This window comes from Miscanthus floridulus, chromosome 3, assembly GCF_019320115.1.
Source record: "Miscanthus floridulus cultivar M001 chromosome 3, ASM1932011v1, whole genome shotgun sequence".
Classification (NCBI taxonomy): domain Eukaryota; kingdom Viridiplantae; phylum Streptophyta; class Magnoliopsida; order Poales; family Poaceae; genus Miscanthus; species Miscanthus floridulus.
Window position 1 is genome coordinate 118,493,782 of NC_089582.1, and position 141,503 is coordinate 118,635,284.

General features: G+C 47.5%; 9 protein-coding genes and 1 pseudogene across 13 annotated transcripts; 3 read left to right on the forward strand and 7 right to left on the reverse strand.

Moving 5' to 3' along the window:
• The first annotated feature begins 7,509 nt into the window (after positions 1–7,509).
• Positions 7,510–9,371, forward strand: LOC136546651 (uncharacterized; annotated as a pseudogene).
• A 13,615-nt stretch (positions 9,372–22,986) lies between these two features.
• Positions 22,987–32,611, forward strand: LOC136542192 (pantothenate kinase 2). Of its 3 annotated transcripts, none has more exons than XM_066534516.1 (23): positions 22,987–23,519; positions 24,307–24,519; positions 24,697–24,752; positions 25,190–25,306; positions 25,479–25,598; positions 25,675–25,769; positions 25,850–25,943; positions 26,146–26,277; positions 27,088–27,200; positions 27,330–27,522; positions 27,894–28,105; positions 28,656–28,697; positions 28,784–28,832; positions 29,577–29,659; positions 29,727–29,843; positions 29,919–29,982; positions 30,314–30,460; positions 30,584–30,736; positions 31,155–31,238; positions 31,335–31,529; positions 31,629–31,700; positions 32,129–32,225; positions 32,318–32,611. In XM_066534516.1, exons 1-22 carry the CDS (start codon positions 23,261–23,263, stop codon positions 32,216–32,218), a joined length of 2,700 nt encoding a protein of 899 aa, XP_066390613.1. In that variant the 5' UTR covers positions 22,987–23,260; the 3' UTR covers positions 32,219–32,225; positions 32,318–32,611. The 3 variants fall into 3 exon arrangements, with proteins under 3 accessions (XP_066390613.1, XP_066390614.1, XP_066390612.1); XM_066534517.1 differs by having other exon boundaries at positions 32,347–32,611; XM_066534515.1 differs by having other exon boundaries at positions 22,988–23,519; positions 32,334–32,611.
• A 141-nt stretch (positions 32,612–32,752) lies between these two features.
• LOC136542193 (glucan endo-1,3-beta-glucosidase-like) lies at positions 32,753–34,404 on the reverse strand. Its single transcript, XM_066534519.1, has one exon. The coding sequence runs from the start codon at positions 33,959–33,961 to the stop codon at positions 32,918–32,920; it is 1,044 nt and encodes a 347-aa protein (XP_066390616.1). The 5' UTR covers positions 33,962–34,404; the 3' UTR covers positions 32,753–32,917.
• A 6,373-nt stretch (positions 34,405–40,777) lies between these two features.
• Positions 40,778–44,210, forward strand: LOC136542195 (probable inactive purple acid phosphatase 29). The gene is made up of 4 exons (XM_066534521.1): positions 40,778–41,333; positions 42,115–42,506; positions 43,043–43,493; positions 43,709–44,210. Exons 1-4 carry the CDS (start codon positions 41,012–41,014, stop codon positions 43,741–43,743), a joined length of 1,200 nt encoding a protein of 399 aa, XP_066390618.1. The 5' UTR covers positions 40,778–41,011; the 3' UTR covers positions 43,744–44,210.
• Positions 44,211–45,995: 1,785 nt separating this feature from the next.
• Positions 45,996–49,613, reverse strand: LOC136542194 (uncharacterized). Its single transcript, XM_066534520.1, has 3 exons — positions 48,960–49,613; positions 46,835–48,859; positions 45,996–46,726 (listed from the first exon to the last, which is right to left on the reverse strand). The coding sequence occupies exons 1-3, from the start codon at positions 49,142–49,144 to the stop codon at positions 46,252–46,254; spliced, it is 2,685 nt and encodes an 894-aa protein (XP_066390617.1). The 5' UTR covers positions 49,145–49,613; the 3' UTR covers positions 45,996–46,251.
• A 74-nt stretch (positions 49,614–49,687) lies between these two features.
• On the reverse strand, positions 49,688–51,151 carry LOC136542196 (histone H2A-like). Its single transcript, XM_066534522.1, has one exon. The coding sequence runs from the start codon at positions 50,329–50,331 to the stop codon at positions 49,858–49,860; it is 474 nt and encodes a 157-aa protein (XP_066390619.1). The 5' UTR covers positions 50,332–51,151; the 3' UTR covers positions 49,688–49,857.
• A 282-nt stretch (positions 51,152–51,433) lies between these two features.
• On the reverse strand, positions 51,434–92,831 carry LOC136542199 (lon protease homolog 2, peroxisomal). Of its 2 annotated transcripts, none has more exons than XM_066534527.1 (17): positions 92,669–92,831; positions 91,971–92,080; positions 91,762–91,870; positions 90,955–91,124; positions 90,599–90,690; positions 89,406–89,585; positions 89,214–89,297; positions 88,907–89,034; positions 88,624–88,825; positions 88,318–88,524; positions 87,921–88,051; positions 87,398–87,611; positions 86,259–86,552; positions 85,967–86,161; positions 85,076–85,321; positions 84,849–84,950; positions 51,434–52,012 (listed from the first exon to the last, which is right to left on the reverse strand). In XM_066534527.1, exons 1-17 carry the CDS (start codon positions 92,776–92,778, stop codon positions 51,929–51,931), a joined length of 2,658 nt encoding a protein of 885 aa, XP_066390624.1. In that variant the 5' UTR covers positions 92,779–92,831; the 3' UTR covers positions 51,434–51,928. The 2 variants fall into 2 exon arrangements, with proteins under 2 accessions (XP_066390624.1, XP_066390623.1); XM_066534526.1 differs by lacking the exon at positions 51,434–52,012 and adding an exon at positions 84,022–84,625.
• On the reverse strand, positions 78,642–82,057 carry LOC136542197 (uncharacterized). Its single transcript, XM_066534523.1, has 3 exons — positions 81,404–82,057; positions 79,279–81,303; positions 78,642–79,170 (listed from the first exon to the last, which is right to left on the reverse strand). The coding sequence occupies exons 1-3, from the start codon at positions 81,586–81,588 to the stop codon at positions 78,696–78,698; spliced, it is 2,685 nt and encodes an 894-aa protein (XP_066390620.1). The 5' UTR covers positions 81,589–82,057; the 3' UTR covers positions 78,642–78,695.
• LOC136542198 (histone H2A-like) lies at positions 82,132–82,998 on the reverse strand. Its single transcript, XM_066534524.1, has one exon. It carries the CDS (start codon positions 82,773–82,775, stop codon positions 82,302–82,304), a length of 474 nt encoding a protein of 157 aa, XP_066390621.1. The 5' UTR covers positions 82,776–82,998; the 3' UTR covers positions 82,132–82,301.
• Positions 92,832–114,844: 22,013 nt separating the features above from the next.
• LOC136542201 (probable serine/threonine-protein kinase PBL19) lies at positions 114,845–119,963 on the reverse strand. Of its 2 annotated transcripts, none has more exons than XM_066534529.1 (4): positions 119,167–119,963; positions 116,978–117,238; positions 116,359–116,481; positions 114,845–115,677 (listed from the first exon to the last, which is right to left on the reverse strand). In XM_066534529.1, the coding sequence occupies exons 1-4, from the start codon at positions 119,572–119,574 to the stop codon at positions 115,243–115,245; spliced, it is 1,227 nt and encodes a 408-aa protein (XP_066390626.1). In that variant the 5' UTR covers positions 119,575–119,963; the 3' UTR covers positions 114,845–115,242. The 2 variants fall into 2 exon arrangements, with proteins under 2 accessions (XP_066390626.1, XP_066390625.1); XM_066534528.1 differs by having other exon boundaries at positions 114,849–115,677; positions 119,175–119,963.
• Between the last annotated feature and the right edge of the window lie 21,540 nt (positions 119,964–141,503).

Consider the following 141,503-nt stretch of genomic DNA (forward strand, 5'->3'; position numbering starts at 1 on the left):
AGCACATGTTCTACTTTCAAGCAAGAGTTGAGCAATCAATTCTATTTTATCACATTTCATCTTTCAGTTCTTATTACGGTGCTGGACCGTAGACAAGCCATACCGGATTGCCCGGCGATTCGTGAATCAATGCCCCTAGCTGGGTACCCCAAAAACACACGCCCCGCTTGTAGCCCAGGCACAAGCAGGACCAACCCATCACCCTCCTATCACGGGGTCTAGGTCCGCGTCCAAACTTGGACTCCAAGCCCCCGCTCCTAAGTCTTGGACTTAGTGCGGTACAAGGACCTCCACCATCCCCGCCTCTAATCAGTCGGTCCAAAAAGAGCCGAAACCCACACCAAGAGAGCAACAAGTCTTCCCTACGCCCATACCCAAGTATGTGCTCGAGATAATAAATTTATGACTTGCCTAGAAACCTATGCAACGGTCAATCCTTAACCGACATAGATAGAGAAAAAGTGTAACCAAGCTATGCCCTGTTGTCCACAGGACATAACCTCTTACACCCAATAATACCTAAAGCATATCCCTGCCCGGTCACCATTTTTTCTTTCCACCATTTTATCATGAGTGATCATAATTTTTACCTATTGTGAGTAACGACAGGTTACTCATGCTACCGATACCCTGAGCATAGCAACTACTCGACCTATACTAGGACTCAAAGGTAAGTATATCTATGCATATAGTTTTTATAAAATGCCTGTTGTCGGATACCGCGAGAAGGGGTACCCTAAGCAAGATCCAAAAAACGACTGCTTAGACTTCGTAAAGATCGAAACCAGCTAAACGCTGCCGGCCTCGGCCAATTGTCCGACTCGCCCGAGGCCCCCTCACCACGGGCCTCGGCCGATTCCCCGTCAAAGGCCTCGGCCGGGCCACCGACCCTCTGTCTCGCGCAAGGCGGACTCGGCAGCACTCCGCCACCTCTTCCTTCTCCCGTCCCTCTGGCAAAACGTCGTGTCACGACAACTCAGCCAACTGCTGCCCCTGACAACAGCCGCACGCCCGGCACAGTACAGCAGAATGGCCGATGGGACAGGAGGCAGGACTGGGCAGGGGTTACCCGCCACTGTACTAACCACCGTGACGCCCATGCCTCACTATGCTGCCAACTCCTGCACCGAGGACGATGCAGCGTGGGGAGCCACATCTGGGCTACTGTAGCCTCGGAATCAGTACCCAAGGCCAATAACTCCCCCCAAGGACCTCGACAGTTTGCTTTACGGGCTCGGCAGCCTGAGGGTCCATGACCACCGAGCCCCCCGCGATGGCTCGGCCTCGGCATAGCCGCTGCCCCCTACGACGTCATTACACGGCAACCCGCACGTCGCCCGCCATGTCCTGCATCAAGCCGTACTGGAGCCCCACGACGCGCAAGACCGAGTACGACCAGCGTGTCACTTCCGCACGTCCCATCGAGGCGCTCAACCACTCCGACAAATCATACGACGGCGCAGTGCAGCGACGTGGCAGACCAGACGTCCGTCACGTCAGCACCCTGCCATCCACGACGGGACTATGCAAGGGTTACCGGCTACTGTGCTGCCTAAACTCCTGCACCAAGGACGGACACGACGTGGGGAGTCAGAACCGGGTTCCTGTGACCTCGGGGCCAGCGAACCAACCGCTCCGCCCCGCTCGAGACCCCCAATGAGCCTCGGATTCCGCCTCGCCCGAGACTCCCGGTAGGGCCTCGGGTGAACTGGCCATGCTCTGCCTCGCCCGAGGCTGGGCTCGTCCCGCAATCTCGTCACCTCCACCTCAAAAGCCACTCTGGCAGGCTATCGCATCCAATTAATGCACCCAGCTGCCCTCACTACGAAAGTCACGATCGGCAGTATGCCACGACAGGACAACGGTCAAATCGCCTTTTTACCATCCCTTACTGACGATACAGGGCACCGTATCCTGTAGACGCATGTTCGGCACTGTTCCGCCCAAATCAACTATCGGCGATGGCCGCCCAGACCTCACATTGCCACCCGCTAAAGGCCTCGGCACAGCAGGCCTCAGCACAGTGGGTCTCGGTCTCAGCGCGATAGGTCTCGACACAGCCTACTACAGCAGCCACCAGGCCTCGGCATTTCACCAAGTCAACAAAAGTACAAGAGCGCAGCATGTCGTCAGCCTTGAAGACCATACCGACTAGACATCGACTAGAACTCCCACGACACCATACTGCTTCAGGGAGCGGAATACGTCAGCAAATAGTAGCCTTCTCATGTACCTCTCGCTTCCTCCTTGTAACTATAAAAGGAGGTAGCCAGGGCCATTTCTGGGGGGGCGGAAGGACCAAACACACCGATAGAACCACGCACTTCCACGCTGCTTGGGAGCAACATCCCAAGCAGTTCGCGCCACCCTCGCCGAGACCTGGGGCTAGCTCCCTCTCTCACTCAGCTTGTAACCCCCTACTACGAGCACTCCGGTGCAAGGAATACAAGATCAATCTCTCAGACTGGACGTAGGGCCTCGATTGCCCGAACCAGTATAAACCTTGTGTCTCTTTGCATCACCATCCGGGATTAGGGACACGCAGTACAAATTCACCCATTGGTTGAGGGACCCCCGGTTCCAAAACACCGACAGTTGGCGCGCCAGGTAGGGGGCTCTGCGTGTCAGCTTCGTCATCCTAGCAAGTTCCGGATGGCAGACCACATACGACCATTGCGCCTCGGCACCATAGTTTGGTTCGGGAGCCTAGAGTTCATGTCTCTAGGGCATGAGTACGACATGGTGCTCCTCGCTCCTCGAACCCCACCGTCCGACGACAAAGTCGCGCCCCGGCAGCCCAGGCGTAGGCGGCGTCCGGGCGGCGGCTCTCGCCACGCTCGCCGGGCACGGCGCGAGCAAGGCCACCCCGACGCTACGCGAGCCCGGGGCAGCACGACACTCCCCGCCGATATCCTGCGACCAGCTGTTGGTACGGGGTCCCTGACTGGGGACCTGTCTGACCTGAGCCTGGACAAAGGAAAATCGCCGGGGGCTTACGACGATGCCCGGTCATCTAACCCCGCTCCGCCACTCCCTGAAGAACCGACCCCGGCGGGGCAGAATCCGGAGACGGCCCCGTTCCCATACCCCTTTGGGTTGAGAAATGCCGCCACCTCCTACGCCTACGCTTACGCTGCCGCTCACGAGCACCCCTCGGAACGCCGCCAGCGCTTCGCTCTCGACTTGAGCACCCACTCCGACCCCTCGGACGAGGACGAGGCGTGGCCCGGGGTGGATTTCTCCGAACTCCACAACCCTGGGGCTTTACGCCAATTCTTGGCCGCAAGCGACTACTGCCTCGGCTATTCCGACTCCGACGACGAAGGGACTTACGATCCATCCCGTGAGTGCTTCCACGTCGGGCTCGGGATGCCAACGGTGGGCGAAGAGGAAGAAGGGACAGGCACTCGTTCACCGCCCCGGGCGGGGACGGGTGGTGCCACGCCTCCGCGTCTCGTAGCCCCGGCAGCACGGAACGAGAATCTCGTCCACGGGGGGCATCGTCGCCCAGACCTGGAGCAGCTCCGCGAGCTTCAGGCCAAGGTCGAACAGGACCGACTCCTTCTGCAACAGCTCCGGGACACTCTCGAGCAGGAGCAGCGAGGGCGCGGTGAGGGCGGAGGAGCCCGAGGGCGGGCCCGCGACGTTCATCACCGCATTAACGACAACGAGGGCGGAGAGCCACCCCCAATCTTTAACCGCGCTAGCCAGAATGTCGCAGCTGCTGCGATGCTGATCCGAGCGATGCCCGAGCCCTCCACCACTGAAGGGCGACGGGTCCGCGGAGAGCTCCGCGACCTCCTCGAGACCGCAGCAGTGCAGCAGGCCGAAAGTTCCGCCTCCCGCCGGCGCGGAGGCACTTCGGAGCAACCCACGGCGCGACCTCGCCAAGGCCAGGATGCCTCGATCCGTCCTGAGCCCGCTCGCGCGCCGACGGTCAACAGGGCCCCCTCGGTGCGCGACCGACCTGGACACCAACGCGAGGTACAAGGCGACCACGAGGTAGTTGGCAGGCGACGGCGCCACGACGACGGAGCCGCCCGAGGCTACCACCCGCACCGAGGCGGTCGCTACGACAGTGGTGAGGACCGCAGCCCCTCCCCTGAGCCGCCAGGACCTCGGGTCTTCAGCAGGGCCATCCGCGTTGCTCCTTTCCCCGCCCGGTTCCGACAGCCGGCCAACCTCACCAAGTATAGCGGCGAAACGAACCCTGAGCTATGGCTAGCCGATTATCGCCTGGCTTGTCAGCTGGGTGGCGCGGACGATGATCTGCTCATCATCCGCAATCTCCCTTTACTCTTGACGGACTCGGCGCGAGCCTGGCTTGAGCATCTCCCCCCCTCGCAAATCCACGACTGGCGCGACTTGGTTAGGATCTTCGTCGGGAACTTCCAGGGCACTTACGTGCGCCCTGGGAATTCCTGGGATCTCAAGAACTGCCGCCAGAAGCCGGACGAGTCTCTCCGAGACTTCATCCGGCGCTTCTCCAAACAGTGCACCGAGCTACCCAGCATCGGTGACTCGGAGATCGTCCAGGCTTTCCTCTCCGGCACCACTTGTCGGGACTTGGTCCGAGAGTTAGGGCGCAACGTCCCGCGCTCTGCCGCCGCGCTCCTCGACATCGCCACCAACTTCGCCTCGGGCGAAGAGGCGGTGGGGGCCATCTTCCCCGACAACGACGCCAAGGGGAAGCAGAAGGACGAGGCCCCCGAGGCCTCGCCCACCCGCGTCCCTAAGAGAAAGAAGAAGGGCCGCCCAGGAAAGCAGGAGGTCCTCGAGGCCGTTCACGTCGCCACAACAGATCGCAGGAATCCCCGAGGCCCCCGCGGCCCCGGGCTATTTGACGACATGCTAAAGAAGCCCTGTCCTTACCATCAAGGCCCGGTGAAGCATGCCCTCGAAGAATGCACCATGCTCCGGCGTTACTATGCCAGGCTCGGGCTCCCCGACGACGATGAGGCCAGGAAAAGGGGCGCCGGCGAAAGGGACGGTGATAAAGATGATGGGTTTCCCGAGGTACGCAACGCTTTCATGATCTTTGGCGGACCCTCGGCATGCCTCACGGCGCGCCAGCGAAAGAGGGAACACCGGGAGGTCTTCTCGGTCAGGGTAGCCACCCCCCGGTACCTCGATTGGTCTCGGGAAGCAATCACCTTTGACCGGGATGACCACCCTGATTACGTTCCAAACCCCGGGCAGTACCCACTGGTCGTCGACCCGATCATCGGCAACACCCGGCTCACCAAAGTACTCATGGACGGAGGCAGCGGCCTCAACATCCTCTACGCCAACACTCTGGAGCTCCTGGAGCTCGACCAATCACGGCTTCGGGGTGGTTCCGCGCCCTTCCACGGCGTCGTGCCAGGGAAGCGCACACGACCCCTCGGACGCATCGACTTACCCGTCTGCTTTGGCACCCCATCCAACTACCGTAAGGAAGCCCTCACCTTCGAGGTAGTTGAATTCAAGGGGGCTTACCACGCCATCTTGGGGCGCCCGTGCTACGCCAAGTTCATGGCGATCCCCAACTACACCTACCTCAAGCTCAAGATGCCAGGCCCCAACGGCGTCATCACCGTCGAGTCCACGTACGAACATGCATACGACTGCGACGTCGAGTGCATCGAGTACGCCGAGGCCATCGTGGAGGCCGAGACCCTCATCGCCAACCTCGACCAGCTTGGTAGCAAGGTTCCCGACGCCAAGCGGCGCGCCGGGACCTTCGAACCCGCGGAGGCCGTCAAGTTCGTCCCAGTCGACCCCGCCGTCCCCGACGGCCGAGGACTGAAGATCAGCGCCACCCTCGACAGCAAATAGGAGGCCGTGCTCGTCGACTTTCTCCGTGCGAACGTCGATATGTTCGCATGGAGTCCCTCGGACATGCCAGGCATACCAAGGGAGGTCGCCGAGCACGCCTTAGATATCCGGCCAGGCTCCAGGCCGGCAAAGCAGCGCCTGCGCCGGTTTGACGAGGAGAAGCGCAGGGCCATCGGCGAAGAAGTACAGAAGCTCGTGGCAGCCGGGTTCATCAAGGAAGTATCCCATCCAGAGTGGTTGGCCAACCCTGTACTAGTCAGGAAGAAAAGTGGCAAGTGGAGGATGTGCGTGGACTACACTGGTCTAAATAAAGCATGCCCGAAAGTCCCATTCCCACTACCACGAATTGACCAAATCGTCGACTCCACTGCAGGATGCGAAACCCTCTCCTTCCTTGATGCGTATTCCGGTTACCACCAAATCAAGATGAAAGAGTCCGACCAGCTCGCGACTTCTTTCATCACTCCATTCGGCATGTACTGCTACGTAACCATGCCGTTTGGCCTCAGAAACGCAGGGGCCACTTACCAACGGTGCATGATCCAAGTCTTTGGCGAACATATCGGACGAACCGTTGAGGCCTATGTGGATGACATCGTAGTCAAGTCCAGGAAGGCCGGCGATCTCGTCGGCGACCTGGAGGTTGCCTTCACATGTCTCAGAAAGAAGGACATCAAGCTCAACCCCGAGAAGTGTGTCTTCGGGGTCCCCCGAGGCATGCTCTTAGGATTCATAGTCTCGGAACATGGGATCGAGGCCAACCCGGAGAAGGTCTCGGCCGTGACCAACATGGGCCCGATCCAAGACCTCAAAGGCGTGCAGAGGGTCATGGGATGCCTTGCGGCCCTGAGCCGCTTCATCTCCCGCCTCGGCGAAAAAGGCCTGCCCCTGTACCGCCTTTTGAGAAAGGCCGAGCGCTTTTCTTGGACCGCCGAGGCCGAGGAAGCCCTCGCCAGGCTCAAAGCACTGCTCACCAACCCCCCCGTCCTGGTTCCGCCCACCGAGGGCGAACACCTCTTACTCTACGTCGCCGCGACGACCCAAGTGGTCAGCGCGGCCGTAGTCGTCGAGAGGCAGGAGAAGGGACACGCTCTGCCCATCCAGCGACCTGTCTACTTCATCAGCGAAGTGCTCTCCGAGACTAAGACACGTTACCCGCACATCCAGAAGTTAGTTTACGCCATAGTCTTGGCTCGACGCAAGCTGCGTCACTACTTCGAGTCCCACCCGGTGACTGTGGTGTCGTCTTTTCCTCTGGGAGAGATAATCCAAAACCGGGAGGCCTCGGGAAGAATAGCCAAATGGGCTGTCGAACTCATGGGGGAGACCTTGTCTTTCGCACCTCGGAAAGCAATCAAATCACAGGTCCTGGCCGACTTTGTAGCCGAGTGGACCGACACACAGCTGCCACCCGTTCAAATCCAATCAGAATGCTGGACCATGTACTTCGACGGGTCTCTGATGAATACTGGGGCTGGCGCGGGCCTGCTCCTGGTCTCGCCCCTCGGAATACACATGCGCTACATGATCCGGCTTCACTTCGCCGCCTCCAACAATGTCGCCGAATACGAGGCCCTCGTCAACGGCCTGCAAATCGCCATCGAACTTGGAGTACGACGTCTCGACGTACGGGGTGATTCGCAGCTCGTCGTCGATCAGGTGATGAAAGAGTCAAGCTGCCACGACCCCAAAATGAAGGCGTACTGCGCAATGGTACGTCGTCTGGAGAACAAGTTCGACGGTCTCGAACTCAACCACGTTGCACGAAAGTTCAACGAGGCCGCGGACGAACTGGCAAAGATGGCGTCGGCACGGACCCCGGCCCCTCCGAACGTCTTCGCCAGAGACCTCCACAAGCCGTCCGTCGACTACGCCTCGGCGACGGAAGAGGACCCATCGGCCGAGCCCACCGCAGGGCTCGAGGCCCCCTCTGCCGCCGAGACCCCGCCAGCCGAGCCCGAGGCGATGGCGATTGACGAAGAGCCTCCCAAGATCGACCAAGGAACGGACTAGCGAGTCCCTCTCCTTGATCGCCTCGTCCGAGGAGAGCTTCCTGCTGACAGAATCGAAGCCCGACGGCTTGCGCGACGCGCCAAGACTTACGTCCTCTGCAACGGCGAGTTATATAGGCGCAGCCCATCTGGTATTCTCCAACGATGCATCACCACCGAGGCTGGCCAATCCTTACTTCAGGACTTACACGCGGGAGTCTGCGGGCACCACGCGGCGCCTCGGACGCTCGTAGGTAACGCCTTCCGCCAAGGTTTCTATTGGCCAACAGCGGTGGCCGACGCCACAAAGCTAGTACGCACCTGCAAGGGATGCCAGTACTATGCTCGACAGACGCACCTCCCGGCCCAAGCCCTCCAAACCATCCCCATCACATGGCCGTTCGCTGTGTGGGGACTGGACATGGTTGGGCCTCTGCAGAAGGCACCCGGGGGCTATACCCATCTGCTGGTAGCTATCGACAAATTCTCTAAATGGATCGAGGCTCGTCCGATCGCTCAGATCAAATCCGAGCAAGCGGTGCTGTTCTTTACGGATATCATCCACAGGTTCGAGGTTCCTAACACCATCATCACTGACAATGGGACACAATTCACCGGGCGCAAGTTCCTAACGTTTTGCGACAACCACCACATCCGGGTGGCCTGGGCGGCCGTAGGGCACCCAAGGACGAATGGCCAAGTAGAGCGTGCCAACGGCATGATCCTACAAGGCCTTAAGCCAAGAATATTCAACCGGTTGAAGAAGTTTGGCAAGAAATGGCTTGCCGAACTCCCGTCAGTCATCTGGAGCCTAAGAAATACCCCGAGCCGAGCCACGGGATTCACACCGTTCTTCCTGGTCTATGGAGCCGAGGCCATCCTCCCCACTGACTTAGAATACGGCTCCCCGAGGCTACAGGCGTACAACGAGCAAAGCAACCGCACTGCCCGCGAAGACGCCCTCGACCAACTGGAGGAAGCCCGCGACGTCGCGCTACTACACTCAGCCAGGTATCAGCAAGCCCTACGACGCTACCAAGCCCGGCGCGTCCAAAGCCGGGACCTGAAGGTGGGCGACCTAGTGCTGAGACTGAGGCAGAGCAACAAGGGCCGCCACAAGCTGACCCCACCCTGGGAGGGGCCGTATATCGTCGCTCAAGTGCTGAAGCCCGGGACCTACAAGTTAGCCAACGAGAAGGGCGAAATCTTCACCAACGCTTGGAACATAGAACAGCTACGTCGTTTCTACCCTTAAATTTCCAAACGTTGTTTACATTGTTTCTCGAAATAAATAAAGAAGCGTTCTTTAATTGTTATAATCTTTCGAGGAACCCCCTTATAGACAAATCGGCTGTATAGAACCCAAGGACCGAAAGATCGTCTCAAGGGCGAAAAGGCCGGCCGAGTCGTGAGAACGGCCTATGCCTCTGGGCTACGGCAGCTCCCTCACCACCGTTTCGCCCAAAGGACAGCTTAGGTTCCGAGGAAGTTCTTTGCAGAGAGGTTGTCTATCGATAGGGGCTCGACGTCACTATAACGCAATAAGGGAGACTCGGCTCTGCCTCTGCAAAGTCGAGCCTCCCTCGGGGGCTAAAAAGGGGAACCCCCCTAAGTCCCGGACACCATTTCTCAACCGTTTTTCTGAAAATTTCCACGCCAAACTCTCTCGCGCTCCGACGGGACCTTCGCAAGAAACCCAAAGACCAAAAGCCTGTCTGGAGGCCAAAGGGCCGGCCGGGTCGTGAGAACGGCCTACGCCTCTGGGCTACGGCAGCTCCCTCACCACCCTTCGCCGAAGGACGGCTTAGGTTCCGAGGGATTTCTTCGCGATCGAGACAGAGGGCACGAACTTAGAAATAGAATGGAAAATGGTTAAGAAGCACACATACGCAAATACTTTAAGGGCCTCGACGGCCACAAAAAACGTCACGATTCGGCAACTAACTCGATCCGGTTACATGGCCCCTTTTGGCCCAGGTCAAAGCTCAAGGATCGGCGGCTGGCGCGGGAGGGACCACCTCTTCTTCGAACAGCTTGGCCAACGCGGTGCTAGGTGCCTCGGCCGCCTCCAACAGCCTCACGACCTCTGCATCAGCCTCCTCGTCATCTTCTGGCAACACGTAGCCATCGCTGACAGCCTCGAGGTTGATGGCGTAGTGCGAGGAGACGACGGCCAGGGCGCGCTTGACACCCGTGTGCAACGCCCCTCGGAGTCTCTCGCGGACGTGGCCGCTCAACGCGATGAGGCGGCTCCCAAGGGAGCTAGCTGATTGGACCTCCTCGACGTCCAGAGCCTCGCAGGCAGACCAGACAGCGCTGCGCAGCGCCTCGTGCTCCCGGACCTCAACATCCAGCGCTGCTTGCGCTGCGACGGAGGCCTCAGCCGCCTGGGAGGCCTCTTTCTCCAGATCTACGTCGCAACAAGGGGTCAGGAGTCAAGCGCGAACCAGGACAAAAAGAGCAAATGGAACGAGGAACATGGTTCAGCGGAACTTACCCTCGGCCTTGCCCTTCCAGGCTGAGACCTCGACCCGAGAGGCCTCGGCCGCCTTGGTAGCCTCTGCCAGGGCGACTTTTGTCGCCTGATGCTCACTCTGCTCCGCACCCAGCTGCCCGGCTGTAGCCTTCGCAGAGGCCGTCGCTTCTTGGGCCCGAAGCCTGAAGGAGTCTCGCTCCTCCTCCAGTTCCTTGATCTTGGCCACCAGAGGGGCGGACTGCTCCTTAGCCATGGCCAACTCCGCCTGAATGTCAGCACAACGAAGGCGGAGGTCCTCCACTTCCGCACTCCGCGCCGACAATAGTCCCTGGGCATCGGCAAGCAAGCCCTTCTGGCGCCGGAGCTGGTCCCAGATATCCCTCTCATTTCGCAGGAACACCGATTTCCCAAGGGATCGGGTCTCGAGCTCCTAAGGAGGCAAAACAAAAAACACACGTCAAAACACTGCGAGCGGGCTCGGAGAGAAAACAACGCGGCACGAGAGGGGAAAATACTTACCCGCGTGACACCGGGCAAGTCCTGACCCATAATGGTCATCGCTGTCTGCAGCGACCGCACTGCCAATTGGCGATACTCCTCGAGGGTATCCCAACGCCCCCCCTCGGCGACGTCCTCAAGGGCGAACACAGGCTCCCCCTCGGGATCAGCCTGGTCCCGCCAGAAAACACGCGGGAAGTTCCACCCGCGAGACTCGGGCCGTAGCCGGACAAGAGCCGAACTCCCCTCGGCGGGATCTGGGACTGGTTGCTCCGCGGTACTGGCCGCCTCGACGTCCGCCGCCTCCTTCCCTCGGGAGGAATCATCAGACGAGATTGTCTGAACCAGGGGCGGCGCCAAAATTTGCCCCGTCTCCACCTCCATCGCCTCGGTCTCGACGGACCCGAGGGCTCTGGCCTCCGCCATCTCTACCTTGATGGCCTCGGCGTCCACCGCCCTAACGTCGGAGGTCTTGGGGGCTCCGGCCTCGCCCTCAGTGGCCTCGGCAATGGCAGACGCCCCAGCCTCCTTCGCGGCCGCCTCGGCCCCCTGTTCCTGGGCAGCCTCCTCCTCCACTCGCTCCGCGGCCGCCTCGGCCCCCTGTTCCTGGGCAGCCGCCTCCTCCGAAATGGCCTCACCCGACGCCGCGCCGCGTCGCACGCCTGCCTGCGCCTCCGCTGCCTGATGGGCGGAAGAGCTAACGTTCACCTTGAGCGCCTTACGGGGCGCCAAGGGAGGGTCTCCCACCAGAAGCGTCTGGCTGCAAGAAAAGACACTCCCAAGGTCAGCATGCAACCAAGGGGCAAACAAGAAGCGGACTCCACCAGGAAAGACGCTTACCGCGAACGGGGATGCAACCGCTTCGACACCGTCCGCCTCCTCTGCAACGGCGGCGGTGGTGGCAGCAGCGCGGCCTCGGTGTCCACCAGCGCCAGCTGGTCCCCGTCGGACCCCGGCACCTCCTCGACCCTTCGCGGAGATAATGGGGTCGCCCCCACCGTCACCCGCTCAACCTCCACCGTCGAACCCATCGGGCCGACGGCACGCTCCTCCGACACCCGCGCCTCGGGTGTGCCGGCCTCGGCGCCGGGACGGGCCACCACTGGCCCCGGGACACCTCCTCCTCCTCCTAGGGGCGTCAGGCTCCTTGCCGGCGCCCCGGGAACCATCTCCCTGATGTCGGGGAGGTGTTCCAGGCAGGCCGTCCCCACCTCGCGCCCACCGCCGTCGCTCGAAGAATCCGACACCGACGACGAGGGAGACGGCTCCAAAGGGAGACCGTCGAGCCTCTGGCGCCGGCGACGGGCGTCCAGCTTTTCGCGCGCGAGGATCTTCTTCGTGCGCTTCGCCTCCTGGGCATCTTTCTTCTTCTTCTCCTCCTCGGCACGCGCCCTGTTCACGGATCGCCGCCGGGCGTCCTCAGGAACGGGCGGCGGGGAGCCTCGCACGTCTCTTATCCCCTGTGAGAACGACGAAGTAAGACAACAGACCAAAAAGGCGAAAAACAAGAAGGACGCGAAAGCCTCGACAACATCCAACTTACCAGCGAGACATACCCCCGCGACGGGCGCATCGGGAACGGCATCAAGTCATCGAGCCTCGGCTTCCCGTCTACCGCCTCCCTCACCCGACGCAGGGTCTCGTCATCGGTAAGGGCGAAGGCGGACATCTTGATACCGGCGACCGGGTCGCTCGGCGTCATCTCGAACAGCCGCCGCCGTCGGGCCATTAGCGGCAACACCCTCCGGCGGTGAAAGGCCGCCATGACCACGGCCGCCGAAAGGCCGCAGTCACGCAGCTTCCCCAAGGCCCTCAAGAGCGGTTCTAGCCTAGGCTAGTCGACCTTGATGACGCCGTACCCCCATTTCTCCAGTTGACTCTCTACAACCCGCCCAGTATAAGGGGGAAGTCCTCCGCCGTCGTTGCGGAGGTAGAACCAGCCGTCATACCAACGACGGTTGGACGTTGACAGCTGGGCCGGGATGTAGAGGGACTGCCGGTCTTGGCGCACGTGGAGGGTGCAGCCGCCGGCCCTCTGCGCCTTCCGAGCCCCCCTCGTTCCCCCCGGCTTGGAGGTGAACGTCGCTCGGAACAAATGGAGCCACAACTCCCAGTGGGGAGCGATCCCCAGATACCCCTCGCAGACGGCGACGAAGATGGCCGCCTGCGCGATGGAGTTGGGGCTGAAATTGTGCAGCTCCACGCCATAGTAGTGCGGGAGTGCCCGCATGAAGCTATCCGCCGGCGACCCGAAGCCTCGCTCGTGGAAGACGACGAAGCTCACCACGTAACCGTCGCGCGGCCTCGGCTCCGACTCGTCCCCCGGAGCAATCCACTCCGGCTCGTCGGGGTCGGTGATCGGGCGAAGAAGACCGGCCTCCACGAGCGACTGCAGCTTCTCCTCGGTGACGTCGGACCGCTCCCAGGGATCCGCCGGGAGGATGACGGGACCACCAGCCATTGCGCGGCGGAGGACGCTGCTACGGCGGTAATCTCTCTCCCTCTCTCTTTCGATCTCTCGCCCTCGCACTTCTCTTCCCCGGCGCTCTATGCTCTCAGCGACGGCACGGAGGCAGCAAAAGCGAACGCGGAAAAGGTAAGGAGGGAGGGGGCGAGGCTGTTTGCGTATTTATGCAGGGACGAATCGAAACCACCGGGCGACGAAATCGGGGAAGTTTCCCCCGGGAAATCCGGCGCGGTTATCCAGATCCGGTCTTACCGCCCACTCCCTCCTCATTAATTGCGCGTGCAGTTACGTCCCGTCGACTGACGCCACATCACGCCCAACCGCAGCAGCAGCAGGCGCCGTTCCACCTCCCCGAAAAAGCTGCCTCAAAAGGCGCGCCTGCCGTTGCTAACCGCAGGGAGAGAGGTAACCCCCACCCAATTCCTTTCAGGCAAAGGAACCAGGCACCGAGCCCGTTACGGTCCAGGGGTTCGAAGGCTGGGCCCTCAGGGGTTTCGACAGCCGCCCCAGGACAACAGAGTCAGGGGCGACTACGGGCGAGCCTATGCGAGGCCGAGGCCCAAGCAAGCGAGACGCTTGGGATGCCCTGTGTCGTGTCCGAGACCGGCAGGGAAGTCTCCGAATGGGATCCCACCGTAGGGAGGCACCGAGCCACCGAGGCCCAGCGAACGGCCTCGGCACCCACTAGAGAAACCCTCCGGTACTCTTGGAGCGCGTCTCCGGACCGCTAGCCGACCCCCAGCGAACGGGGTACGGGCCTCCACTCGGACTTACCCGATAACAGCTCACCGGAAATGCCGTCGCTCGCGCCCACCGAGGGTAGCGTGGCATCTTCCACCCCTCCTTCCGAGCGAAAAGGAAGCGCGAGGGTCGAACAAAAAGTCAGGAGAATCCTTGACGGCCCTCTCGCTCCGCGCAGAGGCTAAGGGACTCTTCCTGCAAAACGTTGCCGAGTCCCAGCGACCTGGGCTCGCACACGAGGGGACTCGGCAATACAAACCCTCCTTCCGAGCGAAAAGGAAGCGCGAGGGTCGAACAAAAAGTCAGGAGAATCCCTGACGGCCCTCTTGCTCCGCACAGAGGCTAAGGGACTCTTCCTGCGACACTTTGCCGAGACCCAGCGGCTCAGACTCGCACACGAGGGGTCTCGGCAAAACAAACCCTCCTTCCGAGCGAAAGGGAAGCGCGAGGGTCGAATAAAAAGTCAGGAGAATCCCTGACGGCCCTCTTGCTCCGCACAGAAGCTAAGGGACTCTTCCTGCGACACTTTGCCGGGACCCAGCGACTTGGGCTCACACACGAGGGGGCTCGGCAATACAAACCCTCCTTCCGAGCGAAAAGGAAGCGCGAGGGTCGTACAAAAAGCCGGGTGAACCCCTGACGGCCCTCTCGCTCCAGGCGGAGGCTAAGGGGCTCTTCCCGCAACATCGTCGAGGCCCTGCGATCCGAACTCACACCCACGGGCCCGGCAAACACAATGTAACTCCCCACTCGAAAGAGAAAAAAGCCCCTGGAGAAGTGGAAACACTCCTCCAGGGCCTCGGGGGCTACACCCGGCGGGTGCGCTCGCGCGCACCCACCGAAACCTCGAAGACAAAACACCATCCCGACAGGAACTATCAAGAGCCAACTCTCGTCAGAACCTCAGGGGGAGTGCCTCCACTCCCCCCAAGGCTCGGGGGCTACTGTCGGATACCGCGAGAAGGGGTACCCTAAGCAAGATCCAAAAAACGACTGCTTAGACTTCGTAAAGATCGAAACCAGCTAAACGCTGCCGGCCTCGGCCAATTGTCCGACTCGCCCGAGGCCCCCTCACCACGGGCCTCGGCCGATTCCCCGTCAAAGGCCTCGGCCGGGCCACCGACCCTCTGTCTCGCGCAAGGCGGACTCGGCAGCACTCCGCCACCTCTTCCTTCTCCCGTCCCTCTGGCAAAACGTCGTGTCACGACAACTCAGCCAACTGCTGCCCCTGACAACAGCCGCACGCCCGGCACAGTACAGCAGAATGGCCGATGGGACAGGAGGCAGGACTGGGCAGGGGTTACCCGCCACTGTACTAACCACCGTGACGCCCATGCCTCACTATGCTGCCAACTCCTGCACCGAGGACGATGCAGCGTGGGGAGCCACATCTGGGCTACTGTAGCCTCGGAATCAGTACCCAAGGGCAATAACTCCCCCTAAGGACCTCGACAGTTTGCTTTACGGGCTCGGCAGCCTGAGGGTCCATGACCACCGAGCCCCCCGCGATGGCTCGGCCACGGCATAGCCGCTGCCCCCTACGACGTCATTACACGGCAACCCGCACGTCGCCCGCCATGTCCTGCATCAAGCCGTACTGGAGCCCCACGACGCGCAAGACCGAGTACGACCAGCGTGTCACTTCCGCACGTCCCATCGAGGCGCTCAACCACTCCGACAAATCATACGACGGCGCAGTGCAGCGACGTGGCAGACCAGACCTCCGTCACGTCAGCACCCTGCCATCCACGACGGGACTATGCAAGGGTTACCGGCTACTGTGCTGCCTAAACTCCTGCACCAAGGACGGACACGACGTGGGGAGTCAGAACCGGGTTCCTGTGACCTCGGGGCCAGCGAACCAACCGCTCCGCCCCGCTCGAGACCCCCGATGAGCCTCGGATTCCGCCTCGCCCGAGACTCCCGGTAGGGCCTCGGGCGAACTGGCCATGCTCCGCCTCGCCCGAGGCTGGGCTCGTCCCGCAATCTCGTCACCTCCACCTCAAAAGCCACTCTGGCAGGCTATCGCATCCAATTAATGCACCCAGCTGCCCTCACTACGAAAGTCACGATCGGCAGTATGCCACGACAGGACAACGGTCAAATCGCCTTTTTACCATCCCTTACTGACGATACAGGGCACCGTATCCTGTAGACGCATGTTCGGCACTGTTCCGCCCAAATCAACTATCGGCGATGGCCGCCCAGACCTCACATTGCCACCCGCTAAAGGCCTCGGCACAGCAGGCCTCAGCACAGTGGGTCTCGGTCTCAGCGCGATAGGTCTCGACACAGCCTACTACAGCAGCCACCAGGCCTCGGCATTTCACCAAGTCAACAAAAGTACAAGAGCGCAGCATGTCGTCAGCCTTGAAGACCATACCGACTAGACATCGACTGGAACTCCCACGACGCCATACTGCTTCAGGGAGCGGAATACGTCAGCAAATAGTAGCCTTCTCATGTACCTCTCGCTTCCTCCTTGTAACTATAAAAGGAGGTAGCCAGGGCCATTTCTGGGGGGGCGGAAGGACCAAACACACCGATAGAACCACGCACTTCCACGCTGCTTGGGAGCAACGTCCCAAGCAGTTCGCGCCACCCTCGCCGAGACCTGGGGCTAGCTCCCTCTCTCACTCAGCTTGTAACCCCCTACTACGAGCACTCCGGTGCAAGGAATACAAGATCAATCTCTCAGACTGGACGTAGGGCCTCGATTGCCCGAACCAGTATAAACCTTGTGTCTCTTTGCATCACCATCCGGGATTAGGGACACGCAGTACAAATTCACCCGTTGGTTGAGGGACCCCCGGTTCCAAAACACCGACACCTGTAATATAAATGCACATCATATATATTCAGTAATCATTCAAAAATAGGGGTTATGCACCGAGGCTTGCCTTGGGCAGGCCGTGGGTCAACAAAGCCAGCAACGAACGACTCCGGGACTCCCTCCTGTACGAGAACCTTCTCCTCGTACTCTTCAATAATCTCCTCATAGTCCTGTACTTTACCAACTCATGATCTACATGTATGAAATGATGATGCAACACTTAATAATATGACAACAGCAACTCTTAAAATAAAAATACATCTATCAAGCTACTAAGCTAGTTCTACCGACTAAGGTGCTAAATTACCTACTGTTACCCCTAACAAATATGAAGTATGACATATTATCTTAGCAACTAAAGGTAGTCTTACTCTTAATACCGATTTACTCTATATATATGATAAAACAAGAGGTACTAGCTACTCTATTTATCAACCTACTCTAGGGCTACAAAAAATTACAATAAGCTAATAATAATCTAATGAATCTACTGTAAAAATTTCATGGCTAAAGCTATCATCAATTTGCCACAAAAATTCATACAAATATTAAGCTAAATAATACTAAGCTCTCTAAATTGAATTTATGCACCTATCATTATCACAGCTAACTGTAAACTAACAACACCAACGGATAGATAGCATTTTTGTGAACCTAACAAATTTTGTTTCACTATTTTTGGACATCTATAAAATTTACTATAAATTTTCAAAGTTCAGCTCCAAACTAAATTGAATAAACATTTATTACCTTACTAGAAAATGGAAAACCTAAATCTACCGCGCGGCTCAAAGCGCGAGTGGCTCGGCCCACTCAGGCGCAACGCGCGCGCGCACGTGACGCACGGCGCGGCTTAGTCCGCGCGACGATGGCCCACGACGGGGACGACCCGCGCGCGCCGGTCATCTTGCAAAAATGCCCTCGGCCTATCCGGTAATCATGCGAGCACTATTCCGCCAGTCTGCTATCTTACAACTACGCCCCTCCCCCTTTCCATCTTTACCATGGCCATACCCTCGGGCCCCCCGCGTGCACCGACGCAGCGGCGCTGGCATCGGGCGATTACGTTGGCCAGCCCAGTCCCTCCCCGCCCCCAGATGCGAGCCGATATCTACCTAGGCGCGAGCGTGAGACGTTGGGTGAAGAAAGCGCGAGCTGGGACACCGTAGTAAGGCCGGTCCACAGCGGCGAAGCTCCTGCAATCACGGCGGTGACGTTCCGGTGAGTTACAATAATACTGGGGTAATTAGGGCATCGAGTGAGCTCCAGGCACTCACCACAGACCTAGACGAGGTGGCGGTTCGACCGGAGGTGGCCCGGGCCGAGCTGGCCGTGTGTGCACGAATGGTGCGGTGGTGCGCTGCGGTGGCAAGGCTGCGTCAGGTGAGGCTAGAGGGTGGTAGCGACTTGGCAAGGGTGCGTAGGGTGATGAGTAGGTGGAGGCGAAGTTGGTCGTGCAACAAATTGAATGCGAGCAACTCTAGAGAGGGGGCTTGCCGTCGACGCATACCGACACGATCTTATTGACCCGGCGGGACGGAAGCTCCAAATTGGAGCATGGCACGGCAAGGCTCACAGCAAGCTAGGGTCAGGTGGTTGGCTGACTACACGACGGAGTTGTGGACAGGGTTAATTGGACCGAGGTGCCTCCATTGACCCGAATTGAAAGTATGGGTCCAACGACCATGGCGACAGAGGAACAGGGGATGGGCGGCATGGCTTGGCCCATCGCTACCGTGGCATGACGTGGCTATCAAACGGTGCACAAACGCGCATGTGCTACAAGCCACTGGGGAAATAGCCAAATGCGCTCAGGACAGTGGGCCGCACGGCCATAAATCGCAAACCGACGGCGGTGGCTCGGCCCTGTGCACCGCAGTGGCTGGTGTCGATCAGCGCAGCGTCGCATCGAAGCGGACATGGTGGCAATGCAGGCGGGGCAAGCCCACGCGCGGCAAGGTGACATACGGGCAGGGCCAGGTGACGGCCGCAGCAAGCCAAGTGTGGCCACGAGCGCATGGTACCGCACAGGCGAACGCGAGGCGGCAGAGCGGCCAGGCAGACACGACGGCGATGGCAGAGCGCACGCGGGCGACTTCGCACAAGCGGCCACGGCTAGCAGCAGCGCGGTGACGCGACGCACGGAGTCGGCGACACGATGAAGCGGCGACAGTGGACTAGCCAGGGCAGCGGGCCCGCGACGACGGTGGTGGTGGCCGAGTGGCCAGGACGCCGGGCACGGCGTGCGCGTGCGTGCGTGGGTGCTTGCGTGTGTGAGTGCGTGCATGAGTGCGGCAGTGGTGGTGCGAAGCACGCGTGACGGCGCGCACGGGTGCACACGTGGCAAGCGGCGACGCCGGCCAAGTCACGGTGACCACGGCCAGACGCTGCTACCGTTCAGAAACGTGTCTTGCACGCTTTTTAAAGCATCCCAAAAATCCATCTCAATGCTTCAATTGCTAAACCAACTATTTAACACTCGATGTGGTATGTCAAGCTACTAGAACACACCCTAAGACCATGCCACTACTTAGCCCGATTCCTCTACAAAAATTACCGAACTTAGCTTCGTCGAACCATTTTCTAACTTAAGAAATGTGACTACATCTTGATCGGTTTTGCGTCGAATGTGATTTCCAAGCCATTATGTAAGATAGCTAGTGACTCCTGTTCTCGATCGCATGTATTTCATCGTCACCTACGAATCTTATACTACAAACTTTATTAAAGTTTTATATATGCATTCTATAGCATTCTCGTTCAATAAAAATTCGTTTGAAACCCTAAGTGATAAAACGCGACATGGAATGTAACTTTCGTTTCGCGTTTCCGATGAACGTTTCAAGTCACAGAAATTGATTTACACACTATAATTCATACACTCACACATAAATATGATGCTCATGCAGTGTTTTAGCAAAAGATTGTACAGTGTAACATGTACTGAGGGTGTTACACCACCAATCATGTAGGGTTGGACGCCCCCGATCAGGGCGCGAGGTCAAGGCCCAACTCGGCCGTTGGGCCGAGCCGGAGAGATCAACACTAACAAAACAGACAAGAGCATATTATATAAGAATAGCTCAATGATTCAATCTAGCTTGCTCGATTAGATTTTGACGATGAATCTATAATAATAACAACAGCAGCAGCAACAGCAACATAACTCATGTTGCTGTGTGCCTCTCACACTTTCATTGGCTTTGTTCTGGAAGTTGACGTGTGTGGCACGACATAGATCCCAAAGAATGTGAGACTGCCGAAGGATCAGGATACCTCAATTCAGTGTCAACACAGCACAAGCTAGATTTTGTACCGAGAAATTATTGGTATGATTGGCAAGACTCAAGAGGAAGCTTGACTTATCCTCCAGGTAGTTCAAAAGGTTATGAAGTGTACTTTATAAGGGAAAAACACAGCAGGAGAGCTGCTGGGAGTATATGACAAGAATAATTGAATGTCCTGTTGAATTGATGCTAGAAAGTAGAAACTGAGACAAGCAGCCTATTCGTTTGGCTGTGGCTTGTCATAAACGATCATAAATTTTTAGCCGGAACAGTATTTTTCTGAAGGTGTCCATGCCATGTCGTATCGTAAGACAGCTATGCGTCAGCCAAATTGCAGTGAAGGGAAGTTGCAGTGAAGGGGAGTTGCATGACAGGGCAACAGAGCCGTATGATTCGTGCTAAGGAGTGAAACCGAGAGCACGCCGTAAGTGGGTCAGGATGACCAGGTGAGGACCTCACAATCGAGTATTCCCTGGCCACGAGCAGCCGTCACGCGGCCCGCGGCTGCCCCCTGAACGGGCCGACATGGAGACGGACGCAACAGCAAACTGAAAGCCGCCCACATTTCGATGGCGATCACGGATTGGGGACAGTGCCGTGCAAATTCTATCCGATTTGGCGCTTTGGTCCACTTGTGTTTTGAATTGAAAACTCCAAGCGAAGAGCATCGTCTTTTCAGTTTGTGGGGTTGCAAGGGAGAAGGGGGGATGCGAAGGTAGGGGAAAGGGGTTTTGCGGGTACCTGCCACTGGCGCGTTGCTTCCGGGAACCCTCCACTGTCCATGGACTGCGGTGGGAATGGGGAGGAGGGTGGGGGACCGGACGGCGTCGTACATTCCCTCCCTCGCCGTCGTGGCTTGGTCGCGACCGCGCAGGAATGCCCGCGAGACGACGCTCCCGCGACGCGTTGGCGCGATAGATCTGGTGAGTGGTAGACTGGCAGTCTAGCAGAGAGGCGAGCATGGGGAGGCGGGGAGCAGCGGCGCAAACCGGTGGGAACGGCCGAGTGTCAGACCAATGCTCGTGGCCCCCGTGCACATCGCCGATACGGCGGCGAGAGACCGGTGCGGGCGTGGGTCAGTAGGTGGGGCCACTCGCCCACTCCTCGCCGGCTAAAGCATTGACCGTCCCGTCGATAAGCAAAAAGCAACTAAAAGCATTGACCGTTAGTCTCCAAACTCAAGATAACGAAATCGACCGAAAATAATTTGGCTTTTGGCGACAGCTTAGAGCAACTTTAAGAGCAGAGCTAAATCATTTTGTAAAGATAAGTATAGTTATTATTAGATTAGAAATATCTTCAACGGAACGTGTGTCTCTTCAGATTTAGTGGTTCCCCAACCAGAAAAACCTCGGTCGCTAAAGTTAGAATCACAACCTCACTCACCATACGTCCTCTTTTTCGCGTGCTTGGCAGCCTCTTCCTATGTGAAGACTCTTTTCCACGCTTTTTGTGACCCCTCACGTGCCAACGAAATCCTCCGGGTTGACTAAGATGCGTCAACGATGTCTTCACGAACCAAACTAGAATGAAGCAAAAACTAGTAGTACCTAACATTCGTGATAGCGATGGGGAGCTGTGGCTTCATGCTCACCATCACCGTTGATGTGCGTGAGAATAGAACACACGCTTATCAATCTCCGCACATGTGTGCATGAGCGGAGGGGATGTTAAACCAGTCAACCACCATCCTCGTCCTGTGTGGCGTTCATGTCTAAGTCAAAAAGGAAGCTGGGAGGATGCACTTGGATGCATCTATTCCCCGCGGTCGCAGCGATGGGCCCTTGCAATGGAAGACTCGGGGAGGGGTAGGAGGAGGTGGGCATGGGAGGCAGCGATTTTGAGGATAATACGACGAGCGGGACTGGAGATAAGAATTACGGTGAAGGAAGAAGCTGGGCATGGGATGCATCTATTCGTGCTACGTGTCTTGTGAGCTATCCTCACCTCATGTGCTGTCCCAATTGCTAGTGACTTAGCGTGTGCACCTCTCTCTCTCTCTCTCAAGAAATTAGCTATATGTTGACTTAATTTAAATAGATAAACTATGTGTGCTCCCATATCTTGACTTACTTAAATTCTCAACATACACTTTCGATTTTATAACTAAATCGGAATGAAGTTTGTACATTTTTTTTGTGTAAATATAGACAATTAAAGTTATATTAGTCTGTTATATTTACATTATTGTATTCTTTTTCTAAATTCTCCTCCACATAGCATTACAAAATTCTTGCTGCAATGTGAGGCATATCAGCCAGAGTAATTACATTTTGAGTGTTTCTATTTACCGTGGAACCTGACAACATATACCGCAGTGCTCCCTCCGTCCTATAAAAAATATTATTATTATTCATGAAAAAATCAAATATTCTTAATTTTAATATAATATGTATAAAAATATTAATATTTATAATACATAATTAATATTATTAGATAGATCATTAAATATGTTTTTATAATAAATTTATTTAAATATATAAATATTATATATATTTTTACAAATTTAGTTAAACTTAGTGCGTCAACATGAGTTTACAGCGACCATGGAGAAGGGAGCATGGGCCTAAGAGCATCTCCAGGGATCCTCTTTTCTGACCTCCGATAAGAAAAAATCGTTATTTTGGAGATCTTGTAGCTCCGGCGGTTCTCTCAACCTAACCCCAAAGAAAAATTATTTTTCCCAAGACCTCTCCTCTCTTGATTCACTATTTTTCAGGTTCCGCTCGAGCGAAGAGTTTCAAATCTCCATAACACGTCTTGTATCTCTCCCAGAAACTCGTTATTGGGAATTCACAAAAAAAAAAAAAAAAACTCGTTATTGGGTTGGTATTTTCTCCTAAAGGCATCCGAAGTCCAAAACATGAGTCAGATTTTGACTTTTCCGCAACGTTTGCGTTTCACCGAGAGCCACGAGCCCGCAACCGCAAGCAACAAATCCGCGCCCGCTCAACCGCTTTCCTCTCCACCCAGTGGGCGACGACTGGCGCCCATCGTCGATTCGCCGGTCTTCGTTTCCGTCTCGCGTGTTTGGTGCTTTCGATCTCCCCAAGGCGGCAGCCGGCAGCGCCGTACGCGCCGCGGGAAGATTTTGGTTGGTGGATTGTTGGTGGCGGCTCCACTCCGTCCCACTGCACTGGTCCAATCCAAATGGCGGCCAATAATAGCGACCCGATCCAGGATCAGCTGGGGGAAGGAGGGGCGGGCGTGAAGCACGAAGCGGAGGAGGAGGAGACGTCTTCTTCCGCGGCGCAGGCGACCGCGACGACGATGCTGCCCCGGTCGAGCTCGCGGCCGCAGCTGGACCTCAGCGGCGCGGCGATCCACGGGACGCTGGAGGACCGCAACCCTACCATCCTGTTGCCCAACCAATCCGACGACATCTCCCACCTCGCCCTTGACATCGGCGGTACGTGCGTGCCCCGTGCGCGTCTCCCCGCCTCCGCTTCACTGTTGGACTCAACAGTGTTTATCGCTTGGTAGCTGTGTAAGCTCCTGTGTCCAGTTGGTTAATCAAAGTAGATGAGATGCCGGATACTACCTCCCTCCTTAAAAGAATGCAAGGTTGCGTGCCACGAAAAATGGTTCACGTTTTTAGTGAATAATATTCACAGTTATGTCTTTAAATTAATTTATTATGAAAATACATTTCGTAATTAATCTGATGGTATTTATTTGGTATCATAAACATGGATATTTTTTATCTATAATTGGTTAAATTTAAGGTACTAAAACGTGACACTGTGCTAGAATTGCATTCTTTTTGGGATGGACTTAGTACTTAGCAATTTAGCATGTGACCGTGGAAACCCAACTGTGGTCGAATTTTCAGAAGTCGGCACTTCCGCCTGCTAGTCCCACAGTCCACACTGAACATTTCCATATTGCTACTGCATCTCAGGACGACTGTGTGAACCATTTAAGAGTGTATCTACGGATTGATAGCGGTGATAACATAACATGCTACTTGCAACAGTAAGCCGTCAAGGTGGGATTGTGCATATGGTTTCCAACTCTTGTTGTTCCTCCTAAACTGTTAGGGTATGTGCTTGATGGATTAAAATGTGCCAGTTTCTACAATTGGTTCAGAGTTTTATTTTTCATTGTCAACCTGCAATTGCCAACAATAATTTCTTCACTGTAGAAGGGTCGGACATTTTGTTCTCTGAAGTTTGAAATGTATGTTTTCCCTCTAGGTTCTCTTATAAAACTGGTATACTTCTCGCGACATGCTGAGCTCTCCGCTGAGGATAAGCGCAAGATATCCACAAAGAGAAGACTTGGGATGTTTAATGGTGGCAGGAGAAGCTACCCAATTCTTGGAGGGAGGCTCCACTTTGTCAAGTTCGAGACTGGGAAGCTAAATGAATGTTTGGATTTCATTTCTTCCAAACAACTACATCGTGGTGGTATGCAAACACTGTTTTTTATTGTAAACAGTTGGAATTTTGTATCATCTTCCTAGTTATTTCCATCACCTTGTTGACATAGTTTCGGTATTTCTTCAATATTGCTTCTGTATACCTATGAATCATGGTTCACCTGTTTTTTCTTAGCATTGAATAGCAGTTATATATATGCTGCAGGAATTGATTCACCTTCGTGGCGCTCGGGAGCTCAGCCTGATGACATTGTAATTAAGGTAAAAACTAAAGAGACAGCATGATTGATATGTCTGAAGACTATATAAGTATAAGTAAATGTTTGGATTCAGGGCACCTCAAGAGTCCTTAAATAAGAAAAAAGAACAACAAATAGAAAAAGGGGAAAGGCCCTTTTAAATAGAGCGCACTGACACCCTTCCCCAGACCCCGCACAGAGCGGGAGCTCTCTGCACTGGGTACGCCCTTTTAAATAGAAAAAGGGGAAAGGCCTACAGATCCTCTCATCCATTGAAAGGATAAAGGGAAAGATGCTGAATTAATAGTCTTTTTTTGTGACGCTGTTTATTGCTGCATTAATAATTCTTCCATTTTTAGATCACATTACATACTTGATTTTTGCAAGCACAGATTAGTTGTCCTTATTTGGTTTTATGGCCTTAGGATTATTTTGTTGCTGAGTTTATTTTGTGGAAAGGCAACAGGTGGTGGCGCATACAAGTATGCAGATGTCTTCAAGGAAAGATTGGGAGTCAGCCTTGAAAAGGAAGATGAAATGGACTGTCTTGTGGCTGGAGCAAACTTTTTGCTTAAGGTTCCAATTTATTTAGGCCATATTCTACTGTGCATCTATCTTGTATGTGATGTTTATAGTGGATTGTTGGAGATGTACTAAACTAATACATGTTAATAAGTGTGATAACATTCATGAATCTAAATTACAAATTACCGGCAAGTAAATAACACTCTTTTTCTGCACTTGGCAGGCTATACGTCATGAAGCTTTTACACATATGGATGGCCAGAAGCAATATGTTCAGATTGATCAGAATGACTTGTTTCCCTTCCTTCTTGTTAATGTCGGATCTGGTGTTAGTATAATCAAGGTAACTTTGAGGTTAGCTTTCTAGTTTGTTCTTCTTTTGAGTTTCACCGGATCTTGTTGACCATTCTTTTTCAAAGGTTGACGGGCATGGGAAATTTCAGCGAGTAAGTGGGACAAATGTTGGTGGTGGTACGTACTGGGGATTGGGGAGGCTAATGACAAAGTGCAAGAGGTGCTATTTTTTCCGCCCATGGACATCAGATATTTCTGTATCAAGTTTGATTTCTCCTAAACTCAGTAATTTTGTCTCAGTTTTGATGAGTTGCTAGAGTTGAGCCAGCGTGGAGACAATAGCACCATGGACATGCTTGTAGGAGACATATATGGTGGTCTGGACTACTCCAAGGTTACTATTAGCATAAAATGTGTAAATATAAATATTTGTAAAACATGTTGATAATTCCCATAAGTTATTGTATGCACTGCTTAAAGCTGCTAGTCTGACCCGTTATTAGGATAACATTCAGTGTGCACTGTATGTTAGACCAACTGTTATTAAACTTCGTCTTATGTGGGTATTAATTATGCATGCTTCTGCTGTATGGCAGATTGGCCTTTCAGCATCTACAATCGCCTCTAGTTTTGGAAAGATAATTTCAGAAAACAAGGAGCTGTCAGATTATAGACCTGAGGATATATCGCTCTCTCTGTTACGGATGATTTCATATAACATTGGCCAGGTATGTCAATCTTGTCAGGACATGATATGGTAAATAAATGGTGAATGGCTAGTGAGATAAGTGTTCAAAACAAATGGTTTAGTACTCTCATCAGACCTTTTCTATAGCTACACACACTTGACAATTATTTAAAAAGATTTTTGAAAAATGTGAACAAGTAAACCAAACAGTGAATGAAGCTTATCTAAACGTGGTACTTTTTTGTGTGCTTGATTTATCCAGGAATCTCGCCTAGCTTTGAGTGGTTGTGTTCTTTTCTGAAGAAGCCAATAAAATAAGTGATAGTTCAGCATTTTTTATGCTATATAGTGTCTTTTCTCATAATCTGTAAGTGATAGGTTGAAAAATTAATGAAACCAAGAGCGAGCAATGCCAAAGATGATACTAGATGACACTATGACAGTTCTAAACAGTGTATTGAAATTGGTTCTTTGGTGGGTGGAGGTCTAATATAACTTTTAATGGTGCTCATAGCAATAAGTAAACCCACATATTTTGTATGCTTGATGTTGCATGCTAAGTTGCTAAAATACAAATTGTAGTCTTTGGTCATTTCACTCATTTACAATGCCCTGGATTTTGAATTTATGATTGGTACATAGTTCCTTATCGGAAGAAGTACATTTGATTTTAAAGCTCCAAAGTGCCATTGTTGTTGTTTTATCACTGAACACTTAGTCATCTTTATCAATTCATACTAATACGGGCACATTTCACCTTTTCCGAAATATACCTAAGTTCTTTAATTTATTGTGGTCTATTTTGAACTCAATTGAAGCTATAGGTCCTGTTTCTTCGTTTTTTTTTTAGATTTCCTATCTTAACGCACTTCGTTATGGACTCAAGAGGATATTTTTTGGTGGATTCTTCATCCGTGGTCATGCCTACACCATGGATACAATTTCTTTTGCAGTTCATTTCTGGTAATTTTTTTTCCCCAAAATTATCCCCCCCCCCCCCCCCCCCCCCCCGCCGCCCTTTTTGTGGTCTGCTATGTTATTTATATTAATTTTGAAAGTAATGTCCTCCCAATGTTCTCTGTGTTGGTAAAGGTCAAAAGGAGAGGCACAAGCTATGTTTCTGCGCCATGAGGGCTTTCTTGGAGCTCTTGGTGCATTTATGAGTTATGAGAAGCATGGTCTTGATGACTTAAGTGCACATCATTTGGTTGAACGCTTCCCAATGGGTGCTCCATATGTTGGTGGAAAGATTCACGGGCCACCTCTTGGAGATCTCAATGAGAAGGCAAGGACATCTTCTCCTGATCATGGTTAAGTTTATGGCTATGATGGTTTCGTTATTTTTCTGAGTATGGCATCCTCTACTAACACAAATCTGATGCTCGAAAAAATTACACCTTTGAAAACTTGAAATGGATGTCAGATGTCACTCAGTCTAACTGCATGACAAGCATGCACAAGAACCAAATGGATCAACCAAAATTTTTACCTCTATTGAAAAGGTCGCTGTAATTTGTCGATATCTTTTTGCTACTATGTTAATATTTTATGCTGGAATGAGATAACATTTCCTTCTTATTCAACATCGTTTATTAAATCTAGTTCACTTCTGATCGCCAATATTATTTTAAAATGTTTCCATTTTGAACTGTACAGATATCATGGATGGAGAAGTTTGTGCAGAAGGGTACTCAGATTTTAGCCCCTGTACCTATGGGAGTTCCAGCTACAACAGGTATGGGAGGCTTTGAAAGGCCGACTTCAAAGGGTGACATTTTGCGGTCAGATGCAAGTGCAGCACTAAATGTCGGCGTTCTCCATCTTGTACCCACATTGGATGTGTTTCCATTGTTAGAAGATCCAAAGATGTAAGACAACTGTTTAACTCATGTGTGTACTCTCTAATATTATGTGTGTGGAAGTCGGTGAAATTTCATATTATCGAAAATGAAACTTCCTAGATAGTTTAATTCTATTAGTCAACCCAGAAAAGACCAACTAAATACTAAACTATTGCAGTAAAATCAGTACAGAAATGGATCTCAGCTTCCGTTTCCTAAAAGGCTCTAGAAGTTAGTGCTAAGCAGTTTTTTTTGCATCAAATTACCAGTTTGTTAAGTTTTTCCTTGTAGCTGTGATACCAATAGTAATAAACAAGTTTCTGCATCTTTTTTCTCTAATGCAAGAAGTTTCAGCGTGAAGGGCGGGCCTGGTGCAAGCGGTAGAGTCTTACCGCTTGTGACCGGAAGGTCCCGGGTTCGAGTCGTGGTCTCCTCGCATTGCACAAGCGAGGGTAAGGCTTGCCACTGACACCTTTCCCCAGACCCCGCACAGAGCGGGAGCTCTCTGCACTGGGTACGCAAGAAGTTTCAGCGTATATCCAACCTTCTAAATCGTGATAATTGATCTGTTTTGCAGGTATGAACCAAACACAATTGATCTTGACCAGGATGAGTTCAAGTATTCTTCTATTTCTCTTACTTGTATATATATAATACTATAATAACAATTGAGTCCTTTGGTGATATCTGAGATCATCGTTCTAGGTACTGGTTCAAGATTTTGTCAGATCATTTGCCAGACCTTGTGGACAAGGTATGATGTTGCTCTTGCAAAGACATCTGCATAGTTCGTCTTTGCTTTATTCATGACAATGTGTTAAAAAAGGTATGCAAATGTCGTTCTCACTCACTCACTACAATCATCAAGCCATCCAAGACTGGGTTTCCAGTATTCGCTAATTTAATCAGATGTATCTCCCTCAGTTTCCGAATCCGCCTATAGAATAGAATGGCATCTCTGGTACAGTCGGCATGAGGCGGTCTGTAACCCCATAAGGCTAGAACCACACCTCATATGGAGCAGAAATTGTATCACCCTTGATCTTATGTTATCCAAATCCATTTTCTTAAAAATATCTAACTTCTTTGTTGTTGGGTCCTTACAAGTAAGTATATCAAGCTGTAAACTGCCTACTATTTGTAGTTCGCAACATTATACACACCACCTTTTATCGGTTTCCACATAAGCAGGTATGCACCTGCCACAAATGTTTGCCAAAAGGAACAGAGACTCCCTTGTTAAGGGACTTGTTGCTGTTTCCAAACCTCAATGAGCTTAGCTCCTTGACTGTAATGAAGGCGATATTTCCACTTCACTATCATCACAATCAAGTTTACATCGAGATTGCATATTTTGGGCTGAGATAGTACACATATGGTTTTTCATTTTGTCGTAACAATCAAATTTACCTGAATATCCATTTCTTGTCTGTTTGGGAGTAGATGGAATCCTGAAACAGTATATTCTTGGCTAACTTGTGCATTCTATCATTTGTAGGCAGTTGCTAGTGAAGGTGGGACTGATGATGCCAAAAGGCGGGGAGATGCATTTGCGCATGCCTTTTCTGCTCATCTGGCAAGGTAAAAAAATTGCTGTTGCATGTCAATATTGCTCTCTCTCTTTGCTACCTAACTTGTGTCAGGTTAGATTGATGGAGGAGCCAGCTGCTTATGGAAAGTTTGGTTTGGTCAACCTGTTGGAGTTGAGGGAAGAATGTCTGAGAGAATTTCAGTTTGTTGATGCATATATTAGCATCAAACAAAGGTTGGCTTCCTATATGTGCGCATGCATGCACACATGCTCTCATTTGTCTAACATTCTGGTATCTTCTGCTTGAAGGGAAAATGAAGCTTCACTGGCTGTTTTACCAGATCTTCTGATGGAACTGGATAGTATGAATGAGGTATATGACAGAGGGGCTTCTTTCTGCTTAATTCTGCACGTAACTGAAGTCATCTTAACATTTGCTTCTGTGATAGCTCAAGTTATCTACTTGCGATTATGCCAGTTTTCTATTGGCAGCATGTGGATGAGAAAACATGAGAAATTTTGGTTCATGCCACGATCATAAGTCCACGTTTAACAAAATACCACTAAATGTGTTTCTAGCAAAAGCAAAACATTCCAATGTCACTGTTAGGGGTATTTTGTCATTGTTGTTATTTTTCTTTTCCCTCTGTAGCGAAGCTTCAACTCTAGATATTCATCTGAGTGTACATTTCATGGATATCCAGGAAGCTAGGCTGCTTGCTCTAATTGAAGGTGTCCTTGCTGCAAATATATTTGATTGGGGATCTCGAGCTTGTGTAGACCTTTATCACAAGGGAACTATAATAGAAATCTATCGCATGAGCCGCAAGAAGATGCAACGTCCTTGGCGGGCAAGTATTCCAAGTCTGAACTTTTTAAATGTTACAGTTGCATTGCGACCTCTGAGAGTTATAAAAAAAAAGAGTTGTGCTGTCACAAACTGTATCATTAACTTTATGTACTTTTTCTTGCAGATTGATGACTTCGATATGTTCAAAAAGAGAATGCTTACTGATAGAAAGGACCAACCATACAAAAGAGCACTGCTTTTTGTTGATAACTCAGGTGCTGATGTGGTCCTTGGAATGCTTCCTTTAGCTCGGGAGCTTTTACGCCATGGAACAGAGGTATAAATTGAAATGCTGAAAAGCTAAAGAGTTTGCCTTTTTTGTTAGGTTTGCTCCACACTGAATTTAATTAGAAAGAGCAGACAGAATGCTGGCTGCAGAGACTCAATCAAGGGAACACACGATATATTGCATGCTAATGTATATGTCACATTTATTTTTTTCCTATTTCCTTCGTTGAAGATATAGACTGCATGAAAAAATGGAAAACATCCTTGGTGAACGTTGTGATAATTTCTAAAAGATCTTATTTGTGACAACCCAGAACTGATAAAAAATGGAGATGATTTTAGCTGTCTGGCTGACCTCGTGAATTAACTGACTGAAGCAAACCTTCAAAATCCCATTTGGTGATTACTTATGGTATATCCAATTGTCATAAATTTTCTAATGATAGATAGATGTTTAATGTGATCAGGTAGTTCTTGTTGCAAACTCGTTGCCAGCTTTGAATGATGTTACTGCTAATGAACTTCCAGAAATTATAGCTGAAGCCTCAAAGGTACAAAGTAAATACAATCCCTTGCCACTTAGCTGTATTATCTATTGTCGTTAGCTCTAAGTTCATATATATAACTCAAATGATAATGTATCACAGCACTGTGGTATCCTTCGGAAAGCTGCAGAAGCTGGTGGGTTGATAGTTGATGCAATGGCTGGCATCCAAGATGATCTCAAGGATGAACCAGTGTCAGTGCCACTAATGGTTGTTGAGAATGGATGCGGCAGTCCATGTATTGATTTCCGGCAGGTTAGCTCAGAGCTTGCTGCTGCTGCAAAGGATGCAGATTTGGTAAGGCTGCAGCATTTTTAGCTGTCCATTTTCTCATGCAAGAATCATTTGCAATGTTCTGTTATTTATAATATTGGTTTGCTTTCCAATATGATGCAGTTAATTTTAGAGGGCATGGGGCGGTCACTGCATACCAACCTGAATGCCCGTTTTAAGTGTGATGCTCTAAAGGTACTTGTTTCTGCAAACCTTACTCATTGGTTGCTACACAGGCAACCTTGATAGTTCTGATTGCAAGAAATTTCCTCATCTTAAAAAAAAAAAAGAATCATAGATTTTATATATAAGAAATTTGATGGTTAGATCAGTTTCAGATCATGACTACAACAATATTTTCAGTCATAGGCAATGGACTTCAAATATAATTGTAGTCATGACTCAGTCACACAGCACAAACAGCAGTATTTTTTTCTCTAGACACTCTGCACAGTCAACTCCGAATTCCAATGATTTTAATTGCCAATGTAGCTTCAGCTGAATCTGGAACTTCCTTACCTTTCTGTCAATTTGTTGGAGTCAGAGCAGAATCTTTGATAAGATGTCCCACCTAATCATGTATGCCATTTTAAAAAGTTTACAAGTAGAGCTTTTGTGCGCAGCTTGCTATGGTCAAGAATCAGCGATTGGCAGAAAAGCTCTTCAATGGAAATATATACGACTGCATCTGTAAATTTGAACCAGTTTCTTAACAATATGGTAATGCTCACTAATTTTGCCACGGCATTGCTTAAATCTGGTAGTTTTGACAAAGTGGGTATCTTTTCTTCAGTTTTATCACCAGTTTTCAGTTTTATCTTCTTGCAGCAACTAGCAGAAGCAACTTGATTGGTGCAGCCGGCGAGACAAAGAAACAATCATACTGCATACGGCATAATGGTCCTTCCAATGTAAGGGGTACAAGAAGGCGCCCTTACAATATGCAGCTAGTGTCTGTGATAATAGTGTTGTCTCAAACAATATAATAAAGGCTTTAAAGGCCATTTCCAGAAATATTGAATGGAGAGGTTTGAGCCAGCCAACTGGTGTCCGTGTACCCGAAAAGCGAGAACTCGATAGCAGCCTAGCAGGGCCGAAGTAACATACCCTGGAAAGATCTTATGCCGTGCTCGAATCAATCCAAGATTTGTTCACTTGCCGGGACAATGCCGTCACTCAAATGCTAAAAATCAGTTATTAGTTCTTGCATGGATGTTTTCAATTCTGAGAAAGGCTGTCACCATGTATTTTAATCGGTAGTTAAATTGTACGGTAGAATAGATAAATCACTAAACGAGACGGTGCACAAGAGCAACAAGACAGGTAAAACATAAGAGACGAGAGATTTCTTCAGCATACACCAGTTGATCCACTAATCAACAAGCCGTCCGTCACTCCAGAAACTATCAGCTCTAGGCAAAGTTGATGTCATACGCCTTGCGGCCGTCCGCCCTGAAGATGCCGAAGTGGCGCTCGAACTCGGGGCCGGGCTTGCCGTCCTCGTCGTACAGGTCGAACAGGAACACCTCCACGGGTACGCCGGGCCGCTTGGGTGTGCCGACGCCGCGCACCGCCCTCTCCACGATCTTGGCGTTGTACGCCGCGGCGTTCTGCGGGGTCGCGGCCGGGTGCCCCGCGGTCGGCCACCCGGTCTCGGTCACCGCGACGGGCACGGCACCGAACCCCTCCTTCTCCAGCGCGGCCACCAACGCGTCCACGGTGGCGTCGAACAGGTTGGTGTACACCAGCGCGCCGTCGTGCACCGGCGCGGCGCCCGCGCCGAAGAGCGCGTACGCGAGCTGCACGTTGGCCGGGTCGTTCACGTAGCTGATGAAAGGGTAGGTGTTCACCATGAAGGGCGCGCCGGTGTCGGCCAGGAACTGCAGCATGGGGCGGAGGACGGTGAGGGAGGCCGCGTCGAACGCGCCGGCGGAGGGCGGGTACGAGGCGGCGAGCACCGAGGAGGCGTGCGCGGAGGAGACCTTGACCCTGCCGCCGAGCCCCAGCGCGGCGAGCGCGGCGTGCAGGTTCCGCATGGCCGGCACGAGGTGCGGCGCGTAGAACTGGTTGTTGTACAGCACCTCGTTGCCGACGGCGAGGTACCGGACGCGCTCGGCGGGGGCGTGGGCCAGGACCGAGGACCGCAGCCACCGCGCCGCGCCCTCGGGCCCCGACGCGGCGAGGAAGGTGAGGTTCTCGTTGGGCACGCCCACCATGAGGTCGATCCCCGCCGCGGCGAAGGCCGGGAGCACGGCCGGGTCGGGAAGGAAGAGCCGCGCCTTGGTGATCCCGTTCTGCTTGAGCAGCGCCGCCGCGGCCGACGGCGGTGGGAGGTTGCTGCCGACGCGGCCGTGGCAGATGCCGATCTTGCCCGCGTCACCGGCCGCCGCCGCCGCTATCGACGCGACGGCGAGGAGGACGTGGCCCAGAAGACACAACGCTGTTCTCGTGGCCATTGGTGAGGGAAGGAAGGAAGGAAGGAAGGGAAAGGGACTAGGAAGGGGATGCCACGCTTTGGTTGTGTTGTCGCCGTTAAATAGAATTTTGCTTTGCCAAGAATAGTAGGGTTCTGGTTGTTTGTAGTTGTGGCGGATCGAGGACGTTAAGGTTGGAATAAAAAGCGTGGGTCACACACTGCTTGGTTCTGATGCTTTATGGTTGTTCGATTGGCTGTTTGGCCCGGCTTGGTAGTGGCCGTTGACACATATAGCCGTTGGGGTTTTAAATTTTTGCTTTTGTGCTAGCGACTAGCCTCTCTCTCCAGTAGTACATCTTTTGGAAGCAGAAGGAACGGCCGACATGAACGTCCACCGGCACGCGGGGCTGAATTTTGAAATGGCCAGAAAGCACGTCCGCATTGATGAAGCGGTTGGTGTGATGACTGGAAACTCTCCAAGCGCTTCAGATGCAAATGCATTGATCAGGACGCCCGCACCATGGACGGCTCTCTCTTTGGCGTGGCAGCATCCCTGCGCGGAAAAAAAAGAGTTCTACGCAGCTGCGTCGCACGCCACTCCCGCTGCAACAACGCGTAGAAGAGCGACGCGTGTCCCGCTGGCCCACCAGGCGAGACGGCACACACACCATCTGCGTGAGTTGAGCCGAGGCGTCGTCCTTCCGAGCCGAGTCTGCTGCTTCTTCAAGGCAGCTCGATCCAAAATCACGTAAAGCTGCTCCCCTCGTCCATGGAAATCCTTCGGTGCTCCACTAGTCCATCTGCCGGGTGAGGTCCGATGGTGAGGAGTCGTGGCTTTTGTTTGGATCGACCTTAGCCGCAGGCAACAAGGGCGAGAGGCTAGCCGCAGGTCGTCGAGTTGTGCGCTTGCATGGGCGTCCGTCGACCGGTGAACGGCGGCGGCGGCAGCGGATCCTCCGCCTTCTTCTCTCTGCCTCTGTACCTAGTTTCAAATGTGAAATGCTCTGTTGATTTCCTTTACAGGTGGTTGCATTTGCGGTTGTTGAGCACTGAAGGTGAGCAGCGAGCGACACCATGTGCAAGTGTTTGTCGAAATTACAGACCCAAAAAACCGAATAAGCTATGTCAATGAGTACAGTGGTATGCTCCAGATCCTTGTTATCTTACGCTGTCTTCAACGGGAGACCCGTTTCGGAACCTAAACTTAAAATGGGTCTTCAACACAATACCTATAGCCTCCAGCAGAGTACCTATATGAAAGACCAATTTTAGGTGTCGAGAGAGGTGTAACCTAAATCTGAGTATCCTCTCTCCTGGAGACCTATTTGCAGAAAGGGTTGTCTTTTAGGTCTTGTTGTTGGAGAAGACCAAAAATAGTTATTGAATCTTTTGCCTATAGCGTTACCCAAAGGACGAATGTGTCTTGTATTTTGGGTAGCGATTGTTGGAGATAGGCCCCGTTCGCTGGGCTGAAACTGGCTGAAAAACACTGTTCCGACTGAATTGTTGTGAGAGAAAAATACTGTTCCGGCTGAAAAAAAGAAGTCGAACAGGCCGAATATGGGGTAAGCCGAACAGGGCCATGGTCTTATCGACGTTTCATGTGTCAGATGCTGCTAGAAGTAAGCTGGAAACAAAAGCACCCTACACACCAATTGACACATTCTTGAAATTGTTAGTTTTATGTGTCAGATTTTGACAGAATGACTGATTTAAGTCGCGTTGCTTGTTTCCCTGCTTCACTGAACAGTAATAACAACAGACTCAAGGGACCTTCAGCATTGGAACCTTCTGTTATTGGCAGGCAAATAATACCTGATACTGAGAGATGCAAATGTGTTCTTGTATTTTTGTTGTCGCTTCTGTGAGCCTCATGGCTTTGAACCTACATTTGTACAGTTGCAATTTTAATACAAATTAGGGCCTGTTCGCTTCACCGAAAAAATAAACCAAAACACTGTTCTGGCTGATTTGTTGTGAGAGAAAAATATTGTTTCGACTGAAAAAACAAACTGAAAAGTACGGATTATAAGATAAGCGAGCAGAGCCTAGGTAAGGCCTTCCCTCCCGACTTCTTTAAAAAAAAGAGAGAAGCAAATGTGTATTCATGTCAGGGTGTTTGGCTGATGAGATATAAACGGACACTTGTGCTCTCTTGGTGGTGTTGTTTCTTGAAGGCACATCTACATGATAAAAATAAAAGAAAGTCTAATTGGTGGCTAGAAATAGGATGTTGTATTGTACATAGATTTTGTATTTTCTTATTTATGTATGGAATTCCTTCTTTCTCTGAGCCGCCATTCCTATCCCACTATTATATCTGAACATATTGTTGCTATCATAAATAAATATGTGTTGATGTCATTAGAGAGCATGGATCACAAATGAAAGATCAGGTGGTCGTTTCGCAGGAGAAAAAACAGAAGGCAGTGGATGATTTTTATGAGAACATTCTTGGCAGTGCTGCAGTAAGGGACTATACTCTTAACTTAGATATGCAGCACCATGATCTTTCCGATCTTGATGCCCCATTCTCTGAGGAGGAAGTCTGGACTACCATAAAAGAGGACCTGGACAAGGCCCCTGGGCCAGATGGTTTCACAGGGAGGTTCTTCAAATCATGTTGGAGCATTATTAAGGAGGATGTGCTGATGGCGTTGGACGCCATCCATCGTGGTCATGTATTCAAATTTAGGCTATTGAATACGGCCTATGTTACCCTACTGCCTAAGAAAGTAAATGCAGTTGAAGTGAAGGATTTTCGTCCTATAAGCTTGATTCATAGCTTTGCCAAGTTGGTGACTAAGATTTTGGCTAATCGGCTAGCACCGCTGTTACCTTCCTTAATCTCTGCAAACCAAAGCGCTTTTGTGCGGGGAAGGAAGATTCATGACAACTCTATGCTGGTCCAACAGATGGTGAAACCTCTGCATAAGAAGAAGGAGGCACATATCCTTCTTAAACTAGACATCTCCAAGATGTTTGATTCTGTCTCTTGGTCGTTTCTCCTGGAAGTCATGTGCAAGGTAGGGTTCGGTCAGCGGTGGCGAGACCTTATTTGCTTGATCTTGTCCACCTCCTCGATACAAGTACTTGTTAATGGAGTGCCTGGAGACACTATTTTGCATCACCGTGGTTTTAGACAGGGAGACCCCTTGTCACCAATGTTGTTTATCCTCGTTATGGATGTCCTCAATTCCCTGGTCAATTTTGCTACTCTGGCGGGTTTGATGTAGCCGCTAGCCATTCAGCAAGCACGACACAGGGTTTCCTGCTATGCTGATGATGCAGTCATATTCTTGAGACCCCACAACTTGGATCTGATCACTGTCAGACAGCTTCTGGAATTGTTTAGACACGCCTCCGGTCTTAGAATCAACCTGTCCAAGAGTTCGGTTTCCCCTATTCATTGTACTGATGAGGAATTGGCACACACTGCAAGCGTCCTCTCTTGTTCAATAAAGGCCTTCCCCTATACGTACCTTGGCCTCCCACTCTCACTTGGAAAACCAACTAAGGAGGTGTTGTTGCCTTTAGTAGATAAGGTGTCAGAATATCTCCCTGGTTGGAAGGCCTCTCTAATGAACAGGGCTGGGCGGTTAGTCATGGTGAAGGTTGTGCTGACTGCTGTCCCTATATATATCTTAATAGCCCTGAACCTTCCTAAATGGGTGCTTAAGGCTATTGACAAAAAGCGGCGGGGCTTCCTTTGGAAGGGTCACCAACATGCCAATGGAGGCAATTGCCTGGTAGCCTGGGAAAAGGTATAGAGACCAGTTGAATATGGAGGCCTTGGGATCCATAATCTTGAGCTCCTTGGTTGGGCACTTAGGATTCGGTGGTTGTGGGCGCAAAAGACAAATTCTGAAAGGCCTTGGGCTGGTCTTTCTATCGCTGTTCCTCACAAAGCCCGGGCCCTCTTTAATGTTGCAGTTGATGCCATAGTTGGAAATGGAGAGGAAATATTGTTCTGGACAGATAGATGGCTGGATGGGCATACCGTGGCAGAAATAGCACCTAACCTGTTCAATGCAGTTCAAAAACGAACAGCTAAAAGAAGGACTGTGGCCCAAGCTCTGCATAATAGAAGCTGGGTTCAAGATATTAGGGGAGCTCATACAGTAGAGGTATTGCTTGATTACCTCCACATTTGGGATAGGGCGGATGGAATTATTTTGCATCCATAGATCCCGGACATATATAATTGGAAGTTAACGCAGGATGGTTCATATAGTAGCAAGTCTGCCTATGCAGCCTTCTTTCTTGGATCCATCAAGTTTGGGTCGTGGAGAAGGATCTGGAAAACTTGGGCTCCCCGCGCTGTAAGTTTTTCATTTGGTTGGTGTTTCACAACCGGGTTTGGACAGCTGATCGACTAGCAAAGAGGAATCTGCCCCATCCTGAGTCTTGCCCCTTATGTGATCAAGAGGATGAAACAATAAATCATTTGCTAGTGGGATGTGTCTTTGCTAGACAAGTCTGGTCCCTGGTTTTGCATTAGTTTGGGCTGCTACATTTGGCACCACAGTCTGCTGTAACTTGTTTCTCATGGTGGTGGAAGAGGTCTACTGCTGCTGTCCCCAAAGAAGCGCGTAAATGCCTCAATTCCTTGATAATCCTGGTGGCCTGGGAGATTTGGAAGCACCGTAACACTTGTGTCTTTGATAATAAGAGGCCAAGTGTTCAGGAGGTCCTTAGGTCCATTAGCGCAGAGGGGGGCTTTGGTGCTCGGCTGGGTCTTCCAAACTCCAGGAGCTTGTTATCAGGTCGCTGCCTGATATAGCTTAATGCTCGGAGGCTTTTGGTCGTTCTTGATCTTTGGGTGGCGAGTCTGTATCTTAGTGTCTAGGGTGTGGGGTGTGTGAGTTGGGATGTGTGTCGGGTCGCTAACCCTTATAACCTTTCTTCTACCTTAATGAAATGATGTGCAGTTCTCCTGCACTGTTCGAGAAAAAAAAATGGGTCATTTGTCTTACAATAAATTCTTCTGGATCTTGTCCAAATTCTGGATTGTCTTTTGCACTCACAATCAATTCTCATGGACCTTGCCTAAGTTCTGTATTGTCTTTTGCACTCTTTGCTTGTTTTCCTAAGATTAAAAATAGGGGATAAACATTACTACTTATAAAACTGAGATGGGAAAAATGCATGCTTGAACTAATGCAAGTACCTTTTTTTCTTTCTGGTGGCCTTTTTCTTCTTTCTTTTTTCAAGTACTTTTTTTTATCTTTAATTCTTTGGACCTGTTAGCACCTGAGGAGCTCTGATTGATATTTTACCTTTTAACATGTAACCAGCATATTCAATACAACTTTGAGAAACCCCACAAGTTTGGGTAGGTCTTTGGCTTAATGAATTATCAGCTTCCAAGTCCAGTTTATCAATAGCTCTCTCCAAATCATCAAGAAGACTTTTGAAACTGAGCACTTCAATGCAATAGATGTCGCCTTTCGAGAGATCCGTGCAACTTGTGCTCTTGAAGTTTCATTATCATCTATTTGTTTCTTCTCACAATTCTAATGGCAGCATATTGAATTATACATATTACATGCAAACTATATGCTTATACGATATAAAGTCTTATCGGCTCTTAGTCTGGTGCTCTTTCTAACACCGAAGACAATACTCCTGGCATATGAATTATACATATGCATCATCCTCCGAGTTGAAAGTCATTCCAACTTCTGGTACGATAACAGATTGACAAGGATTGTTATCCGCCTAAAAGTACAAGAAGGCAATAATTAAAATATATAAATACAATATGAAAGCCATCCTAATTTCTAGTGCAAATATGGATTAACCATGATTTTTATCCACCTGTCATACAATGAGATAAAACTAAAATATCCAAATTATAATAATCCAGCTGTAATAAATAGTTCTAGGTTTTGGTCGCTGGTCTATGGGTACTTTTTACATCCCTGAGCCCTCTTTATTTTTTGACAACATCCATGAGCCCTCTTTATGCCTCTTGGGAGGTTCAGCTTGTGGTAATGGCATGACCCACAAACTGACTTTAGTAGAAAATTTCCCATGTGTGAACTTTGCATGAACTAACGAGTACAAGACTTGTGTTGGAACTTGGAAGGTTAAGCTAACTTTAATTAAAACTTGTGGTATGAATTTTATATTTGACATATGCAAAGACACTACTGGACGAAATTTATCCTAGAAAAATTCGAGAATAGAGCCAATTCACTTGTTGATACGTGTGGTAGATTGAGTCATCCTATGGTATGTTAAAAACAAAGATGAAACCAACATATTCCTAAAATCAGAGGCAGATCTATCTTATCACACCTCACCATCCAAGCAAACGCTATCCGCATTCTATACCCGGTCAACGTAACGTGGGTATTTCTGATGACGTATACTGTACTCCCTATGTGCCAAAATAAAAGTTATTATCGTTTTCCGAGAAGTTAACTTTTTTATTTTAACCAATTATATGTAAAAGAATATTAATAATTATAATACATAATTAATATTATTAGATAGATCATTGAATATATTTTCATGATAAACTTATTTAAAAATATAAATATTGCACGTATTTTTTTCGAATCAGTCAAATTGATACTTTTTTTCTGGGACTGAGCGAGTACCGCAGACTGCCACACTGGGTGGGCCAATCTCCGGTGTCTCACTCTCACCCATAGGGTCCGTATCGGCGGCGGCACCTCTGCTGTACTCAACGACGACGAGCTTCCTGATATAGATTAGTGATAGAGATGGACCTTCCCGTGTCAACCGGGTCGGAAATACCTCGCCGTTGGGTTTGGGTCGCGTTTCCATTCCATTCCATCGGGAAACCCAAATCACATACACACGCCCACCGGGCCGTGCCCGTGCCGACGCCGCTCCGTCTCCGTGGTTTCAGTGATCTCCAGCCGCGGGCGCGGAACCGACGCGGCGTCGCTGACACTCCTCGTCTCCTCCCAATAACAAAATCGGAACCGTCCAAAATCGGAACCAACGACCAACCTTCCCAAGACGGTCAGGCCTCAAGTGACCCGCTAGGCAGGCAGTCCCCAGATTCCTTCTCGCGATCTCACTGCACGCCGCACCGCACCGCGCCAGCATCAGCATGGGCGGCGGCGGCGGCGGCGGCCTCGGACGCGGGGGGCGCGGCGCCTACCTGCTGCTACTGCCGCTTCTCCTGCTCGCCGTGGCCGGTGCCGCCGCGGGGAAGGAGAAGGAGAAGGGGGCGTTCGGCAAGCTGCGGTTCCGGCGGGAGAGCGGGACGTTCAAGGTGGTGCAGGTGGCGGACATGCACTACGCGGACGGCCGGACCACGGGCTGCGAGGACGTGCTCCCGTCCCAGGTGGCCGGCTGCACCGACCTCAACACCACCGCCTTCCTCTACCGCGTCTTCCGCGCCGAGGACCCCGACCTCGTCGTCTTCACAGGTCGGTCGTGCTTATCCGACCCTGTCCACAGATACTTAGCCAATTAAGTAATCAATCGATTTGACTTGTCCATCTCGCTTTTAATCCGATTCCATATCGCTAGTGCTGGTAGTTTGGTTGCCGTTGTCGTTCAGTTGGATAGAATATGTGAAAAGATTAGTCAGTCAGCGTGTGCGCGATGGTGATGAGAGAGATGTTTAGTTCATTGAAGTTGTTACGGATCGTGGTCGAGATCCCGTTCTGAAAAAAATTCTGTAGAGAAGTGTAGCTTCAGCTGCTTTGATTAGTTCAAGAAGGATGTCACGGGCTGCACAAGTGACAGCACGTGGCCTACTATACTAGAGGAGCTTGTGTGTTCCGGACTGGATTCAGGAATTCCAAATCAAGGGGCCCCGGCGACGGGTAGCATGCCATGACGACTCAGTGTGGTCCCAGTTGTTGATTGGCCTTGGATGACAACGTTGGGCAACTGGCACGATGATGGATGCGTCCATGAAGGCAATGGGCACTGAATGTGGGTAATGCATCAGAGAACAGTACAAATGTAGCTGCCTTTGACTATGTCTACGTTACTGTCATGTTTCGTTGTGTTGTTTCACGGTCAATTATGGTTGATCTTTCCAAAGCTGCAGCTTTGGAAACCTGGGTGTGGGAGGAACAGAAACTTAGCGAAGCCGTTGCTTTTATATTGTAGTAAAATTATTCCTAAACCATGCACAACAGTGACGGTCATGTGCATACCATGTTTAGGGTATTAATTTATGACAGTTTTGTTGGGCAGGTGATAACATCTATGGTGCGGATTCAACTGATGCGGCCAAGTCTATGGATGCAGCAATTGCCCCAGCCATTGACATGAAACTACCTTGGGCTGCTGTGATTGGGAACCATGACCAAGAGGGTACACTATCACGTGAGGGTGTAATGCGTCACCTTGTGGGCATGAAAAACAGCCTTTCAAGCTTCAATCCAGAAGGAATTGAAATTGATGGTTATGGAAATTACAATTTGGAAGTTTCTGGGGTTGAAGGAACACCCATGGATGAAAAATCAGTGCTCAACCTGTATTTCCTAGACAGTGGTGACTATTCTACTGTACCATCAATCAATGGTTATGGTTGGATCAAGGCTTCGCAGCAAGTCTGGTTCCAACAAACATCTTCAAGTCTACAGGTTAACAACTTACTGACATTCTTTTGGGAAAAATGTTCATCTTAACCCATTGCTCTATGTTTTACCTTTTTGCCTGGTACAACAAGCTCAAACAAATCAGGATTGTTGTTTGGAGATTATTTTCTTCACTTGTGATCCATCTATTATCATTATAGAAACTATATCATAGTGCTAAATTAAATGAAACGGTGCATTGATTTGAGCGAGCATACTTAGAAGGTTCCTAAAACTATGGGTTGATGCCTTGATGGAGTTAGTAATTGTACACTAAGTTATCTGCTGTACCAAGCTTAACTCTGCAAAGATGCAATATTTAATCCTTTCTGAAGTCTTAAGTCAAGGACATGGCTTGTTGAAACAAATGTATCTAATTTTGGTAATGCTATAGTTCACAAAACTGAACATATCTAAAATGCCAGATGGACCAGATTGGTACGAGCAGATTAAACTACAAAGAATGTATTTACACTCGTTTCTGTACAGAAGATCATCATTGTTCTATGTTATCGATCATAGTTGTTCTTGAAAAAATGCAGGCAAAGTATATGAATGAGAACCCGAAACAGAAGGAACCAGCACCTGGCCTTGTGTTCTTCCACATTCCACTACCAGAGTTCAGCAGTTTTACGGCAGCCAATTTCACAGGAGTAAAGCAGGAGGGTATCAGCTCAGCATCAATTAACTCTGGGTTCTTTGCCTCCATGGTGGAGGCTGGAGATGTGAGGGCTGCCTTTGTGGGACATGATCACATTAATGACTTCTGCGGGAAGCTCAGTGGTATTCAGCTCTGCTATGCTGGTGGATTTGGTTACCATGCCTATGGGAAGGCTGGGTGGTCAAGGAGAGCAAGGGTGGTGTCTGTGCAACTTGAGAAGACAGACAATGGTGAATGGCGAGGCGTCAAGTCCATCAAGACATGGAAGAGGCTTGATGATAAACATCTTAGCACAATTGACTCTGAGGTCCTCTGGAACAGAGGCTCTAATTGTAAGACACTCTCTTATGCCTGGATATGATGCTTAACTCAAGCCTGCCTTAGCAACTGTAGAGTATGAGACTACGGGTGCCTTCTGTGAATGGTTCTCGTAAAAGGGGGAAAAAGTATCTAGGACAAGTGATATGATGTTTCATGTAGGGTTTATTTCCTGATGACGTGAACTTATTTTTTCTATGCAACAACTAACCTATGAATTGCCTGACAGGGAGGCGCAGGAAGAATCCTGTAGTTAACTTTTGATGCAGACAGGAATGGTGCTCCGTAAGGGATCTCATACAGCAACTGTAGAGTATGAGACTATGGGTGCCTTCGGTGAATGTTGGATGGCCAATTTACTATAGAAGTGGAAAATGCAGAAGTGTGTACATGGGGGAGAAGATCATATACGGACACATACACGCAGGTTTCTGCTGTTGTATTTTTCCATGTTTACAAAATAAGTAGCTGCAATTCGGTGCAGCTGTCAATTATTGCAAGTGGTCTCATATATAGTGCAATGGTCAAAGGAAAACGAGAATGCAATGTTATTGTAGTCCCATCTCTGTCAAAGGAAAACAAGAATGCAATGTCATTGTAGTCCCATCTCTCAAGTTTCAACAGCAATTGAAACCTCAGAGTTACCACAATATCCATTTTTCATATAACTACTGAATGTTCTTATATGTATGCAATCAATTAAGAAGCTGACAGGTAAGAAATTGCCATCAGTATCTATATAGTCCTATCAAGCTAAACCTCACTAGATGTTTTATTTTTTCATGCAAGATGTCCACATTATCCCCCTCTAAGTGTCCCACTAATTTGCAATCCTTTCATGTAGGCTATCCATGTCATTCCTTATTAATTACAAAAAAAAATATCCACATCATCTCTATTATGTGCAATATTTTTTTATCTTTAATCTATTAACGTAACGTCATCCGCATGTACTATTGGTTTCCTCACCTATTCGTCTATAATGTGATCAAATATCTATTAGCTTACCATTTTTTACTAGATCCGATACAATAAAATAACATGCATGTCAAATCCATATATATACACACGGTATACAGAATACCATATAGTAATGTTAAATATAAAATATATTTATTTTTAAGAAAATTCAACGGCAACGATCGGGATATGCTTCTAGTTCTGCTGAGAGAGGCATCCAAATTCGCCTTGCACCCTAAATTCTCCACGTACTAAACCTACTACTAATACTGACAACCAGGGTTTTTAATTTTGGTGTTGCAAAAAAATTTGGCCACCACCAAAATTAGAACAACCCATTCTAGAATATTAGAGTAGGGAGTACTTTGAGCGGAAGCCAATGCAGCATCTTCTTCCTTTTATTCCTTTCACAACCCCGTCAATCTAAGAATCCGAGCTCACCTTCACGAGGTAATGGTGACGTGGAAATGATGAGGTATACCTCAAATGTAGTACCTGTTCTCTTTCGTTCGCACATCCAAACTTACCATCTCCACTGCAACATCGTTATCAGTGGGTGCTTTAGAAAACATGATCGAGGGAGCTGTTTTCAAAGAGAAAATGTACTAAGGCTAAACCATTGGTTGATTTAGAATGTCCAAATCCATTGGAACAAACCCTATTAAACTGCTTTAAATCCTTACTGCTTCCTAAGACATTGTGATATTTTTGGTGAGGGGGTTTGGAAATCGAGTTCGAATAATAATTCGATTTACGGAAGGTGTGGGATGTCAATTTTGGTGGGTGATGCGGCCTCTAAATGATGACACTGGACAAACCACTTTTTATAAAATTGAAAACTATAAACAGTTTTTTGAACAAGGCTATCTGAATTTCGTGAAATTAGGCCGAAATTTCGCCGAAATTTTTTTTAGAGACCAGCACATGAAGTATGCTTTTTCTAGAAAAAAATAGATCTAAACAAATATTAGCATGATTTATGACTGAACATCTAGTGAATAGAAAAATATGCAATATAAACAATAGAAAATATGAGTCAAGAGTTATATAGCACAAATTTTAGTATATTACAAAATTAGAAAAAGTCTACATAATCCCCCCCTAACTATTCAGGGTTGACTACATCACCCCAAAATTATAAAACCGGATTTTTTACCCTCTGAATTTTCTAAAACCGGTCAAATAACCCCCAAGCGGTTTTGGACGGTGGTTTTGCTATAGTGATTATGATTTTGTCTTTTTCTTTTTTTTTATTTTCGTTGAATCTTTGAAAAATCATAGTAAATCACAGAAAAATCATAAAATGAAAAATCTAATTTTGTTGGACTCCACATAAGTAGATCTACACAGTGAACATATAATATGGTATGCTTTAGTATAAAGTTTACTATGTCGATCTACTCATGCGGAGTACAGCAAAATTGGATTTTTTATTTATGATTTTTCTGTGATTTACTATGATTTCTCAAAGATTCAGCAGAAATAAATAAAAAAGAAAAAGACAAAATCACTGTCATTGTAGCAAAACCACCGTCCAAAACCGTTTTGGGTGTTATTTGACCGGTTTTGGAAAGTTCAGGGGGTAAAAAATCCAGTTTTATAGTTTGGGGTTGAAGTAGTCCACCCTGAATAGTCGGAGGTTATGTAGATTTTTTTCTTACAAAATTTTAGATTTTTCTTTCGGCCACCACCGAAATTTCGTTCAAATTTTGAACCCTGCTGACAACACCTAGCTCACCCAGTGGAACAATAGATTTACACGTCGTCGTCTATATACAGTTGACAAAAGAATCAAATTCAAATCGTTCATATTCACAGAAGAGCTTTGTACCACGGGCCATGGACCATCCCTGATACCGTGGCCACCTTGATCAGCACCTCGGACGCCTTCACCACCCTATCGACGAGCCTGGCCGCGCCGACGCGGCGCAGCGCCACGTCAGCCAGCTTCTGGCCCTTGTGGCCGCTGCCACCGAGGACGACGCCGCGGAAGGCGCAGAAGACGGCCCTGGAGACCATCTTGAAGACTACGTCGCCGGGCTGGAGGCTCTTGAGGAGCACCCGGGCGGTCGTCTGCCTCCTGCCCTGGATCTTCTCTTCTTCCGATGGTGAGCCAACCGCCGCCGACGCGCTCATCATCGCCTCCACTATCTCTTCGGCGCCGGCGTCAGGGGAGGCGTCCAGCATCTTCACGAGAGCCTTGAAGAGCTCTGCGGTGGCGTTATCCAGTTCCTGAGCCGTGGCCTTTGAGCTCTCGCCCATCAGAACCTGACGCAGGATGAGCATGCTGGAAAAACAACAGAAGTTGGAACCAATATCATCAGAAATTCAGAATTAATCTTTATGACAGACTAGATTGTAATTAAGATGAAGGATAGAAAATATAGCTAGTTACCTTGTAGCTATCACGATGACTTGTTGGAACTGGCTCTGCAAGGCCCTCAACCTCATCAAATTAATCTGGAAGCTCTCAGGAGTCGACTGCATTTGCAAGCCCTCTACGCTGCTAACAAGCTGCAACAGGCCAATCCTTATCAGCTTGTCAAGCTCGTCACCCTTGCACTCTGGCTGCCCAGAAACGCCTCCTGCAGCTGCAGGCGAAGAAGAAGACGGCTGGCGTACGGCAGCCCCATGGCCAGCTCGGAGTACCGGAACGAGGGCTGCTGATGGCACAGCTGAAACAGAGCCTAGATGTTCCCTCCACTCTTGTCGGGCGACGTTCTTCGACGTCGAAATCCATCGCACGGTCAGAGGGAGGGAAGCTCCTGCACTGGCAGGAGGCCCGTAGCGATCGCCGAAAGCGTTCTGCAGGTAGTCCACGCCCGTAGAACCTTGTATGATCCGTTGCATCGCCATCTGGATACGCGCCTTGCTCACTTCTGCTTGCAGCTCCTTTATTTCCTCCAGGGCGAAACGCAGGCCCTTGACGGCATCGACGACGAATGAGCTGGTAGCGGTGCCGTCGGCATCAGCTTCAGAGCTCGCAGCCAACTCGGTCAGCAGCTTGTCGTGGCTTTTCCTCATCTGGTCCTCCTTCGCCGCAGCGGAGAGCCTGCGCACCATGCCCAGCGAATACTGCAAGATCTGCCCCAAGTATTGTGCGTCCTGGGAACCTGACCCGAGTACCTGAGACAGAATTTCGACGTCGATTTTCTCAAGGATTTCCTCCTTCCACTCCTTGGGAGACAACTCGTGCAATGAGTCCCTGACTTCCTTGACTAGTCTGACCAACTGGCTGTAATCAGGTTTGTCTCCTCTCATGGAGTCCGTGACCAAATCCCAGAACGCTTTCTCCATGGTTTCCCTCACTTTCTCCTGGAAAGCGTTCTCGGCATCGGCAGCAGGACCAGCAGCACTGTCAGATTTCCCAGCGAAAGCACCGCCGTCGTCCTGATGAAGCATTTCAGTCACCATTCTCTCGTTCTCTGTCGGCTGCTTCACTGGTGATGGTGACGAACTACCTGACGATGAATTGATGCTCAAGGCAGGGGCAGATACGTCGTCTGCGACAGGTTTCTGTACTGGACCTGCATCCTTCTTCGCTTCGAAGAACTTCGACCTGGTGTCCGAAAGAGCAGAGTCCATCCGCGCGACACCAGGACCGCCGCTCAGTAGGTGAACCTTGTCACGCAGGAGCTTCTGGTCATCGGCGACCTGTCGCTGGATCGCCTTCATATCATGGGTGAGCCTGCTCGGCGACCGACCGTCCGCGGTCAGCTTGCACGTCTGCATCATCGACAGCTCGAGCTTGCACGCGGCCCTGACAAGGTCTCCCTCCAGCAACGTCGCGTCTTTCACCTTCCACGCCACGAAACGGTAGAGGTACGCGCACCACGCCTTGTCGAAAGCAGCCAACTGGTCCCTGAACTTCCTCTGAACAGCCGAAACCAAAGGTCCATCGAGTACTGTCTTCGTCAGCAGCTCCAACTCCTCGACGAAGCTCGCCGCCGACTCCATGAGCTGCGTGTCCCCCTCGCGTTGCCCGCTCAAGACCGCGCTTGGATGAGCCAGGATCATGTAGGCACAGAGCACGACCCTCAGTGAGTACCTAGGCAGTCGGTTCTCTTGGGAACTTTGGGTGACCGTGACCGGTCTCTTTGCCACTGCCGCCGGCGCTGTCGTTCCCACGCTGCTGCTTCGAGTACGTCGAGGTGCGGCGGGCTTCCTCCTTGGGGGAACAGCGAGGTGTTTCAGCAGATGGTCGACGTTTTCCACCGGCGCGGAGCTAGAGATCACGAAACGCCTCTCCAGTCGATCGAGCAGTGCCCTCGTGGCCTGGAGAACGGGAGGGGACTCCATCGACATGGCCAGGTTTTCGAACGATATGTTCTTGACATACTTGCCGTTGATTCCCGAGGAACCGAAAGCCTGAACCAGCGCCAGTGTCGTCTTCTTGGACAGAGTGAATTTTTTCCAGCATCTGAAGTTCACATCACAGGGAACGAAAAATCCGAATTAGTATTCGCTCTAAAGTCGTAAGCAATTGTCTAGATATGTATTGTGGGAGACGAGTACTATACCTTGCTAGCTTCCTAGAAAGCAGATCTGCATGCTTGGTGTAATCAGCACGAGGGCTTTGGTGCTCCTTCAAGTACTCACGTCGTTGCCTTCCAGCGTCTAAACTTTGCAGCAACTTTGTCGCCGCCACCGCACGTTCCTCCGCCGGCTGTACCTCCATTGCCACAAACTCCAGAGCCCCCGTCATCGAAGCCGTCCCCTCTCCTGACCGATCAACGCGAATTCCGCAAGCGACCGGAAGCTTCCCTTTTCCTCTCCCGTTGGCCCCGATTGCCGCTGGGGGCAGATTAAAATAGAGGGCCGGCTTTCGATGGCAATCGGTTTGGAAGCCCAGACTCCGAGACGGAGGACGAACGGGAGGGACTTGCCCTCTCTGGATTTTTTTTTATTTTTAATCTTTTTACATCTTAATTTAAAAATAATCTCACCCACTTTTATTTTTATTTCTAATCCTTTTGGCCAAGCCAACGCGTCCGGAGTCCGGCACAGCCAAAACACCTTACCGCGCCACATGCATCAGCGCATTATGATCTGCCACCGTGCAACGAGTCCCTAACTTCCTTGACCAGGCTGACCAGCTGGCTGTAATCAGGTCTGTCTCCGCTCATGGAGTCCGTGACCAAATCCCAGAACGCTTTCTGCGTGGTTTCTCTCACTTTCTCCTGGAAACCGTTCTCGGCAGCAGCACCAGTAGCACTGTCAGATTTCCAGCGAAAGCACTGCCGTCGTCTTGATGAAGCATCTCATTTATCATCCTCTCGTATCCATTAACTCGGACTACAGACCTCCTAGCTGGCATGGTTTCCCCAGATGATGATGCTGAAACTAGACCAGAACATCCCATCCACAGATCTAAACACGAACAAGTTACAACAACAGTGCTAATGGAGTCCCTGCTTTCTAAGCCTTCTTGGGGGCCTTGGCGGCCTTCTTCGGGGACTTGGCCTCCTTGCTGCCGCCGCTGGCCGCCTTCTCGGCCACCTTCTTGGGCAGGAGCACCGGGTTGATGTTGGGGAGGACGCCGCCGTGCGCGATGGTGACGCCGGCCAGCAGCTTCCCGAGCTCCTCGTCGTTGCGTATGGCCAGGAGCACGTGGCGCGGGATGATGCGCGTCTTCTTGTTGTCCCTAGCCGCGTTCCCGGCCAGCTCCAGCACCTCGGCGGCGAGGTACTCCAGCACGGCGGCGAGGTAGACGGGGGCGCCGGTGCCCACGCGCTGCGCGTACCGGCCCTTCTTGAGGTACCGCCCGATCCGGCCGACGGGGAACTGCAGCCCGGCCTTGACGGACCGCGACACCGACTTCTTCCTGGGGCCGCCCGCCTTGCGCCCGGCCGCCCCCTTCTTCGCCTTGCTGCCGGCTCCGCTGGCGTCCATGGCTGCTCGCTGCTGCTGCGATTTGGGGGCCCTGGGCGCGAGAACTTGAGTTGTGGGAATTGCGATGCCGCTCAACTGCGAACGGGGTGCATTTAAATGGCGCGTGTGGGGGAGATGTGGTGGGCCCGTCGATCCGCGTGCGAGGAAAAGTGATAAGATCCCGGAGGATTTGGACGGCTGGAACGGGTTACAGCAAGGCGATCCGCGGGAGGGGTGGTTCAGCCAATCAGGTGCAAGTAACAAAGCAGAAAGGAACCGCGCCTTTCAGCAAGCTATTTTTTATTTTTTTTTATTTACCAACAAATGTGAGAGTAGTATGTTTCACTCCCCGATATATGTGGGAACGATAGTTAAGAAAGAAAAGGAGAGATTATGTTCCTGAGATCTCCTATGCTGTTGTAGTAAGAATTGCAGGTCAGACATCCATTTTCAGATTCCAAAACATACTCCCTCCATTCCAAAATAGTTGACACTTTATTTGTGTCTGTGAACTTCATAGCTAAAATACCAACTATTTTGAGACAGAGGGAGTAAATGCTTTGTTTTGTACTAACTCAATATGGCCGGGCAATTTGTTTCTTCAACTCCATATGCCAAACAATTACTACTGTAAGTAAATTTATGGGTTCAAATTTCAATAAACGAAACAGCACTTCGCAGAATTATCGAACTCTAGATTATGAAATGTTCTTCAAACGAGAATGCAACTTTCTTTGAACAATGTGTTATTGCTAGCGTGACTGTTGTTCATTGTGGCAATGTTAACGTCATCTACATGATAGCGGATCCTGTACATTTTCATCCTACGAAGCGCATCAAGATCAACATCCATTTTCGTCCTTCCGCAAGAAAGTGTTCCTTTATCTCACCAATTCGCGGATATAACCAATGACCAAAGGATTGCATATACGGTTGTCTATCGAGTCTTTACGTTACGCCCTGTTTGTTTGAACTTGTTTGGTTGATAAGTCATGGCTGAAAGTACCGTTGACTAATTTAATATGAGAAAAAAAATGTTCGTTGGCTTTTACGGCTTATAAGCCAAATAAGCCCAAGCGAACAGGGCGCATGACTCCCAATTTGACTCCGGGTGGATATTAAATTAAAGAAATGTAAATATGTTGTACACATATTTTGTAACACAAGTGGTTCCGACCTATATGTATATGTATATTATATATTATTAAAGTCACCCAACCCCAAAGGACGTATGATCATTCTCAATCTCTCTAGTTTTGACAACCTTGTTTTAGTTATTTTTCCCTCGAATAGATTACATATACACCCATATTATCGACAGAGAAACCAACCAGTGTTCCTCCCAGATTCGTGTTGCGTCTGTGCATAAAGATCAACACCTGGTGTCGCAAAAATATGTAGGGAATCCCAGCAGAGGAACGAGCAGATCTTCTCACTGCTCTCCGAATTCTGACCAGTATACACATTCCGGATGCGAAGCCTAACCAAAGAGGGCGTGCCAAGACCTGTGCTGGCAAGAGAGCCAGGCTCTTACTCTCAGACTGTTGATCATTCGTGGTACTATGACTGTGACGATGATCCTCCGAAGCAAATATCCATATCAAAGGCGAGTTGGATGCTATAACTTGGAGCGTGATCTAAGTGGGCATCCTCCTTCGAAAGCATGGTCGAGTACTTCCTCGATGCGCTTCACAAGCAGAATCTGACAGCAACAAAAATTTAATAAGCACCAAAAGGCCGATTTCACCCATACCCTCTTCCACAACTACATATCAAGAGGTTTTATGTTTGAATCTAGTTTGCAAATACCCCTAAAGTGCACGAATCTAAAAGGCCGATTTCACCCATACCCCCGCAGTCGTCGTCTCCTTCACCTTCTTTCCTCTCTTCCTCCCTCTCATCCATGGCCACAGGCTCGCCGGCCTTGAGAGCGACGACCGCGGGGCGTCGGGCCGGCGGCCGTGAGGGCTCCTGCTACCACTGCGGCGCTGCCTCCCCCTGCCAAGCGGGCCTTGGGCCGGCCCAAGGGGCTTCACAAGCCGTGCTTACCGGGCCGGCCCTGTAAGAAAAACAGCATAGCAGGCCATGCCTGGGCCGTCGGCCAGGCACGAAGCCCAGCTCAGCACGTCCCGGGAGGCACAGCGTCCCGTGCTAGCCTGACTCCATTGGGCCGGGCCTAGCACAGGCCCCGTGCCGTGTCGTGCCGGACAAGCCCATTGGCCAACTATAGTTTCACTCCTCGATATATGTGGGAACGATAGTTAAGAAAGAAAAGGAGAGATTATGTTCCTGCGATCTCCTATGCTATTGTAGAAAGAATTGCAGGTCAGAAATCCATTTTTAGATTCCAAAATGTACTCCCTCCATTCCAAAATAGTTGACACTTTAGTTGTGTCTGTGAATTTCATAGCTCCACTACATATGTGCTAAGAGTTTGGATAGTAGCTTGCACATATGTTTACATAGGAAATGTAGGAGTCAATATCTACCAAATGATACTAAGGTATAAGAGAAGGACCTTTAAAGCGTGATTGTCGACAAAAGATGTTCAGCAGTCCTCCGAGGGGTATCCCACAGAGGTAGATTGATCGGTGGAGGTGCGCGTAATCAGGAACCGAATGGTGACACAAGGCGCAGAGACAGCGATCTAGACATGTTCGGGCCGTCTGATCGATGTAATATCCTACGTCCTATGTCTTTAGTGTATTGTATTGAATATAAGATCTATGTAGATCTATGGAGATGTCGATTAGGGGACCCCTACCTCTCCTTATATACTCTGGAGGGGTAGGGATACAAGGAAAGTATCATATTTGGTATTATACAATATCTTGCGGTGCACGTCGACTAGTGCCGTGCGCGCTTTGATCTTGTGGGCTGGGCCACCTCTGATGGTGCGGTCCATGTGGCCTGCCGTGGGTATTAGAGGCCATACCCCCACAGCTAGTCCCGAGCCTAACAGTAGGTGACGTAGTCACGTGGTGCCAGGGTCAGAAAATAGAAGAAAGACAGAAGACCGGCCGAGCAAGCAACCAGTCCACGGGCGGAGCCCTGAATTGAAAAGCGCACATTCACTGCAAGGTGAAGTGTGCCACTTAGTCCTCGAGCCTACTAGAAGATAAAAGATTGAATCTTATAGCAGGGTCAAAGAAAAAAAGTCTAAAAGCTTGTCGACGTTGTCTGACATGCGTGTATCAAGATCCCAGATGTACTGCCCAAGATCAGCACCCTGATTCGAACAGCATGGAGCAGCTTGATAGCACACTGATGAGGCATAGCAAGATCTAACCATCAAGTGAGTCCCTGGCGTAGCTGGCGACGTCCGAGCACCGAGGAGTCCCCAGCATAGCTGGCGATGTCTGAGCACCGAGGAGTTCCTAGCGTAGCTGGTGATGTCCGAGCACCGAGGAGTCCCCGACATAGCTGGTGATGTCCGAGCACCAAGGAGTCCCTGGCGTAGCTGGTGACATTCGAGCACCGAGGAGTCCTCGACGTAGCTGACGATGTCCGAGCACCAAAGTAGTTCTCGGCGTAGCTGGCGATGTTCGAGCACCGAGGAGTCCCTGATGTAGTGAAAGGTCCTTGTGTGGTTTTGGTAATTGAGTGACAACCTAGGTGGACTAATTGTGTTTATGTGAGATACACAGGTAATTAGTCCACAGGTACATGTGTGTGAGCAACATATGCCATGAAGGTGAAAATGGCTTGGAGATGTTGCAAAGCTCACACATGTGATGATGAAGGAGCTCATTGCACATGAGACATGACATTGAGTCATGTGATCAAAAGTGGAGAAGATCAAGACAAGACTTGGCTTGATGGACCGGTTGCTAGCGTGAATGGCAAGTCAGAGGCTTTGAAGCGATGGACCATGTGGCGGTGAAGCTTGAGAAAGACTTGGCGCCGATGGACGAAGGCAACGGTGACAAGCAAGTGATGTCAAGATCGATGAACCAATATGATCACGTGATGATATAAAGTGGATCATATCATTGTTGATCGTGTTGGTGCATGTGTTGCATCGACATTGGAGGAGATGGAATGGAATGCACAAAGCAAAGGTATAACCTAGGGCATTTTATTTCACCGATCATAGGTGTGTAGAGAAGGTTATGACTGGGTTTAGGATAGATGGCCGTACTATCAAGAGGGGCAAACTTGTTTGCATATCGGTCATCTAGTGCTACTCGAGTGATCTAACTTTGCATTGTCGCTAGGATCGAGTGGCGTGGTAAGTTGAGTGGCTAACACCCTTGAAAATGTTTGTGAAAATATGCTAACACATGTGCACAAGGTGATACACTTAGTGGTTGGCACATTTGAGCAAGGGTGAAGAAGTTAGAGGTGAAAAGGAGTTAGTCATGCTGGTCATAGAGTGACTGGACGCGTCCGGTATGGAGATCGGACACTTCTGGTATGTGGCTCAGGACTGAACTGCATAGTGCGCCCGGACGCGTCCGGTGTGAATCAGCAAAGACGGTGTTCGGTGAGATAGTTGATCGGACGCTGGCAGCGTCCGGTCCGGTGTGACTAGATGAGTCCGGTCGTCCATGGGTGCTTACTGTACTCGACCGGACGCTGAGGCTCAGTGTTCGGTCAGCTTCTAACAGACGCGTCCGGTCGGCCCTGGAGGCTTACTGGACTCGACCGGACTCAGCGACTGAGCGTCCGGTCGTTTCATGCTAAGTGTTCGATCGTCTTGTCAGAGAGCCGTTGGAGGCAACAGTGGGACACATGGCTATCTGGCAACTATCGGACACGTCTGGTATAGCGACCGGACACGTCCGGTATTCACGATCGGTGCGTCCGGTGCAGCGTCCGGTCGACCCAAAAAATGCCCAGTGAAGGGATAACAGCTCTATTTGTTCATGGGGTTATAAATAGAAGCCGTGGTCAGCCTTTGGCCATGAGCTTGGACGAGCAGAGCACACTATAGCCTTGGTGGCTTGTGTGGTAGTGCTTGGGAGCCCTCCATCTCACATATACTTGATAGTGATCATCCGATTGTGTGAGTGAGTGATTCTAGTGCGATTGCATCGTGAGGTTGTATCGAGTGGCACTAGGTGATCGAGTTGCAAACTGGTGGTGCTTGTTACTCTTGGAGGTTGCCACCTCCTAGACGGCTTGGTGGTGGTCTCTGTTGAAGCCCGCAAGAAGCTTGTGCGATGCTCTAGAGAAGAGCTTTGTGAGGGGCATTGTGCTCGCCCCGCGGGAGCCACGAAGAGCAACTTTAGTAAAGCATGTCATTGAGCTACCCTCACTTCTGGGGTAGGTTCTTGTGGCGCCCGACGTGTGGGCTTGGCGGGTGATGCCAATTAGCCACCGAACCACCAAGTGAGCGGTTGACACAACGGGGGCTAGCGTGTTGGCAAACACGTGAACCTCAGGAGAAAAATCATCGTGTCAACCTTGTTCTTTCCATTGGTTTGCATCCCCATTACACAAGCTTGTGATTACTTTCATATACATTGAGCTTGTGATGTTGCTTTTGTAATTAGTTAGCTTGTGTAGCTTGCTAGTTACCTTCTTGCTTGTGTAGCATAGAAGTAGCTCCCTTGCGTGGCTAATTTGGTTTGTGTAACCTTGTTAGTCACATTGCTTAGTTTGTGTAGCTAAGTAATTGCGCTCTTTAATTTGGCATTGGTTGCCTTGTTATTGAGCATTGCTAGTGAGCTTAGTTGGCTTTGTGCTTTTGCTTACTAGCATATGTAGGAGCTCACTTGTTGCTTAAAGTACTAGTGGCATAGGTTTGTGTGACCTTGCTCCTAGAATTGGTTAGGCGAGCTCTATCTAGCCCAGCACCTTTGTTGCTTAGTTAGTATCTTTGGAAGGTGCTAGAGAATATAGATAGAGGGGTGTAGTCTAGGCTAGACCGATAGTTTTAATTCCACGCTTGTTTCAGTTAGCCGACGCAATTAATTTTAAAAAGGACTATTCACCCCCCCTCTAGTCGCCATCTCGACCCTTTCACGTAGCTAGAGACGTTCGAGCACCGAGGAGTCCCTAGCGTAGCGAGCGATATCCAAGCACCGAGGAGTCCCCGGTATAGCTGGCGATGTCCGAGCACCAAAGTAGTTCTCGGTGTAGCTAGCGATGTCCGAGCACCAAGGAGTCCCCGGTGTAGCTAGCAACGTCCGAGCACCGAGGAGTCCTCGGTGTAGCTAGCGATGTTCGCAAGGTGAAGTGGGTTGAAGTGTGCCCACTTAGTCCCTGAGCACGAAGAATCCGAGCGCCGAGGAGTAACCGACGTAGCTGGCGATGTCCGAGCACCGAGGAGTCCCCAGCATATCTAGCGATGTCCGAGCACCGAGGAGCCCTCGGCGTAGCTGGCGATAAAGCACGAGCGATGAATAGTCTAGTCAACTGGTGGGTGGCGAAGTAAGCATTGAGTAGAAGCGACCGGCGAACCGTCCGATCAACTGGTCGGCGACAAAGTCCATGAACCTAGCGGTCCGACTAGTTGATCGGTGGAGAAGTCCGAGCACCAGGTGGTCCAATCATCTGGATGATGATCCTGCAATACAAATATGTAGAACGGGTAGTACATGATGTAAAAATATATGATCTGTAGAGAAAAATCAGTAATGGTGATGAAATAGTGTATGCAGCTCGGCGATCAGTTGGTGTGAAGATGTATTTATATTTAATATAAACCACCCGACTAGTTAGTGCGTAGCTGAGTCTCTAGCCCTAGCTAGCAAGTTAACCATAATGTGGAGCGCGGAGCCCATGTGCGTGTAGGAAGAACAAAGCATCGCTAAGGAGCTGCTGCCTACCACCCATAATGTAGAGGGCAGACGCTTGTGCATGTGTAGGAAGAAGCCAGAGACAGGGCCATCTCTAGAGATATCCGAGCGTCAACATGACTGTTCGGGGGTTCAGAAAATCATTTAGAGAGCAAACATGGAGAAAACAGCTCGGAAAAACATTATGGTGATATACAAAGATTGGAGAATTTTTAGAAAAATATTAAAGCATGACTTAGCTTTAGACAGAACATCTAGTCAGCGGTGTATGGCGTTATCTGGTCGGCGTTGACAAAATTGCTCGGCCCTTGAGCTTTTCGAACTGTCATCATGGCGGCGGTAGTAGTTGTCACAGCACCGTTCTTCATGACAATCATCATTGCAATGCGGCAGGTGGTCAGAGTAAGTAGTTTGGGTGACGTCATCCTTATGTTACTAGTCGGCGACATGGGCAGCTCGCTTAGCGACTTGCTGGCAGCTTGACGTAGTCGAATGGGTGCATGGAGTCGGAGTTGTAGTTGGACGAGCGTAGTCAGAGCCTGATGGAGTTAAGCCGCACAGGGAGGTGAAGCCCGTGTCCGACTAAGGCGAGACACAGTCCGAGGTCTTCATCCCGTGTACATGCATGGCGATCCTTGTTGATTTGCTTGCTGACCGATGGGATCTTGTCATCTAGGCGCTTGGGCCAAATTCGGGCGTATAGCATGTCGTGCATGCACGGACATGCAAATTTTGCCTTGATTAAATAACTTGCATGGCCCCCATACACGCTTCTTGTTTGCTCATGATGGAACAATGCCCTGGCTGAATCTTCATGGTGATGTAGAGTAGATTAGACGTATGCTTGACTAGGGTTATTGTTTAGGCAGTCGAGGCCCGATGGTAATCACCAATCATTATGCACATATCGAACTAGAGCAGGACTCCTATGCATGTTCGATCATATCAAAGTAGGATTCCTATATTCCCATGTGGATGCAGCACAGTGTGTTCGTCGAAACCTAGTGAGGCCGATCGGAGGACAAGAGTCACGCCATCGTGTAGTTTGTTGTCCCATGATTGGATCTAGAGAGCTGAGATGTCGCCCATCACCGCTGTAGATGGAGCGATCGAGCCGAGGGATATCAAGCATGTCAGGCTATTGAAGCACACCACCGTAGGAAGTCAGGTTGCCATGAGCGGCATTGAACTTGAGGTCCTATCTAGTTCGTCATGGATCAAGCGCTCACCCCTACCTAGCGCGCCAACTATCGACAAAAGATGCTCGACAGTCCTCCGAGGGGTATCCCACGAAGGTAGATTGGTCGGTGGAGATACGCATAATCAGGAACTGGATGGTGACATAAGGCATAGAGACAGCGATTTAGACAGGTTTGGGCCATCTGATCGATGTAATATCCTACGTCCTGTGTCTTTGGTGTATTGTATTGAATATGAGATCTATGTAGATCTATGGAGATGTCGATTAGGGGACCCCTGCATCTCCTTATATACTCTGGAGGGGTAGGGTTACAAGGGAAGTATCCTATTTGGTACTATACAATATCTTGCGGTGCACATCGGCTAGTGTCGTGCACACTTTGATCTTGTGGGCTGGGCCACATCTGATGGTGCGGCCCATGTGGCCTACCGTGGGTATCGAGGGCCATACCCCCACAGTGATATCAATCGGAATGCACCAATATACCATCCTTAGCATCATGAGTAACTAGACATAAAAACTAGAATACCCCGTGAGATTGACATTAGAAGTAAGGGTCTAGTATTTATAATATGAGCATGAGTCTAGTTACTTAACCTATGCATGCTAATTTTTCATTTCACCATTCAAACCTACAACTAGCATACACCATACAAGCATGTATATTGAAATTTAAAACGTGTGCCATGCAAGCAAATATATGAAATGCACATTCAAATGCACCGTACAAGTTCACGAGCTTGCTCCCCCTACTTGTGTCCTCAAAATTTTAATTGTTCCCTTACTTTATCATATCTCTCCCCCTATGTCACTTTCTCAATTTCTCCCCCTTTGTTATTTTATCACTATCTTTGTACACTATTTCTCTCCCTTTGTCATCAATGACCACAAATATTCAAAATATAGATGGGTTGAGATTATCAATGTCAATCAATGGGGTGAGGATCATTTTCTCAAATTTGGTCCAATCTAGATCACTTGCCAAAGATATTTAACTTGGTTTGATCCAAGGACAAGCTTATTCACACCTTTAAATAAGGGTTATCTTGTACCATGTTGAGTTAAACACTTAGAGCTCATTTTCTAGATCAAACACTAGGTTTATAAGCCCATAAACATGTCATATGCTACCACTAGACCAAATTGAGCATAGAAATAACAGGGGTACCATACAAACATCAAAATCATTTTATTTTCATGAATGAGCCTATTAAATGTGAAAGATGACTAGATGCACTAAATATGTCCTTAGCAAGGATGTATGCCATGCTAATCAACTTTTATCTTGGATTGCTCGAAGGTGAGGCAAGTCATATAAGTGGTGGTGCATCAACATATATTTGAGAAATCCAATATGTTCAACTTATTTCTTAGCTTGCAAAACCTTTTCTCATCTAATGGCTTGATGAATATATCGGCAAGTTGATCTTCGGTGCTCACACTCTCAATGCAAATGTTCCCTTTTTATTGGTGATCTCTTATGAAATGATGGCGGACATCAATGTGCTTTGTTATTGCATGTTGAACTAGATTGTTGGTTAACTTGATTGCACTCTCATTATCACATAGAAATGGTATTTTCATGAACTTGATTCCAAAGTCTTTCAAGATGGCCTTCATCCAAAGTATTTGTGTACAACAACTCCGGCAATATTGGTTGGTTGGAGTATTGGAACCTGATTGCTTGCACTTGCTTGATCATTGGATTAAGATGATGTGCAAGCCACTTGATTTTGTTCATTGTCATAAGAGCCATTTGTACTAACTTGATTTGTATCATCTTGCAAATTTATGTTAGAAAGCACTTGTACTTGATTATCTTCATCATCATTCACTTGCCTAGGCCTCAATTCACCAACATCCATGTTCTTCATGGCATTTGAAAGTTGAATGCCTCTAATATCTTCCAAGTTCTCATTCTCATCTTGGTAACCCTTGGTTTCATTAAATTCAACATTATAAACTTCCTCAAGAGTACCACTATCCAAATTCCAAACTCTATATGCTTTGCTAGTAGTTGAGTATCCAAGTAGGAATCCTTCATCACATTTCTTATCAAATTTACTCAATCTAGTGTCTTTCTTCAAGATATAGCATTTGCAACCAAAGATCTGGAAATATGCAATATTAGGCTTTCTACCATTCAAGAGCTCATATGGTGTCTTCTCTTTCAATAGGTGACAATAGAGATGGTTGCTACAAGAGCAAGCCATGTTGATAGCTTCGGCCCAAAAAGATTGACTCACATTGTACTCACTAAGCATACACCTTGCCATATCAATGAGTGTTCTATTCTTCAACTCAACAAGGCCATTTAATTGTGGAGTGTACTTGGTTAAGAATTGATATCTAATTCCAAATTCATCACATAACTCATCAATTTTAGTGTTCTTGAACTCACTACCATTGACACTTCTAACTCTCTTGATGGTTGTTTCAAACTCATTATGAATGCCCTTAACAAATAATTTGAATGTTGCAAACACATCACTTTTATCCGCTAGGAAGAATACTCAAGTGTATCGAGTATAATCATCCACTATCATAAAGTTATATTTGTTTCCACCGATGCTAGTGTATTATGTTGGCCCAAACAAATCAATGTGCAATAACTCAAATAATATACTAGTGCTCATCATGCTTTTCTTAGGATGCGTGTTTCTAACTTGTTTGTCGGCTTGACAAGAGCTACAAAGCTTATCATTTTCAAACACAACATCTTTCAAGCCTCTAACCAAGTCATGTTTAACCAATCTATTCAATTGTTTCATTCCAACATGACCAAGCCTTGTATGTCATAACCAACCCATGCTAGACTTACTGAACAAACATATAGATAATTGAGCTTCACTAGCATTGAAATCAACCAAGTATAAATTCTCATATCTAAAGCCTTTGAAGATCAAGTTAGAGACATCTACACTTATGATCTCTACATCATCTACCCCAAATATGCATTTGAATCCAAGATCACACAATTGAGCCACGGATAGCAAATTGAAGTTCAAGCTCTCAACAAGTAACACATTAGAAATACTCATGTCATTAGATATTGCAATCTTACCAAGCCCCTTGACCTTGCCTTTGCCATTATCACCAAATATAATACTATCATAACCATCATTGCCATTGGTATTGATTAAGTTGAACATTCTTGCATCACCGATCATGTGTTGAGTGCACCCACTTGCTTGGGCCCTTGAAGGTTAGTGACCAAACTCTTTGGCACCCAAATGGCTTTCTTCTTTGAGCCCATCCATGGTGTACCAATAAACTTAGCTTTTACACCATTTATACCCTTAGTAAGCACATATAAAGAACTAATCTTAATTGAGGATACATTAGTATTTTTACTCTTGTTCTTACACTCATACTCTTTATGACCAACTTGTTTATAACTAGTGTAAAACTAATCATTGTTCTTCACAAAGCTAGTCTTGTGAGGAGCAAAGGCCGCCTTGTCTTTGTTGGGGGTATAGCCTAATTCCTCTTTGTAGAGAAAAGCTCTTTGGCTACCCAAACACATAAGCAAGCAGTCCTCACCGCCATAGGCCTTATCCAGGTTGTGAGTGAGCTCATTGACCTCATTCTTAAGGGTCTCATTCTCAACCATTAGTGAGGCATCATATGTGAAACCATCACTACTAGATAAAGGTGGAAGTGGAAGTGCTACAAGAAGGGTTAGTGTGAGCAACAATGATAGGCTTATAGAATAATTCATCAATTAAGTCACAAGTTAAGCCTACATTACATGTCTCAACATGCTTCTTCTTATTTTGCTCATCAAGCAAAGAGGAATGAGCTTTTTCAAGCTTCTTGTGAGCCTTGCCAAGCTTCTTATGGTCTTCCTCTAGCGTCTCATGAGATGCATTGAGCTCATCAAAGGCTTGCTTAAGGACTTTTAGTTCCTTACATAAGCTTTTGCATTCCCTTCTCTTAATGTCAAAGAGCTATTTAGCATCATTTAGCATGTCAAGTAGTTCATCCTTAGTTGGTTCATCATCATCACTATCACTTTTATTTTCATTTTTATTTTTATTATCATGTTCTTCATTACTTCCATCATCACAAGTTTGTACCTTAGTGGCCTTAGCTATGAAGTATGATGGAGTGTCGAAGAGAGAAGACTTCTTATTGATAGCAATGCTTGCAAGTGCCTTCTTTTTGGTGGTCTTGTCATCATCACTATCATCATCATCACTTGAGGAAACATCACTATCCCAAGTGACCACATATGAACCACCCTTCTTCTTCTTCTTCTTGATGGTCATCTTGTCCTTCTTCTCTTTCTTTTCCTTCTTGCCCTTCTTGCACTTCTTGCTGTCATCATCATTGTTGCTATTGTATGGGCATTGCGCAACAAGATGATCCTTGCTTCCACAATTGAAGCACCTTCTTGACTCTTCCTTGTTCTTGGATGAAGACTTCTTTCTTCTAGCATGGTAGCCCTTTTTCATTATGAACTTGCCAAATCTCTTGACAAAGAGAGTCATCTTCTCATCATCCATCTCATCAAAGCTCAAGTCTTCATCTTCACTTGATGATTCTTGCTTTGCTTTGCCCTTGGATGATGTGGCCTTGGATGCCACACTCTTCTTCTTGTCAAGCTTCTTGTCATCTTTCTTCTCCCTCTTTTCTTCCTTCTCATCATCATCTCTATAAGCATCATCGGTCATGATATCTCCCAAGATTTGGTTTGGTGTCATTGTGTCCAAACCGGTCCTCACTAGCAAGGTGACCAACATGCCAAATCTTGCGGGTAAGCATTTTAAGAACTTATGAGAGAAGTCATTGTCCTCCACCTTCTCACCAAATACTTTGAGATCATTGACAAGCACTTCCATCCGATGGAACATGTCCGGCACACTCTCATCTTCCTTAATCTTGAAGCTAGCAAATTTCTCCTTGAGAATATATGCCTTTGCACCCTTTATTGTCTTAGTGCCCTTGAATGATTCTTCCAACTTCTTCTAAGCCTCATGAGCCATCTCAATGTTCTTGATTTGCTCAAATGTTCTCTCATCAATTGCATCATGAATGTCACTTAGAGCAATGTCATTATTTTAGAGAAGCACTTCTTCGGTCGCGATGGGATTCTCCAGATCAGCAATCTCAATTTTGGTTTCTACCACCTTCCACACTCTTCTATTTATGGGCTTGATATGTGTGGTCATCTTTGACTTTCAATATGGATAATTTGTGTCATTAAATTAGGGTGGCTTCTTGGTATTGTTGATTTGAGCCATTTTGACATCGAAGGTTGTTAAGCCTCAAATCATGGTGACCTCGGCTCCGATACCACTTGAAAGGTCCTAATAGCTAGAGGGGGGTGAATAGCCTATTAAAAAATTACAACAATACTTAGCAAACCAGTTAGACAAATATAAGGCAAAGCGAGTGTTGCGCTAGCCTACTAAAAATGCAAGCCACCTACCATAATTCTAGTTTCTATAGTCTTTATCCACACAATGGCTATATCACTACACTAAGTTAGTGTGCTCTCAAAGGCTAACTAAAGAGTCACACTAACCAAACTAACAAGCTCTCACGACTAGCTATACTAAAGAGCTTAACAATTAGTTTACGGTAATGTAAAGAGAGAAAGCAAGATGGTTATACCGCCGAGTCGAGGTATGAACCAATCAATCACAAGAATGAATATCAATAAAGACCAATCACCTCGGAATCAAATTATGATACAATGATTTTTTTACCAAGGTTCACTTGCTTGCCGGCAAGCTAGCCCTCGTTGTGGCGATTCACTCACTTGGAGGTTCACACGCTAATTGGCATCACATGCCAAACCCTCAATAGGCTGCCACACAACCAACACAAGATGAGGATTACATAAGCCACGAACAATCCACTAGAGTACCTTTTGGCTCTTTGCCGAAGAAAGCTCAAGAACCCCTCACAATCACCACGATCGGAGCCAAAGACAATCACCAACCTCGGCTTGACAATCCTCGCTGCTCCAAACCATATAGGTGGCGGCAACCAACAAGAGTAACAAGTGAATCCCACAGCGAAACATGAAGTGCCTCTAGATGCAAACACTCAAGCAATGCACTTGGATTCACTACCAATCCCACAAAGATGATGAATCAATGATGGAAATGAGTGGGAGGGCTTTGGCTAAGCTAACAATGTTGCTATGTTAATGCAAATGGCCAAGAGAGTGAGCTAGAGCCGACCAAACGATATTTATAGACACCCCCAAACAATAGAGTTGTCGGTGTTTCGAATAAGCATTGTTAAGTAAATTTATAGTTATGCACGTTAGGTCCAGATGGTGCGCTAATGGATACAAGATTTATACTAGTTCGGGCTGAATGTTCCTACGTCTAGTCTGTTGCTGCTCGTGTTATTAGCACCGAAGATGGTTCGTAGTAGGGGGTACAAATGGTCGAGAGAGTGACTGGTCCCAAGTCTCTGATGGAAGGGTCGAAAGGATGCCAAGAGCTTGGTAGCAGCTTGACTGTGTGTGTTGTGTGTTCAATTATCGATCGACTCCGACTGGAAGGGTCGCGGTCGGAACTTGGTGGTCCTGTGGTTGGGAGCATTGATGTCGATCTAGTGAGTCTGGGCTTCAAGAAAATCGATCCCCCTTCGGGGGAGGGAGCGCATCCCCTTTTATAGATGAAGGGGATGGATCTTTATAGGTGAGAGGGAGAGAGTACAGATATTTCTAAGTCTTGCTGCCTACGGTGATAAAAACTAGATAATGGTTGAAGCCCCCCAATACTGTCGACGTCGCTGTACGATGTCGGATGTGCATGGGAGGTCGAGCTATCTTCTTCAAGAAGGATGATGCCGGTACCTGCAAGATACTTCTTGATGCCTAGTGGCATGTGAGGAGCCACGCTACGTTCACCCGGTATGGCAAATCCTAGAGCCCATACCGTGATCGATGTCCAGAGACACGCGAGGGGCTTACCAAATGGGAGTTTCTAGCGGCCCCTACAATACTTTTTGTCAGGGTGGCTATAGAGCACTGCTTCATGCAGGGTATGGTCCCTGGTATAGTGGTGTTGACTTGTGAGCCATGCCTTGCCTTTCTCCGTATGCCTTCTGGTTCTTTTCGAGCGGGTGTCCCTAGTCGGATGGCTCCAGTCAGCCCTTAGTGCGCCGTTTGGAGAAGAGCGGTGAGTAGGCTTCCCGCGAGCCCCGGTCGCGGGGTCGAAGTCGCGGGGTCGGAGTAGGAAGCAGCGCTGTGGGCTAAGCCTTTTGATCGGAGGGGGCATCCGGAGGCTAAAGCGAATACTCTGATCTGGTGGACCCAAGGGGCCATGATGCGGGTGCCGCTCCCTTGGGATCATATCGTGGTGATAGCATATCCATCATTTGTGGAGGATGCGAGTCTTTTTCTAGACCATAGTGGTTGTCGTATGTCTATGTCGGGTTCCATGCCTGAGGGCTGAAGGCGGTGCCCACAACTCTGTAGGGCGAAGAGCATACACCCACAACACTATTCAGGCTCTGCTATGCCTGGAAGGGTCTAAAGCATCCATCCCGTTGTTCCCTGGCAGTACTTTTCCTGTCGGGGCGCATGGTATGGACTCTGGTATAGTGGTTTTGAATTATGAGCCATGCCTTGCCTTTCTCCGCACATCTTCTAGTTCCCTCCAAATGGAGAGCCCCTAGTCGGATGGCTCCAGTCGGCCCTTAGTGCGTCGGTCGGAGAAGAGTGGTGAGCAGGCTTCCCGCGAGCCCCGGTCGTGGGGTCGGCGTCGCGGTGTTGGAGCAGCAAGTAGTGCTGTGGGCGTCCCTCGAGCGAGACCAAGCCTATCCCTCAGGGGTCGGGCGAGGCAGAGTCAATCCCTAAGCTCTTGGGCGAGGCGGAGACTAGCCCTTAGCCCTCGGGCGAGGTGGAGCTGGCCCAAAGGCGTCGGCGCGAGGCAGAACCGAACTCCCGTCATTCGAGCAAGGAACGTATCGGCGCCCTTGTGCGTCTAGAAGTTTTTAACGTTCGATGGTTATTAGTTCCACCTCCTTGGGTACCCTGGTATTAGGTACCCGACAGTAGCCCCCGAGCCCCTGGGTGATTCGGGTAGAGTCGCCCGGGGGATGTATTCGATTTCATCGGAGTCAATTCGCCAGAGGGTGCGTGCGAGCGCACCCGATGGGTGTAGCCCCCGAGCCCCTGGGTGATTCGAGTAGAGTCGCCCGAGGGGTAGTATCGGACCCTCCGCGGGTAAGGCCGTAAGACTTGGTTTTTTGTCAACTAGATATTTTTAAGGGAAACATGGTATTTCGTTCGTGGAAATTTTATTTAGGGCTGGCGAGCTCCTAGCGGAGCTATAGATAGAGCGGGACCTCAAGCTAAAGGCTGAGGAGAGGTCCACGATGTTGTAGGAGAAGGTGAACCAGGATGCCGTGGTGGTCGATCGGGCCATCCAAGAGCGCGACAAAGCATGTCGGGAGGCCAAGGCACGCCAGGCGGATCTTGGAGTCGAGGTGGCCCAACAGCTAGATGCCGAGGAAGTTTATGCTGGTCTATGCGCCGATCTCACCGAGGAACGGGGGCTTCTTCAAGTTGAAGGTGATGAGTATGATCACCTATCGTCCACTGTCCTAGCGATCTGTGACAACCTACGGGTGACGCAAGAGGAGGGGGCTGGTTCCCTCACGGTCCATGCTGCTGGTATCACGGCGCGCGTGGGCCGTCTTGAGGAGAGCGCCTTTTGCCTTGGGATCACCCAGGCCTTCACTATCGCCCCTTCCCATTATGCTCAGGAGATCAACCTGGGGGTGATGAGCCAAGGCTTTGCGCCTATCTATGAAGACGCTGAGCTAGATGAGATGGAGAAGGCGGTGGCTCCCCTTGCGTGGAACCTAGCGGACAAGCTGAAAGAAGACGTTCTCCCTTCGCAGAAGTAGTTAGTGGAATTGGTTTGATAAACACTTATTTGTAACATGTGAACAAGTGTCAGTGCTTTTGTGTCCTGGAAATGGTTGCATAAGTCTCGTTTCGTTTGTTTTGATCTTACCTTCTCTTTTTGCGATAAAAAAGATTTAGACAATCGACCCTTCCGTTTGTTAAGACCAAAGGGCCTGAGGTTTTTTTTAGGGGAAACTTGATTGTGCTGGTGAGCAAAAATACCATAGCTGTCTAGGCGTGGGCCTTTTACGGTCTTACCAGTTTGTTCCGTCAAACCTTGCCCTTGGTCTTTATTTGATGATTGCTGCGTGACCGTGCATTATGAGCTTGCTAACGGGGATGTTCAGACAGAATGCGCGCTACCCCATCCTTGGTTTCCATGGCTAGAGGGGCTAAGTTGACGACACTTGCCTTGATGGCTCGAGTGTCACACTCAATGAGCTCGCTAATGGGTATGTTCATGTGGAATCCGGATCCATCATTCGCTGATAGGGTCGGTAGAGCCCTCATGTGGTATTCCACTACTTCTAAACCCGCCTCCCGACAGATGCTCGAGCCATTCATTGGGCTTAGGCGGCCCGTTGGCCTCTCCTCGATGGAGATTCTATGGGTCTGGCTCAAGGTTAGAATCGAACGAGAAAGGTCAAGATGTCCCTGTCCACTTCTGAACGGGGTCGGGCAAGGCCGCTGGGGCTCATTTCGGTTTTTCTCCCCTGGCCATGTTTGACATGAGGTGGCCTCAAGCCCTTTGTGGGCCGGCCTTCTAACCCTGGTCAGGCATCGCTCATATTAAATGAGGCGGCTACCGCTTCGTGACACGACACGAAGCGTTGAGATGCAAGGGTTTGCATATGCAATGTTTGAATGCATGAATTTAACATATAGTTTAATCGAGATGAAAGCGGGGGGTCGATAATGTTACCTTGGTGGTATGAGCCATGGGAAGTTCCTACTAGACATGTCCAAGCCAGGTTCGGGTCTGACGTTTTCGACGAGGCCGGCGTAACCTGCATAAGTATCGCTACTTTTTGTTTCCGTCTCTCGGTGGCAATCTGAGACATACGATTGACTTTTAAATGATCTATTAGCTTCCCCCCAAAGGGGGCTCTATAGGTGGACCCCTCCAAACTCCTTTTAGGAAGGCGGGAGCTAAGGCTAGGGTCTGGTGGTTCGTCCAGTTGTACTCATCGTTGTATTCCCACACGCCGTGCTTTTGGTTTCCCAAACGTAAGGTGGGGTCAGGCTAAGAGGGTGTTTAAACAAACATGCGCCCTCGGCAGCCCCTAAGCGATGTCTGTGCCCCTATCGTTGCTAGGGTTGGAGGCCCAGTAAAGAATTTAATACTCAAAGTAAATAAACAGGGGTACTTATCTTTCAATTGGTCGTTCGTTCGTTGTTTTACCTAGGCCGCCTGATCGACCTAGGAGGCCCATTGGACTCCCCCTAGAGGGAGGTTCCGTCATTGGGTTGTTCCAGGGGGCTTTCACCTTTCCTCCGCTACTGTGCCCCTTCTTTAAATAGGGAGGGGGAGAGGAGTTCTCGCCCCATTCCTACCAGCCTCTGAGCCACCACCACTTCTCCATCCTTTCCACTGAATGCGGCGGTTCTTGAGTAAGAGAGGGTGATGCAAGGGAGAGAACAACTCACAGGTCTTCTTATAAATCCAGAGCATGATGTCGAGCTAGAGGTCGTCCCACGTAGATGACACGGTGTGAGCCTGAAAGGTCCTAATATGGCTAGAGGGGGGGTGAATAGCCTATTTAAAAATCTACAAATTAACTAGAGCAATTTGATTAGTATGACAAATAGCGTAATGCAAACTTGCTCTAGCTCTACAAGGGTTGCAAGCCACCTATCCAACAATTCTAGTTGCAATGATTACTTAGGCACACAAACTTGCTACTCCAAAGAGCTCAACTAGATGAATGTAAATAATAAAGCAAGCTCTCAATTCTAACTACACTAAAGAGCTTGTATCAACTAGTTTGCAAGAATGTAAACAACTAAGTAGGGTGATTATACCGCCGTGTAGGGGATGAACCAATCACAAGATGAAGATCAAGCCAATCACCGGGAGAATGCAAATGACAAGAGACAACCGATTTTTCTCCCGAGGTTCACGTGCTTGCCAACACGCTAGTCCCCGTTGTGTCGACCAACACTTGGTGGTTCGGCGGCTAAGAGGTGTTTCACAAACCTCGTCCACACGATAGGACACCGCAAGAACCGACCCACAAGTGAGGTAACTCAATGACACGAGCAATTTACTAGAGTTACCTTTCGGCACTCCACCGGGGAAGGTACAACTCCCCTTACAATCACCGGAGATGGCCACAAACAATCACCAACTCGTGCCGATCCTCCACCGCTGCTCCAACTGTCTAGGTGGTGGCAACCACCAAGAGAAACAAGCGAAATCCGCAGCGTAACACGAATACCAAGTGCCACTAGATGCAATCACTCAAGCAATGCACTTGGATTCTCTCCCAATCTCACAATAATGATGGATCAATGATGGAGATGAGTGGGAGGGCTTTGGCTAAGCTCACAAGGATGCTATGTCAATGAAAATGTGCAAGAATTGTCCTTTGAGCCGGCCATGGGGCTATAAATAGAGCCCCCATCAAATAGAGCCGTTATACCCCTTCACTGGGCAAAACGCGCTCTGACCGGACGCTCCGGTCATACTGACCGGACGCTGGCCCTCAGCGTCCGGTCGCCCAATGGACGCCACGCGTCACCGGCTTCAAACGCTTTTCGTCAGATTTCAACGGCTACGAAGCTGACCGGACGCTCCGGTCAAAACTGACCGGACGCTGAAGCCCCAGCGTCCGGTCGTTTCCAGTAAGCTCCCCGAGGCATGTTTTTTCGACCGGACGCGTCCGGTCCATCTTGACCGGACGCAGACCAGCGTCTGGTGCTCAACCCTAGTGACTGTGCAGACCCATCAGTTTGACCGGACGCAGAAACCAGCGTCCGGTGCATCTCAGGTCCAGCGTCCGGTGTAACATCGGAACTAGCGACCTCTCTGCCAGCTCGACCGGACGCAGCCTTTCAGCGTCCGGTCGCTGAGTGACCCAGCGTCCGGTCAATAGACCAACGCCAGCATCATTTCGACCAACTCCATTTCAACTCTAACTTCTTCACCCTTTCTCAAGTGTGCCAACCACCAAGAATTTTGCATCCGGCGCAATAGAAAATAGACATTTCATTTTCCCGAAAGCGCCGAATCCCGCCTCGCAAGCTCGGCGGGAGGGAGAGAGGGACCCAAACCCATCTCAACCCTACAAACACCTTGTGCATATGTGTTAGCCTTTTTTCACAAATATTTTCAAGGGTGTTAGCACTCCACTAGATCCTAAATGCATATGCAATGAGTTAGAGAATCTAGTGGCACTTTGATAACCGCATTCCGATACGAGTTTCACTCCTCTTAATAGTACGGCTATCTATCCTAAATGTGATCACACTCACTAAGTGTCTTGATCACTAAAACAAAATGGCTCCTACATTTTATACCTTTGCCTTGAGCCTTTTGTTTTTCTCTTTCTTCTTTTCCAAGTTCAAGCATTTGATTATCACCATGCTATCACCATTGTCATGATCTTCGTCATTGCTTCATCACTTGGAGTAGTGCTACCTATCTCATAATCACTTTGATAAACTAGGTTAGCACTTAGGGTTTCATCAATTAACCAAAACCAAACTAGAGCTTTCAGAGCCGCCCTTGCTGTGGGCGCACCACCACCATCGATGGAGGTGGGGCACTGGAGGGCGCCGAGCATCATCGACCTTGCCGTCATTCGTTGTGGCCTTCCTTCGGTGGGAAGCACCGCCTGTCCCAATGCCATTATTGGGGTTGGAGCTAATGATGATGGCGTAGTCCCTAAACACCCCGATGGAGGGGCACCGCATTCACCGGCGCGGTGCTCGACGTTGCAGATGATGGTGCCTTCGAAGATCCCGCGGTGCGGTGGGATGTTGCCGATGGAGAGCGTGCTGCGGTGGCCGCAGTAGACAAACTGGCCCGTGTTCATGCCTGAATGTTGCCGATGGAGAGCGTGGCATGGCGGCTGCAGTAATACATGTAGTAAAACTAAGCATAGATTGTACCTGTATTGTCGATGTCGTTTGGGAATTTCTAGCGGCCCCTTGCCTTTCTCCGCACATCTTCTGGTTCCTTCCGAATGGGGAGCCCCCGGTCGGATGGTTCCAGTCGGCCCTTAGTGTGTCGGTCGAAGAAGAGCAGTGAGCAGGCTTCCCACGAGCCCCGGTCGTGGGGTCGGAGTCGCGAGGTCAGAGCAGAAAGCAACGTTTTGGGCCAAGCCTCCCGATTGGAGAGACTGCTCGGAGATGGCTGGTGCCTGAAGCGAGTGCTCCGGTCGGAGAAGTGGGCTAAAGAAGCTGATGAGCGAGCGCCTGTTCTTACGGGTAGACCTTCTGGTCGACGACTGGACTATCCTTCCGGCCTGCTGTGTTTTAGTTTTTTGGGTCGTCCCATGGAATATATGTTATTTTCCTGGTCCATGCCCAGGCATGGAAGCCGGTCCTCGAGGGACCCCGGGTCAAATGTCGTGCTACCAGAGAGTGAGCAGCCTGTGCCTTCATCGGTCGCACCGTCGTCGGATGTCGCCGGGTCAGCCTAATAGAGCCACCGCCTTCATCGGTCATGCCATCAGCAGATGCCGCCGGGTCGATTTAATATCCTTTTTTTTAAATACAAGTAGTTAGTAAATGTAAAAAGTTTAAGTTCATGGGGGAACCCCTGTGTAAAACGTTCGTGTGTGTTTTAATGACTGCAATCGGTTTTTGTTTTTGTGATGGAGTTGCTCTGTTCGGGGAAGCTTGTTCCCTTTCATTCCTTAGTTCTCCCTTAGCATAATTTTGTTTTGAATTTCTTTCTATCTCGTACCTGCCCGTTTGTTCCGTAGGTCACAACTTTGTGAGCCCAGGGCTTGGCCCACGAGGCTCGGCTGGTCGTAGCCATAGGAAAAGGCGGGGTGTGATCAGTCGGAATGTTCTAAAGCAAAGTTACGTAAGGTAAAACAAAGGAACGAACTACCCTTTCATTCAGGTAGGAAGGAGTTTCTTCATACAAAACCAAAAGAGTTCTTAAGATAAAAACAAAAACAAAGGGGTAGTAGAGCCCCCTAGTGGAGCCCCCTGAGTGCCCCAAGCCAAAAAGTGTTCGGGTCGGGGTGCTCTTACGAGAGCATTCGCTAAGTAAAGGTAAGACTAAAACTTAGGAAAGGAAGAAAAGACATAGTTGTTCCAAGGTCCTCAGAGAGAGCGTTGTCATCATTCTCCTTTAGTTAGTAGGCTTTCGGTCGGATCACTTCAGTCGTCTGGATCCTTGCTCGCTACGCCCCCTTCTTCGGTCGCTGCCTCCTTGCCTTTTTCTTCCTTTGGCCTGCCAGTTACCTCAGCAGACGCTTGAGGAGCTGGCAATCCTTATAGAGGTGTTTGACAGGGTAGTCATGGTTGGTGCATGGGCTCTCCATGAGATCGTGGAAGTGGCCTGGAGGGTCTTACTGGGGCTACGTGCCCACATGATCGGCCTCGGCGACCGACGCAAAGTTAGCCGGTTGGTGGCAATCCTTTCTGTTCTTTTTTCCCCTCTATGTGGAGAGGCCCTCGTCTTGATCCTGGCACTTGGCCTTACCTTTGTCGCGACCTTCATTGAAGCACGGTGGGACTGGCGCTTGCTGGAGGTGTTGGAAAAAGGTCTATGGTCCTAGGCGGTCAGGGCTAGGACTCTGGTCGACGCTACGCGTGTCTCGGTTCGGCCTGAGCCGTGCGTAGATAGGCGGTCGGCACGAGGTGATCATCAAGTCGAGGTGAGGTGTGGTTGTGGCTTCTTGTGCCGCAATCGATGGTTATGGCGATGATAGGGTATAGTGCCCCATCTACTACGTCCTTGTTCCTTGGACGAGGAGCGAGGTCGTGAGTCGGCGTCATGATATGGAGCATTCTGCTTGTTGAACAGCGGCGGTCACCAACAGTGCTCGGAGGTTCTAGTGGATTGCTCGTCCACGAGGGTCGTTCGGCTCGAGCAGGTCACGCAGGAGCATTGCCGCGGTGGTAACGCTCTGGCTGGCCCGAGCGAACTGCGGGTGATCAGTCCCCCGAACCGGGACGTTGCGCTAGGGCTGATGGGCGTGACCCCGAGCGCTGTTCGCCGGTTTATGCGCACGGGGCACAGCGTGGTGCGCCGAGCGTGCTAGTGCAGTCGGTGGCTGATGTGGCCACTGTCGTCGTAGATTCTCCCCGTGCTCATGTGTGAGCTCGAGGGTCTCCGCATGAGGACCCGATGGGGCATGGGTCTAGAAGGACTCCGTTACCCCTAGCAACCATTCCAAGGTGTCCATCATAGCGTACTCCCGGGACCGACGATGGCTAGGTGCCATGTCGCCGATGCTGGAGCTGTCACTCCCAACATCGTCATCCATGATGTCGAGGAAACAGGTGGAAGCATAGCTCACCATCCCGATGAACTCAGACATGAGAGGGTGCGGTGCCAACACCTTTTCAAGTCCCTGGGCATATGCATCCGTGGAAGACGCAAGGCCATAGGGGAACCGACCGTATGGCGGAGCGGGGTTTGAGCAGAGAGTTTGCTTAGAATAAAGCGTAGATGCCACGCCATTGAAGTCGTGCGTCTTGGAGTCAATGGAGGATGTCCCTCCAATGGGTGCCGAGTCATGAGCCTCCTCACAGAGGTGAAGTACGTCGAGCCGGTTGGCGACGAAGTCCAGGCCTTCCTCTCCGGAGACGCTTTGGTTGTGCCCCTCGGGGGTTTACACCATGAAGCATTCCCGAGAAGGGTGATGGCTCCCCCTACTAGAGTCAAAGCTAGAGGATGACTCTAGTTCCTACGTGAGGAGCCCATGGAGTGTCTCCAGATCATGTTCAATTGCCCCCACGAACTCACTGTCCGTAGGCGGCTGAACCATGCATAGTGCCAGAAGGTGGCCAGCGGTTGCCGTAGCGTTGCGGAGGCCGAATGAAAATGTCATCGAGGCGTGCCGTGTGGAGCGTTCCGGAGAGAGTGTGATGTGGCGCGGGGCCTCTCTGGATGACTGGGGTCCATGGGAGACGCCGAGCTGGCCCTCAAGCCTCCAGTAGCTGAAGTTGACGGGAGGGAGAGACTGGATGGCCGCGTGGGCCATTGCCAGCTCTCCTCCTAGTGTGACGATGAAATCCAGATCACCGAAACACACGCGTGCGCCCAGGACCGTGCTGATTGCGTGGTTAGCCATCCGAGGCCTGATTTGGAACACGCAAAGGCCCCTACCTGGCGCACCAACTATCGGTGTTTCGAATAAGCACCGACAAATAAATTTATAGTTACGCACGTTAGGCCTGGATGGTGCGCTAATAGACACAAGATTTATACTAGTTCGGGCTGAATGTCCCTACGTCCAGTCTGTTGCTGCTCGTGTTATTAGCACCGAAGATGGTTTATAGTAGGGGGTACAAACGGTCGAGAGAGGGACTGGTCCCAAGTCTCTGATGGAAGGGTCGAAAGGATGCCAAGAGCTTGGTAGCAGCTTGACTGTGTGTTGTGTGTTCAAGAGTCGGTTGGCTCCGACCGAAAGGGCCACGGTCGGAACTTGGCGGTCCTGTGGTTGGGAGCATTGATGTCGATCTAGTGAGTCTGGGCTTCAAGAAAATTGATCCCCCCTTCGGGGGAGGGAGCGCATCCCCTTTTATAGATGAAGGGGATGGCTCTGTACATGTGAGAGGGAGAGAGTACAGATATTTTTAAGTCTTGCTGCCTACGGTGATGAAAACTGGATAATGGTTTAAGCCCCCCAATACTGTCGATGTCACTGTAGTATGTCGGATGTGCACGAGAGGTCGAGCTATCTTCTTCAGGAAGGATGACGCTAGTACCTACAAGATACTTTTGATGCCTAGTGGCATGTGAGGAGCCGTGCTACGTTCACCCGGTATGGCAAATCCTAGAGCCCATACCGTGATTGATGTCCAGATACACATGGGGGGCTTACCATATGGGAGTTTTTTACGGCCCCTATAATACTTTGTGTCAGGGTGGCTGTAGAGCACTGCTTCGTGCAGGGTATGGTCCCTGGTATAGTGGTGTTGACTTATGAGCCATGACTTGCCTTTCTCCACATGCCTTCTGGTTCTTTCCGAGCAGGTGTCCCCGGTCAGATGGATCTAGTCAGTCCTTAGTGCGCCATTTAGAGAAGAGCGGTGAGCAGGCTTCCCGCGAGCCCTGGTTGCGGGGTCGGAGCAGGAAGCAGCGCTGTGGGCTAAGCCTTTTGATCGGAGGGGGCGTCCGGAGGCTAAAGCGAATACTCCGATCTGGTGGACCCGAGGGGCCATGATGCAGGTGCCGCTCCCTTGGGATCATATCGTGGTGATAGCATATCCGTCATTTATGGAGGACGCGAGTCTTTTTCTGGACCATAGTGGTTGTCATATGTCTACGTCGGGTTCCGTGCCTGAGGGCTGAAGGCAGCGCCCACAGCTCTGTAGGGCGAAGAGCACGCGCCCACAACACTATTCAGGCTCTGCTACGCCTAGAAGGGTCTAAAGCATCTATCCTGTCGTTCCCTGGCAGTACTTTTCTTATCGGGGCGCAGGGTATGGACTCTGGTATAGTGGTTTTGACTTATGAGCCATGCCTTGCCTTTCTCCGCACGTCTTCTAGTTCCCTCCGAACGGGGAGGTCCCGGTTAGATGGCTCCAGCCGGCCCTTAGTGCGCCAGTCGGAGAAGAGCGGTGAGCAGGCTTCCCACGAGCCCCGATCGTGGGGTCAGAGTCGCATGGATAGAGCAGGAAGCAGTGTTGTGGGTGTCCCTCGGGCGAGACCGAGCCCGTCCCTCGGGGGTCGGGCGAGGCGGAGTCAATCCCTAAGCTCTCGGGCGAGGCAGAGACTAGCCCTTAGCCCTCGGGCGAGGTGGAGCTGGCCCAAAGGCATCGGGCGAGGCGGAACCAAACCCCCGTCATTCGAGTAAGGAACGTAGCGGCGCCCTTGTCCGTCTAGAAGTTTTTAACGTTCGATGGTTATTAGTTCCACCTCCTTGGGTACCCCGATATTAGATCCCCGACAAGAGTCATTGGCTCAATTATTGGGCTGACTATGGGACGACCGGACGCGTAGGTCGTGTGCACCGGATGCGTCCGGTGTGGTGACCGAACGCGTCTGATCGTAGCATCCGGTCGTAGCCTGACCACCACGTGTTCCTTTCAAATTGTTTAGCTATTGGCGCCCAACAGCTATCTCTACGTATAGTAATACTACATGATCGGACATGTAGTAAGAAAACGAATGGAACCGGGAGACGCAGCGTCAGGTCGAGTCTAGAGAGCTCCCAGGGCCGCTCTAGGCCGACCGGACGCGTCCAATCACACCGGACCGGACGCTCCCAACGTCCGATGAATTATTGCGCTGAAAACCTGAGACTTGCTGGTTCACACCAGATGCGTCTAGTGTGGTGACCGGACATGTCCGGTCGCTCTCTGCAATCCTGTTTCGAGCTATATCACTTTGACCTGACATTGAACAGTAACTCGTCAGCGTCCGATCACTCCACTGAGTCAGGGTCCGGTCACTTTCACTTAGTTGCTCACCTCGGGTCCAAATATGAAACGCGTCCGGTCCTGATTCCGGACGTGTCTGGTCACTTCTATCTGACTACCCCAAGACTGGACAAAATACCGGACGCATCCGGTCCTAATTTTGGACATGTTCGCTCACTCTATGACCTGCGCGACTAACTCTTTTTCAACTCTATTTTCTTTACCCTTGCTCAAATGTATCAATCACCAAGTGTATCACCTTGTGCATATGTGTTAGCATATATTCACAAATATTTTCAAGGGTGTTAACACTCCGCTAGATTCTAAATACAAATGCAATGAGTTAGAGCATCTAGTGGCACTTTGATAACTGTATTTTAATACGAGTTACTCCCCTCTTAATAGTACGAATATCGATTCTAAATGTGATTACACTCGCTAAGTGTCTCGATCACTAAACCGAAAAACTCCTATCAATTTCACCTTTGCCTTGAGCTTTTTGTTTTTCTCTTTCTTCTTTTCTAAGTCCAAGCACTTAATCATCATCATGGCATCACCATCAACATGATCTTCACCGTTGTTTCACCACTTGAAATAATGCTATCTATCTTATGATCACTTAGATGAACTAGGTTAGCACTTAAGATTTTATCAATTCACCAAAACCAAACTAGAGCTTTTAGTGTGCTGGTAGCGTCCGGTGCCGAATTGAGAAAGAGCGCACGCTGGGGAGTGCGGACTGGGAAGCGGACGAGGGGGATCGAGCGCTGAGGTGTGTCCGGATGCTAACGCCCAGATCAGACGTCAGGACGCTAGCAGTTTCCTTTCCTTTCCCGTTGGCCCCGATTGTCGCCGGGGGCAGATTAAGGGCCTCTTTGACACGGCTTATGCTGACTTCGGCTTCATCTATTTTACGCAAATCGAGGCACTATAGCGTAAAGCCGTTTTATAAGCCAGGGTTAAAATGAACTAGAAGCCGGAAAAAACCAGTTTTTCTGGCTTCACCGGCTTTGGCTTCACCAGTGAAGCCGTTTTGGATGAGCCGTATCAAAGAGGGCTTAAAATAGAGGGCCGGTTGTCGATGGCAATCAGTTTGGATGCCCAGACTACGAGACGGAGGACGAGCCGGGAGGGACTTGCCCTCTCTGGATTTTTTTATTTTTAATCTTTTTAAATCTTAATTTAAAAATAATCTCACCCACTTTTATTTTTATTTCTAATCCTTTTGGCCAAGCCAACGTGTCCGGTCCGACACAGCCAAAACACCTTACTGCCACATGCATCAGCGCATTATGATCTGCCACCGTGAACATATAATAGGGTATGCTACATCATCCTCAAATTATAAAATCAGATTTTTTACCCCCTGAATTTTCTAAAACCGGTCAAATAACCCCCAAGCGGTTTTGGACGATGGTTTTGCTACAGTGATTATGATTTTGTCTTTTTCGTTGAATCTTTGAAAAATCATAGTAAATCATAGAAAAATCATAAAATAAAAAATCTAATTTTGTTGGACTCCACATAAGTAGATCTACATAGTGAACATATAATATGGTATGCTTTAGTATAAAGTTTACTATGTAGATCTACTCATATGGAGTACAGCAAAATTTGATTTTTTATTTATGATTTTTCTGTGATTTACTATGATTTCTCAAAGATTCAGCAGAAAAAAATGAAAAAGAAAAAGACAAAATCACTGTCATTGTAGCAAAACCACCGTCCAAAACTGTTTTGAGGGTGTTATTTGACCGGTTTTGGAAAGTTCAGGGGTAAAAAATCCAGTTTTATAGTTTGGGGTTGAAGTAGTCCACCCTGAATAGTCGGAGGTTATGTAGATTTTTTTTTAAAAAAAATTCAGATTTTTCTTTCGGCCACCACCGAAATTTCGTTCAAATTTTGAACCCTGCTGACAACACCTACCTCACCCAGTGGAACAATAGATTTACACGTCGTCGTCTATATACAGTTGACAAAAGAATCAAATTCAAATCGTTCATATTCACAGAAGAGCTTTGTACCACGGGCCATGCACCATCCCTGATACCGTGGCCACCTTGATGAGCACCTCGGACGCCTTCACCACCCTATCGACGAGCCTGGCCGCGCCGACGCGGCGCAGCGCCGCGTCAGCCAGCTTCTGGCCCTTGTGGCCGCTGCCACCGAGGACGACGCCGCGGAAGGCGCAGAAGACGGCCCTGGAGACCATCTTGAAGACTACGTCGCCGGGCTGGAGGCTCTTGAGGAGCACCCGGGCGGTCGTCTGCCTCCTGCCCTGGATCTTCTCTTCTTCCGATGGTGAGCCAACCGCCGCCGACGCGCTCATCATCGCCTCCACTATCTCTTCGGCGCCGGCGTCAGGGGAGGCGTCCAGCATCTTCACGAGAGCCTTGAAGAGCTCTGCGGTGGCGTTATCCAGTTCCTGAGCCGTGGCCTTTGAGCCCTCGCCCATCAGAACCTGACGCAGGATGAGCATGCTGGAAAAACAACAGAAGTTGGAACCAATATCATCAGAAATTCAGAATTAATCTTTATGACAGACTAGATTGTAATTAAGATGAAGGATAGAAAATATAGCTAGTTACCTTGTAGCTATCACGATGACTTGTTGGAACTGGCTCTGCAAGGCCCTCAGCCTCATCAAATTAATCTGGAAGCTCTCAGGAGTCGACTGCATTTGCAAGCCCTCTACGCTGCTAACAAGCTGCAACAGGCCAATCCTTATCAGCTTGTCAAGCTCGTCACCCTTGCACTCTGGCTGCCCAGAAACGCCTCCTGCAGCTGCAGGCGAAGAAGAAGACGGCTGGCGTACGGCAGCCCCATGGCCAGCTCGGAGTACCGGAACGAGGGCTGCTGATGGCACAACTGAAACAGAGCCTAGATGTTCCCTCCACTCTTGTCGGGCGACGTTCTTCGACGTCGAAATCCATCGCACGGTCAGAGGGAGGGAAGCTCCTGCACTGGCAGGAGGCCCGTAGCGATCGCCGAAAGCGTTCTGCAGGTAGTCCACGCCCGTAGAACCTTGTATGATCCGTTGCATCGCCATCTGGATACGCGCCTTGCTCACTTCTGCTTGCAGCTCCTTTATTTCCTCCAGGGCGAAACGCAGGCCCTTGACGGCATCGACGACGAATGAGCTGGTAGCGGTGCCGTCGGCATCAGCTTCAGAGCTCGCAGCCAACTCGGTCAGCAGCTTGTCGTGGCTTTTCCTCATCTGGTCCTCCTTCGCCGCAGCGGAGAGCCTGCGCACTATGCCCAGCGAATACTGCAAGATCTGCCCCAAGTATTGTGCGTCCTGGGAACCTGACCCGAGTACCTGAGACAGAATTTCGACGTCGATTTTCTCAAGGATTTCCTCCTTCCACTCCTTGGGAGACAACTCGTGCAATGAGTCCCTGACTTCCTTGACTAGTCTGACCAACTGGCTGTAATCAGGTTTGTCTCCTCTCATGGAGTCCGTGACCAAATCCCAGAACGCTTTCTCCATGGTTTCCCTCACTTTCTCCTGGAAAGCGTTCTCGGCATCGGCAGCAGGACCAGCAGCACTGTCAGATTTCCCAGCGAAAGCACCGCCGTCGTCCTGATGAAGCATTTCATTCACCATTCTCTCGTTCTCTGTCGGCTGCTTCACTGGTGATGGTGACGAACTACCTGACGATGAATTGATGCTCAAGGCAGGGGCAGATACGTCGTCTGCGACAGGTTTCTGTACTGGACCTGCATCCTTCTTCGCTTCGAAGAACTTCGACCTGGTGTCCGAAAGAGCAGAGTCCATCCGCGCGACACCAGGACCGCCGCTCAGTAGGTGAACCTTGTCACGCAGGAGCTTCTGGTCATCGGCGACCTGTCGCTGGATCGCCTTCATATCATGGGTGAGCCTGCTCGGCGACCGACCGTCCGCGGTCAGCTTGCACGTCTGCATCATCGACAGCTCGAGCTTGCACGCGGCCCTGACAAGGTCTTCCTCCAGCAACGTAGCGTCTTTCACCTTCCACGCCACGAAGCGGTAGAGGTACGCGCACCACGCCTTGTCGAAAGCAGCCAACTGGTCCCTGAACTTCCTCTGAACAGCCGAAACCAAAGGTCCATCGAGTACTGTCTTCGTCAGCAGCTCCAACTCCTCGACGAAGCTCGCCGCCGACTCCATGAGCTGCGTGTCCCCCTCGCGTTGCCCGCTCAAGACCGCGCTTGGATGAGCCAGGATCATGTAGGCACAGAGCACGACCCTCAGTGAGTACCTAGGCAGTCGGTTCTCTTGGGAACTTTGGGTGACCGTGACCGGTCTCTTTGCCACTGCCGCCGGCGCTGTCGTTCCCACGCTGCTGCTTCGAGTACGTCGAGGTGCGGCGGGCTTCCTCCTTGGGGGAACAGCGAGGTGTTTCAGCAGATGGTCGACGTTTTCCACCGGCGCGGAGCTAGAGATCACGAAACGCCTCTCCAGTCGATCGAGCAGTGCCCTCGTGGCCTGGAGAACGGGAGGGGACTCCATCGACATGGCCAGGTTTTCGAACGATATGTTCTTGACATACTTGCCGTTGATTCCCGAGGAACCGAAAGCCTGAACCAGCGCCAGTGTCGTCTTCTTGGACAGAGTGAATTTTTTCCAGCATCTGAAGTTCACATCACAGGGAACGAAAAATCCGAATTAGTATTCGCTCTAAAGTCGTAAGCAATTGTCTAGATATGTATTGTGGGAGACGAGTACTATACCTTGCTAGCTTCCTAGAAAGCAGATCTGCATGCTTGGTGTAATCAGCACGAGGGCTTTGGTGCTCCTTCAAGTACTCACGTCGTTGCCTTCCAGCGTCTAAACTTTGCAGCAACTTTGTCGCCGCCACCGCACGTTCCTCCGCCGGCTGTACCTCCATTGCCACAAACTCCAGAGCCCCCGTCATCGAAGCCGTCCCCTCTCCTGACCGATCAACGCGAATTCCGCAAGCGACCGGAAGCTTCCCTTTTCCTCTCCCGTTGGCCCCGATTGCCGCTGGGGGCAGATTAAAATAGAGGGCCGGCTTTCGATGGCAATCGGTTTGGAAGCCCAGACTCCGAGACGGAGGACGAACGGGAGGGACTTGCCCTCTCTGGATTTTTTTTTATTTTTAATCTTTTTACATCTTAATTTAAAAATAATCTCACCCACTTTTATTTTTATTTCTAATCCTTTTGGCCAAGCCAACGCGTCCGGAGTCCGGCACAGCCAAAACACCTTACCGCGCCACATGCATCAGCGCATTATGATCTGCCACCGTGCAACGAGTCCCTAACTTCCTTGACCAGGCTGACCAGCTGGCTGTAATCAGGTCTGTCTCCGCTCATGGAGTCCGTGACCAAATCCCAGAACGCTTTCTGCGTGGTTTCTCTCACTTTCTCCTGGAAACCGTTCTCGGCAGCAGCACCAGTAGCACTGTCAGATTTCCAGCGAAAGCACTGCCGTCGTCTTGATGAAGCATCTCATTTATCATCCTCTCGTATCCATTAACTCGGACTACAGACCTCCTAGCTGGCATGGTTTCCCCAGATGATGATGCTGAAACTAGACCAGAACATCCCATCCACAGATCTAAACACGAACAAGTTACAACAACAGTGCTAATGGAGTCCCTGCTTTCTAAGCCTTCTTGGGGGCCTTGGCGGCCTTCTTCGGGGACTTGGCCTCCTTGCTGCCGCCGCTGGCCGCCTTCTCGGCCACCTTCTTGGGCAGGAGCACCGGGTTGATGTTGGGGAGGACGCCGCCGTGCGCGATGGTGACGCCGGCCAGCAGCTTCCCGAGCTCCTCGTCGTTGCGTATGGCCAGGAGCACGTGGCGCGGGATGATGCGCGTCTTCTTGTTGTCCCTAGCCGCGTTCCCGGCCAGCTCCAGCACCTCGGCGGCGAGGTACTCCAGCACGGCGGCGAGGTAGACGGGGGCGCCGGTGCCCACGCGCTGCGCGTACCGGCCCTTCTTGAGGTACCGCCCGATCCGGCCGACGGGGAACTGCAGCCCGGCCTTGACGGACCGCGACACCGACTTCTTCCTGGGGCCGCCCGCCTTGCGCCCGGCCGCCCCCTTCTTCGCCTTGCTGCCGGCTCCGCTGGCGTCCATGGCTGCTCGCTGCTGCTGCGATTTGGGGGCCCTGGGCGCGAGAACTTGAGTTGTGGGAATTGCGATGCCGCTCAACTGCGAACGGGGTGCATTTAAATGGCGCGTGTGGGGGAGATGTGGTGGGCCCGTCGATCCGCGTGCGAGGAAAAGTGATAAGATCCCGGAGGATTTGGACGGCTGGAACGGGTTACAGCAAGGCGATCCGCGGGAGGGGTGGTTCAGCCAATCAGGTGCAAGCAACAAAGCAGAAAGGAACCGCGCCTTTCAGCAAGCTATTTTTTATTTTATTTATTTATTTACCAACAAATGTGAGAGTAGTATGTTTCACTGCCCGATATATGTGGGAACGATAGTTAAGAAAGAAAAGGAGAGATTATGTTCCTGAGATCTCCTATGCTGTTGTAGACATCCATTTTCAGATTCCAAAACATACTCCCTTCATTCCAAAATAGTTGACACTTTAGATGTGCTTGTGAACTTCATAGCTAAAATATCAACTATTTTGAGACAGAGGGAGTAAAGGCTTTGTTTTGTACTAACTCACGGCCTGTTCGCTGGTTGGTTTCTGGACTGGTTTGGGCTGGCTGGTGCTGGTTTGTTGTGAGAGAAAAACACTGTTGGCTGACTGGTTTGGGCTGGCTGAAACCAACAAGCGAACAGGCTGTCAATATGGCCAGGCAATTTGTTTCTTCAACTCGATATGCCAAACAATTACTACTGTAAGTAAATTTATGGGTTCAAATTTCAATAAACGAAACAGCACTTCGCAGAATTATCGAACTCTTAGATTATGAAATGTTCTTCAAACGAGAATGCAACTTTCTTTGAACAATGTGTTATTGCTAGCGTGACTGTTGTTCATTGTGGCAATGTTAACGTCATCTACATGATAGCGGATCCTGTACATTTTCATCCTACGAAGCGCATAAGATCAACATCCATTTCGCCCTTCCGCAAGAAAGTTGTCCAAGTGTGGTTGTATTGTTTCAAAAAATAGTCAGCTGTGGTTGTTACGTGTTCCTTTATCTCACCAATTCGCAGATATAACTAATGACCAAAGGATTGCATATACTGCTGTTTAGAGTCTTTGCGTTGCGCCCGGTTCGTTTGGGCTTGTTTGGCTGATAAATCATGACTGAAAGTATTATTGACTGATTTAGTATGAGAAAAAAAATAATATCCATTTACTAAAAAAGTACGACTTATAAGCCAATCAAGCCCAAGCGAACAGGGAGGATGACTCCCATTTTGACTCCAGGTGGATATTAAATTAAAGAAATGTAACACATATTTTGTAACACAAGTGGTTCCGACCTATATGTAACCTATATGTATATGTATATTATATATTATTAAAGTCACCCAACCCCAAAGGACGTATGATCATTCTCAATCTCTCTAGTTTTGACAACCTCGTTTTAGTTATTTTTCCCTCGAATAGATTACATATACACCCATATTATCGACAGAGAAACCAACCAGTGTTCCTCCCAGATTCGTGTTGGGTCTGTGCGTAACGATCAACAGCTGGTGTCGCAAAAATATGTTGGGAATCCCAGCAGAGGAACGAGCTTATCTTCTCACTGCTCTCCGAATTCTGACCAGTATACACATTCCGGATGCGAAGCCTAACCAAAGAGGGCGTGCCAAGACCTGTGCTGGCAAGAGAGCCAGGCTCTTACTCTCAGACTGTTGATCATTCGTGGTACTGTGACTGTGACGATGATCCTCCGAAGCAAATATCCATATCAAAGGCGAGTTGGATGCTATAACTTGGAGCGAGATCTAAGTGGGCATCCTCCTTCGAAAGCATGGTCGAGTACTTCCTCAATGCGCTTCACAAGCAGAATCTGACAGCAGCAAAAATTTAATAAGCACCAAAAGGCCAATTTCACCCATACCCTCTTCCACAACTACATATCAAGAGGTTTTGTGTTTGAATCTAGTTTGCGAATACCCCTAAAGTGCACGAATCTAGCTTTAGTTTTCGTAGCTCCAAGGCTCAGAATATCGTCAAAGATTACACCGAAGTACCAAACAGCTGCCCAAGCAACATGCAAACAAACAACATACCTCCATGCCAGAGAGAATTGGTGATGGAACCTCTGATAAGTCCTTCAAGTTCCTTTCAGGTAAAATTACTCTCTTGATTCCATATCGATGTGCCGCAAGTACCTAAATTCCACAGAATTATGTAGTTAAATAAAGCAGAAGGGTACCAACACAAAAATGATTAAATGTTCCACATTTTCCAAGTGAAAAGATAAAAAAAAGGAAGCGGTTAGGCAATGGTCATGCACCTTGTCCTTAACACCACCAACTGGCAATACAAGGCCCCTTAGAGTCATCTCTCCAGTCATAGCAGTATCTGCTCTGACTTTTCTGTTACTAAAAAGTGACACCAGTGCCGTTACCAATGTCACACCTGCAGAAGGGCCATCCTTTGGCACAGCACCAGCAGGAAAATGTATGTGAATATCACGGCTCTCCAATAAATTGATATCAGAAGTAGGTGACAAATTGAGGTCGGCAGCTCTTGCTCTCACCTGTAAAGATCAAGGTCGTATTGTAGTTACAAAACAATGGATTATTCGATTTGAGATGTCCCAACATGCAAAACTAATCAATTAAGCTTGTGATATTTAATATAAATAGAATTTTGCAAAGAAAATACAGTTAAAATTCCAAAGCTTCAACATAGGGATGCAAGTGGGTACGCAATGATAAGAACACAGAGGTGCTAACAGGTGGCAATGCCATTCTAATTTATTTTAGCTAGTTGTGGGTCGACCCCAAAATAACCCAAAACAATGGAACTTGCAACCTCTATCCACCAGAGTTTAAATAAACATAGAAGCATGAATTCGTCAACGCAAATAAGGTTTGTCAAACGATTTCAATGCTGTTACATGTAATATGTACTATTTGTGTATGCATGTATATAGCTGGACTGGGCCTGGGCCGTGTGCTTCCTATAGCCAGCTGGCTCTCTCCTGTATTTATTATGGACAGGTATAGGAGTTTATGGATAGGGATAGGGAGGAGATCTTGTCTGGTTATGTTTATAAACCCAAGATCTCCTCCGGACTATATATACATGTAACCCTGTACCTTGATCAATCAATCTACAATTCCAAGAAATCTTGTTTACTTTCAAATGTGGATAAATGACAGGACAAGAAGATCCATACCCATGTCAGAGCTAGCTGCGCTGACTCCTTAATAACATCACCAAGCTGCCCAGTCAAATGCAAGTCACCCTTGCCCACCATGGCTGCAGCCTCCACAAACTGAACTTCCCCACCAACCGAAGTCCAGACAAGACCAACTGAAACTCCTGGGCTTGCTACACGATCTGCAGCTTCTCTATCATCAAATCTTGGAGGCTGTACCACAAACAACAAGTTCCTGTTTAGATACAACGAAAAGAATGATAGAACTCTGTATTTGTCCATGAAATTGTGTTTAAACATGATATCATACCCCAAGTACTTTTTCTAGCATAGCCTCATCAACAATCATAGGAGATGGATTTTCGTAAGTGTTTGATATATCATGCTCCATAGGAATAACTTCCATTTCAACTTCACCACCATCAGCAAGCCTCGAATCAAGAAGAGTTGTAGTAATTGGTTGCATTTCCTTGCCAAGTCTAAGAGTTTTAACTTGCTCTGCAACCTTAACAGCAGCTGCACGGGCCAACGCAGCTAGGTTCCGCTCAAGATTGCGCACACCAGCTTCTCTCGTGTACCTCTCGATGATCAGTTTGACCATAGCCTGCACAAATGACCAGCAAGTATACATCATTGAACACAAGGAAGAAAAAAATAGAATGAAGCTGTAAGACAACTCCGCGAAGACTAGCAACTAGCTAGACTAAGATAGACACAAACACCAACAGAAAATAAAAGGAAAAGAGGAAGGAAAAAAACGAAAAAAAGCTCGCCATTAACAAACAGCTGGACGACTAGGTGTAGGATCAAGGCCATAAGGTATTCAATCCTTTCACAAGTTAAGCACCAGAGCTTTGCCTCCTCAATGTCGGGCATCCGGGAAGCGCCATCAAACACACAATTATGGTGATGTTCCCATAACCACCATGCCACAAGAATTACCATGAACTCAGTTCTATTGTCTAGGTTTCCAGAAAAAAAGAGTTCTATTGTCTAGCAGAAAACTCATTTGTCGCAAGCATGGTGAAAATGCAGAATATAGCAAAAGCAAAATTTCCAACTTGTGAACAAATGAGCTAAAAGTTGTTTCTTGCTAAATTAGTGAAAAAAGCATCTCAAGACACAGAAAAAAATTCCAACAACTGAATAACAGCAGTCCAAACAAACATTGTAATACCGTTGGTATATTTATATTCACAAATAGAATATCACACTTCCTACATAGTAAGAAGTATAGCATTTGCAGTTGCCATTTTAAAGTGACCATAAATGCCTTTTGCCATCAACGTGCTATAACTTATAGTTAAAAAGGAGCAAAAATGATAAATTATGTTGGCAATGAAAGCATTTTGGCATTCATTATTTTCGTGGACATGCATTAATGAAATCAACACGGTATAGAAAGTGAAGACTAGGAAAGGTGCAGCAGAAACTCCAGCTGTGTCATACCTCAGGAATCTGAAGATTTGTCATACTCAAGCCATGCTGCTCCAATACCCTTGGTATGAGATGTTTCATGGCTATTTTTAACTTCTCTTCAGGTGTGTAGCCTGGCAGCTCAATGACTTCCATCCTATCTAACAGAGCAGGGGGTATAGGTTGCATCCTATTGGCAGTTGCAACAAATATGACTTTCGACAGGTCGAACGGCACATTCAAATAGCTGGTGATCATATTAAGGAATTCTTATTATATATATAAACCACAGATCAAGCAGCACAAGCCCAAAGAATTTGATGGTGAGTATTGAATTCATAAATAAACTAAGAGCTTGGCCTTTGTCTCTGCCAACTGCAATTATTCAACTAAATCAGCAACCCACACACTACATGACAGAGTAATGATGGCGTCGTACAACTCACACATGCTTAATAATTATATAAGAAACATTGCCAAGAGAGGTAAAACTGTCCTTCATTTAAAAAACAACAAATAAATCATAGCTCCACTTTAACGATAAATGAAAGGATACTGATCGTTGAATGCTTTGTTCTGCTCAGGGTCAAGAACTTCTAGTAGTGCTGATGCTGGATCGCCACGTACATCAGAACCAGTCTTGTCAATTTCATCTAGAAGCATCACTGGATTGCTCACAGATACCCTCTGCATTTTTTTAGTAAGAACTCATATTTAGAAAATGTTCTATTCAAATAGTTCCTTGAGACATTTAGGGTAATATTTAGAGTTTTTAGTTCATACTTTACTAAACAAACATCATTTAGAAGGGGGAACTAACAGACCTTTTTGCAATCGCTGTTGAATTATTAATACAAGTAGGTTAGAAGAACATCTCTTGAAAAGAGTAGGTTAGAACTTAGAAGAACAGATAAAATAGCTACTTCAGAATGGGAAGAAGAACAGGTTTGAACCTTTAGTCCATCAATAAGTCTCCCTGGCATGCTTCCAATATATGTCCTTCGGTGGCCCCTAATATCAGCTTCATCCTTTACACCACCAAGAGAGATTCTTATGAATTTTCTGTTCAGGGCCTTTGCTATGGAGGAGGCCAAAGATGTCTTCCCAACACCAGGTGGTCCAACAAAACACAACACAGGACCCCTGGCATCAGGTTTAAGCTGCGAGCAAATTAATAGAATTCCATAAGATATAAACTACATTAACCAGGATAGGAACGTCTGCAAATAAGAAAAGGATGCACAGATCAAACTACAAACCTTACGAACAGCCAAATACTCAATAATCCTTTGCTTAACTTTTGTTAGTCCATAATGATCCTGATCAAGGCTCTCTTTTGCAGCTCTAAGGTCAAGCTCCCTTTCTTCACTGACCTTTTGCCAAGGAAGGTCAGCAAGAAGTTCCAAGTAGGCTCGAGAGCTACTATAACCAGGTTGCTGAGGTTGCATCTTTCGTAGGCGCCTGTAGAAGAAAGCTAACTAGATACAAAAAACTCCAGTACCACATGTGCACAAAGATAAAGGATATGGCATGATAGCTTACCTCATTTCCCTTTGAGCATGCTTCCAAATATTAGCAGGCATTCCTGCATTCTGTATCTTTCTTTCCAGTGCAGCCACATCATCTTCATCATCATCGTTATCACCAAGTTCCTCTTTTATGGCCCTCATCTGCATATTAGCATGGCCATATCAGATAAAAATGTCTATTTTGAAAACAGAAGGCCAACTAAAGTTACTCAACACCCCCTTACAAGAAAAGCACTATTTGTTTCTCAGAAGACAGAGGTTGCTGAAACACAAACAGTGCAAAAGTTCTAGACCCCAAACATGGAGATTAGCAGACAAACCTGCTGGCGCAGTAGAAATTCTTTTTGTGACTTTGATAGCTGCCCCTCAACCTTTTGCGTTATTTTCTCAGCTACAAGAATGGACTGCCATCACAAGAAAAAAAAACAAATTAAATTGATACTGACCTTAATAAGACAAAAGGTAAAATTACCACATTAATTATTAAATAACAAACTATAAAGTATCTTCACCTGCAGGTGTCTATCTACAAGTTCAGTTGCCTTGGAAAGTCTAACTTTCAAGTCAACTGAATCCAGCATCGAAAGCTGCTCCTCAAAACTCATCTCAAAGCTAGCAACAAAAATATCAGCTAGCCTGTAAACAGGAACTGTATCAAGAAGCACCTTTGTCCTACCAACCGTCTTCTGCTTCTGCAGTTAGAAAAAAATAGCGTCATTGTAAGTTAGGCTCATTGATAATTTCAAGTATTTCACTCGCATAGAAGTCAGGCACCATAAATCAACAAATTGAGGGTATTGCACCCCTTCAATTTGCTACTGTGCCAGCAAAAAGAGCTCACAAGCTCACTGTGCTTCAGGCCCTCACAAATCACTCTTGGATCAGTGACATACAAGGAGCATTCTCAGTAGGAGTCCTAGTTGAATTTCTGAATCTCTGGGGCCTCCTCTTCAAGATTGTACTACAACCTGATGTGGAGGTGTGCACCGTTGGTGTCTTTCATGTTCTGGAGTTTACTCAGCCAAGTCAGCATATGAGGGATTCTTTCAAGGATCTATTCAGTTCCGGCCATGTGACCGTATTTGGGACACTAGGGCTCCTAGCCAGTGTCATTTCTTTATGTGGATTGTGGCTCATAAATGTTGTTGGCCAGCAGATCAACTTTGAAAATGGGGACTGCCACATCCTGACAGATGTCCTCAGTGTGAGGAGGCTGAAAAAACTATTGATCATTTGCTTACTAATTGTGTGTTTGCAAGGCAATTCTGGTCACACTTCTACGATGGTTTGGCTTACAATCCTTGTCACCCTCGCTGGATGATTTATCCTTTGAGGACTAGTGGAACAAGACCAATGATGGGGTCGATGGACAGTTGCAGCAAGGGACCAATTCCCTAATCATTCTAAGGGCATGAACTCTTTGGAAGAATAGAAACCATTGTGTTTTGATAACTCTCTGGTAAGCATGGCTGGTGCCTTATTGCTTGCCGAGGGGGAGGCCATACTTGGCTATGGCCAGTGGTCAGTGCTAAAGGGCTGCCCTTCTTATCAGCCTTTGCCCCTAGTGAATAGGTTGCTCCAGGTCGTGATCTCTATGAAAGCAGGAGTGAATGTAATTTGTGAACTGTTCAGTAAAATCAGGGGGCCAAACTTGAAACCTTATACTAGTAAACAAAAGAGATAAAGTTCTGCATGAAATATTTACCTGTTCTAGAACAGAAATTAGTTCCATGGCAGTAGCTTTAAACTGCCTAGAAAGAGCGATAAGATCTGGGTCTTGCTCTGCCTGCTCCAATTCTAAAAATTTACAGACATATTAGTAATAAAGATGTAAAAGTCTGTTTTAGAACAAGTGACCTCAAAGAAGAAGAAAAAACAGATGGATAATTGCATCATCCTTTAGGAAAGGATGTCTTTAAGATACATTAACCTTTAAGGTATAAGGTATTGCATGAGAAGAAACTGTACTTATGTGCTATGCTATAAAAACCATAAACTTAAGACTACAATGATCAGGTAAACAGACAGAACAAAACAAGTTTCTTTTATTCAAAACTTTACCAGTCTTTGTCATGTCAAGGCGTGAAACACGGGCAACATGGTATGGTCCTCTTGCACTTAGTTCCTGAACGTTGAACCTACATAGACCTTCAAGAACAACAATGTATGTAACCCTTCCACTTGGCTTCTCCACCCCTCTGGAAAGGTGTAAAGCTCTGGCAGCAACTCCCCTGCACATGGAAAAACAAAGTTAAGGAAAAGTTAAATAAAAAATGCATAAGGTAGTGAAAGATTGCCTGCAATATCATAATTGCATAAAAAAATGTGTAACGTAAATTATCTATAATCCCACCATATTTCGTCAGTGTATGTGCCCATAGGTTCAATATAGATTAAGTTATAGATGGAAATAATAAATACAAATATTCATAGTTCAGCAAATCTTTCGTAGGAAGAAGTAGGTTAAGCACACATGATGTTAAAATATGAAAAACTGTGCATGCTTACAATGCACACTCCTCTAGCTAAGCTTATTAATCGAAACTGTGTGAAAAGTCCCTTGGGCAGATTACTGGGTGAAAAATATCTGCTCATTGTCAATCTATATCAGCCATGTTTTATCTCAGACAACTGTAGGCTAATGACCGTTGCACTTGTGTGCTCACATGGCATACACAGGGTAAAATAAATAAAAAGGCAAACATTTGCCTCCATCTATTATTCATGTTTGTAGAATAGAATGCAGTATAAACCCCATTGTTATATCCACCAACAGTCAACTCCCACACCTGAATGTGTTTATCTCTATAACCATGTTCATGAATAAAATACAAGCATTGGATGAGCAAAGATAGTGATGTCACACACTTGCTGTGCCAGTGAATGGGCTCCTTCCCATTTTTTGTGTCCTGCCTTGATGACTCTCCTGCAGAACCGCCAACCTTACTGCCTCCTTCACCTGAATCACTGCCCACACCTACAAGAGCGATAACAACTGCAGGAAGTAAATGCATGTCCACAATGGCCAGCAATTTTGCTCATACAGCAAAAATTCGAAGCCACAGTCTTTATCTCACCAGGAGACAGCAAAGAGCCAACAGCTGTTGCCTCCGAGTCTCGCACAGGAAGTACCCCGATCAGGCCTTTCTCTTCCTTCTGCCAGAGCTCTTGCTCCACCAGCTTCACACTGAAGAGGCAAACAACCACACCGACAAAGTCACAGACCAAGTAAAAATCCAAAACAATCTGCAAATTTGTTTTCCTCCCACATAGTCAATATACATCACAGTAAGCCGTCTCCGAAGGGAGCTCGACCACACAAGGGACCAAACTGCATGTAGAAAAGTCGGACACTAACGGAAAGGTGGGAAACGGACGCGGAATCTGTCGGCCCCCTAAAGCAACAGGCCACTGAAAACACCAAATTCAATGAACGCATCAAATTGAGACAAGAAATCTCAAAATTTCCTGTCTGAAGCGAGATAGCTAAATTTACTTAATTCGCATACGGCTCCAAAATTTAAGCGCAAGGAGTCGCAATTTTGTAGCAAGTGGGGGTAATTAGATGTAGCACAAACCACGTGTCTACTAAACATTTCCGATGGGGAGAAAACCTATATAAAGAAAATAAACTCCCAGAACTGAAAACCCTGAGCCCGATACGCCGACAGCGCACCAAATTAATCCTCAAAACCAAAATCGAAACCCACGCCGCTGATCGGGCGGCGCTACAACCTCTCGACGGTTGGTGCAGGTGCAGGGGCAGGGCACTCACCTACTGGGGTTTGTGCAGCGGATCCGCACGATGGCGCCAGGGAGCAGCACCTTGTTGCGGAAGGGCAGTATGGCGAGCCGGCTCGGCAGCTCCACCGGTGAGTCCGCCATGTCGGGCACGCAAATCGCGTCGATGCCGAGAGGTGGGGAGGGGGAGGGGGAGGGGGAGGGGAGGCGCACCAGCGTAGCAGACTATTTATGAGAGCCGTGTCGAGCTCAATCAGGCGGAGTCGAGGGTTTGCTTTGCGAGTGCGGGTGGTGGGGCCGGCCGGCGGGTACGGAACTCTCCGGGTGAGTCGTAGTTTAGGCCGGACCGGATGGTAGCGGGGCCCAGGTGGCAGTGAATGGTGTCGACGTGGCGCGCTATGGAGATAAGAGTCGTCGGCTCGCCGCGGCGTGTGGCGCTGGTTCGTTCAGACCGCCGTAACGGTGGGGAACGGCACGGGCCGTACGGTAGATCGAGGCCGTCGGTTTTGTGGGTCCGAACTGACGGACGACGCAGATCTGCGAAGCGTGCACGTGGAGATTTCTTGGTGCCATTTGGACCATATGGATGGATCTTGGCGTGCTAATTTGAGCCTCTCTGGAAGTCGTTGAGGGGGTAGTTGCGCCGTGTCATGGTAGTAGATCACTAGATGGATTCTTCGTCTTTCTTTTAGGGCAGCTCCGGCCCTCTTTCTTTTAGGGCAGCTCCGGTCACTGACACAGTTCGATGAAACAGAGTTCGGTTCGTGGAATCGGTGATTGCTCGAAAGAAAGGAAAGCTTCACAGGCCACCACGTCAATGCTTTGCATGGTAAAAAGAGTTTTTAATTGGAGCAGACTAGCAATGCACCGCAACAAGACCAATACGTACGTCCTGAAATCGAAATTTATATGATTGTTAGACTAAGTTGTTCTAGCTTATATGAACATGCGGTGTGAGTCCAAATCACATATAAAATATGAAGGGCGGAGGAGTATTGTTTTTTCTTGATGGTTAGACCAAAGTCTTGGACTGTTAGTTGTAAGACTCAAGGAGTGGAGTCGGGAATGAAGGTGACAGAATGGAGTGGAATAGTGAAAATAGCAATGGTCTATCTTCAAGGCACTATTGATAGTGAATATATTACAATTAGCGGACCAAAGTGGCCTCTTACTATTTAGTATGGATGATGTGTGGTTTGACTTTTTCGTCGAGTTCGATGTTAACAACGAGTAGTCATATTCTATGGCGTTCTCTGCTCGATTTGTTTCTCCCGCAGCTCGAGTTTGAAGTGCCCTGAAGCTACAGAAGCATGACAATTAATTTCTCCTTTAATTATTCGAACTACTTTAGGAGCCATCTGGGTAGGGCTCCTCTTCGGCTGCTGCTCTGGTTCCTCCGGAGCCAAATGGTTTAGCAGGAGGAGCCTGTCACCGTAGTGTATGGTACAGGTTCATTCTCGTTCAGCTCAGGCTGTCGTAACGGTGGGCTAACGGTATGGGTTGTATGCTACATCAGACTATCGGAGGCGTCGGTTTTGTGTTCAATAGTGCACCGCACTGCTGTTTCTCTCTAATTTTCCTGCTGGTGACATCATTTATTTTAGAATTTTGGATATTAGATCATCAGATGTATTTTTATTGTGTGCATAACAAATTAACAATCTTCTCCTTTATGAACTATGAACCATTCAGAAACAGAACCAAAAGCAATAGTTTCACTGAATTATTGCATGAATTCGTATAACTTAATTATACACCTAGGAGGTGATTGGTGCATGTATGAGTCGTCTGGCTTGTATCTGAGAGTCAGGTTGCGTGGGACAGGTTGGACGTATACATGATCACTATAAGTCTATAACCTGAGACATAACATGAAGTTTTGGATCCATTCAGCGTTAACTAAGGCTCAATCTAGTCTACCAATGATGTGTCTAGCACCATCGGGTTAATTGGCTCAATATATCTAATTTGGGTCAGACTTGTTTGGAGCAAACATTATTCAGGTAATCGTTTACCAACCTTGCATGGTCACCAACATGGTTCTTTTCGGTGGCGAGATGTCTTAAAGCTTCAGCAACAGTTTAAGGGTATGTCTTCTGTAACTTTGGCCAATGGTGCAACTCGCTTTCTTTGGCTTGATCTTTGGAATGAGACATACCCTGAGCTTTTTTCTTTCTACAAGAATACAACCATTACCATTCAGTCGGTTGCACATGCTCCTCAATTCCACGATTTGTTTCACCTTCCCCTGTCACCAGAAGCTTTTGCTCAATACCTGCAGTTTTATTTGGTCATGCAAAGCCTTCAGTTACAGCCCACCAATGATTCTTGGACCTATATCCGGGACTCTTCTATATTCACCGCCAACAGAGCTTATAAGCAACTCATGGGACAACAACAAGTTGATCAGAGCTATGGCAGGTTATGGAAATCTAGTTGCCAAAACAAGAGAAATTTTTTCTTTTGGCTCTTACTTAAAGATAGGTTAAGTACCAGGGCCTCCTCAAGAGAAATAATATGTTTCTCAAAGGCTATAATTGTGTTTTTTTTTCAGCCTGGGCATGGAGGAAGACCTCTTTCATCTTTTCTTCCATTGCTCCTTCGCCACCAGTTGTTGGTACACGCTGAACTTGATGGTCCCTAACACCACATAAGTAGAATCCATCCTCTTGAGCTTCAAATCTCAGCTTCAGCTTCCCTTCTTCATGGAGATAATTGTCACAATGTGTTGGGCAATTTTGACGATGCGTAATGATGCAATTTTCAACATTCTCCATCGATGCATCGTTGCAAGCAAGTCTTCGAAGAAGGAGTTTGCTCTAGTTATTCTTAGAGCAAAAAACAAGTTCCACCTCTCTATAGATTCATGGCTAGAAGCTTTTGTGTAATCTTGTTTATTTATTTTTTCATTACTTTTTTTGTTTCTTGAACACTTGTTTGGGGACCTGTCTTTTTCATTTTTAATAAAATTCCAGTAGGGGCTCCTACCCCTCCTATTTCATCAAAAAAATATCTAACTTGGAACTAAGGAGGAGGCAAACTCAGAGATGAAAAGTCCCTATAGAAAACTAATTCAGTAGCTAATTAAAATGGCATGTCCATTGATTGACTATCTCATGAAAAATCCAAGGTCCCAAGAAGACGGGAGTTTCCAAACTACTCCACAGAGATGTCCTCGGAAAATTTGGTCCGGCGTTGCGCGACCCTCGTGCTTCCCCTATAAATTTTTGTGGGAATATTGGCTTCGGCAATGCAACATTATTCTCCACCAATATCTCATGTTTTGTGTTTACTTTTTTGTTTGGCTTGGGACGTGGTGACGCTCATTTGTTTCACTAGAAAACTCTTACATTATTCTCCATCGATATCTCCCAGCAAACCATTATCTAAAAAAAATCTCCCAGCAAACCAAGAATGATTTTGCTGGAGTGGGGGTCCCTATCTTTGAGAGGAAATGTTTTTAGTAATAAAGAGTCGATGTATAATAGTATCTCTCTGGCTCATCGCAACCATCTCACCAAAAGCAACGCCCTGTTTGCTTGGCTGATAAGTCATGGCTGAAAGTACTGTTGACTGATTTGTTGTGAGAGAAAAATATTGTTCGTTGACTGAAAAAATACAGCTTATAAGCCAAACGAACATGACTCAAATTAAAACACCTCAACGTGTAGAGCAGCACTTCGCAGACTGAATCTAAACCCAACCAGAGTTGTTGAACCCTTACACCCTTTTTTTCTTGATCATATCAGTTATGCTTATCAGTCATAATACAATGTTTTTTTTCTCACAACAAAATAACATCAGCGGACTTATAAGTCAAAGAAAATATCAAGTGAACATGGTGTTAGTCCCTACGCATCCAGCATTCACACACACGCGCAAGGGCATAACCGTACGCAGAAGAAGTGGATCTGTATTCGGCACAGGATCGGACAAAGGCTCGCAACTGGGACGCGTCAGCCTGCACCAGATCACACGCCCAATCAAGTAATCACAAGCAGCGAACTGGCAAGGAAGTTTAGGCATTGTTCAGACATGGGCAGCAATCTACTCGTAGGATATGATGTGTCTATCATCGATAGCTACACTTCCACGAAAACGTACAATTCTAACACAACGTTACATCTTAGTATCTTAAGTTTAACTAATTATAAATAAAAAATATTAATATTTATGATATTAAATAAGTATTATTAGATTAATTATGAAATATATTTTTATAATAAATTAATTTAAAGCTATAAATATAAATATTATTTACTATAAACTTGGTCAAACATGAACTACTTTTTCTGACATCAACCCATGGTTGCGTGCTTTCGTGGGGAGAGAGAGAGTAGCACGTGTCGACGCCACGAAGACTTTACCTGACCGGCCGCTCTAAAATATTACAGCACGAGCTCCATGGGCGCACGACGACCCGAGCAAGTCCACGCCTGACGGAGAGCGTATCCACTGTGGCACAATCATTGTTCAATCCTGATTATCCATGGGCCCGGCCCGGGGGGAATTCTTCAAGCTGCAGCAGCCTGCAGGTATGATCAGGATCCAGGATACGGCAACTCAAATCCAAAATGATACTCTAGGTGGCAGAATCAAAGACTTCAGAGTTCAGACCAGACGGCCACCGTCGTCGCCTCCGCACAGGGAAATTCCATAGGGAATTCAGAAGTAGAACACGTAGCAATGATTGGATTTGATCCAGGGTGCGTTTAGATCCAAAAAAAAATTTGGATTTTGGCTCACTGTAGCATTTCGTTTGTATTTGGTAATTAGTGTCTAATTATGGACTAATTAGGTTCAAAAGTTTCGTCTCGCGATTTTTCGACCAACTGTGTAATTAGTTTTTTTTCGTCTACAGTACTCCATGCATGTGCCACAAGGATTTGATGTGACAGTTACTATGCAAAATTTTTTGGCAACTAAACGGGGCCCAAGTGCATGGCCTCACAACAAGAACAACACACATGGGTTTGGCACATGCGATGGATGATGGATCGGATCTGACGTGGAAACGATAGTACTCTCTCTGTCAAAAAAAAACATGCAACGTGTAAGAAAAAACAGTAATTGAAGATTTAAAACGTGATACTATGCTAAAATTGCATGTTTTCACGGACAAAGGGAGCACCGCAGCTGGGTGTTGTCGTTCATGGCACTTGATAGGCCAGAAAGCTAAGTTCATCGACGGCGTAATTAATAAAGTGATGCGACAGCCACGATTATTATCGGATAAAACCGGCAGCAAAACGCATCATCATGTTTAAAGCATGGTTGGATGCATCTGATTCATTTCTCTGCCTCTAGGTACGGTCCGGCCCCTTCATGGTCCGCGTTCATTCATTCTCCATTGGCGCTGGTCCGTTATCTGTCCTGTCCTGGCGCCGGAGCCTCTCCTCACCTTCAAGGCTTCACGGGCTCACGGCACGTGGAGTCCTCAAACACTGGAGCTAGCAAGAGCTGAAAAGCACGCAAACCTTCGAGGGATCAATTCAGAACGTGAGAAATAGCCAAACGAAACCTTGAAAAAGGGAAAAAGAGACAAAACTTAGGCCTTAGGGCATGTGAGGTTGCTAGGGCCTTTTCAGTGGACAGATTCCGAGTCTGTACGGCAGAAAGCGAGCCCCTTCAGAGAAAACAAAACATAATAAAGGAGGTCGTTGTTTGGTCCATTTTTTATAATTCCTTTTGGGGTGATTTGGCATGTGACATCGGTATTATGATGAAGCCAGAGCAGCAGCCAGCTTGGTGAGATCACCCTGTGCTTACACTACCGGAAACTGGGTGTAAGCCACGTGCAAAAATGTTTACCGAGTATTCTATCGGGCACTCGATAAATAAGTTTTTTTTATAGAGTGCTATAAAAAAACACTCGTCAAAAGAGGCAAAAAAAAACACTCGATAAAGTTCGACACTTGGTAAACAAGAAAAAAAAACACTCAACAAAGAACCACCACGTGAACAACCGTTAGTCCGTGTGCCGCCCGTTAGTGCGTTTGCCGAGTGTTCGTTAGTGGGAACACTCGGCAAACAAATACACTCGACAAACAAATATGTTTGCCGAGTGTAATTATTTGGCACTCGGTAAAGAAATATGTTTGTTGAGTGTATTTGTTTGGCACTCGGTAAAGAAATAAGTTTTTTTTCTCTTCCGACCTTGAAACTTTTTCTGCTCTCCACATACAACATGTGGTGCTCCATATTAAGATTTGGTATATTTTTGGACCTATTTGCTATATTTAATTAATTTATTGCTGTCGGAGACCGAATACCGGGGTACCCAAAGAGGAGGAGCTAATAAACCATCAAACGTTGATGCTTCCGAACAGACAAGAACATAACTACACTTCTTGCCCTAACGACCGAAGGTTGGCTCCGCCTCGCTCGACCCCGAGGGCTGGCTCCGCCTCGCCCGGCCCCCGAGGACTGGACCCCGACGTCGGTAAACAAAGAAGCCTTTTGCCGAGTTCCATGGTAAAAACACTCGGCAAAGAGGGCACGTGGCCAAAATCTGTACATTCTGGGCCAGTCTTTACCGAGTGTTCGAGATTTGACACTCGGCAAAACAACCATGTTTGCCGAGTGTCCGGGATTTAACACTCAGTAAAGCAGCCATGTTTGCCGAGTGTCCAGACACTCGGCAAACAAGGGCACATTTACCGAGTGTCAGGGCCTGGACACTCGGCAACACATGGCTGCTTTGCCGAGTGTTAAATCACAGACACTTGGCAAACGCGTCGTGACCATCTCTGCGCCGTCACGTTACTTTTTTTTTTACCGAACGTCGGTTTTAGCTCTCGGCAAAGTATTTGCCGAGTGCCCGATAAAAAACACTCAGCAAAGAGACGTTGCCGGTACTGTAGATGCCGTGTGCTGTTTGCCGAGTGTTACACTCGATAAATCCTTTGCCGAATGTTTTTTTAGGTTTTACTGTGTATCTAGTAACTGTAGAAGACCAAGACAAGTCTAGGCTCACACCATCGGCCATAGACCCATAGTAGTTTGTTAGCCAGCTCCTAAACCGATGTACTGCTAGCATCTTCACTCTTGAGCGCGGTTGCTCACGGAGTCACGGACGCCCACATGCTAAATGTATCTGTAGAAGCCCCATCAGTCGATAACTCAATACATGTTTGGCACAAACAGCTTCACAAGCAGTTTTTTTTTTGCCAAGCTGAGCTATTTTAGAAATAGTGTTTGGCAAAATAGCTTCATCAAGAGCTCATGGGGGAGAGAGTTGGGATAAGCTACTATTTTTAGTTTCATCTCAACTCATGTCTCTGAGAGAAGGAGAAAAACAACTTCACCCATGAAACTGTTTTTGAAAATGAGTATTTAACAAAAAAAAAACAGCTCAGAAAGGCCCTAATAACAACTATTGAGCCTTCAGCATTTTGCTTCCCTACAATGACAAAAACTTCACTGGTAAATTAGGATCTCGTGGAGGTTTCATTTTTCAAATTCTCAACCATGAGTCAATTATTGGACAACTCTATGTGATACCGACATGGTAACAAGTCATTGCCACAATGGTACCCAAACGCTACCATTTTCACCTAAAAACAAAGATAATTTTTACAATGGTCACCGGAAAATAGACGGTTCAGGAGGATCGGTCCAACGGCTAAAAAGGCAGAGGAACCAAAAGGAACTAATTTGAGAGACACCGGGAGGAACTAAGTGCGTACTAAATGGCGGGACCATACGCACCGGGTACATACTAAAATTGGTGGGATCAACACCCGACGAAAAGGGGAGAAATTTCTATTTTCGAAAATTTTATGTAATTGAGGATAGAATGGTAAATCTATAATAGAAAAATAATGTTTTGGATAGTATAGAGATGATTGAAGTTGTATAGTCTGTCACGTATAATTCTCTGTCCGACCACACCGGCCTGGCCCTCTCTCAGCCGCTTTGTTCGTGCTGCGGCGGCGGGCGAGGTTGAGGTCGAGGTCGAGGACGAGGGCGGCGGCGGCTGCGAGGGCGAGGGCAGGGCTGCGGCGGCCAGGGCTCCTCACCAGTCCTCGGCGAATGGTGGCACCGCTTAGATCCAGGTCCGAGGTGGCGAAGCTGGCGGCGGCCTCGCCGTCCCCGGCTCCCGCTCCGCGTGCCGCTTCTCCTCGACTGATGCCCTTTTTTTCTAAAATTGCTAGCAGGACATCTGTCAGTCAAATATGTTAATAGAGGAGAGAAAAGAGCCGAAGTACAATCGAAAAGCCGAAAATACAAGAAAAGGCTCAAATGAGGAATTTAGGCCTCAAGGCAAAATAGGTAAACGGCCAGTGTTACTGATGCCTAACTAACTCCTAGAAGTTGGCCATGACAGCAAAAACAGTTAAGAATGAAGCCATTCCATTAAGGTTTTGTGAGTTGTGACAAAGGGCCCTTTAGCAGGAAGGAACATGAAAAACACGGTGCAGGTTCCTTCACCGTCCCAGGTAGGATGCACATGGTAGCTACTAGCTAGTACATGCGCAAGTCTGCCACCGTTTCCTGCTCAACTCCCACCACGAATTTTCAATAGCAAACTTTAAAGCGCTAGCATTAAAGACGTACTAGTAGATACTACCACTAACTGGGCAAGTTTTACTTTTCCTGGAGCACGGGTGCTACACACGCACATCGCTCGTCGCTGCAGGTGGGCTCACTCTGCTCCTGTTCATCTTCGTGCTGACGCCACTGACACTGAGGCTTGGGGAGGGGAGCTGAAGGGATAAGAGGTGGCAGGTCGCGTCCTGGTAGCGGTGGCACAGGCTCACAGCGCAGCCGGTGAGCTAACCAAAAATAAATAGTTTCTTGGGCCGAACCCGAACCTCGATACCCAAATAGGCCGTCCACGGGTTCAGTTAGGATCGGCTTTCGGACCCAATTCATCCACCCCTATAGACGACACAAGAGCCCAAGATTCGGTTCTATAGACTTCTATGGATTTGTAAACCCGAAAGGCCCAACATATTGGCCTAAGCCTGCACCACTAAAAGGCCCACAACAACATTTCCTTTCTGTTGAATTCTTTCCCACGCCACCGCACACCTTTTGCCACCTGGGTTGCGTCGCCACCGAATTTTTTACTATTTAGCTGTATTGCTTTGGAGATGATGGCATTGCAGTTGATGGTGTACTGCACCTAGATTCTTCTCCCAACATCTTAGTGAATGATCTCAATTGGTTGTGCGGATCAGTGGGACAACTATGTGAGATCGGCTATGAAGAGCCAGCTGCAATGTTTGGACGTGGTTGTTCGTCGGGTGTTAGTTGATCCAATCCCTCATGGGTTTACCCCAGCAATGGATCATTCGGCACACATCGACCCTCCCATTCCGGAACCTTACCTGCATGTGCAGATTGCGCCTATGGTTCCTGATGCTCAATCTGCCCCTAATGCGTTATTTGGAGATGGTTGTCATACTCATGTTTTCGTGGCAGATCCTCCTTATGAGATCCCTTTGACACAGAATCATCCGAGTAAGTGTCTTAACCACATGGTTTTTGGGAGCTTATCCCGTTTCTTACATCTATTTCTTTCATTCTTTCCTCATTTCTGTAATGACGTTGCAGGAGACATTCCTGAGAATATCGATGTGCCCCATGTTGCTGCGCAAGTGCACTTTTCAGATGGATTTCGTGGCTCCAATAATGTTGAAATTATGAATGATTCGGAGCATATGAGATGGCTAGGGCTCTTGATTCTGATGATGATCGTCCTGTTGGAGAGCTGACGGAGAGTGGTGTTGAGATGATGAGGCATATCTTTCCCGACCGCCATGATCCTAGAGTTCATGAGTTTAGTGATCTTGCTCATTCTGATCTGACGTTTGCAGAAGGATGTGATGATGAGCTCCTAGAAGCTCCTGAGGCCGGTCCTAACATGGTAATTGAGGAGGGGAGGGTGTTCAATGACCTCCCTGCTTTGAAGAGGTGGTTGCAGGCTTTTGTAGTGATACGAAAGAGGCCTTACAGGGTATTGCATTCATATGTGGAGCGCCGTTACACAGTTGTGTGTGATAAGGAATGCTGCCCATGGAGGGTTTGTGCAAGGAAGCAACAGGTGACTGGAAAATAGAAGATCACAAAAGTAGTTGGGCCACACAATTGTGCTGACCATGAGCTGACACTGAGGCATCGGCAGTTAACATCTACCCTCATTGCCAAGCGGTTGATGGGAATTTTACAGGAAGAACCCAACATGAAGGTGAGAATAATTATCAGAACCGTTGAGGCGTTGTATGGAAGATATGTGATAACTTATGGTAAAGCATGGAAGGCTAAGCATCGAGTGTGGAAGATGATATATGGGGACTAGGAGGATGGGTATGAGCAGCTGCCAGTTCTTTTCAATGCAATCAAAGCGGTGAATCCAGGCATGCATTATGAGTACATCCCAAAACCTAATGCATGGAAGGATGAAAGGCAGATATTTTTCTGTGCCTTCTGGTGCTTTCCTCAGTGTGTCGAGACCTTTAGGCACTGTCGTCCCGTCTTCTCCATTGATGGTATGTTCTTGATTGGCAAATACCAGGGCACACTTCTTATAGCCATATCCTGTGACGCGAACAATAAGTTGGTTCCTTTGGTATTTGCTTTGGTTGAGAAGGAGAACAATAACAGTTGGGGATGGTTCTTGAGGCTAGTCCGGATACACGTGGTTGGCCCTGGCAGGAAGGTTGGCGTCATATCTGATAGGCATCAGAGCATACTTAATGCCGTGCGAGAGCAGTTAGAGGGGTATGCACCTTTGCACCATCGTTGGTGTACTCAACACCTTGCCAAGAATCTACTACGGAAGGATGGTGTCAAGAAAAAACTTTGATCTGTTCCAGGAGGCTGCTCGACAGCTTGAGGACAAGTACTTTAGGGAAAAGTTGGAGCAGGTCAGAACCGCATCAAATGCAGAAGGTAGACAATGGCTCACATGTTTGATGAGGGATTTGGAGAAATGGACGAGAGCTCATGACGACGGTGGTTGGAGGTACGAATTTTAGTGCAGCAACATGGCAGAGTCATTCAATAAGTTGCTATTGGGGATACATGGTATGCCCGTGAATGCAATTGTTTAATTCACCTTCTATAAGCTTGTTGCCTAGTTCAATGATAGACACGCCTATGCATTGCAGTTGAGGAGTGATGGAGAGATATGGGCTCCGAAATCAAAGGCACACCTAGAGAAGGCAAGAGAAAGGGCTGGCACACATGAGGTTGCATGCTTTGACCACGCCATAGGGACTTATCAGGTCGAGCATAGGGGCGGTACAACGTCCGATGGCGAGGTTCGAGAGTCGAGGATACATGTGGTTGTCCTCCAAGATTTCAAGTGCACTTGTGGTAAACCAAGGCAATACCACTTTGTATGTTCGCATTTGGTGGCAGCAGCTAGGCATCGCAACTATAATATCGAGAGGAGGATACCTCACGAGTTCAGTGTCAACACGCTTGTGAACACATGGAGCCCTCGCTTCGTGCCTTTCTGGGACCCTAGAGAGTGGCCTCCATATGATGGGCCGAAGTACATTGCGGATCCAGCTTACCGTTGGAATAAGCGTGGATCAAGACAGAGGACGAGGCATAGGATGGTTATGAATCAGATACCCGGAAGAACTAGGCGTGGGAGAGGAACTCCATTTGTTACTGATCCCGAGCAGCACGAGTGCGGCAAGTGCGATAGACTTGGCCACAACTCACGAAGTTGCCATTAGCAGATTAGTGAGGTAGGACTATTGGTTTATAGTATTATTTTATATTTGTCGTATTATATATTTAATTATGCATGTCTCAATTTATGCTTGTATTTGTGTCAATTACCTATACATTTATAAGTTCATGTTTCATTGTACATTGCAATTCTAATTCATTCACTTTTTTTGTAGGATGGAGCAATTCTACCTGCTCGACCCAACGTACGAGGAGACCCACCAAGGACGTCTCGTTGCGCTGGGGCAGGTAATAATCTATAAGTTTTATTCATACATGTGTTTGTGAAGTAACATGTGACTATGTTATATTCGATGCAGGACCTTCCGCACCTTCGTTCTAGGACCCATAGTGGGTTCTTGGACATTTGGTACGACAATAGGTACACTCCTTTCCTGCAAAGAGCTGGTCTGGATGTCATCTCCTTTCAGGTTCATCGTGGGTTGCCCAAGTTCAACTCAACGGCGATAACTGCGTTGGTAGACATGTATTAAAGTGAATCATTGCCTCCATTCATGGCCATTTGTTCATGCGATTGACTTTTTGACAAGTAATCTTGCTTGGTCTTAAATATAGGTGGTGGCCGAAGACTCACAGCTTCCACCTACCTTTTGAGGAGATGACAGTCTCGCTTCAGGACTGTCAGAAGATGCTAAGCCTAAGGATTCATGGGAACCCAGTCACCGGGCAGTGCAGGTCAGAGGGATGGAGAGCACGAGTGGAGGCCTTCCTTGGGCGTGAGCTTGGCGAGCAAGGGGCTCGCACTTCTGGAGTTCCCATCTCATGGCTACATACAGAGTTCGCACAGTGCCCCGAGGAGATAGATGAGGAGATGGTTGGGTACTACTGCTGGGCATGGATCCTACACCTTTTTGCTTGCGTTCTCTTTCCCGACGTGACGGGTGACAATGCGTCCTGGATGTGGATCCACTGCCTCAGTGACTGGGACCAGGTGGGTCAGTATAGCTAGGGCTCTACAGTATTGTGTTTTCTATACCGGCAGCTGTGCGAGGGGTGTCGTTGGTGTACGGCGAACCTATCACTTGGTGGATGCGTGTACCTGTTACAGCTATGGATGTGGGCTCATTTTCTAGTTGGTCGTCCAAAGGTACTGGCTCGTCGTGAGTGGTTCCAAGGTCAGCCTCCAAGTCGCCAGCCGACGTGGGCGTACCTTTGGGACCAGGTTAGGGTTTCGCACACGAGGATAGACTGGGCATACATTCAGTACACGAACGAGCTAGATTCGCTGACGGCGTCTAGTGTAAGTAAATTTTATTTTCCATGTTGCTATTAAAAAGATTAGTATACCATCTAACATCTTATTTGAACATGATGCAGGTGGAGTGGGAGCTGTATGGTGGAGAGGACGCACTTCCTTTTTAGCTGAGCAATGTATGTGGGGCCGACGACTACTTCTATAGGATGAGGTGCCCTCTAATCTGCTTCTATGCTATCGAGTACCACCTGCCAGATAGGGTTGCACGCCAATTTGGAGTGAGACAGCTTTGGCCTATGCCTCTGTTCTCGACTGGCGTTGACTTACACAAGTAAGTGTTTTGATATTTCAAATGTCTCATGATGATGGTCCATTTCTTATAATATGGTGCCACGTACGTGGATTAATGTAACGATAACATACGTGCAGGTTGGATCATTAGAGGAACAAGAAGTTTTTTGACTGGGAGAGGCACCACCAGTACTACATTGAGGAATGGGAGGAGATGCACGACAACCTGGACGACAACAACGAGCTGCACACGAACCGTGAGTTCAGGCGGTACCAAGCTTGGTACCAGTGTTCGGCAAGGTGCAGGCTTAGGCTATAGTGGACCAAAACTGACTACACCGACATTGAGTCCTCCGACGATGAGGACACGATGTACGACCGGTCCACTCGTGCAGGAAGGCAGGTGGAGGCAGGACCGATCTTGGACAGAGTGGTAAGCCAATCGACTTATTTTGTTACGTTTAGTTACATAACAATACATTAGGCGTTCTTGGACCGACATTAGGAGTTATCTATTGTAGTTATTGCAACCTTTGAGCTATATAACCCTTATAATAAGTTACATTCTTATACAAAAGAAAACAAAACTAAATGATATCTGTTCAGAAGTCTTATTATTGAAAACATTGTTGCAGGGCAATACACTGAGAAGCTCAGTTGAAGAGATCGAGCATGTTTGGCCTAGAGTCAATGATGACTACATACTTGGCTTCCTAGATGTAAGATTAAAAATATTCTTTTAAACAAATCATTAATACATTATATTCTTTCAGTTAACATAGTTTTGTACAACAGAGGCTGTCACGTCGTCTACGCCGTGCGGCTGGTCGTTGTGGTTGTAGGACAAATACGACGCATGACGTGTACGATCCTTCCACAGGAAGAGGAGCCTTGGGTTCCTCTAGTCAAGAAGCTATAGGGGACAAGGAGGAGGACGAGGAGGCCACCGCCGACGATGACATGGACAAGAGGCACGATGAGCTTGGGCCCTCTCAGCTCTATGATGCTCCATCGACTCATCCTACACCGCCTCTAGGCACTAGGTGACGCCGTCCGCATGACTCTTACACTCTAGGCACCAGTGCTCTGGGTCACAAGGGTAGGGGCAAGAGTAGAAGACAGTGAGGGACGTGGTAGGTGTTACTATGAACTATTGTGAATTTTGTATTTACTTATCTTTAACTATTCGGGACTGTATGGACATTGTGGACTATTTGGACTTTGCATGACATATTATATTGGTTGTGATATTCGTTGTGGTTACATTATGCTTGTTGGATGATTAAATGTTTAGAATATATATTGATGTCTCTGTTTGTAACTGTGGATGCTTCTAATACAAGACCGTATCTTGCGATTTTTTTGCGTGAACCTTTAATCATACTATACTTATACAAAGGCACAAATATAGTACATAGATTAACTATAAATTTATTACATTTATAATCCAGGAATATTTGTACATACGCTGTGTACAAGAATCTAGGATTACCAAGCAACAGTGAATGAATCTATGCTTTTCAGGGAATAAACATAGACTTTTTAGATACATGGACAACATCGAATTATCACATCACTGATATAGACCTTTCAGATGCAAGGACAACATGCAAGGAAGCACAACTAAACTCTATCTCCACCATCCATTTTATGATTGTTTGATCCAAGGGCTGAGGTAAAGAGGCACACGGATCGCTGACATGGCACATTGACAGGCCTCCATTCCTCCTCTCAACCTATAAATAACCACTCACTCCTTCTCATTCACACAAACAATAAGGAAGAAGAACACTCCTTAGCATTTGCTTTCGTTGTAGTACCAATGTCTAGAGGGTCGTCCAGAGAGAGAGGAAAGGGGAAGAAAACTACCTGGGGGTGGGAGGGTCCTCTTGATCCTGATTTCTTTGAGAAAGCTCTTTATGAGAGGTTCCTAGTTGAGAGCAAAAGTGTGAAAGGTCCTTGTTTGGTTTTGGTAATTGAGTGATAACCTAGGTGGACTAATTGTGTTTATGTGAGATACATAGGTGATTAGTCCACAGGTACATGTATGTGAGCAACATATGCCATGAAGGTGAAAATGGCTTGGAAATGTTGCAAAGCTCACACATATGATGATGAAGGAGCTTAAATGCACATGAGACATGACATTAAGTCATGTGATCAAAGTGGAGAAGATCAAGACAAGACTTGGCTTGATGGACCGGTTGCAAGCGTGAAGGGCAAGTCGAAGGCTTTGGAGTGATGGACCGCGTGGCGGTGAAGCTTGAGCAAGACTTAACACCGATGGACGATGGCAATGGTGAAGAGCAAGTAAAGTCAAGATCGATGAACCAATATGATCATGTGATGATATGAAGTAGATCATATCATTGTTGATCGTGTTAGTGCATGTGTTGCATCGACATTGGAGGAGATGGAATGGAATGCGCAAGGCAAAGGTATAACCTAGGGCATTTCATTTCACCGGTCATAGGTGTGTAGAGAAATTTATGACCAGATTTAGGATAGATGGCCATAATATCAAGAGGGGCAAACTTATTTATATATCGATCATCTAGTGCCACTCGAGTGATCTAACTTTGCATTGTCGCTAGGATCGAGTGGCGTGGCAAGTTGAGTGGCTAACATCCTTTGGGTAATGATTGTGAAAAGCTAACACACATACACATGGTGGTGTACACTTGGTGGTGTTGGTACATTTACAAAGGAGATGGTGTTTGCAGGGTTGAGATGGGTTCGGGAAAATGGAATGCCTATTTTCTATTGCGTCGGATGCAAATTCTTATGGTTGGCACATTAGAGCAAGGGTGAAGAAGTTAGAAGTAAAAACGAGTTGATCGCGAAGATGCTGGCATCGGTCAACTGACCGGACGCTGGGTTTGAAAGCACCGGACGCTGGCAGGGTGCGTCCGATCAGGCTGATGTACGGTGATGCAGAAGCTGGAGTGTGACCGGACGCTGGGCTGCGTCTGATCAAGTGTGACCGGACGCGTCCGGTCGAGGTCGGTACCTTACTGGAAACGACCGGACGCTGGGGGTTCAGCGTCCGGTCAGTTGAAGCTGCTGCGTCCGGTCAGGTCAAGTGACCGTTGGAATCGGAACACGTGGCCATCTACGGGTGACCGGACGCTGAGGTCCAGCGTCCGGTCAACACGACCAGAGCGTCCGGTCGGCCCGATTTTTGCCCAGTGAAGGGGTAACGGCTAGTTTAGCCCTTAGGGCTATAAATAGAAGTGGCCTTCGGCCATGGCTGATATAGAGCACCTTGAGGGACTTTGTGTCCATGCTTGAGAGTTCTTGGGAGCCCTCCATCACACATATACTTGATAGTGATCATTCGATTGTGTGAGTGAGCGATTCTAGTGCGATTGCATTATGAGGTTGCATCGAGTGGCACTAGGTGATCAAGTTGCAAGCCGGTGGTGCTTATTACTCTTGGAGGTTGTCACCTCCTAGACGGCTTAGTGGTGGTCTCCGTCGAAGCGCTCAAGAAGCTTGTGTGGCGCTCCGGAGAAGTGCTTGTGAGGGGCATTGTGCTCGCCCCGCGGGAGCCGCGAAGAGCAACTCTAGTAAAGCGTGTCATTGAGCTACCCTCACTCAAGGGGTAGGTTCTTGCGGTGCCCGACGTGCGGGCTTAGCGGGTGATGCTAATTAGCCGCCGAACCACCAAGTGAGCGGTCGACACAACGGGGACTAACGTGTTGGCAAACACATGAACCTCGGGAGAAAAATCATCGTGTCAACCTTATTCTTCCCATTGGTTTGCATCCCCGTTACACAAGCTTGCAATTACTTTTATACATATTAAGCTTGTGTAGTTGCTCTTGTAATTAGATAGCTTGTGTAGCTTGCTAATTACCTTCTTGCTTGTGTAGCATAGAAGTAGCTCCCTTGCGTGGCTAATTTGGTTTTAGTAACCTTGTTAGTCACATTGCTTAGTTTGTGTAGCTAAGTTTTTACGCTCTCTAATTAGGCATTGGTTGCCTTATTATTGGGCATTGCTAGTGAGCTTAGTTAGCTTTGTGCTTTTGCTTACTAGTATGCGTAGAAGCTCCCTTGCTGCTTAAAGTACTAGTGGCATAGGTTTGTGTAACCTTGCTCCTAGAATTGTTTAGGAGAGCTCTAACTAGCCCGGTACCTTTGTTGCATAATTGTTATCTTTGCAAGGTGCTAGTGAACATATATAGTGGGGTATAGTCTTGGCTAGACTGATAGTTTTAATTCCACACTTGTTTTGATTAGACCACGTGATTAAGTTTTAAAAAGGACTATTCATCCCCTCTCTAGTCGCCATCTCGACCCTTCAAAGTGATTTCACCAAAGAGGCACCACTGATATGATACGATGAAAGGAAAGAAGAGTGGCCAAAATGCATGCATGGTGAGGACTGCCTAGTGTAGATATTCACCGAGGTAATAGATGGAGGTCGTCGTTTCTTCAAATGTCCGCGAGCATGGGTAATTTCTATTACTATTTGTTTCTTCAATATGTTTGTCTTGTATATCACTTACACAACATACTTTTTGTAGTCTTCCTTGGCCGAAGAAAACTGTGGGTTCAGTAGGTGGGTCGATCCTCGACCTATTTATCCGCATGCGGAGTACATCTACTACCTACAAAATCGTATCTTCGATCTAGAAAGGGAAGTTAGCAGCGATTACAAGGACAACGAACAGGACGACAACAACAATGGTGCCGATTCACAGGAGGCACTCTACAATGATCCATATTGCACCTGCCCTAACTACAAGAAAAAGGGGTCTCTCCCATCACCCCCATCACCACCACCACCAACAATGGGAGACTACTATGGAGAAGGTGCAACACAATTTGCTATATGGCCACACTACTAGGATGACTTTATCTTTTTCTTGTGGAGAACCCCAGGTTGAATTACCTAAGGCATGTTAGGTTTAATTACCTAATTACCTAAGACATGTTAGGTTTAGTCAAAGAAAACTATGTACCCAGGTTCGGTACCTGTAGTCACATGCCATTTAATGTGTTTCGTGTGTTGATTTCTATAATGTCGTATGTCGTTAACTGTTTTTTGCATCACGTGTTCAAATGGAAATAAGTCCGTATCATTAAGCGGAATATTAAGACCATTGATAATGAAAACAACCACATAATAAAAAGTTCGATACTATGTCACATTACACAACATATTAATAGTATAACTAAGTGTCGACAGTAGACAAAGGGGCAAATGCACTTCCAAATCCTCAATCTGAAACGTACTGAGTAAGTAACTCATCATCCGAGTACCAGTCCTCTACTACAACCCTGTTGCTGCGGCTAGGCTCAACTGCGTTGCTCTGACCTGCCTGTCGCTTGTAGTAAGCGGCCTCTGCTTCATCTGCGGCCGCTGCGGCCTGAGTGAAGAACACGTCGTCATCCTCCTCTACCTGTAAGCCCGCTTCTGCTAGAGCGATGGGCTCGCTCAGTCTGTAGTGTCGTCGTCAGCCTACTGCGCCTGAATGCCCGCCTCTGCTAGAGAGATGAGCTCGCTCAGTCTGCTAGTGTCGTCCTCAGCCTCCTGCGCATGTATGCCCGCCTCTGCTAGAGCAATGAGCTCACTCAGTCTGCCAGTGTCGTCCTCATCCTCGTCTCGATCATCACACAGCACAATCGGTGATTGAAAGGTGCAACCAGCTCATGATCTATGGGCATCTAACTTCTTCTCCTCATACCTTGCACGAGCCACCTCTGTAGCATGTTTCCTGCTGCAACCAATCCCTTGATGTATAAAATGCAATCAGTTAGCAACTCAATAATATTACATTTAAAACCAGGCAACGAAAAAAGGTTTTTAAGCACTCACTGGCACATAATGTAGCAACATGCCCGTTCAAGACCTGCATCTGTACTCTTGTCTCCCCCTTGCCTCATTCCTTGCCCTCTCCTCCTCTAACGTCGTCCGCCTCTTCAATCCCCATTTGTTAAGCCCAACATCGATCGGGTTACAAATACCGCGCTGTCTAGCAAACTCACGCATATTTTCTTTGTGATGTTTAACGAATAGGTTGACGTAGTCAGGTCCATATCCCCTCTTCCGTGTAATTACTTGCCTCTTCTTCAGTTCATCCAAGAACTTAGCTTGACCATCATAACATTCCTAACTGCATTTCCTAGTGCTCTGTTCAAAACAAATATTATATCATATATATATTAGGAAAACAAACAAAATACGATTTAATGTTTACCAGAAAAATTACGAACCTCATCATACTCAATCATATAGCCGCAATAATGACCTATTCCAAGCTCCGAAGGGACTAGGCCATAGTTGGATTTTACACCACATTCGCACATGACAGGAGGTGCTTTGTAGATTATCCGTTCTTTCTTCTTTTTCTTAACCCTCCGCGGTTCTTCCGGCCATTGGTTCTTAGGACCATACAACCACTCCTTGAAACGACACTTCGCCATTGAATACACCTAAATAATGATACATTAGTACATAAACACATATAGCTCAAGATTTTAACACATACACTTTGCACTTACTTCATGCTTGTTTGGACACACAAACTCCAACGTATTCTCAGGGTTTATCATAGCTCGATCTCCGCAATCGCATAGAGGAGGTTCCTCGAGTCGTCTAACTACGGCTAGGTGCTTCTTAGCCATCATTGTCGGAGGGTTAGGGGGGTGGAACCCACCGCTTGAAGTGCTCACGTGGATGTCTCCCTCTAAATCAATCGTCGAAAAAGAGGTACATAGAATCAAACTTGTCTGCACCATCGATCCACTGAAAGAAAAAGCACCTCTCATGGTCCTACACAATGAGATTCCAATAAAATATTAGTACCATACTTAAACAAATAAAGAAAAATGATAGTACAAACAATTTCTTACATTAAACCGACTACATGTGTAGAAGCAACGCGCGGCTGTGTCCGGATGTTTCGATTGAAAAACATGGGCCGGAAAACCACAATCACAGTTAGGGACAGGAAGGTCAGGAGGAACGGGGGCATCTTTGCTAGACGCGTCGGGGTATAATTCTCGAGGACGATCCCGTTTTCGCCAAAACTCCTCCCGAAACATTTCTTGCATCTAACAAATAGGATGTAATTTAACAAACATAAATAAGAACATCACAACAAAATATCAATGAGAACCATAATTACAATACAATCAATTTCGTTCTAAGAACCAAAAGCAGTTAACATTATACCCTAAACCTAGGGTTTCTCATTTCATCCACAACAATAAATCCATAACATAACTACATGCGGCTTGGTTTGCTAGCTTTTTTCATGCCTTGAAATGAACCTACGGTTGTATAATACATATATTGAGGGATACAATAAAACCCTAAGTGATGACGATTCTTAGGTTCAAAAATCCGACTAATATGTACCGAATCGATGCGAGAAAAACATGGAGGTGAGCGAGTATACCTTGCTCTCGAAGATCTACGGATCAAATCAAGGTTTTCAAGGTCCAATATGTCGATTCGTGAGGTAGGATAAAGTGGCGAGAAAAAAACCCGAGGAGAAATAAGAGGAAGAACGCTTGGGGAAGAAGTGCAGGCTGGGTTAAATACAGGTGGCTCGGCGCCAAGATCTACGGCGCCGAGCCCCTGGCAGGCCATTTGCCCGTGCCCAGGACCTCGGCGCCAGTCACCGTGGCGCCGAGCTCGGCGCCACTCACTCTGGGGTTCATTTCTGGAATCGTTTCCGCCAGAGATCTATTTGAAAGAAACTTTCGAAAAAAATGTTAAATAGTAAAAAATTCGGGCGTCGCCACACCACTCGGCTCTCTGCCTGTTGCCCTGTCCCTGCTCGGTCCATCAACGACCATGCTCGGTTGATGGCTGCTCCAGTGCTCCTCGGTCCCCGCCATCAACGACCACCACGATAGCGTGCTCGACGCCCACGTGCCAACATGCTCCATGGCTCACATGACAATGGCGGCCGCAACCACGAGACCGAGACCTCGACTGTGCATCCACAACGACAATCCTCCCATGCGCATGATGCGCCCTCTAGTCTCGGCGGGCAATGGCTAGATGAAACCATACCTGGCTTTGCGGGTAAACGAATAGAGTAGGAGCTTGTTTGTACGCCAAACCACTTGAGGTGGATACATGGCATCCAAACAAGGTTTAAGAGTTTTTTTTAGATCGATGGAGCTATTAACTAGCTAGTAGCTACTAATAATTAGGTTTCTAATATAAATAGATCTAGCTAATAGTTTAGCTAATTGTTAGTTGAGTGCAATCCAACAACTACCTTATTAGTTGGGAAAACCAGCTAATAATAGCCAATAGTTAGCTAGCTAATATTAGCCATGAATTATTAGCAACTACTTAATCTAAAAAAATGAATTATTAGCACCTAATGGATTCAAGCAGGATCTAAGCCAACTTTTAGCATTCGTCCTTATTAATTTCCTGATAATTTTGGTCCACATTTTTGGAAATCAAATTTCCAAAAACTGAATAGACCGAATTACCCGATTGCATGCCCAATGCAACCTGCCAACCATAATTATCTCAATGTCTTTCGTGTTAGTTACAAATTCCTTCCTCATTTCCTCAGTGCAATTGCTCCACGCAGTTTCCCTTGCCATGGAGTAACTATTCCCTAATAGCTAAAGTTTAGGGCACGATACAAATCTGTCTCGTTTTGCTTTTTTTAAGTGCCTCTTTCTTTGCATTGGAAAGAGGTCTGGGAGCAGAGGGAGCGACGGGTTCAGCACTGCCAGCCTGTTCGGTTGGCTGGTTCGTATCGTTGCTGGTTCGTTTATGTGAGAGAAAAGTACTACCGGCTGGTTCGTGTGAATAGTAGCCATGTGAGGGGGCTGGCCAGCCAGCCCAGCCAGCCCCAGCCCAGCGATCAGGCTTAAGATTTTTTCATGCATCTTTAATCTGAATCTTTGACTTTTGCCAGTGAAACAAAATAACGACCGAGATAGACACAATACATACAAATAATAATAAACACGAGATGGAGTGCTCACAAAAGGCCAAACAATTTGTGAAAATTTATGTAAGTAGAAAAGGTAGTAACAAGAACCCATTGAAATTCAGTACAGTCAAAATTGTGGGTTATTTTTATAAATTATGTGTTTCTATGCTTGACGAAGTTCTTGCCAGTTGCTTTCTGAAACTTTGTGCTCTCGTGTCTGATTTCACTCAATTATGCTAAAACAGATCTTTTTGTAGAGCCAGAGCAAATTTTTCTTCTTCAAAATGCTCACTTTCGAAAGCTAAACAAAGTTCAATCGGCCAACTCCTCTCTATGTACAAGTCGTCTAAGTAATGTGTCCAAAAATTTATATGTAAGGCCTCAAGAGTAACACTCCTGTGCTGTCACAACTCACGACTAAGACTAACCAATGGACTCAGAATTCAGAAATAAGGCAACAGCGCCTTCACCGGCGACGACATGCAGCAATCACCGCCTGGACGGCGTGGCAGCGTCGGCTTTCTTCCCCTTGGCGCCGGGGCCGCCGGGAGTCCGGCTGTCAGGCTCGGCGTGCGCCTGCACGGCCCGCCTGAGGACCTCGACCACCTCGCTCATGGTGGGCCGCTCCTTGGCGTTCTTGAGCAGGCAGCTGTCGGCCAGCTTGGCGATCTCCCGGGCGGCCTTCACCGAGTACTCGCCAAGGAGCCTGGGGTCCATGATCACCCGGAAGTTGCGGCTGTCCGGCGGGAACTGGACCACCCACTCCAGCAGCTTCTGCTCCCCCGCCGGCTTGTTCCTGTCCAGCGACCGCCGCCCCGTCAGGATCTCGTACAGCACCACGCCGAAGCTCCACACGTCGCTCTTCGCAGTCAGGTGCCCCGAGTCTATGTACTCCGGTGCTGCGTACCCCTGCGTCCCGACGACCTGTAACACCACATCACGCGACAGAGCTGTCAAAACAGAAACAACCCTGCGGTAGTAACTTTCAGGGGCGTGCAGTCATGAATCATGCTTATGCAATCAAGCGCCACATTGACTGTTTGATGCTATCTTCAAGCCCTGCGTCAGCATGGCGCATAGTGCAATTGTTCAGTCCCATGACAGTGCCGTGCATGTGACGCATTAGGGGGTGTTTGGTTCCTACAGGAAAATTTTAGTCCCTGTCCCATCGAATGTTTGGACACATGCATAAAGTATTAAATATAGACGAAAAAAATAACTAATTACACAGATTGTGGCTAATTTGCGAGATGGATTTTTTTAAGCCTAATTAGTCCATGATTTGACAATGTGGTGCTAAGTAATATATATGCTAATGGCGGATTAATTAGGCTTAATAAATTCGTCTTGTAAATTAGTCTCCATCTATGTAATTAGTTTTATAATTAACTCATATTTAGTTCTCCTAAATAGCATCCAAACGTTCGATGTGACATGGACTAAAATTTAGTCCATGGAACAAACACCCCCTTACGCATAGAAAAAAAAGTGAAGGCACCATTGACAATGGAAGCCCAGGCTCGTCCGTCAGCTGCGCGTAGATCGAGCAGGTACACTGCATTGCTTACGTATCCAGTCAGCAACAGTACGAGTAATGCAACGTACCGCGGTCGAGACGTGAGTGTTTGCTCCAGTTGGCCCCTCCCTGGCTAGGCCGAAGTCTGATAGCTTCGCTCTGAAGTCCTTGTCCAGTAAAATGTTGGACGTTTTGAAGTCCCGGTAGATCACCTGACCAAAACGCAGAATTCAGGCATTGGGATAAGGATTACCTTTTCTGAATGAAAAACTTGAAAACAAATAAGAACAGTATTGTAGCACACGTTATGAAACAATGGCATGACATAGTCATGACACTACTAGTATGCGATATTTTGATCTTGCTTGATGGCTCATATGCTGCACAATAGTCAGCTGGAGAACTGGTGCCAGGCCAGGCTGAAATGTTTGGTACAAACAGCAGAGCTAGAAGAGAAATTGGCTACGGTGGCTGCATGTCATAGCCTTGAACATTGAACTGTGCTTTCTGGAAATGTCAAAGTTGGCTTCCTTGGAATCTTTGGGGAAAGTAGTCAGGATGACTTTGTCTAGTTAGGAAGCTTTTCCATTTCAAAAACCATGGAAGATATGCTATCCTTGTTCACAAAAAAGAAAAGAAAGATATGCTATCCTTTGGAGGTAAATTGAAAACACACAATCAGTGTAGGTTTGAAGAACACTTGATTACCTGAACTTCTACCCCTTCATGCAGGTAAGCCAATCCTTCAGCAGCTCCCAAGATAACCTGAAGCCTTCTGTTCCACGACAGAGGAGGATTAGCTCGCCTGAACAAGTGGTCTTCCAAGCTCTTATTGGGCATAAACTCGTAGACCAGCAATCTTTGTGCCCCTCTTTCGCTATCAACAGCACAATATCCAAGTAGCTTTACAAGATTTGGGTGCTCCAGAACACCAAGAAACTGTACTTCTGCCAACCATTGCTTATGTCCCTGTCACAATAAAATTAAAAGAAACTGCAGACTATTAGAAAACTTAATAATGATGTATAGAAGGATAGTATAACCATATATAGATTTCATGAAGAAGTAAGTAAACAGGTAGGGAACAAAGATTTCCTGATAGTCTAAGAACACTAAGTAGACTATGGCATTAACCACTTCTAATATTGCATTTGAGCGCATTTCTTCCCAGACTAGCTAATTCACATTCTGATATGCCAATTAGTACAGGGAGGTAATATATATAGCACAAGGCATCGTATTCCTAAGGCAATCCATTGGTTGATTCAGTCCAGACAGCAGCGTCAATTGGAACTAACACAGGTGGAATCAGCTTCCTGATAAAAAAATATATATCTTTAGCACCTAAAACGGCATCATTACTTAAATTCACTATACTGCATAAATCCAAGAATCCACTTTGTATTGCTGAAAAACTTCTCAATATGCAGAGAAAAAAAGCAACAAAACAAATTCGCTACTGTCCCCAAATCAATACCATACATACCTGGTATATTTACTTTTTATCAGTGATCATTCACAAAATCAGGAGTCGATCATTCACAATTATAAACGATGGATAAAATGTGTTGTACAAAATGATAGCTGACTTTTCTTTGCTAGTTGGCATGCAAAGATTTGGTAGTGGTCAACTAAGATTAGTATCATGAACGTACAGGTTGCCCACCAAAGAGCCTCATTCTATCCAGTGGTCTCCTTTGATTGAGCAAATTCAATAGTGATTTTTTGAATACAGCTAGAAGGTTGGTGGACATCGTTTTCTGGACATCATATTTCTCCTCTTGAACATGTAAACGGTCATCCATGGTTTTTATGCTTACTGCAAGCTCTTTTTTGTATGATTCCAAATATTCAACATTCAGATTTATCAAAGTAAACTTTGTTGTCTATAGTTGGAAGGTTACAGTTAATCAAATAGTTATTTCTGTACTTACCCTCCGCTTAGCTTGTTTTATGAACAAAGGAATATAACTCCTATAACGTGTTTTTGATTCCTGTTAACATTGCATACAGCAGGCAGCCAGCTAATCAGGAATTGACTATTTGCAACTGAACAATTACAAATGTCAGCTGAAAAGGATTGACATTATTATGAAATTTACTAATCCCCATCGATGGGCTCATAAACTCTATATATGCTTTCACTCGGAATCCATTCGTACTAAAAAATGTTAGTTGGTCTTAACGTGTACCCATGGTCCAACTGCAAAAGCAACATAAGTGTACTAGTCAATGACTATATGTCTATATTGGATCCTTGAAAATTCTTCATTGCCCCTTGTCTATATATCTAATGAAGTCCAAGCATCCTAACAATGCATACTGTATCAACAAGCACCAGATCACAAAAGTCCATAAATCTGGCAAAACTACACATTGCTGTTGCAGATAAACAGATTGAAAACAGAAAGAAAAAAAATCTGCAAGTTCCATAAAAGCTAAACCTGTTATGAGCAGATTCCACGTGTTTTGTCATTTTCTCAATGCTATGCTACTGTTTCACTCAACATCATATATTCATATATAAAGGAAAACATAAATGAACCCCCCCCCCCCCCCCCCCCCCCCCTCCCCTCTTTCGTTTTCGGAAAACACGGTAGTAGAGATCTGTCCCATACTAATTCCCCGCAAACCATTTCTCTGATCCTTCCCAGTCCTCCCAAAAACGGTACACTCCGACATCAATACCGTAAATGTAGCATCCACTTCTGATTTTTGTTCTCTAGCTACACAGATTATCACGGGAAACATAGCAGGCAGTTTCGTTTCAAAAACAGAGAATAGCAAACTGTTGTGGAGAACCGAATCACCGACGGCATGTGAACGCCCTCTGAGATACGGCCAGAGAGACGGCAACAAGAGGAGTGATGTATCAAGGACAAGCAGAGCAGACGTACGGACGGACCTGCATGCCACGCTGGTTGAGCTTCTTGACGGCGACGGGGACGCGGTCCCCCTTGCCGTCTGCGGCGCGGATGAAGCCCTTGTAGACGCTGCCGAAGCCGCCCTCCCCGAGCTTCTGCGCGCGACTGAACTCGGCGGTGGCGCCCTGGAGCTCCTCGTAGTCGAACACCTGGAGCTGGCCGTGACCCCGCTCCTCGTACAGCGACGAGATGCTCCGCTGCGACAACTGCGACGAGCCGGCCGACCCCGCCGACTTGCTCACCGGCCGCGCCGCGCCCGAGTCGTCCGACCGGCTCGTGCTCACCGCCGACGCCGTCGTGGTGGTGGTCGTCGTCATCGTGGTCGCGGGGCCCGACACCGACGCCCCTCGCTTCCCCGACGACGACGACGATCCCCAGCATCTGGACCTCCGCCGCTTGAACCAGCCCAGGCAGCTCATGTCCCCCGCACCCGGCACAAGCTATAACAGCAGCTCCGCAACCGCAAGACGAGCAGCTTCTCGCGCCGCGGTTACCTACAGCCGCGCTAGGAGAAGAGCGTGCCGTGCCACTCCTGCCTCTCGGTGAATCGGAGGTTGTGACGCCTCTTGTAAGACGCGACGTGGGGCTGAGAGGGCAGTGTGAACGTCGGGAGGAAGGGGGAGCAGTGGGGGAGGGAGGAAGAGAGCGCCCGACAGCGGAAGGTGGGCACGGCCCGCGGCTCGTACTTGCGTTGCGCGAAGCTGGCTGGGTTGGGTGGCCGTGGCCGTGGCCGTGCGGGAGGGAGGAGGGCGCGCGTCCTCGGCCCGCTTCTGTACCGCGGCCGTGCGGTGGGCGGGTGGGGGGGGGGGTTTTCTGCTGGCTCGTCGCGTCCGGTTGCGGGGCAACGCGGTGTGGACGGGTGGGTGGGATGGGGACGGCTCTCCGGGCCGAACGGGGACGGGCGGATCGTATCGTGCTCTCGGTCCGCCGCCGGTTGGCTGGTGCTCTCGCGACAGCTTCTGTTGCGAACCGCAGGGGGCTTCCGGTTGGCTGGTCCTCCAGTCTTTGCGCGGATGCCGGACGGGAAGAAAATCTCGTGTTTCGAGTGGGGTCTAGCCAGAATTCTTCCGGGATCTCATGGTGAGCTGACGGTTACCACCTGCTACCAGCTAGCTGAGACAAGTACTCCCTTGCACATTGGCCTGTTCGGTTAGCTGGTTCGTATCGTTGCTGGTTCGTGAAGAAATACTGTTGACTGGTTTGTGCGAGAGAAAGACACTGTTCTGGCTGAAAATTTACGATCATTTACAATAAGCCACAGCTAAACGAACAGACTGTGGGTCCGTTTTGACCTCGGTGACTCCTGAGTCCTGACCCAGGGAGTTCGGTGAGGACGCTTTCGACAAGTGGGAACTCAACTCATCCTAGAACTGGTTTGCAAGTGGAGATCAGATGACTATCCTGATAAGATATCAGTTGGAAATGACATAGAAAAGGAAACATAATTTGTTGACTCAATCATTAACTTTCGGACTCCAACTAGCCAGAGGTACCGATGTTTGTAACAAACAAAATAAAAGCACGTACAAAGTAACAGAAGGAACTTTTCTTGTTGGGTAAATTTGTGCGACAATCAAATTTTAACCTAAACTATGAAATTATGTTTGAAATATGTTTGAGAGGGTGCTGTCCACGCTTGCCACGCGGTAACCTAAACTATGAAATTAGGTATTAGGTATTATATGCCCTCCAACTATTCAAGCTAAATCTATTTAGTCAAGTAATAATTGATTTCAAAGGTAGGTTATCTATTTCTAAAAATAATAAAAAAACTACTTTAATCTCTAAAAGTTCATGACTAATATATTGTATTTTTTTAAAAAAAATAATATTTTTCTTTTAAAAATGTTACTCTAATATGTTGTAATTTTTTTTTAAAAAAATACTAATTTTCTTTAAAAAAATGTTACATATATCTATCTATAGTTGTTTGGAACTTATTTATTTATGTTTGTAGTCATGCTTATTATTTATTTGAGTTATCATTTTGCAATAATCAGAACTAAAGATCAACTAATAGGATCTGGCAAACTATAAGTACATAGAAAGATGTGAAAGACGACATCAACTTCACAGATGTCATGCTCCATCATAGGTATAGATCGGCAATGCATTGCTAGCGCTTTATTTTATATTGATTGCCTGATTAGATTATAGGTTTCAAACAAAGTAGTACCTCAAACTTCATGTGGTCAACATAAAGCAGTATGGCACAAAACAATAATTTAAACAAACAATAGACATGACCACAAGCAATAAAACACTAGAAACAAGAATAAATATGATCAACATAATTCTATAATAGACCACTAACAAATATACAAGATTTTAGTAAAACAAAGGTATTAGCTTCATTTTTCTAACTCTAGATAAATTAGTTATGGTTTTTTAAAGATTATACTTGACTGTTGTTATTTTTAGAAAATAGAAAACCACCTCGAAATTAACTAGAGAACAAATCTGCCTAGTCTTAACACACTGTCCCGATGGTGAAGATTGTAAGCCAGCATTTCTTGAAGGTTTTCTCTAGTTTTCTCTAGCCAATGTTTTTTTTTCAGTGGATACCAGATCTCGTTGTCAGGAGCGTGTGACTTTTTCGGTCTTCAAAGACTTTGGCGAGGGTGTTTATAGGTGCCCCTTTTATTTGCTATCTTCACAGTGCGATCTTCAAACTCCGACGGACAGTGGATGTTCGAAGGAAGAAGAAGACCGATTTAGTCTTTGATGTACTCTTATTTTTTAGAGGTTGTCTTGTGTCTTATTATCCATCGCTCGTACCGGTCTTTGTTTTTCTTGAGATATATTAAATGTGATACTCTTTCGAATGTCTTTATAAAAAAAGCAATAGAAAAATATCCAGCCCCGTTTCCATAGTTCAAAGTTCAAAATCGAAATACCGTGCATGTTGAAAAGCGTAAGATACCAGACATTACCCCTTTTCTTGTTTGGGTGCGCTTGGCATCACCTCGCGACATATCTTGGACTTGCTTACGACTTTCTGTGGTCACATGGGATGCATGATAAATGTTCCAAATGTACTTTCCGCAGATCTTAACGCACTTTAATCAGCTTTTTTCACGTCACCTGCTGCACTAACGTGTGCAGTTTTTTAGAGTTTAGACCATGCAACAAAACCGTTTTCTCCTCCGTTTTTCCAGTGGACTAAAACAAACGTAGAGAGAGAGAAGGTGTAGCCGGCAGCCTGTGCGGCTACTGGGCACCACCGGCCAGTCCTGGTTCCTGATCAGATGACTGATCTCTCCCCCTCCTTGTCCTTGGAGAGAGGAAGACGATGTTGACGCCTCTCAACTCTGGACGCGTCTTCCCGGTCAAAGCACAGCAGCACACGGCATATTTATGGGTTTGGAAACTGGGCCTCGTTTAGATTGTAAGTCTCTCTCTTTATTATATCAAATCTTTGATACATGTATGGAGTATTAAATGTAGATAAAAAAATAATTAATTACACAGTTTGATTGTAAATTACGAGACGATTTTTTGAGCCTAGTTAGACCATAATTGGACAATAATTGTTAAATACCAACGAAAGTGCTATAGTGCTAAATACTGATTCCTAAACCCAATCTAAACAAGACCCTGAAAACATGGCATGGGAGTAGAAGTACGACAAGACGGATGACGAATCGAGGGTACGTTTGGAATATAGGATTTTTTTTCTAAATCTATGTTTTTTTTTTTTGTAAAATTGAATTGATTGCGAAATTTCTACGTAAAATTCCTATGTTCCGGACAGAGCTGAAGAGGTGAAGCGTTCAATTCAAAGGTTGTGGCGCGCGGGTGGTGGGACCGTGGAACGCTCCTGTCAGTATGTGCCGGTTTGCCACCTGCCCGTGAGGAGGCCGTGACCGTTCACTTCTTGACCGGCACGGGTGACGGGACTGGAGTAGTGTTAGTGACGTGCCCGGTTTGGTGTCTCCCTCGGTTGCTTTGTGGACTCGGCGTACTAGTTTATTTTTTCAGCTGGACGCGTGCCTGTTGTCCTCCATTGGATGATCGGCGCTTGCAACCACGGTTACCTGGCTCCGCGTCGCCGTTGTTTACAAATCGTTAGCGCGTGCTGTGCATGCCAGAGTGTGCATTCTAGTCATTCTTCTTCCCGGGCGCTCTGGCCCGGTTCTGTACTTTTGTGGCCCTATTTGTCGCGTGACATTGCCGTAACGTAAGCTGTGAGCTCATTGTCGCGCAACAATATGATCTCGCGCCGTTCCAATAATTGTGTTAATTTTTTTTTTTTTGAGAAATCAGGTGGAGCCAGAGGCTCCTACTGCAATTGAATTAAACAAACAGAGGTACAAAGTTCAGTTACAAAGGACAAAAGACAAAAGACAGCAGAAAACAGATCAGGAACAGACAAAGAGAGGGAAAATCCAGAGAACTACAGGTTGGAAATGATCCATGACTCTAAAAGAGGAGTTAATCTAGACTTTGGGCCCCTTTGGCCGGGCTCCTGACATTTACTATAGCAGCACTGCTCATCGCACTGTGTATAGAAGCTGTTTTTCTCTCTCATTCTCTTCTCTCTCACTGACAACGAAGGAGCTGCCGGAGCCAGTATTTTTGGCTTCCTGGCTCTGGCTCCTCTGCACGCTACAGTGCTCCTACAGTTTGAGAGCCGGAGCAGGCGAGAGCCTGGCCAAACGGCCCCTTTGTCCTATGCAGTAGAAGAAGAGCTTCCATTGTCACATCTTTTACAGTCATCCACCACGGGATTCTTGTTTCTGAAAATGACATCATTCTTTACCATCCAAATTCCCCAGCAGAAAAGGATGAAAATATCAAGAGCAAACTTCACCTTTATTAGGGATTTCCATGCTTGAAAGATTTGTGGAATAGAGAGGTGGTCAGCAAATTGGAAGTTAACCAGTCTCCAGCAATCCTTAGAAAAGGGGCAATAGAAAAGTAAGTGCATCACTGTTTCTTCTATTGAATGTTGGCAGAGGACACATTGGTAATCGTCTAAATACATTCCTCTTCTTCTAATCATGTTTCTGGTGCTTAGCCTGTCTCTCAGAATCATCCAGAAGAAAATTTTATGTTTCCCTTGACAAGAAGTTTTCCAGAGCCATTTGAAGATTGGTTCAACTTGAGAATGCCCTGAAAGAGTTTTATATGCTTTGGAAGAAGAAAACTGAGAAGAACCCCAAATATAAGACCAGCTGTCACTCAAATCATTTAGTACTATATCTGATAATTCAAGTTGAACATCCTGAAACTGTATATAAGCTCAACTGACAGTGGTAAGTTAAAGAGATCAAGCAGAGCATCAGTGCCATGAGCCTTGCTTAAGCTTATTGATTTGTTTTTCGCAAAGGAGTGCAGCTCTGGAAAATGCAGTTTTCTTACTTGACCATTCCAAAGGTCATCCCAGAGTAAACATGTCTGTCCACTAAACACCACCACACTTGCCAAGCCTTTATATTTATCTAGTAATTTCAGAGCATCTCTCCACCAAAAAGAGCCTTTAGGAACAGTTGTGCTTGGCAGTCTTCCATTTCTGTAGTGCTTGTCCCAAATTAATTCTACCCATGGCAGGTTGCTTTTGTTGAAGAATTTGTGTAGGTGCTTAAGAATCAGAGCTTCATTGTGGGTTTAAAGATTGAGAACTCCCAGTCCACCTTCTTCCTTTGAAGTGCAAACAATTGGCCATGCTGCTTTTGCCACCTTTTTTCACTTGCTTCTGCAGCTCTCCAGAGGCAATGTCTTCTATATCTGTCAATTTGCTTTAGAACTGTTTTTGGCAGCATAATTGAGCACATTGTGTAAGTTGGGAGTGCTGATAGTACTGAATTGGTGAGCTCGAGCCTACCAGCTTGGCTGAGGAAAGGAGAGATGTAATTCAATCTTTTCTCACACTTGCTTATGAATGGAAGGAAATCATCCAGCTTTGGTTTAGTTAAGCCCATGGGCAGTCCCAGATAAGTGAAGGGAAAGGAACCAGCTTGGCAACCAAAAGTTCTAGCCAAATGGTTAAGTTTCTCATTGCTTAGGTTGATTGGCACCATCATGGATTTGGAGAAGTTAATCTTTAACCCTGTTGAGTCACTGAAAGATTGAAAGACACCTTTGAGAAAGAATAGCTGAGTGGCTGAAGCCTCTAGAACAATCAATGTATCATCAGCATACTGTATGATGGGGAAATCCAAACCTGGTGCTGGGATTGGCAGCTTAAGAAGGTTAAGTTGAGCTGCCTTGTTTAGGATGGATTGTAACAGGTCGGCAGCAAGAACAAAGAGCAGAGGGGAGAGAGGGTCACCTTGTCTGACACCCCTCTTGCAGTGAAATGTTTTTCCAGCTAAACCATTTAGCAGAACTGCTGAAGTGCCAGTACTTAGAATTGAGTCAATCCAAGACCTCCATTTTATACCAAATCCTTTGTGTGCCAAGACATCAAGTATTACCTTATGCTCAATTCTATCAAAGGCTTTTTCAAAATCTAGCTTCAACATCACAATCTCCTTTTTTGAGTGATGGCAGAGATGTAAGTACTCAAAAGACCAGGCAATGCAATCCTGAATGGTTCTTGTTCTTATGAAGCCATACTGATTCTTATGTACCAATGGGAGAATTACTGTCTGGAGCCTGTTTGCTAGGAGTTTTGTAATCAGCTTGATAGAACCATTCAGTAAGGAGATTGGTCTGAAGTCCCCAACTTGCTGGGCCCCATCAATTTTAGGTATAAGTGTAATTTATGAGTCATTTATGCTCTGTAGACAAACTGAATTATCCTGAATCCTGAAAGGCAAAGCACAGTGCATAAAAATCCTCCTTGATGAAGTGCCAACAATTTCTTATGAACTCGTTGTTGAAACCATCTAGTCCTGGAGCTTTATCATTAGGTAGATTTTTTACTACTGCATCAATTTCAGATCTAGTGAAGGGTTCTTCTAGCCATTGTAGGTTTGAACTGCTTTCCAGGAACAAACTGAGATTGAATGTCATAGCAGTGTAATTTGACTGTCCCGACCTGTCTCTGAAGGCCTCCCAGAGAGCCTTTTCTTTATCAGCATGGTTAAGAATTATTTCCCCATTACTTTTCTACAGCTGTGCAATCAAATTATTTCTATGTTTGATGGTGGCATTTGCATGAAAAAGTTTAGTCCCAGCATCTCCATCTTTTACCCATTTGATCTTGCTTCTCTGTTTCCAGTATACTCTCTATTGCTCAAGTAATTGATTCAACTTTTCAACCAATGTCTCTTTGAAGTTCCACTCAATTATTGTCAGATCTCTGTGCTCTTCAATAATCTCCAGGAGGGAAAGGACTGTTTTGACATTGGTCAAATTTCTTTTGAGATTAGAGAGCTTCTGCTGCCAACTTCTTAAAACTTTTCTCAAATTTTTACATTTAGCAGTGATTGCTTTTGCTTTGTCAGTTTGGTTGCTAGAATCTTCCCAACCTTGCTGTACTGTTTGCAAAAAACTTGGGTGTTGAAGCCAATAGTTTTCAAATCTGAAAATTTGTCCTTTTGGGATGCTGGTTGAGATGGTTATGTTGCAAGGCCAGTGATCAGAGGTTTGCATCACAAGAGTGTTGACTGATGTATTTGGGTAGTTGGTGGTCCAGGAACTTGAAGTGAAGAACCAATCTAGTCTTTCCATTAGGGGTGAAGGTTGTTTATCTGTCCAAGTGTATTTTCTCCCATACAGAGGTAATTCAATCAGACCAAGAGAGCTTATTGCTTCATTGAATAACAGCATTTCATTCACATCTCCACTGGGCTTATTCCTATTCTCAGGCTTCCTCATTAGGTTGAAATCCCCTACTATGAGCCAATTATCATCATCAGTTATTGTATAATGCTTAAACCATCGAATGAAGTCTCTTTTCCTATCATGGTTACAGGGACCATAGATGTTAGTTTGTAGCCAGGTATCCCTGTTGTGCTTAGCAGTTAGCCTGACAGTAATTGCAAAGCTGTTCTGGAATATAAGTTGACCACTGAAAGCACTGGTCTTCCAACTAGTGATAAGACCACCTGAGGCTCCATTAGAAGGCAAAAATTCAAAGGAATCAAAGCCATGTGGGCAAAATTTTCTGAGAAATTGATTATCAAAATTCTGCCTTTTTGTTTCTTGAAAGCAAAATATATCACAACCTGCTTCTGACATAGTATCTTTGATCGAGTTCCATTTTTCCTCTGAATTAATTCCCCTGACGTTCCAGCATAAAACCTTCCAGCATTTTTGCTTGTGATTGTTCATGTTTTTTAACTTTGGGGAAGATCAACAAGCGTTTCTGAGTTAACAGCCAGAGAGCTAAAAGCAAGCTTGTGAAGAAATGGAAGCAGAAGACAGATGACAGCAAGGTAGCATAACCAAAACCATTTTAACCATTCGACAACCACAAAGTTTAACAAAGACTGGCACCAGGACCGACTTAACCAATCGACCATCACAGAGTTCAACAACAGATGACACCGGCTAACAAGTAGACAGCTTAGGACAGACCAGAACCACATGATAAAAGGAACAAGGAGAGCTAGAAGACCTAAGAGAAAAAAGAAAAGGCAGGCTGCCCAGGAACCAAAAGTGCAGTGCCAAGTTCTTTCCCCCAGCATTATTGAGTGCTTCATTTCTTTGTCATCTTCTTTGGTGCAACTCCCCCTTGGTTAGCACCATCTTCTTCTTGAACGTCTTCAGCTAGATCAGCAACACTTGGCTTCCTGTTCGCCTTCAGCTATATCTTCTTCTTCTTGCCTGCTTCTTCTGTGCGGCAACATCTTTATCGCGGACATCAGGTGCAACTTCAGAGATCACAGAGTCTATCTTGTCAATAGCCTTACCGACTTTCTTCTTCCTTTGATTAAGGGCTTTCTCAGAAAGAAGCTTTTCATCAATCTGGCAGAGTTATGTGCCCATCTTCTTGATCAAGCGCAGCGAAAGATCAGGTGGATTAGGAGTACAAGCCAAACACCTCCTGTCAGTGCAAGCACCAGGTTTGAAACCCTTGTTACTTTATTTAAGTCTAGGGCTTCTCCTCACTTCACTTTCAACTATAGGTGTATTCCTCTTCTTTACTTTCTTAGCAGGTGTACATTCAGTTTGTTCATCAGTCTGACCAGGTGTAGGGATGAGGTTGCTTGAACCAGCTTTCATGCAAAGAGGCTTTTGCATTGGGCTGCAGTCTGGGATCTTGATGAAGGAGGTCTTTAAACTGTTATTGAAAAAAACCCAAGCTTCAGATTCAATGAAACTTTTGGCCCATTTGAAATTCCCAGGTGAGAGTAGCAAAGATGCAAAGAAAGGGGCCCATTGAGTTGCTTCACTTTTTTGCCTGAGATGCTTTCAGTGAATGTCAGTCAATACTCATTGCTTTCGAGATTGAGTTGGCTGAACCTTTGCAACAGAACAGGGTCAGCAGAAGGTTCACCTCTGAGCAGAACTGCTCCAACATTTATAACATTGTCTGTTGCATTTCCCAGCTGTTGATCTTCTGGTTCATCTTGATCCTCTGGCTCATCTTGATCAAAATCATCTTGATCCATCAGCATATGCAGTGGAACCTCTTCAACTATCATTGGTTCTATTGGCAAGTTGAGGTGAGGAATATCACCAAAGGGCTGCTGCTGATTCTGTTATTCCTGATTATCAAGAGGGTTATTGGGACCAAACCCAGGATTCTGCTCAATCAAATGAATGACTTCTTCATCAGCATCTTGTATGAAGTTATTTAGTTCTAGGAAATCTCCATTTAGATCAGCAACAGCTAGATTAATGATGACCTCTTGCATATCTGGGTTGGGTGCACCATTAAGATCAATTTCCATGTTGCCAATGTTCTGACCATTGGGAGGTTGTTGCATCTGCTCATCAGGCCATTGATCCCATGCAACATTTTGTGCATTCTGAGCTGCCAGGAGGTCCCACTGTGTATTTGGATTGATATCTTCTACATCATGGTTCTCTTCCTCAGGTTGAACTGCCTTACCCTGAATAATGCCCTGTCCCTGAGCAAAGGTCATGTTACCAGCTCCACCATTCTGGGCTGCCAAGAAGTCCCACTGTGCATTAGGATTGATATCTTCTTCATCCTGATTTTCTTCCCCGAGTTGATCTGCCTGACCCTGGTTATTGCCCTGTCCCTGAAGAACTCCCAGATTACCATGTCCACCCTGAAACTGCTAGTTAGGCCCAGGATTCATAGGTCCTGCACCAGCCTGACCAAGACCGAAAAAATCAAAAGGTGCCAGATGATCAAGATGCTGAGGAGCTGGGTCTTCAGGTGGCGGGCCTCCACCAACGAAATCATGGCTTGCAATCTCACACTGAATAGTCCAGGAATCTAGATCATTACCAATCCCATCAGAATACACGATCCACTGAGGGATACTCTGAAGATCAGCAACTCTAACTCTAACAATCAATCTAGTGAGCCTCCTTCTATTATTAATCCAGTTATCCACTCGACCAAAAGAACACACAGCATCCTGAATATAATCTGTTTCCCAGTAATCTAGTGGAAAACCCATCAGCATTAACTAGCATTCATGATTAAAATTCACCCTACGTCAGTTTCTTCCCTGATTGTGCCTAGTGAAACTGACTTGAACATCCCCCATTGGTAAAGGACTATGCAGGACTAAAGCATCTCTATCAACTGGTGAATTGAAACAAACTAGAGCTTGGCCAAGATGACTAGGCTGAATATCAGAGAAACCAATGTGCCTTTCTTCAAAGAATTCTTCCAAAACCTCTCTATTGTAACACCCTCGGTGTTACACCCTAAATCATTTACTAAAACATGTCATGAGCATCATGTTTATGTGTTAATGCATGTGATAGAATGTGTAGATAAATTTCTTGTAACTTAAAATGATCAATAAAAATGCTAAATAAAAGTTGATTCAATAGCTCATGTATATCAACTAGGGTTGAAAACCAACTTTTATTAAGCAAAAATACTATAGAACATGTGTGTGATACTTAAATAAAGTTTGAATTACAAACTTTGTAGATGACAGTGAAATACTTGCTGTCGAAAAATGATATTACTAGCTAATATTTCTACTAGCCTAGAAATTGCAAATTGAAATCAAGTTCAGCACAAAACTTATAAAATTTCCAAGTTTGTCAACAGCTAGACATTGCTATGTTTAGCAAATTATTTTGAGAGATTGGGTTAAGGGGTGGTGTAGTGTTATAGCTCGATTTGGTAGTCTCACATGTCATCTTGAGTATAGTGAAGATGGTTAAGGTCCAGAAGCAACCGTTTAGTTTTTATAGGCACTTTAAAATTCGTACACGATATGGTTTCGGGTTGGTTGGCCGCGTGGGTGCGGTCACCACGCTCGGGCGTTTGGCGTCGCCATACTGGCTGTCCCGCGCGCACGCGCGCTGCTGTGCGTGGCCGGTCATGGCTGCTCTGGCCTGGCTGTGGCCTGGCCGCCGTTGGCTCCTGGCACGCGGGGTCGTTGTTGCTGCTTGTGCAGCCGGGCGATGCTGCCGCCGGCCCCGCCGCGCTGCCGCACTGTGACTCGCCCCGTGCCGCAGCCGTCGCCTCGCCGTCATGTCCGTGCCTCACTCTGCATAGCTGCGCCGCTGTTGGCCCAGTGCGATGCCGCCTCTGCCGCGCGCACATGGTCGGGCTCACCGTCACCTTGTCATTAATGGCACTGCGGCGCGCGGGCCACGCCGGTCGCAAATGCGTGCGCCTACGCGTGGGCCTCCACGATCTCGCTGACCGCATCCCGCCAAGGCGAGGCCGAGCCGAGCCCACCCGCCGCGCCCCGTCTGCCTCTTTCTCTCTTTGTCCCTCTGCTGCCACCGTCGAGCCGAGCCATCAAATTACCCTGTGAACGATCACCTCCATTCAATTCAGTGCATCCACGGTTTCAACATCACGTCCTCTCGCTGCCCGACCCTACCTAGTCTTGAACCGAGCAAGGCCAAACTCTAATTTAGAGTTTCTCCCGCCGCCGTGCCGATAAGGCCACGTCCGACCGCGAACGAGGGCAGCCCTCCTACCGTCCCTCCCGAGCCAATTCACTTGCACCACTAGCTTCGCCTTGCCTCCCTCTCCACCTTGCGCACGTCAGCGGAACCGCTACCGCCTCCCTGTCATTGTTGACGCGACCATGCTGCCGCGGTGCGTCGTCGCACGGCTCGGCCGCATGTGGCCAGCCCTCCTCCGTCATCCTCCACCCCACCTGTCACCTCGGCCTGGTCCATGGTAGCCTCCTGATGCTCACGTGCTAACCAATTAGGCCTATAGCTACCCCAACCCATCAGAACAGTGGCGCCGCCGTCGTGGATGGCCGCGTGTCGCTGCAGCCTTCCCAGCCAGTCGTGTCACCGTGCACCGCCGCTTAGCGTAGCCGCTCGGGTCAGAGATGGTGATCGACCCGTTAGGTGGGCCTGAGCAGGTCCTAGGTGGCCGGCGTAGGCGCTCAGTGCCGCCGCTCGCCGCGCCGCCGTGCACTGAGTTGCCAGGGGTGAGCGCAGGGGAATTCTATGAAAGCCAGGGGGTTAAGTGAGAAGGTTTGAGAGAGGGAGAAATAGTGTTAGTACTTAGTCGTAATTTGGGAGAAGTTTGATGTCTCTTTTGCAAAGTCGTCGACGCGCGCGAGATTCTCCCGCCGTGGGCTGTCTCGCGCTACAGGCCGGCCTCACGCGGGCCGCACCGCGGGCCGCCGCACGCGCGCTGCGTCAAGTGGGCCGCGCAGGAGAATTCGTTTATCTTTTTCATAAGGAATTAGAAATAGTTTTCTAATTTAATTTTTGAGCCAATCTTTGATAAATCATATAAAATCATGTATGTGGCAAAAAATTATGAAATAAATTTTGTTAGGTTACTAAAATTGTGCTCTATATGATAGTGTATTTAGTTCATATATATACATGTTGATACCAGGAGCTATTAAATCATTTGAGAGTGTTTAATATTATTAGGTTAAAAATTATTGGAAAATTTTGTGGTAAATTGGTGATAGCTTTAGTCCTGAAATTTTTATAGTAGCTTCATTGTATTATTATGTGCTAACTGTAATTTTTGTAACTTTAGAATAGATTAAGCATTAGGATAGTTAATGCTCTTTGTTTCAATATACATTAAATCATTAGTAGAAATAAAGATATATTTTCTTCATTTGTAAAGCTAGGTGTTTGTTAGTTGAGTCCAACATCTTGCTTGATGAAAATAATAGTTAGCTTAGTATCTTAGTCATTAGAGCTATCTTAGTAGCTTAGTATGCGTATTCTTATTTTAAGAGTTGTTGTATAAATGCTAAGTGTTGCATCATCATCGCATGCATGTAGAGAATGAGTTGACGGAGATCATGACCACTAGCCCATCGGCGATCATAAGTTCGAGGAGATCATCGAGGAGTACGAGAAGGAGATTCTCGTGCAGGAGAAGGTCCCGGAGCCACCACTGACTGACTCAGCTGACACCGCGCCTACCCAAGGCAAGCCCTGGTGTATAACCCCTTATTTTTTATAATCATTGTTTATATATGCTATGTGCATTTACGTTACAGGAATTCTATGAAAACCACATGCATAAATATACCGCCCTATGAGTCCTACTAGTACAGGTTCGAGTAGCTGTTATGTTTAGGTTTTCGGTAGCATGAGTAACCTACCGTTACTCACAATAGGTGATTATTATAATTACTCTCATGATAAAATGATGAAAGAAAAAATGAAGACATGACAGGGATATGGTATGTGTATTGGTGGATGTAACAGGTTGTGTTCCGCTACCAACAGGGCTTAGCTTGGTTACACTGTTTTCTCCGTTCATGTCGATTAAGGACCGTTCGTTGCTGTAGATGGTAGTTAGGTCACCGACTTATTATCTTGAGCATATACTTGCTTATGGGAGCGGAAGGCTGGTTACGCTATTGTCGTGGGTTCTGGCTCTTTCTGGACCGACTGATTGGAGGCAGAGAAATATGAAGGTCTAAGCACCATACTGAGACCGGGTCTCAAGTGTAGGGGCTTGGAGTCCAAGTTTGGACGGGGACGTGGACTCCTTGATAGGAGTGGAACGGGTTGGTCTTGTTTGTGCCTAGGGTACAAATGGGGCGTATGTTTTGGGGTATCCAGCTGAGATACATTGGTTCATGAATCACTGTTTCCGTGAGACGGTACGACTTAGCTATGACCTAGCACCGTAGTAAGAATTAAAAGATGAAATATGGTGAAATGGTTCTGATTGCTTAACCCTTGCTTGAAAGTAGAACAAGTGCTTACTTAGAATGTTAGCTAATGAATTAATCATGACTACTAATAAAACTTGATATAAGGTGTAACAGAACCGACCAATTATATGAAATTAAGTAAGAAAATCATCCGCCAGAGCAGACGATTTAGCAAACTTAAGCCCGTATAACCCGGTAGTCCATGAAATCATGAAGGATTTCAAACCAACTCACATACCAGCCAAGATCGTAATAAGTTTAGCGGTCACCATCACATATTACATAAAAGTTTGCATCTCAGATACATCAGAGTTTAAACATAGTTATTACAAAATGAGTTCAAATAGAAGTAGCGGAAGCCATTTGTTCAAAACCACACACACTCACACGGAGTTCAAATACAGTGCCAGCTAATGATCATCTCCAACAAAAGCATCAAATGAGACATAAGGAATGACCACACCCATGGTCCTAAGCATCACCTATCATAGGATAAAGGCAGTTGATACAGTAGCCATAATACATCTGCCCATCTGCAACAAGTGGGAATAAAACCCTGAGTACGAGAAGGTACTCAGCTAGACTTACCCGACATAACAGAAAATAAAGTGACACCAAGGATTATGAAGGGCTTTATAGTAGGGTAGCTGACTCATTTGCAAAAGAGGCATTTTTAGTATTTCAAGAACCTTTCCAAAAGCATTATTGTCAAGTTAATTATTATTAACCTATTGACTACATTTGTACCTATACTAGAGCAAACATGTGATTAAGCAAATAATGATAACCCATGATCATTAACAACTTTCATAATGTCATATTTATTATAACTGTCCAAGTGTTCCATCAACATTACTACGATGAAGTCACTCAAGTCAAGTGCTCACTATCCAGGAGCGATGGCGATTCGAATCGATTCCTAACCAGCTGATGATTTATTCCTTACACAAACCTCACTTATCCGCTAAAGTGAGGTATCGGTCACCAAGTCAACTATCCAGGAAAATCTTGAGTTTGCCAGGAACCACATGTACCCAGGGGCCGACCGACTGCCCTTTGGTCTTATCATCGCGCCCCCGTGTCCTACCACACCTGCTCCGGTACAGTGCGCTGCGGGCAATCTACTCGGCCTGAATAATCTCCCAGCTTCACGGTTGAAAGGTACTTTATTCGGCCAGCTAAATGTAAGGCATGCGTTCAACATGACTCGAGGCCCAACAACGGTCGGTCCTCAATTGACACAGACGAAAAGCGCTATAGTCCAAAACTTTGTGAGTCTCCGTCCGGTCTCAACTTCAAATTAACACTTAGTTATACCATGACTATATAGTTATCCAAGCAGATCCAGGTAACCACCTATAGCTCGTAGGTGACAGGAAATCACCTGACTTCTACCGGTCTAAGCCAGCTAAGCATTGACTCGACTATGGATACCAGGGTAATAAGGATATAGTATAACAAAGGTAGACAAGGTATAATACAGCAATGGTTGCAAACAACTCCTGAACGTAATGCATCAATTAAAGTAAAGCATTTAATTAATAATTACAAACCGGGGAGAAAAATGCTCCGAGGCTTGCCTCTCTCGAAGGAGCTCGGACGGTGATCGGGGCACTCTGAAAGTTCCTCAACGTCCTCCTCGTCTGCTTCGGTCACTTCCTGTAGCTACACCTTGAGCTGCTCCTCGGGCTCCTCAGGTATGATGACTAGGCTCTCGGTTTGCTATCCTGTATGATGCAGGTGCGTAAGTGCTTATGCAAAAGGTGCATCGGATGAAATGAACACAATGGATATGCTTGAATGCAAAGTAGTCAACATCATCCAAGAACATGTACTACAAGCACATGTCATCTACTGCATTATCTTCTACTACTAATATGCTAAGTCAACACATCTCATTAAATGCTTCAAAGATACACCAAAGCTTCACTAATTTCTTAATCATGCATAAGGCAACATTTGATTAAACCCTAATTAATATAGGTTTGAATAGCAACATCTATTTTTATAGCTTAAAAAAATCTTAGAAAATTACCATAGCACAGTAATACCCTAAGTAGCCTACCATTAAAGTTTTATGACATTTGAATAAGTGGAGTAGCCTACACAAAAATGACAAGCTATGGCATAATTATGAACATGAAAATACTTTGTATTATGAAAAGTGTCAAACAACAGATGTAATATTTTCCTATGTTCTATACAGTAAATAATCATTGCACAAAAATTATCACATGCATGTTTTATACAAATTTTGCTCTCTAGCAAAAATAACAAAAATCAGCCATTAAAGGCACTTGGACTACATCTCACAATTTTTCTGTAGGACAGGCATGGCATATATTTTTCCTAGGAAGTACATTACACAAGAAGAGTAACAAACTTGGAAGCATATTTTTCTGATACATATAGGTTTTACTACACATTTTACAAGATATCAGCAATATCAAGAATTAAATAAAGCTCTACAGAAAAGTATCTAAAAATGATATGCAATATTTTTATCATGTAGATCTGGTGACAAGGAACACAATAAAATTTGTTTCAACAAATTTGGAGCCAAAATGAGTACACAAACATTTTCCAAAGTATTTCTCTTCCCAAATAATAAAAGAAAAACCGAAAACAATTTTCCTATTACTACTGGGCCGACCCATGGGAACGACTGGCCCACGACCGCTTTCGGCCTGCGCAACCGAGCGAAGGGGAAGGGCAACGGTCCGGCTCGGGGCTCCGGCCCAAGGCCGACCTGGCCCAGCACGGCCGAGGCGAGACGGCCACGCCACGCCGGCGTTCCATGCGCCACGGCGGTGCGGCCGCTGCCAGCGGGCCGGCGGCCGTTGCCGGCCATGACCAGGCAAGCAGGCGTGCGCGCTGGGTGGGTTGGGCCAAGGCGATAGCGTGGGCGCATGAGGATCGCTGGGCCGGCTTCGGCTGATGGGCCAGAAGTGAGGCGGTGGCCCGTTAAAGGAGATAAATAATTTTTTCAAATTCCATTTTCAATGAATTTTCAAATATCAGTTTTCAAGTACCATTTTGAGCAAGAAAATGACTTCTTTTGAAAGTGGCCCAAAAATAAAAGTTGCTTAGGATTTAATCCTCTACAACTTTGCTTTAGGGACCAACTAAAAATTTTGCATAGATTTTGCATTGGGAAGTAAAAGCTAAATAGGGAGGATTTTTGACCATTTTCAATAAAAATTTCAAATGCATATTTTGTCAAAAGTTTGAATACAAACTTTGCTCCAAAAATTGTGCTAAATAATTTTAGATGATTTACAATTATAGCCAAACATGTTTTACTAACCTATCAAGCATAACTAAGGTAAAATAACTCTAAACAAGTGTATGCAACATTCATGTTTCATGAGCATGTTTCATATGTTTCGAAGCATTGTTTCAGTTATTATTTACATGATTAGGCATGTATGATTAGGATGCTTGATGATGCATAATATGCATGATTTGCAGTGCCTAAATACTTGCATAACACCGAGGTGTTACAGCCCTCCTCCCTTATAAAAATCTCGTCCCAAGATTTGGGTTACAAATCATTTGTTATAAAAATCTTCATAAGCTTTTTGTAGATATTCTCTCGTTTCCCAAGTTGCATCTCCCTCATCATGGTGATTCCACTGTATCTTGTATGTTTTCACCACACTATTCCGAGTAGCACGTTCTTTAGTGTCTAGCACATGGATCGGTTGCTCACGATACACCAAATCTGATTTGAGTTTGATGCCCCGAGGTTCTATTCTTTCCTCCGGAACACGTAAACACTTCTTAAGATGTGATACATGGAAAACTGGGAAGACGGTACTCATTGTCTCAGGTAACTCTAACTTATAAGCTACTGGACCTCTTCTTTCCAAGATCTTGTATGGTCCTACGAATCTAGCGGCAAGCTTTCTTCGGACTCTAAACCGTTTCTTCTTCATTGGCGTGACCTTCAGATAAACATAGTCACCAACTTCAAACACAAGGGGTCTCCTTCTTCTGTCTACATAACTTTTCTAACACGATTGGGCTGCCTTCATATTTTATTGAATAATATAAACTTTCCTCTTGGCCTCTTCTACAAAGTCAATGCCATAATACCTTCTTTCTCCTGGCTCGACCCAATTTAGTGGTGTTCTACATTTTTTGCCATACAAAGCTTCAAATGGAGCCATCTTGATGCTTTCTTGATAACTATTATTGTAAGCAAACTCAACTAATGGTAACCATGACTCCCATGATCCCCTAGAAGACAACACACAGGCTCTTAACATATCCTCAAGAACATCATTAACTTGTTCAGTCTGACCATCTGTCTAAGGATGATAAGCGGTACTACGAATCAAACTAGTTCCCAAGCCTTTGTGCAAATGTTCCCAAAAGTGAGCCATGAACTATGGCCCTCTATCAGATACTATAGTCTTTGGTATGCCATGCAACCTCACAATTTCTGCAATATACTTCTCGGCATATTGGGGTGGTCGATAAGTTGTCTTGACAGGTAGAAAATGAGCGGTCTTAGTAAGACGATCCACAATCACCCAAATCGAATCATGTCGCTTTTGAGTAGTGGGCAAACCTAAGATAAAATCCATACTTATATCATTCCACTTTCAACTAGGTACGGACAAAGGTTGCAACAAACCAGCAGGTTTCATATGAATAGCTTTCACTCTACAACACATGTCACATCTGGCAACATATGCTGTAACTTCTTTCTTCATTTTGGTCCACCAATAACGAGGTCTCAGTTCTTGATACATCTTACTACTTCCCGGATGGATAGATAGCTTAGAAAGGTGAGCTTCATCCATGAGTTTATTCCTAAGCTCTCGATCCTTGGGAACCACAAGACGGTCATCGAACCACAACACGCCCTGTTCATCCACTTTAAAGTGCTTAGACGGCTTTTCTTTTAATTTCTCTTTGATATGGAATATTCCCTTATCTGTTTTCTGGCCTTCTATTATCTTACTCTCCAAAGAGCAACTAATTTGAATACTATGTAACATAGCAGGATGCATCAGATCGAACCCATCTTCAAGTAATGGCTGCACATTCAAGCAATGTGACTTTCTACTCAAAGCATCTGCCACTACATTGGCCTTTCCAGGATGATATTGCACATTCAAGTTGTAATCTTTGATCAATTCCAACCATCTTTGCTGTCTCATGTTTAGCTCTGGTTGGGTAAAGATGTACTTGAGACTCTTGTGATCTGTGAAAATATTGCACACATTACCAAGTAGATAATGTCTCCAAATTTTTAGGGCATGCACAACTGCAGCAAGTTCAAGATCATGTGTTGGATAGTTGCCCTCGTGCTTTCTCAACTGACGTGAGGCATAAGCAATGACTCTTCCTTCTTGCATAAGAACACAGCCCAATCCAGTTTTTGATGCGTCGCAAAACACATCAAATGGTTTCTCAATATCCTGTTGTGCGAGAACAGGAGCAGTGGTCAACAGTTTCCGCAAGGTGTGGAAAGCTGCTTCACACTCCTCTGTCCACATGAACTTGTGATCTTTCTGTAGCAGACTTGTCATTGGCTTGGCAATCTTTGAGAAGTCCGGTATAAAATGATGATAGTAACCGACTAATCCTAAGAAACTTCTAACCTCAGGAACTATGGTCGGTGCCTGTCGATGCGGGACCCACAGGATACCCCGCAAGGGAGAGAGAAGATCTAGTCCAACTAGGATTCTTCCCATGTAATCTTAGCAGTAGTACTATTCAGTAATCCTACTAGGAACTCTCATTGTAAACCGACTAGGACTCTGACCTCCTAACTATATAAAGGAGGGTAGGGCTCCTGGGGAAGAGGAGAACAGAACAACAATTGTACATGACACTTCATAATCAATCCAACGTAGAGGCTAACACCGGCTGGACGTAGGGCTGTTACTCGATCAATGATCGAGGGTCTGAACCAGGATAAGTCGTTTGTCTCTTGCGTTCACCGTCGAGTTCTGCATACGCTAAAGCCCGAATAATACTGCTCCAGGGACCCCCGTGGCAGGCTATCAGTGGTAAAACATCAATAGCTAGCACGCCAGGTAGGGGCTTTCGGCAAATTTGCATCCAAGAGCTCGATGGACCTCAACAACATGATCTTCTCAATGGGATCCACTTTCATCTTTGGCTCATGGATCTGCGAGGCGGACAACAATGGCAAGCTCCAAAGTCGTCTCCTCGAAGATTCGAAACACCATGAAGACGATTCTATTCCGACGACCATGACAGATCAAATCTTCAGAGGATTCATGCAGCTCATAGTGTCTAATTCAACTCAGGTTCCGCAGCTTTGCGCATCTGACTCGAATTCGAGCTCCGCATTCGAGTTGGAGTCTTATCCGAGTCCTTTCGAGAAACTGAGTTCTTTTCCAATGGGACTTAAGAACGCAACCTTGACCTATCAAGAATACAACTCGGAGTACGCGCAGAATCCCTTCAAGAAGTCGGATCTTCCTCCACTTGGACTCCAAAACATGGCAACATCTTATCAGGGATAGTTTGAAAGATCCTTCAATCTAATGCTTGGGATACCACTGATAGGAGCCTAGGAGGGTCTCGTGCTAATGATAACATCGCAAGACTGTATCATCCACTGGCCAGGTTCTATTCCTAAAGATAGCGGAACCCAACTAGTCGGCACAACAACAACAGCTATTCTACCTTACCAAGAAGGAGACTCAATCTACGACATCGAGGCATCTACTAAAGTCATCAGCAACTCCGACAGTATGAAAACTAACACCAATAACAGAACGGCTCACGCACGGGAAGTACTCATGGTTTGACGTCCTCGATCACCATTAAATCCCCCAGAAGCACCTGATGTCAGGTCATCAGATGAATCAGAATCCAACATATCACCCTTTGCCCAGGGCTACGATGGAGAAACCGAGAGTTAGAAACAAGCTAGAGAAAGGAAAAACAAGTTGAAGCAAGGGCGCCAACACCGTGCTAGGCAGCGTAGGGAAGCCTAGATCAGATACGAGTCAGATTTGGCTGAATACGATAGAAGAAAATCACAACGAGAAGTCAAAGGAAGACGCACGGCAAATACGCCTTACGATAAGATTCGAGAAGCATTAGAAGAACTCAGAGCAACTTCACATCCCGGCAAGAAGTATGAACAGCTCTAAGACTTGCTCCGATCGATGATCCCAAGAACACATGAAGAGAGAGACTAATCAAGACTACCCACCAGATCAACAACCCACAGGCAAGAAGATCAAAATCAAAGGAAGTCCGCTTTCGAAAGACTCGGGCCAGGTGGAAGCCATAACGGAGGAAGTAGGAAGGAACATAATCATGGCCACCAATTTGAACAACCAAGAAAGACCAGGAGTAGGGTGCCTACCCAGACAGCCTCACAGAATTATTCCCATCAAAACAACAGTTGGCCAGAAGGAGGTGCTGAATCCGAATTCAAAAAAGCCGGAACACACGATAGATTCCCCTATTTCACGAACAGGCTTGCATCGGTACGATTACCTCACAAGTTCAAACCATCTAACCACTCTAAGTATGATGGCAAAACTGAACCAAGGCAATGGCTCAGAATATATTCATAATCAATTGAACTAGCCGGAGGAGACAACGATATCAAGGCCCTGTTCTTTCCCATGGCACTAGAAACTATGCCCCTCCAATGGTTCGATAAATTGAACCCAGGATCGATCAGAAATTGGGAGGACTTGCAAAGAGCTTTTTGTGAAAATTTTGCGGGTATCATCACACACCCGATCACTCATGCAGAACTAAAAGGACTCAAGCAAAAGGGAGGCGAAAGTCTTAGAAATTACTATCGATGATTCGATGAACTACGGGCTCAAGTGCATGACATCACCGAACAAGAAGTAATTGAAGCTTTCTCTCACGGAATCATGGCTAGGTGGCAATTTCAAGACTTCTACAAAGAAAATCTGAGAAACAATGAAGAATTCAGATGAACAGTAGAAAAGATGATTACTGCAGAAGAAAAAACACGAGAGAGGTTTCCAGATAGAAGCAACCAGGACAACCCGGACAAGCAAAATCATCAAAATAGCAGACATCAAGAAAGAAAATGTAGACCAGACAATACCGTGGCAATGGCCAACAAATCAAAGAAGTTTTCCAAACCCAGAAGATATGATGACATTG

Excerpts from the sequence above, each read along its gene's own strand:
- LOC136542192 (XM_066534516.1), top strand. The coding sequence starts at position 23,261 with ATGGCGGCCAATAATAGCGACCCGATCCAGGATCAGCTGGGGGAAGGA. Across the intron at positions 25,599-25,674 it reads CTGGTGTTAGTATAATCAAG|GTTGACGGGCATGGGAAATT; the intron begins GTAACTTTGAGG and ends TCTTTTTCAAAG. Across the intron at positions 31,239-31,334 it reads TTATAGCTGAAGCCTCAAAG|CACTGTGGTATCCTTCGGAA; the intron begins GTACAAAGTAAA and ends AATGTATCACAG.
- LOC136542193 (XM_066534519.1), bottom strand. The coding sequence starts at position 33,961 with ATGGCCACGAGAACAGCGTTGTGTCTTCTGGGCCACGTCCTCCTCGCC.
- LOC136542195 (XM_066534521.1), top strand. The coding sequence starts at position 41,012 with ATGGGCGGCGGCGGCGGCGGCGGCCTCGGACGCGGGGGGCGCGGCGCC. Across the intron at positions 41,334-42,114 it reads CGACCTCGTCGTCTTCACAG|GTGATAACATCTATGGTGCG; the intron begins GTCGGTCGTGCT and ends TTTGTTGGGCAG. Across the intron at positions 43,494-43,708 it reads CTGGAACAGAGGCTCTAATT|GGAGGCGCAGGAAGAATCCT; the intron begins GTAAGACACTCT and ends ATTGCCTGACAG.
- LOC136542194 (XM_066534520.1), bottom strand. The coding sequence starts at position 49,144 with ATGACGGGGGCTCTGGAGTTTGTGGCAATGGAGGTACAGCCGGCGGAG. Across the intron at positions 48,860-48,959 it reads CTTTCTAGGAAGCTAGCAAG|ATGCTGGAAAAAATTCACTC; the intron begins GTATAGTACTCG and ends TGTGAACTTCAG. Across the intron at positions 46,727-46,834 it reads GTCATCGTGATAGCTACAAG|CATGCTCATCCTGCGTCAGG; the intron begins GTAACTAGCTAT and ends TTGTTTTTCCAG.
- LOC136542196 (XM_066534522.1), bottom strand. The coding sequence starts at position 50,331 with ATGGACGCCAGCGGAGCCGGCAGCAAGGCGAAGAAGGGGGCGGCCGGG.
- LOC136542197 (XM_066534523.1), bottom strand. The coding sequence starts at position 81,588 with ATGACGGGGGCTCTGGAGTTTGTGGCAATGGAGGTACAGCCGGCGGAG. Across the intron at positions 81,304-81,403 it reads CTTTCTAGGAAGCTAGCAAG|ATGCTGGAAAAAATTCACTC; the intron begins GTATAGTACTCG and ends TGTGAACTTCAG. Across the intron at positions 79,171-79,278 it reads GTCATCGTGATAGCTACAAG|CATGCTCATCCTGCGTCAGG; the intron begins GTAACTAGCTAT and ends TTGTTTTTCCAG.
- LOC136542198 (XM_066534524.1), bottom strand. The coding sequence starts at position 82,775 with ATGGACGCCAGCGGAGCCGGCAGCAAGGCGAAGAAGGGGGCGGCCGGG.
- LOC136542199 (XM_066534527.1), bottom strand. The coding sequence starts at position 92,778 with ATGGCGGACTCACCGGTGGAGCTGCCGAGCCGGCTCGCCATACTGCCC. Across the intron at positions 90,691-90,954 it reads CCTTGACATGACAAAGACTG|AATTGGAGCAGGCAGAGCAA; the intron begins GTAAAGTTTTGA and ends GTAAATTTTTAG. Across the intron at positions 89,035-89,213 it reads AATTTCTACTGCGCCAGCAG|ATGAGGGCCATAAAAGAGGA; the intron begins GTTTGTCTGCTA and ends GCTAATATGCAG.
- LOC136542201 (XM_066534528.1), bottom strand. The coding sequence starts at position 119,612 with ATGAGCTGCCTGGGCTGGTTCAAGCGGCGGAGGTCCAGATGCTGGGGA. Across the intron at positions 117,239-119,174 it reads TCAACCAGCGTGGCATGCAG|GGACATAAGCAATGGTTGGC; the intron begins GTCCGTCCGTAC and ends TTATTGTGACAG. Across the intron at positions 116,482-116,977 it reads ATGAAGGGGTAGAAGTTCAG|GTGATCTACCGGGACTTCAA; the intron begins GTAATCAAGTGT and ends CGTTTTGGTCAG.